Here is a 136,307-nt window from a genome sequence, read left to right as displayed (position 1 = left end):
GTGCTTTGGGCGTGGCCAAAATATGGATTTTTTTTTTTCTGTTTTAGAACATTCACTTTTTTGGGGTCTTTTTTAGGGTCTTACCACCTATGGAGGTTCCCAGGCTAAGGGTTGACTCAGAGCAGTCGCTGCCGGCCTACACCACAACCACAGCAACACCAGTTCCGAGCTGTGTCTGCCACCTGCACCACAGCTCAGGGCAACACCAGCTCCTTAAGCCACTGAGCGAGGCCAGGGATCAAACCCGAGTCCTCGTGGATACTAGTCGGGTTTGTTACCTCTGAGCCATGGCAGGAACTCCCTCACTTAAAAAAAAAAACTAGTTTCTACTTATCTGCTGAGATTCTTCAAAGTTTCAAAGATGGTAGAGATCATCCTTTATACCCTTCATCCCATTCCTCCTAATGTCAACATCTTCAATAATTATAGTACATTTGTCAAAGCCAAGGAATAAACTTTCTACATTATTATTAACTAACTCCAAGTTTTCTTTGAACTTCACCTGTTTTCCATTATTATTATTATTATTTTTGCCTGTTCTAGGATCTAACACGGGGGTCTAAACACTTTGCATTTAGTTTTCATATTTTCTTAATCTTCTCTGGTCTGTGTATCTCAGTATTTTCTTACTTTCTGTGACCTTGGTGAATTTGGAGAGTACTGGTCAGATATTTAGCATAATACCTCTCAATGCGAAGTTTTCTTTTTTTTTTTTTTTTTGTCTTTTCAGGGTTGCGCCGTGGCATATGGAAGTTCCCAGGGTAGGGGTCCAATTGGAGCTGTAGCTGCTGGCCTACACCAGAGCCACAGCAACGCGGGATCTGAGCTGTGTCTGTGACCTACACCACAGCTCACGGCCACCCTGGATCCTCGACCAGGATCAAGGCCAGGGGTTGATCCCAAAACCTCATGGTTCCTAGTCAGATTCGTTTCTGCTGTGCCACAACGGGAACTCCCTCAATTTGAAGTTTTCTTATTATTTTTCATGTTAAACTGAGGTTATGGGTCTTGTGAAATATACCATAGTGATTAGTGATTAGGTGCTTTTCCCACTGACTATGGTGGGGGTGCATGATGGTTTCATGGTTCACATGGCTAACACTATTCATGGGTTGGGTTGTGTTTGCCAGGTTTCTCTGGTGTACAATGACTGTTTCCCCCTGTGCATACATTAGTCTTTGGAAGTGGGTCGCTAAGTTTGCCAGCACTCAAGGGGACGAAGATTAAAAAGCACATCATGAGGTAGGAGTATCTCCATATATTATTTGGAATCTCTGTACGGAAAATTTTTAACTTTCCCACATTTATTTATTTATTCAGTCACTTATTTAACAGTACGGATTCAGAGGAGTGATATCAGCATGATGGCAGAGTGGGAGACTACAGCCTCTGCCCTCCGCACAAAGAACCACAATTAGACAGCTAATGAAATAGCTCTGGGAGACCTCAGGAGGTCACTTAAGAAGCATCAGAAACACACTGGAGCCCAAAACTTGAGAATAAACACGGAGAAAGGGTAGGAAGAACAATTTCATATTACCTGCATCATTTCATCCCCCATGTATGTACAATCAACTAATTTCTGACAAAGGAATTGAGAATATACAATGGGGAAAGGATAGTCTCTTAGATAAATGATGTTGGGAAAAACTGGATGTCCATATGCCAAAGGATGAAGTTATACCAGATACAAAAACAACTTAAAATGGATTGAAGACTGAATCCATAAAACTCCTAGTAGAAAACATAGGGAAAAACCTCCATGACATTGGTCTTGACAATGCTTTTTTTGGAATGTATACCAAAAGCACAGGCAACTATGCAAAAATAAACAAGTGGGACTACATCAAATTAGTTTTTGCAGAGCATCGTACACACCGAAATTAATAGAAATGTAAATTGGTACAGTCACTATGGAAAACAGTATGGAGGACGCCCAAAAAATTTAAGACAGAGTCACCATATGATTCAGCAAGCCCACTTCTGGGTGTGTGTGTGTGTGTGTGTATATATATATGAAATAAAATAATTATTTCAAATAGATATCTGGGCTTCCATGTTTGTGGCAGCATTTTTCATAATGACCATGATATGGAAACTTTAGTGCCTGTTGATGGATGGGTAAAGAAAATGTGGGAATACATATATATATATATGAAATGGAAAATTACTCCACCTTACAGAAGGGAATCCTGCCATTTGCAACAACATAGATGAACCCAGAGGTCATTATCTCAGTGAAGCCACCCACGGAAAGACAAATTTCGCATGATCTCACTATTTGGAATCTAAAGAGAAAGTTGAACTCGTAGTAACAAAGAGTAGAAAGGTTACCAGGAACTGGTGGGTGGAAGAGAATGGGAGATAATAATCAAAGAGTATAAATTTTCAGTTATACTATGAATAAATTCTGGAGACATAATGTACAGCGTGATGACTATAGTTAATGTATGTGTACTCGACATTTTCTAAGAGTAGGTTTCAAGTGTTAGCACCACACACACACACACACACACATACACACAAATGGTAACTATTGGAGGAAATAAATGTGTTAATAAGTTTGATTGTGGTAATCATTTCATAATGTATGCTTATATCAAAACTTCCACATTGTATATTTTAAATATATACATTTTTTATTTATCAAGAATATCAATGTGGTTCATAGATTCTTTTTTTTTTCCCTGGGTCGTAATGCAATACATCCAATACTTACAATAGAATCCAATTTTTGTGTTTCTTTTTTTGGGGGGGGGGTCTTTTTACGGCCACACCTGTGGTATATGGAAGTTCCCTGGCTAGGGGTTAAATCAGAGCTATAGGTGCTGGCCTACACCACAGTCACAGCAATAGGAGATCACAACCCTCTCTGTGACCTAAACCACAGCTCATGGCAATACCAGATCCTTAACCCACTGAGTGAGGCCAAGGATTGAACCCGAGTCCTCATGGATAACAGTCAGGTTCATTACCACTGAGCCACAGTGGGAACTCCTAGAATCCAATGTATTTATTGCTGTAATTGTTTCATTTTAGCCATTGGGAGCTTTTCCAGGTTGATTCCTGAGTCTTTCTGGACATGCCCTCATCTTTTGCTTTTGAGTACTTCCTTATTTTCTAGCACTAAAAGACTAACGATGCTCTAGGCTCACCTTGTATGTTTCTTGTCCTGGCCCTTGAATTAGTTATTTTCTTAAGGAGCCCTGGTTCCTATTTTTTTTTTAAATCATCTTAGGAGTTCCTGTCATGGCTCAGTGGCGAGTGGACCGGACTAGTATCCATGGGGACACGGGTTCGATCCCTGGCCTCACTTGGTGGGTTAAGGATCCAGCATTGTGGTGAGTTGTGTGGGTCGCAGAAGTGGCTCGGATCCAGTGTTGGTGTGGCTGTGGCATAGGCCGGCAGCTACAGCTCTGATTAGACCCCTAGCCTGGGAACCTCCACATGCCGCAGCTGTGGCCCTAAAAGACAAAAGACCAAAAAAAAAAAAAAAAATCTTAAACCATTTTATTTTATTTTGTCTTTTTAGGGGTGCACCCGCAGCATATGGAGGTTCCCAGGCTAGGCATCAAATCAGAGCTGTAGCCGCCTGCCTATATCACAGTCACAGCGATGGCAGATCTGAGCCACATCTTCCATATATACCACAGCTTGCAGCAACACTATAACCTTAACCCACTGAGTGAGGCCAGGGATCGAACCTGTGTCTTCATGGATGCTAGTCAGGTTCTTTTCCGCTGAACCACGATGGGAACTCCTTAAACCATTTTAAAGTGTGTAGTTCAGTAGTTTTAAGTATTGTTATGGGCTGAATATTTATGCCCTCTCCCACCCCTAAATTCATATGTTGAAGGCCTAACCTCCAGTGTGGCTGTATTTGAGAAGGGCCTCTGAGGAAGTAATTAAAGTTAAGTGAGATCAAAATGGTGGGGAGTTCCCATCGTGGCGCAGCGGAAACGAATCCGACTAGGAACCTCGAGGTTTCGGGTTCAATCCCTGGCCTCACTCAGTGGGTTAAGGATCTGGTGTTGCCGTGAGCTGTGGTGTAGGTCACAGATAGTGGCTTGGATCCAGCATTGCTGTGTCTGTGGCGTAGGCCGGTGGCTACAGCTCCGATTGGACCCCTAGCCTGGGAACCTCCGTATGTCGCAGGTGTGGTCCTGAAAAGACAAAAGACAAAAAAAAAAAAAAAAAAAAAAAAATGGTGGGGCAGTGATCTGATCATATTCAAATTCAAAATGTGTCCTTTCCCAGAAGAGACAGCAGAGAGGTCGCCAGCACTTTCTCTTTTGAACACATGCCCTGAGGAAGGGCCATGTGAGACTATCGGGAGAAGCTGAATACTGCAACCCGAGGGGTGTTCTCACCAGACACCAAACCTATAGACCTATAGACACTTTAATCTTGGACTTCCAGTGTTCAGAACTGTGAGAGAATAAATTTCTGTTTCTACGAATTTGACTACTTTATTTCATTCATTTCTTTTTTTGGCTACACCCGTGGCATGAAGAAGTTCCCTGAACTAGGCATCGAACCTGTACCACAGCTGTAACCAGACCCACAGCAGTGACAACACTGGGTCATTAATCCACTGAATCACCAGGGAACTCTCTAAATTTGACTGTTTTATTTATTTTTTATTTTATTTTATTTTATTTTTATAGGCTGCAACCAGGATATATGGAAGTTCCCAGGCTAGGGGTCGAATTGGAGCTGTAGCTGCCAGCCTATGCCACAGCCACAGCAACTCGGGATCAGAGCCACGTCTGCCACCCACACCCCAGCTCACAGCAATGCTGCATCTTTAACCCACTGAGTGAGGTCAGGGATCAAATCCACATCCTCATGGATACTAGTCAGATTTGTTACCACTGAGTCACAAAGGGAACCTCCTGAATTAGACTACCTTAGATACTTCATATAATAGTGGAGTAAGAGCATTTGTCTTTTTGTGAGCAGTTTATTTCATTTAGCTTAATGTCTTCAAGGTTGTAGGCTAGGACAGAATTTCTTTTTAAGGCTGCATAATATTCCATTGTATGTGTTGGGGCCCAGAATAGGCCACCCCTACATGTGCCTCAGTGGCACATTGATTATTCTGAATTAAAATTTCTTAAGAAATGGCCAATGTAAGAGGGATATTGTGACGTTCCCTTCTGTCCCTTAGAAAGCAAGAGCTGTCTGCCATGTAAAAGGTACTCTTCCTGCATCTGGAGGTAGAAGTCTACCCTTATCACCAAAGAGAGGAAGTTTGGGGCCAAAAAACCTGAATTAAATTAAAGCCCGGAGTTCCCGTCGTGGGGCAGTGGTTAACGAATCCGACTAGGAACCACGAGGTTGTGGGTTTGACCCCTGGCCTCGCTCAGTGGGTTAAGGATCCGGCATTGCCATGAGCTGTGGTGTAGGTCACAGATGCGGCTCAGATCCCGCGTTGCTGTGGCTGTGGTGTAGGCCCATGGATACAGCTCCGATTTGACCCCTAGCCTGGGAACCTCCATATGCCACGGGAGCGGCCCTAGAAAAGGCAAAAAAGACCAAAAAAAAAAAAAAAAAATTAAAGCCTGTTACTTTTTTAATTTACGACCCCAACCCCAAACTCTGTCTAGACTCATCATGGGACACCCAAAACCTGAGTTTCTTTGTCCTGTCATTTCCTTACAAATTTATTGTTTCTTTGCCCGTAAAGTCTAAAAGCTGCCTGCTTTGGCCACTTCTTAGGTCCTATTTCTATGAGACTTCCATGTGCGTGACATGAAATTCGTTTCTTTTTTTCCGGTTAATCTATCTTGGGTCAATTTTATTATTAGTCCAGCCACAAGAACTCTAGAGGGGTAATGGGGGAAATTTCCCCTTCCCTGACATATCATGGTATAGACCACATTTTGTTTATGTTGTCTTCCTTTTAAGGGCATCAGCATTTTTTTCTCACAGGCAGCTAAATTATTGGAGGATCTATTTGGTTCTCTCAGACTGTTTTTCTTTATTTGTTCACACTGGTTAGCACTGAACCACCGCTGGTTGCAGTGTTCAGCTGTCAGCCATGCAGGAGGCCATCTCAGCAGGGACTGCAGAGTCGCATCCTCTGTGCACCTGCTCTTGGTTAGGGGCCTAGGATGAGCATCTGTGATGTCTTCTGGACACCCCTCTCTGTGCAGTTTTCTCTTAGCAGTCACCCTGATCTGTAAATTCTAGGCCCGCAAGCAACTCAGAACTTGGGTCTCTGCCTCCTCAGCTTCATGAGACTCCTGGGCTGTTTAGGATTCATTTTCCTGCATTGGGCTGTTAAGTGGCCCCAGGCAGAATAACAGTGATCACAGAACTCATCTTTGTGCGTTATGTTCTCTCACAGTGCTGCCTGTTTCTTGCTAAAAACCATTACCTAATGTATGTGACCTGACTTCGTCACATATGGTGTTTTGGCCAGAGGTCAAGTCCAGTATCACCCTGTCATGACCTGGAATAGAACTATACAGTTTTAGGGAGTTCCTGTCATGGTGCGGAGGAAACAAATCCGACTAGGAACCATGAGGTTGAGGGTTCGATCCCTGGACTCACTCAGTGGGTTAAGGATCCAGTGTTGCCATGAGCTGTGGTATAGGTCACAGACGCGGCTCATATCTGGCATTGCTGTGGCTCTGGCGTAGGCTGGCAGCAATAGCTCTGATTCGACCCCTAGCCTGGGAACCACCACATTCCCTGGGCGCGGCCCTAAAAAGGACAAAAATACAAAAAAAAAAAGAACTATATAGTTTTAAAAGAATTTTTTTGGCCACACCCATGGCATACCGAAGTTCCCTGGCCAGGGATTGAACCTGAGGCACAGCAGTGACAACACCAGATCCTTAACCTGCTGAGCCAGTGGGGAACTCCCAGAACTATTCAGTTTTTTAAAATTACTCAGTGAATTTTATTACATTTATAGTTGTACAATGATCATCATGATCGGATTTTACAGCATTTCCATCCCCAAACCCCAGCCCATTTCCCCCCCCACCCCCCGCCCCCGACCTGTCTCCTTTGGAAACCATAAGTTTTTCAAAGTCTGTGAGTCAGCATCTGTAATGCAAAGAAGTTCATTGTGTCCTTTTTTTAGATTCCACATGTCAGTGGTAGCATATGATGTTGGTGTCTTACTGTCTGACTAACTTCACTTAGCATAATAATTTCTAGGTCCATCCATGTTGCTGCAAATGCTGCTATTCCTTTCCCGTTAATAGCTGAGTAATATTCCATTGTGTATATGTACCACATCTTTATCCACTCCTCTGCTGATGGACATTTAGGTTGTTTCCATGTCTTTGTTATTGTATATAGTGTTGCAATGAACATTGCAGTACAAGTATCTTTCTTTTCATTTCTTTTTTTTTGCTTTTTAGAGTCATACTTGCGGCATGTGGCGGTTCCCAGGCTAGGGGTCGAATCAGAGCTACAGCTGCCAGCCTATGCCAGAGCCACAGCAACCCCAGATCCGAGCCGTGTCTGCAACCTACACCACCTCTCACCGCAACGCTGGAGCCTTAACCCACTGAGTGAGGACAGGGATCTAACCCGCAACCTTATGGTTCCCAGTCAGATTCGTTTCCAGTGTGCTGTGACAGGAACTCTGGAGTGCAGGTATCTTTTTGAGTCACGGTTTTCTCTGGATAGATGCCCAGGAGTGGGATTGCTGGATCAAATGGTATTTCTATTTTTAGTTTTCTGAGGAATCTCCATACTGTTTTCCACAGCGGTTGCACCAATTTACATTCCTACCAACAGTGTAATAGGGTTTCCTTTTATCAACACCCTCTCCAGCATTTATTGTTTGTAGACTTTTTGATGATGGCCATTCTGGCTGGTGTAAGGTGATACCTCGTAGTGGTTTTGATTTGCATTTCTCTAAAAATGAGTGATGTTATCTTTTCATGTGTTTTTTGGCTATCCATACGTCTTCTTTGGAGAATTGTCTCTGTAGATCTTCTGCCCATTTTTTGATGGGGTTGTTTGTTTTTTTGGTATTGAGCTGCAGAAGGTGTTTATAAATTTTGGAGATTAATCCGATTCACTTGCAAAGATTTTCTCCCATTCTGTGGGTTGTCTTTTCATTTTGTTTAGGGTTTCCTTTGCTGTGCAGAAACTTTTATGTTTAATCAAGTTCCATTTGTTTATTTTTGTTTTTATTGTCATTACTCTGGGAGGTGGATCTGAGAAGATGTTGCTGTGGTTTATGTCAGATATTTAGTTTTTGATTAATATCCTTTTTTTGGTTGTTGCTCTTTTTCTTTTTTGGTGCACCTGAGGCATGTGGAAGTTTTCGGGCCAGGGATTGAACCCATGCCAAAGTGTTGACCTGCATGATGGCTGTGGCAATACCAGATCCTTAACCTGCTACACCACAAGGGAACTTCCTAGCTTTTAATTAATATACTCTCCTGGTGTCTCTTCTCTTCCCTCTCATATCTTTATGCATTCTATTTTGGTTACCTTATCTAGTCTTGGAATTTCAATTCCCTTTCTATTTTCTTTCTTTCTTTCTTTTTTAAAGCCACACCTGTGGCATGTGGAAGTTCCTGGGCCAGGGGTCAAAACTATGTCACAGCTGTAACCAGAGCCACGGCAGTGATACCACCAGATCCTTAAGCTGTTAGGCCACAGAGGAACTCCCCCTTTTCTATTTTCTTTACTTTATCTTTTTTTATTAACATTTCACCTATTAGAAATAGCTTACTAACACCTTAGTATGTATGTATTTATTTAATTTGTTCCTCTTTATCATTGTCTTTGCATATAAAAATAGGAGAACAAGGAGAGAAAATTGAATGGAATTTCCTACTCTGTGTAGGGTAAAGAGCAGAGCACAGTTGGGAGAATGTTTTGGGGAAACATGGGCAAAATATTCACAAAACATATATCTAGGCAATAGCCCATTTCTCTCTCTCATGATTCCAGGCAGGTGCCACCCACAGTCCATTTCTCTGTCACATAGCACTAGCCAAGAGCTCCAAGAGACAGTAAAATCTCTTCCATTTGACATGTATCTATTTTCTCAAAAGGAAACAAAGTGAATACAAAATCTGAGATCAATTCATCGCTGGGAATTACTCTCATTTTTATTCCAGTTTCCATATTTGAAATTGCTGAATTTAAGTGCAACTTCTCCTTGTCCAGTAGAATTAGGTGAGGTGGGGAATTGATTTAATATGTACTTAATGAGGGAGTTACCGTCATAGCGCAGCAGAAACAAATCTGACTAAGAACCATGAGGTTGTGGGTTTGATCCCTGGCCTTGCTCAGTGGGTTAAGGATCTGGCATTGCTGTGAGCTGTGGTGTTGGTTGCAGATGTGGCTTGGATCTGGCATTTGCTGTGGCTGTGGCGTGGGCCAGCAGCTACAGCTCTGATTCAACCCCTAGCCTGGGAACCTCCATATGCCGAGGGTGTGGCCCTAAAAAGACAAAAGAAAAAAAAAAAGTATTTAATGAGTATGAGCATCTAGAGAGAATGGTGAGACTAAATAAATACATTTAAAAAAATCACCGTTTAAAATATCAATTTCTGTAGGCAACCCCAGAATTTGAATCATTTCCTGAAAAATTACTTCTGTTTTTGTCATGCTGGACCATTTTTTTTTTTTTTTTTAAACAAGACTTCAAGTTTCCTGCTAGCAGTTTAGAGATTGGGCTGTTTCCTCACTGACGCCTGTCTCCTCACGCCTCTGTAATTTTACTCTTTCAACTGAATCTCACTCTTTCAACTGCATGTGAAAGATATTCGATGAAGATGACTGACAATGTCGTTTATTCTGTATTAGAGTTTTCTACGGCACCTCAAGCCCAAAATGACCACAGGCTGCAGTCGAAAGGTAAGTTCATCCAGTTAGTATGGACACCTGTCCATAGGGACCACCGGCTAAAGGATGAATGGGATGGAAAATACATCTGGAGTAGAGAATGCAGAAAAATACAGGGTAATTTGAGGACATGCTCTTGGTTGAGTTTGAAGTCCAGAGTTGGAATATGCAGACATGGTATATGGCTGAAGAGCTGATGTTAGATTGCAGATAAATTCACTTTTAACCACTCACTTCTATTATTGCATCTATGAAACACAAGCTGGGGCAATTCTTTTACTCCTTCCTGCTCCTGAATAAAAGCAAGAATGTTGTTCGGAGACCTTCATCTCCTCAGTGGCGTTTAGAGCAACTTGGAACCAGTTGTTTAAGTTTTAGGTATCTCTGTTGTTCTGACTATGAAATGAGGAGGAGGAGGACATCAGTAATTTTGGGACTAGGTAACAGTAAAGATTTTGTCAGAAAAGAAACGAATGCATAGACCTAGGTTTTTTTTCCCCCACAGTGTGGCACCAGAATGGTGACAGGGTAGGAAGAAGGTATTGAGAACGCTGCAGCTTAGTAAATCCTGTGACTCTTTGCACATTTGAAAATGAAACATTTTTACATAAAGCCTTGAGAAAATACTTTCTGAGACAGGCAGATAACAGATAAGCACCAAAATTAATATTTGATTTTACATCTTAGGCAGTAAACTTCCATAGGCTATGTTCTTTAGAGTAATTCCATAAACTTTCTTTTTGCTACAGTCTTTTTATTACAAATTTTAGTATTGTCCTCTGAAAGCATTGCTGTCATTTACTAAATCATTTCTGTATACTTAGATCTTTAGATTTATTGCTATCACTATAAATTATGCAGCATTTGACTTTTTAATCTGTATGTATTTTCCTTCTTTGGGGTCATATCTGTGCTAATTTCTAAGGAATAGAAAAGTTAAGCTGAAAAGAATGTACCTTTAAAAGTATCAGTGGAGGAGTTCCCATCGTGGCTCAGTGGTTGATAAACCCAAATGGTATCCATGAGGACTCGGGTTCGATCCCTGGCCCTGCTCCGTGGGTTAAGGATGTGGCATTGCTGTGAGCTATGGTGTAGGTCACAGATGCGGTTTGGTCCCACATTGCTGTGGCTGTGGTGTAGGCTGGCAGCTATGGCTCTAATTCAACCCCTAGCCTGGGAACCTCCATATGCCACTGGTGCAGCCCCCAAAACACAAAAGACAAAATAAATAAATAAATAAAAGTGCAAGTGTAACCAACTATAATGGAAAAATAAAAATCATTTTAAAAAAAGGTAAAAGTGCAAACTGACAATCGGTGATAAGTTGGAACTTGAGTATAATTATTTTGATTTCTAGGCAAGTGGTTCTTTATATATAGTGCACATTGCATGTTCTTATTTTTTGCCAGTATGGTCCATCCTACACCAGCTTTCTGGGGTGTTCTACTTGGGAATGGGAAATAGTTTAGGAGCATTAAAACAGTATTAAAAGGTCTTTTTAAAAAAGTGTTAGAGAAACTATGAGGGCACATATACGCTGAAAATAAAAATCACTAATAATTTTACAGTGTGGCGATCGCTATTACCGTTTTTTTTTTAATTTATTTTTTAAATTTTTTATTTTTATTTTTGTCTTTTCTAGGGCCACACGTGCGGCATATGGAAGTTCCCAGGCTAGGGGTCTAATTGGAGCTGTAGCCGCCTGCCTATGCCAGAGCCATAGCAACACAGGATCCAAACCTTGTCTGCAACCTACAGCACAGCTCACGGCAACACCAGTTCCTTAACCCACTGAATGAGGCCAGGGATTGAACCTGCAACCTCATGGTTCCTACTCAGATTCATTAACCACTGAGCCACAATGGGAACTCCTATTACCGTTTTGACATGTTTTTGCTTTTCTGTGCTGGGTCTACTCTATGTTCTCCACTAGGAAGCTTTAATATGCATATTTTTAAAGTATGTTAGAAAGAGATTAAATTTCACTTGGATTGTGCAATTGGATTGTGGTTACACATATACAATTATGTGTTAATACCTTTTTACATTTCATACAGTATCTAAAATCAACACTCATTTCATTAAATATTATTCTATAGTGCAGCTATACTTTTTTATGTCACTAGAAATGAAGCGTTTTGGATTTGTCAGTCCAAATATTTATCATGCACAACTCTCTCATTTTAAAGTATCTCCCCCCATGCATTTCTTTCTTCTAAGATGTTCAAAATGCGTCATAGATATATACACAGGTCTACTATAATTTACTTAAAATTTAAACATGAAAGTACATATTTAAATATCCAAAATTATTTTCCCGATTTCCAAGTTAAAAGTTACCGAATAAAGGCGTTAAAACTAGAACTTAAATATCTTACTTAGTAGATGTTTGCTCTTTGCACCGAAGTCCAACACATTAGACTATGGGACCAATACAATTTTAAAATAAAAATTTAGGCAAAAAATATTTCTATTTTTCAAATAAAAAAATAACATTCTCAGATATAGGTTGTATGCAACGTAGTTAAGATGAAGTACTGTCCGGGAGTTCCCATCGTGGTGCAGTGGTTAACAAATCCAACCAGGAACCATGAGGTTGTAGGTTCGGTCCCTGCCCTTGCTCAGTGGGTTAAGGATCTGGCGTTGCCGTGAGCTGTGGTGTAGGTTGCAGATGTGGCTCGGATCCCGAGTTGCTGTGGCTCTGGCGCAGGCCGGAGGCCACAGCTCGGATGAGACCCCTACTGGGAACATCCATATGCCTCGGGAGCGGCCCTAGAAAAAGGCAAAAAGACAAAAAAAAAGACAAAAAAAAAAAAAAAAATGAAGTACTGTCCCATCCTGAAACTGTTATCAACCTAAACTTATTCCTCTTCCAGTAATGACAGTTTCCAAAGCACTTCTGAGATGTCAGTTATTTTCCTTTTATTTTAAACTGTATTTGTTTCAATTGTGGAAAGGTCATACATCATACGGTTCAAAATTCAACAAGTATGGGAAAAAATAAAGTAAAAAGTCTTTCTCCTTTCTCTGTCCCCATTTGACCTCTTTCTCCTCCCCAGAGGCAAAAAGTGTTATCAGATGCACGTGTCTATTTTCAGAGACGTGTATTGGCATAACTGTGAACAGAAAACTGTTTTCTTAACTCTTTCCCTTAACTGTATACCTTAAAAATCACTCCACATCTGAGGGAAAAAAAGGTCTTTATTCTTTTGTTAAAAGCTGCATGTTCATTTTATGGCTGTATCAGAATGTATTTGACCAGCCTTTTATTGATAGACAGTTAGGTTGAATTCAGTCATTTCCTCCCACAAATATTGTTGCCACGAATAGCCTTAAAAATAAGATGTTTTGCACATGTGCGAATAGCTGCAAGAAAAATTTCTCAAAGAGAAATTGTTGAGTCAAAGGGTACATGCCTTTGCAATTTTGGGAAATTGCCAAACTGCCCTGCTAAGAGATTGTACCAATTTATGTTTTTACCACTAAAGTGTGAGACTGTACAAGCCTCAATTTCAAAGGAAGAATATCTTTCATTTGATAAGTAAGGTATGTTCTCTGATAAAGATGACAGCAGACTTCAGAGCATGTCCCTGACAGATCCAGGAAAGGAATTTTTAAGGCCTGGATCTCAGTTCCAATCAGATATTTCTTTGACCCTTTCTCCTTAAACTTTTATTCCGACTCAGAATTTTTTTTTTTTTTTTTTTTTTTGATTTTATCCTTGCAGCTTCTTCAAGATCCTCTCTCTCTTGCTATGTGGCAGTAGCTTTGGGGCTTCTGGGTGTCATTCTAGCAAGTTTGCTGCTCTTCCAGTGGATTCTGTGCCAGGGTAAGTGCTAACTTAAAACAGAAATTGTGTCGTGAAAGCAACATAATGTAGCAGAGAATTTGAACAATGAAAAATAGTCCCAACAAAATAAGTCACCAGTGCACACAACAGCATCTCCTGGGTATAGTCTCCTAGTCTTTGAGTACATGCATTTGTGTAAGCATTTGTTTTCTTTAACTGAATTTCAGACAAGTCCTCTAAGATCTCCCTTACCTCCACCAGCTCCATTTTTTTTCCCAGGAAAGCTGGTTAGAGTTCTGATCGTAGTATGTTTTAAATTTTATATATTGCTTTTTTCTTTTTTTCTTTTTACAGCTGTACTTGCGGCATATGGAAGGTCCCAAGCTGGGGGTCAAATCAGAGCTGCAGCCACCAGCCTATGCCACAGCTATAGCAACGCTGGATCCTTAACACACTGAGTGAGGCCAGGGATGGAACCTCCATTCTCATAGATACTAGTCTGGGTTTGTAACCTGCTGAACCATAATGGGAATTCCCTGTATATTGCTTTTTAATTGGATATTGTGTTATAAACATTTTCCTACATAAGTACCATGTTTAGAATGAAAATCAAATTATAATAATGTGTTAACTTTTTACATAACAGATATGTTATAATGTAATTAAACATATTCTAATTTTTTTTTTTTTCCATTTAGAGAGTGTTCACATTTTCTAAAATAAACTTTTTTAGGAGTTCCCATGTGGTTCGGCAAGATCTGGTGTTGTCACTGCTTCGGTTCAGGTTGCTGCTGTGGCACGGGTTTAATCCCTGGTCCAGCAATTTCTGCATGCCTCAGGCATGGCCAAAAATAAATAAATAAATAAATAAATAAATAAATAAATAAAAAAAATAAAACACAGTGAACTTTTTAAGATTTATTTCTTCTAGGTCCTTAAATATGATGATCCAGAGGGCCCTCTGTTTTTGTTCCCCAATCCAGAGTCCTAACTCAGGTTTTATTATCTGGGGATGGTTGTTAGTGATAGGTTAGATAGACTTTACTCATTAAGATTCTAAGGGAAGGAGTTTCCACTGTGCCTCCGTGGTTAAAGAACCCAACTAGTATCCATAAGGACGTGGGTTCGGTCTCTGGCCTTGTTCAGTGGGTTAAGGATCCTGCGTTGCCATGAGCTGTGGTGTAGGTCACAGATGCGGCTCAGATCTGGCGTTGTTGTGTCTGTGGTGTAGGCTGACAGCAATAGCTCTGATTCGACCCCTAGCCTGGGAACCTCCATAAGCCTCAGGTGCAGCCCTAAAAAGACAAAAGACAAAAGACAAAAAAAAAAAAAAAAAAAGATTCTAAGGGAACTCCTACCTTTGACAGAAAGAGACTGCTAGGGAAGTTGGGAATTTCTCCTTCATGCTGGGTGATGTCACAGTCGTATGGAAAAAGCACAAATCTATAAGGTGTCAAGTTTATTGCTTGATCTCTAGAACCCTATAGTGCCCTCATGCCAGGCCTTCCTACAGAAAAGCTGTCTAATACTTACATTAAAAGGACTACTTTCCCCACTTTCAAACTCCCAAATCTAGACTAGATAAACCATCTACTCTGAGGTTACCTTCTACACTGGCTCACTAGATATAATGGCTCATACTTGCCATTTGTGGAATTGTGCTTATGGTGAGTTTATACAAATATGTTTCATGGAGGTAGAAAACAATAGAATTATGGAATCTTGGTTGAAATTACCTTGGAAGCTTATTCAATTCCCTTTCATTTTCACTGAACTATAATCCTACCACTTTAAAGGAATGAGAGTGTTTTGTATTTAAAGAGCTCAGTGAGAAGAACTGTATCACTTTTTGCTTTAGCATCTTCTCTGTCAGGAAATCTTTTTTTTTTTTTTTTAAACATCTAAAATAAATTCTTTTGGAGTTCCCACCATGGCTCAGCAGTTAACGAATCTGACTAGTATCCATGAGGACGCAGGTTTGATCCCTGGCCTTGCACAGTGGGTTAAGGATATGGCATTGCCATGAGCTGTGGCATAGGTCGCAGATGTGGCTTGGATCTGGCATTGCTGTGGCTGTGGTGTAGGCCAGCAGCTACAGCTCTGATTTGACCCCAAGCTTGGGAACTTCCATATGACACAGGTGCGGCCCTAAAGACAAAAAACAAACAAACAAAAAAAGACCCCCCCAAAACCCCAACAACCTTTTACTGCAGTATGTCTTGTATCCAATTTCCAGTGATTTTTTTTTTTTTTTTTTTACCTTTTTGCCTTTTTGCATTTTCTAGGGCTGTTCCCCCAGCATATGGAGGTTCCCAGGCTAGAGGTCTAATGGGAGCTGTAGCTGCCGGCCTACACCAGAGCCACAGCAAATGTGGGATTGGAGCCGAGTCTGCCACCTATACCACAGCTCATGGCAACGCCGGATCCTTAACCCCTGAGCAAGGCCAGGGATTGAACCTGTAACCTCATGGTTTCTAGTCAGATTCGTTAACCACTGAGCCACGACGAGAACTCCTCCAGTGAATTTTTATCACATCTGTGATTAAAAACCCCAACCTTTCGTTCTAGATAAGTTTGCATGCATGTGGGGTATCACATTGAGGCTGGACATTCTGAGACTCCACGTGATTTAAGCAATGTGCATTATACAGTTATGCAGTGTATGCACTGAGCTTGTATAAAGAGCACACTGATACATTCATGAGGTTATTTAACCTGTCGTGTACCTATTGCATGTGCATAACGATTTCTAGCACAGCTCAATGACTCTCCTCACGGTTCTCAGCCAGACCGCGCTCGTTTCCTTCCCTGTTCCTTCACACCCTTGCTTAGTGGAATGGACAGTAGTAGGGACGGAGTTGGACATTGGGAGGTATTTAATTTGAGGCCATACATTGATGTGTATTTCTTTCTCCAAACCTTACTTAGAAAGGTGATGGGGCAGGGAACACATTTTGTCTTCCATTTCATTTCAAGGCTGAGTGGTCCACAAAGATGTGACCCGGGTCCTCTTCCTTTCTAGGTTCCACGGTCTCCACGTGTGCCAGCTGTCCTAGCTGCCCCGACCTCTGGATGGGGCACGGTGACTACTGTTACTACTTCTCAGTGGAGAAAAAGGACTGGAATTCTAGCTGGGAATTCTGCTTGGCCAAAGATGCACATCTCTTTATGTTTAGAGACAATCAGGAAATGGTAAATGCAAACGTTTAGCAAGTGGAGGCTGCTTTGTGGGTGAACCCGCTTCAGATGTATCATGTATCCTCTTTTGAGAAACTGAATACTCTTTCCTTTCTCTCCTCTTTTCTCTTCTCTGTCCCTTCTTTCTTCCTCCTCCGCCCCTGCCTTCTTCCCTCTCCTTCCTTGTTGCCTACCTCACCAAACAACCCTCAGGTATAGCAACCTAGATGTTTGCATAGGCCTGTATGTGTGTCTGTGTTGGAGGTGGAAGGATGGTGAGGATGATGGAGAGGAATTAGAGATCTAATTAAAAGAAAGCATGAGATGCAGAAACGTGTGGGTCTCACAATAAAGAGGCAGCAGGTTCCTACGAGAGAGGTGGAGGGACTTTGGAGGCTGGGGAAGCGAGATAGCTTGGGGACAAGAGGCGTGGCAAAGACTTGAATGCCTTCTGTATAATGTTTTTCCTTCTTTCATTGGAATCCGTTAAGTCCTAGGCTAGAAACAATTGGGGCTGTGAAGAGACAGTTTCAGAAAGAAGGAAGGAAACTCGTGTGTGTGTGTGTGTGTGTGTGTGTGTGTGTGTGTGTGTGTGCGCGCGCGCGCGCGCGCGCGGAGAGACAGAGACAGAGACAGGGACAGAGAGACAGAGAGAGACAGAGACAGAGAGAGAGAGAGTGCGCGAGAGAGAATGAGGTATTTTAAACTCCTTGCAGACTCCACTTCTTCAGGCTCCTTAGATGCTTCCTGTCTGCCCAGTGGTCTCCTGGAGGAAAGTTCTTTATTTTATTTATTTATTTATTTATTTTTTAACACTTTATAATGATTTTTATTTTTTCCATCATAGCTGGTTTACAGTATTCTGTCAATTTTCTACTGTACAGCAAGGTGACCCAGTCACACATACATGCATGCATTCTTTCTTCTCCCAGTATCATGTTCCATTATAAGTGACTAGACAGAGTTCCCAGTGCTCCCCAGCAGCTCTTTATTAATCCTAGAGCCTCTCCAAGTAACATCAGAGTGGACTATTCCTGAGGTAACCCGGTACAAAAATCAATCAGATTCTAACTTGTCAAGGTAAATAAAGTATACAAAGAACATAAGAAATCCTCGTTAAGTTTTTCATGCTCATTTCATGTGGAAATTTTTTTTTTCTTTTTAGGGCCACACCTGTGGCATATGGAAGTCTCTGGATGAGGGGTTGACTCGAAGCTGCAGCTGCCAGCCTATGGCACAGCCACAGCCATGCTAGATCGGAGCCTAGTCTGTGACATACACCTCAGCTCACAGCAGTGCCAGATCCTTAACCCAAGGAGTGAGACCAGGGATTGAACCAGCATCCCCATGTATACTAGTCAGGTTTGTCACCTGCTGAGCCACATGGGAACTTCCATTTCATGCTGATACAGCAATGCCGGATCCTTAACCCACTCAGCGAGGCCAGGGATCGAACCCTAGTCCTCATGGATACTAGTTGGGTTTGTTACTGCTGAGCCACAATAGGACCTCATTGATATTGTTTTATAGCCTCTTTTTGGTGTAGAATCATAGAACAATTAATTCAGAATTCAACTGAATTAACATCCCTTAGGGAAATTCTGAGAGGTAAGCAGTTACTCTAAAGCAGTTGGAGAAAACTGTCACTTCTGCAGCTTCCTATTTTAAGAGAGGATGAAAACTTCTAGATTCTTGTTTTTCGTCAAAAGAATCCTCATTCCTTTGAAATTCTGCAAAGATTCTAACTTCAAATCAGTCCACCTCTGTGACGTACTTTTCCCTCGGGCCTTCCCTAAAGCAGGTGACAGAATGCATCAGGGTATATTCATTAGCATATGAAATCTTGGTTTTATGGCATCTGGTAATGATGACCTTGCTTTCCAGATCTTTTGGTGGCATCTCCTATTCTCATTCTGATATAGCTGCCTCTGAGCTCTTGGGTTGACTGAAATCAATAGCAGAAGTGAGCAAAGAGCTTGAAAGTGTGTTGAGCACATACCAGTAAATAGAGTAGTGAGTCATAATGCAAGACACTGCCTCAGAGAATTGTGGTGTAGCAGCCCCTGTAAATTACACAGGGTGATAATGAGAGATGAAGCACAGGATATCTGGGAGTTGAGGGTATTTCTGTGTCTCTGAGGTTCCCCAGAGGAATGGAGGAGTATTCAAGGATTTTTTTCTTTCCTTTCTTTCTTTATGTACTCTAAATCCTGCCTCTACTGTTGAGTAGGCTGAACAGAGTTAGACTGGCTGCATTTCCAAAACGAATTTGTTTTTTTCTTGAGGCTTCATGGTTCAAGTCAATCCTGGAGAGGATAGAACATCCATGAGATATTTAATAGAAACCACATATAAGTCTTGCTTCTGACGTTCCTGTGGAATTTTGCTTAGTTCTCTGGCCTAATTCTTTTTCTGGCCCTCAGCTTTTGGCAAGTTCTAGAGAACCAACTTGACACATCTGATTTTCTGAGTCTCTTGTACTAGGATTGTTATTCTTTTATTCTCTTGGAAAGATTTACATGCTATTTTAAGATATGCTTACTATTCCTAGTATTGTGCTTAGGTCTAAACAGCTATCAAAAGAGGATGTGGGTCTATTAAAACAATTTTTCTGACATTCCACTGCGGGGGAATATTGCTAGGGAATTAAGATGCTATTATGTTAGAGGCTACAAGGCTATTAGAAATGTCACTGTTAAATACTTATCGTTCAGGAAGATGCATAAATACAGTCCACCTCTATCTCAGATCAGTTATAGCAAAGTTTATAATAAAAATAGGAACGACCGTGTATTGAGCACCTGCTATGTGACCGGTATTCTATTCTATTATTCTTACTTTTCATAGCGTATCCTACAAAGTAGAATTCAGCATCTCTATTTCATTGATGAATGAATTCAGAAGAGTTAAGAAACAAGTCTAAAGCTGCAAATCTGGGAGAGCCAGGCTTTTTTTCAGAGCCAGATTTTATTTTATTTTATTTTAATTTTTTACGTTTTTAGGGCTGCACCTGCAGCATATGGATGTTCCCAGGCTAGGGGTTGAATTGGAGCTGCAGGTGCTGGCCTACACCACAGCCACCACAACGCCAGATCCGAGCCTCGTCTTCAACCTACACCATAGCTCACGGCAATGTTGGATTCTTAACCCACTGAGCAAGACCAGGGATCAAACCTGCATCTTCGTGGATACTGGTCTGATTCATTTCCCCTGTACCACAATGGGAGCTCCCAAAGCCAGAGTTTAAACTCCACATCAACCCACCTTTTAAAGTCTTACAGAGATACTATATTTGTCACCTTCCAGAATTGATCCTGTGCCTGTTGAAAAATGAGATAACTTTTCCAATTATTTGCCCTCTGGTGCCCTTTCTTTTCTGTACATGTTTAGAAAGTCATTTGAATTTGAAATCTGGAATGTACATTATATAATATGGCTCTCGGGATTTAAATGTTTTAAAATCGTGAGATGCTCACTAATTATCTCCAAAAGAGACAAAATCTCTCTTGGACTTCAAGCTCTATTTTATTTTTGAGAAAATAAAAGCAAAATTTATGTTGATTTGCTCTGTTATTTCCTCAGTGTTCTGTTGCACATAATGGCATCTGTTCTTTGTTGCTCTCCTTGTTCTTTGAATTTATCTTTAGATTCTTAGATATGTTCAAATTCTTAATTTTTGTTGTCATTCCCCCCTCCCCACATAGTCCCATTTATTTTGGATGTTAGTGTTTGTTTCCTATGTTGGTTGATGTGTTATTAAAATATATGTTGGAGTTCCCGTCGTGGCGCAGTGGTTAACGAATCCGACTAGGAACCATGAGGTTTCAGGTTCGATTCCGGCCTTGCTCAGTGGGTTAAGGATCCGGCGTTGCTGTGAGCTGTGGTGTAGGTCACAGACAGGGCTCGGATCCCGCGTTGCTGGGGCTGTGGCTGTGGTGTAGGCTGGCGGCTACAACTCCGATTGGACCACTAGCCTGGGAACCTCCATATGCTGCGGGAACGGCCCAAGAAATGGCAAAAAGACAAAAACAAAAACAAAAAACCCAAAAACAAAAAAAAAATGCCTTACTATTTTAACCATTTTCAAGTATACCACTAAGTGGTATTAAGTGTATTCACATTTTTGTACAACCGGGACTGCTATTCATCTCCAGAACTTTTTCGTCATTCCAGACAGAAACTCTGTACCCACTAAACAGTAACGCCCCATTCCCTGCTCCCAACCCCAGCCCTTGGTGACCACTGTTCTTTTCATCTCTCCGAATTTGCCTATTATGTCCTTCTCCATCTGGCTTATTTCACTTAGCATGTTTTCAAGGCTCATCTGTGCTGTAGCAGGTATCAGAATTTCATTCCTTTTATGGCTGAATAATATTCCATTATATGGATAGACCAATTTTGGTTTATCCATTCAACTGTTGATGGATAGTGTTTCACTATCTTTTTTCTTTCATAATTGAGATTTTATTGGTTGTCTTGAGGATCAGTACACATTTAAATTTGTACACAATTCTTGACATGTATACCAAAAATCTAAAAAAAATCGTGTAGTTATGATTCTTTTCTGAACAGTTATCACAATGACTTTCCAGCTGAAAATATGGAGGCACACTTTTGTTTTCTTTCTTTCTTTCTTTCTTTTTTTTTTTTTTTTTTTTTGGTCTTTTTAGGGTCTCACCTGTGGCATATGGAAGTTCCCAGGGTAGGGGTCAAATCGGAGCTGTAGCCACTGGCCTACACCACAGTCATAGCAATGCCAGATCTGAGCTGATGCTCAAAACTTATTTTATAAGCCTCTTTGGGAGTTCCTGTCGTGGCTCAGAGGAAACAAATCTGACTAGTATCCATGAGGACGCGGGTTTGATCCCTGATCTTGCTCAGTGGGTTAAGGATCTGCTGTTGCCAGGAGCTGTGGTATAGGTTCACAGATGTGGCTTGGATCTGGCGTTGCTGTGGCTGTGGCACAGGCTGGCAGCTGCAGCTCTGATTTGACTCCTAGTCTGGGAACCTTCATATGCCACAGGTGCTGCCCTATAAAGACACCTCCCTCCCCCAAACCAATATTTTCTTCTGAAAGCATGCAACTAATTAAGCTGTTAACTTTGGAGCAAATTAGGAAGTTAAAAAATTTTCCCCCTGAAACATGAACAAGAAAGTAATTTCCTTTGATATTTCAAAAATCTCCAGAGGAGATTTTTCAGATTGCCTGTAGTAAATTCAGGAATATTCTGCCATTTTGAGTCTCCCTCTTTTAGCCCAGGATATAGGATACCTTACCTTGGGTATAATGAGAAACGAGATGCATTAGCTTTAATAAACATCCTTGTTTATACATCAACCTGTTCTGTGGCAATATCAGGACTCCCCCTGCCCCCCTGGAAGTAACTAACACTGAAATCCAAAGTTATAATATGTGCTTATACTGTCATTTTGGCCTGATGTAACAAAGAGAAGTACAGTCTCTTAGCCTACTGAATACGCATGTTTCTTGGCACTTCCTAGGAAGCTCATGGTTTTTTCAGGGTTAGAGGCAGTACAGTTTAAAGGGAGAGATGAGTTATAGACAGACGGACTATCTCAGTAGAGGATATGATGAGGCCTTGGATTTTACACCAAATCCAACCATTAAATTACTGTGAAATAACATGTCAGGGCCCTTTTTTGAGCTTCTATTCTTCTGAAGGAGAGAAGTTAACAGAGGGAGGAGAGGGATCAAAGCAAATTCATTGAGGAGTTCCCTCTGTGGTGCAGGGGGGTAAGAATCCCACTGCAGCTGCTTGGGTCACTGCAGAAGTGAGGGTTCCATCCCTGGCCCCGTGCAGTGGGCTAAGGATCTGGCACTGCCACAGCTGTGGTGTAGGTTGCAACTGCAACTTGGATTTGGTTCATGGCCGGGGGTGGTGTTGCTAATTTAAAAAAAGGTCAAGTTCATTGAATTTGAGAGTAGGAAGCTCTGTGCGATGGCTACTGCCAAAGGAAATGGCAGATTCTTTCAAAGCACTAATGCAGGAAGGAGGCTTGAGACAAAAGAACCGTCTGGAAATATATGAGACAGGGAACAAGTTAACTTCTTTTTGTTTAACATCTATCAGATCACACTCTTACCTCAGGGAAAACTAAACCAACCCAGCAACCTAACAAACACACTGAAAAACAAGATTCCTGGGAACAAAGTAGAAGGAACAGAAAAACAAATTAATGGTTCCTTTCTTTGTTTTCCATTTTCTTTCACAAGGGATTTGCATCGACTTCAGGGAATTAGAGTAAGCAGTAAAGAGAAGAGGCTAGGCAATTATCTTATTAATTATATATACAGTATTTTTAGGACACAGAGAAACATCAGTTATTGATTCCATGTGTGCTACTTGGCACCTTTATACTTACCAACAGTGTGTCACTCAGAAGCTTTTGTATCTGTTAGGCCGTGTATAAGTCCCTTTGAAGAGTCACTCATACTCTAAAACATATACAAACACCCAGTTTTTTTTTATCTTATATGCAACTGTTTTTCATCAATTTTTTGTTTTCAGGCTTATAATTTTTTTTTTGTCTTTTTGCCATTTTTTGGGCCGCTCCCGCAGCATATGGAGGTACCCAGGCTAGGGGTCGAATTGGAGCTGTAGCCACCAGCCTACACCACAGCCACAGCAATGCGGGATCCGAGCCGAGTCTGCCACCTACACCACAGCTCACGGCAACACCGGATCCTTAACCCACTGAGCAAGGCCAGGGATCGAACATGCAACCTCATGGTTCCTAGTCGGATTCGTTAACCACTTAGGAACTCCCCCTAATTTTATTTTTTAATTTTAATTTTTTTTTCCCGCTTTTTAGGGCCACCAACGGCATATGGAAATTCCTAGGCTAGGGGTTGAATCAGAGATTCAGCTGCCAGCCTACACCACAGCCACAGCAACACCAGATCCGAGTCTCATCTGTGACCTCTACCACAGCTTGCAGCAATGCCACGTCCTTAGCCCACTGAGTGGGGGCCAGGGATCAAAACCCAAATCCTCATGGATAATAGTCTGGTTCATTTCTGCTGAGCCACACTGGGGACACCCAACCTAACTTTACCTTAAGTTTTTCTTTAAGAACTTTTTTTTTTTTTTTTTTAAATCATATGCAAGATTGATGAGGGCTTGGAAAATGGGAGTTCAGTGGGAAAAAAAACCAAGTATATCACTACAAGTTTAATAATTGATAAATTAAATGGTGATGAGAAAGATGACTGCTTCCACAGCAGTATTTAGCTTTTTTTTTCTTTCAAAGTTACCTGAATACCCATTTGGTGCTCCACCAAGGAAGAAGTTGCCGTGGAAGATAGAGATGTAATATTTTATCTTAACTGTCATGTCGTAAGAATGCAATTATAGACAAGAAGTTCAATTCTAGGAAGTGTTCTACTCGGTAACCAACGCATCTCTAGAATGACAGTTTAAAGGAGAGTATAATTATTTGGAGTATGTGGTTGTTATAGTCAGCTTGGCCTGCCATAAACTATAGACTAAGGGTGCTTCAGTGACAGACATTTATGACTCAGAGTTCCAAAGGCCGAGAAGTCCAAGATCAAGATGCTGGTAGGTTTGGTTTCTGGTGAGAAACTTCTTCCTGACTTGCAGACAGCTGCTCTCTCATTGTGTTCCTACCAGGTGGGGAGAGAGTGAGCTCTGGTCTCCTCCTCTTCTCCTCCCTCTTCTTCTTCTTCCCCTTCTCCTCCTCTTCCTTCTCCTCCTTCTCCTCCTGCTCTTCCTCCTCTTCCTTCTTCTTCCTCTTCCTTCTTCTTCTTTCTTCTTTCTCCTTCTCTTCCTCCTCCTTCTTCTTCCTTCTTCTTTCTCCTTCTCCTCTTTCTCCTTCTTCTTCTACTTCTTTTTTTGCTTTTTAGGGCCTCATCCAAGGCATATGGAAAGTCTCAGGCTTGGGGTCTAATTGGAGCTGCAGCTGCTGGCCTACACCACAGCCATAGCAATGCCAGATCCTTAACCCACTGAGCAAGGCTAGGGATCCAACCCACATCCTCATGGATACTAGTTGGGTTCATTACTACTGAGCAACAAAGGGAACTCCCTGGTTCCTTCTCCTCAGGATACTAATCCCATCATCAGTGATGGCTTTGCCCTCATGACTTATTTTTTTGGGAACCTAATTACTTCCCAAAGGCTCAACCTCCAAATAACATCATGTTGTGGTGTCACCTTCAACATATGAATTTTGGGGGGACACAAACATTCAGTCCATAATAATGGTGATGAGAGAGGCTGTAAAGAATGGTAGCTTCACCATGACACTGAATCTCTTCTTTGTTTGCATTTTTCTTACCTTTTTTCATCTCTTTCAACTTCTCCCTTAGGTACTGATCCAAAATTTCCTCCAAAATGACTTTTACTGGATTGGTCTGAGAAACACTTCTGACTGGAGGTGGGAAGATGGATCAGCCCTAAATACCTCAAAGTAAGGGGCTTCAAAAGTTCAAAAAAGAAAAAAGTGAGAATGAGGGAGAAGAAAAAAAAAGGGGGAAGAGAAATTATCTGGCAGGGGAAATGGATCAAGGATAGCAAGTGGAGAGAGAGGAAAGGGTGAGGAAAGGAAATAGAGAACAAGGAAGGAAATGAACAGTGGATAATGGCAAAAAAAGATGACATTTTATTTTTTAATTTTTCCTAGGGCTGCACCTGCTGCATACGGATGCTCCCAGGCTAGTGGTCAAATTGGAGCAGAAGCTGCCTCAGTCTATGCCACAGCCATGGCAATGAAGGATCGAGCCACATCTGTGACTTGTGTTGCAGCTTATGGTAACTCTGGATTCTTAACCCCTTGATTGGGGCCAGGGATCAAACCCACATTCTCATGGACACTAGTCAGGTTCTTAACATGCTGAGCCACAACAGGAGCCCCAGGATGAGATTTTAAAGAGAGGATAATGAGTAATGTTTAATCACTGTTTTTGGGGTTGAGAGAAGTGGGGACTGAATAGGAGAAAGAATTTGCTCATTTTTTATCCCTTCATGCCTTACCTTTACCCTGCATGTTACCTTAAGTGATTGATTTTTTTTTTTTATGGTTTCTTAACAGAATTTCTTCAAACAGCTATGTACAGAAGTGTGGTACCATCAGCAAAGATGGTCTCCTAGCCTCTAGCTGTGAAGTCCCTTTGCCATGGGTGTGTAAGAAGGTCAGACTTTGATAAGTGGTCAGTCTGTCGAGTAGCTCCCTAAAAAGAGGGAGTTGGCCTCTGGGCATCAGGTTAGTCATGAGCACATGTTGGGTGAGTGCTGCCCTTCTAGGATATGCAGGAGATGTGAGCTTCATGCAGCCTCCCTGGGACCAATGGTTTCTTTCTTCCCTTCTTTTTCTTTCTTTTTGGCTGCACCCACAGCATTTGGAAGTACTTGGGCCAGGGATTGAATCTTCGCTGAAGCTGCATCTTACACCACAGCTGTACGCCAGATCCTTGACTCACTGCGCCAGGCTGGGGGTTGAACCCCTGCTTCAGCAGCAACTGGAGCTGCTGCAGAGGCTACAGCTGGATCCTTAACCCTCAGCGATCCCAGTGGGAACGCCTGGGATTGATGGTTTCTCACCAGACTCTCTTTGAGAATATTTAGATATTATCTGAACAATTTAAGACCGAATGTAGGCAAGTTTGTGAAATAGATAAGGTTTGTTTTTCCTATTTCTCATTGTAGGATCTAAGGCTGCCTCTTCCACCTCCATCATCTCTGTTATATTCTTTTTTTTTTTTTTTTTTTTTGTCTTTTTGCTATTTCTTTGGGCTGCTCCCGCGGCATAAGGAGGTTCCCAGGCTAGGGGTCGAATCGGAGCTGTAGACACCGGCTTACGCCACAGCCACAGCAACGTGGGATCCGAGCCGTGTCTGCAACCTACACACAGCTCACGGCAACGTCGGATCGTTAACCCACTGAGCAAGGGCAGGGACCGAACCCGCAACCCCATGGTTCCTAGTCGGATTCGTTAACCACTGCGCCATGATGGGAACTCCTGTATGTTATATTCTGAGCTGAACTGATGACATCTATGCAAATATGAGCTGCTGCCAGTATGCTACCCCTCCCTGATCATATATTTTCATTCTCACAATGGTCCTTTGCATAGAGAGCTTTAAAGAATAATGCTAATGATGAGAAAATGAGGTGTGGAAGGTGGATGAGAGCAGGGTGTTGCTTTGATTCTCAGCTCTTCACGCTTACTTAAAATGCTGGCCTTAACTGAATGTAGCCTTTCTGAGAATGCACAAGCGTGGTTGAATAAACCAGTGTGTGACTAATCATGTCATGAATATGATTTGCACGTTTATTTCACCTGGTAAGGTATTTTCGTAGAGGAGAATTTACAGAAGCAGTTTGTGTGGTTGCTCCCCAAACAATTTTTGGCACACATGCCTCAAAAGTGAGAAGAATTTTCTTATTTCTCCTTAGAACAGTTGGGCATAGATAAGGAGAGCAGATGTCATTTGAAGACAAAGGAAGGAGTGATGAAGGAGACCATAATTCTGTACTATTGATGCCACTGGATTGTGACATTCACTTGTCTTTCTCTTTTGTCGTGTTTTTAGGACACGGACTGAAGCTTTTCCACCCTTGTTTTCCAAACACCTAAAGTAGCGCTTGCTTGTATCAGTGAATGTGACATACATGAATGGATAAATAAAAAAATAAGAGTTTTAAAATTCTTATTCTCGTTGTTTCTTTTAGCCCACGCGTTGATAAGAGGAAGACCCACCGCATGTCCTAATCCTCCCTTAACCCTACCCATATGAGCCTTCAAGAGCTGGCTCTAAAAAGGCAGAGAGCTGGTGTCACCTAGGTCTAGTTCACACCATATACATACATGCTTGGGAAACCAGCCTGTATTCGGCACTAGAGACACACTGTGTACAGCTCTGGGCCTGGAACTGATGCCCTGAGGATGCTGAGGGATGACTGTATAATATTTGCAGAGGCAAGTGTCTCTTTATAATCTCTTACCTTTGCTTCTGAGGGCTCCGGATACCTCTTGGTTAAGCACGTGATGGTAGCGGCTCCCACTTGGTTAAGGATGCTATGATTGCAATCCAACCTGGGCCTCAGCCTGGCAACACCCGGGTACACAGGCCATGTACTTACTCAAAGAGGAACCAAAGCAGACACTTCAATTCTCCCCTGGACAGATGGGCTCTGCGCAGCTCCCCTCTGTGATGAGGGTTCAACCTCTTGTCAGGATTTTCACCACCTGTCTCTAGCGCTGGGGCTAGTGCCTCACTGTGGTCTCCCTTAAGGATGTTACATTAGAGGTAGCTTGTTTCCTAGTCATTTATTTCTTCCTAAGGCTAATTTATGGGGGCTAGGGTCGTTTGCTGACTCAATTCTTTTACCCTGTCGAGCGAAAAAAAAGTTTGGTAGAAATAGAAACTAAAAATTTTGTCAGCCCTTGCCCTTGACAGCTGACTCTTTGATGAACAGTATACACGAAGCTTATCTAGGACATGCAGTGTTTAGAATGAGATGTTTAAAGATAATAAAAGATGGGGGGTTCCCATTGTGGCACATCGGAAATGAATCTGACTAGGAACCGTGAGGTTGTGGGTTCGATCCAGGGCCTCACTTAGTGGGTTCAGGATCCGGCGTTGCCATGAGCTGTGGTGTAGGTTGCAGACATGGCTTGGTTCCCTATGCTGGCATCTGTAGCTGCAATTCGACCCCTAGTCTGGGAACCTCCATATGCCATGGGTGTGGCCCTAGAAAGCAAAACAAACAAACAAACAAAAAACAACAACAGCAACAACAAAAACATAATAAAAGATGAGTAACCCAATGAATGAGAATGAAGAAAATCCAGAGAGGGAAAAACCTCTCAGGAGGTCACAAAAGGAAAAAGTGAAAATCATAAGATTGTATAATTCCTGCCATGTATGAAAAGCCTGGGCTCTTGTCCATTTTAATTTTTTGTTTTTGCTATGTTGCTATACTTTCATAAATAACTTTAGGACTCAGGTACAAGGCTTAGAGTTCATCAAATCATCCCTAGCAGTCTGTATACACCCCTCAAGTTCTTGTTCACCTTCCCCTTCCTCCTGTACCCCCACTTCCATTCCTCTCTCGGCCACAGGAATGTACTTTGATGTTTGATACATTTCTTGAACTTATTTGTATCCTTAAAAAAATGTAATTGTTTTTTCTTTTTTTGGCTTTTTAGAGCTGCACACGTGGCATATGGATGTTCCTGGGCTAGGGGTCCAATGGGAGCTAAAACTGCCAGCCTCACCACAGCCATTGCAATGCCTGATCCTTAACCGACTGAGCGAGGGCAGGGATCAACCCTGCGTCCTCATGGATACTAGTCTGGTTCGTTAACTGCTGAGCCATGAAACTCCTAGGTTTCTTCTTTATTTCTTTCATATTTAAATAACTCTTTTTTTTCCCCTAGTATAGCTCACTGCTTCACTATTCCCACCAGCATTGTTTCTGAGATCTACCTGCATTGCACTATGTCCATGATTCATCCCTTTAACTGCTGTGCAGACTCCATGCTATGTACCCATTCTCTTAACGTGAACACCTGGTTCGCCTTTGTTCCCCACTGTCACGATGATGGGATGAATATTTTCTTACCTACTCCCAAGTCTTTCCCATCTCAGGAAATGGCCCTACCAACCCTTCAGTTGTTCAGATTCCACACTGAAGAGCTTTCTGCTATCTTATTTATTCACTCACTAGTGCATCAACATATTTTCTCACCTCTACCACCAAGGTGTATTCTAAATTGCATCAGTTCTCTCCATCTCCACTTTTAACACTAGTCTAAGCCACAGTGGTTGTTAACTAGTTTACGAGACAACTTCTTTTGTTGCGCCTCCCTCAAAACAGTTTTATTGAGAAACAACTGACACACAATAAACTTAATATATATATATATATATATATATTTTTTTTTTTTTTGTCTTTTTAGGGCTGCACCCTCGGCACATGGAGGTTCACAAGCTAGGGGTCTAATCGGAGCTGTAGCCACTGGCCTACGCCGCAGCCACAGCAATGCAGGATCCAAGCCATGTCTGCAACCTACTCCACAGCTCATGGCAACGCCAGATCCTTAACCTGCTGAGCAAGGCCAGGGATCGAACCCGAAACCTCATGGTTCCTAGTCAGATTTGTTAACCACTGAGCCACGACGGGAACTCCCTCTGATGTATTTTGATCTCACTTTTTTATATGTGGTTTGGGTTGAAGTCTTTTTTTTTTTTTTTTTTTTAATGTTTATGGCCATACTTGTGGCATATGGAGGTTCCCAGGCCAGGGACTGAATCCAAGCCACAGCTTGGATCCTTTAACCCACTGCACTGGGCTGGGAGCTGAACCTGTGTCAGGGACCCAAGCTGTTGCCGTCAGATTCTTAACACACTATGCTGCAATGGGAACTCCCTTGAGGTCATTTTTTAAAAACTCTCGCAGATGTCTAATTGTCCTAGCACCATTTATTGAAATAACTATGCTTTTTTGTCATTGAATTCCCTGGATACCTTTACTGAAAATCAAATCAATGATCATATACATGTAGGTCTATTTCTGCATTTTCTCTTCTGTTCCATTTATTTATATGTCTCATCCTTTTACTTCTACTCCAATGTAATTTTATAGTAAGTCTTGAAGTCAGGTCTTATGTCCTCTGATTTTTTTTTTTTTTTTTTTTTTTGGTCTTTTTAGGGTCTTACCCATCGCATATGGAGGTTCCCAGGCTAGGGATGAAATCAGAGCTGTAGCTGCTGGCCTACACTACAGCTACAGCAACGTAGGATCTGAGTCATGTCTGCAACCTATACCACAGCTCATGGCAGTGCTGGATGCTTAACCCACTGAGCAAGGCCAGGGATTGAATCCATGTCCTCATGAATATTAGTTGGGTTCGTTAACCACTGAGCCATGATGGGAACTTCTAATTTTGTTTTTCTTTTGCAAAATTATTTTAGTTATTTTAGGTCCTATGGTTTTTCCTGTAGGTTTTAGATAAAGGTCCTATTCATATATGATTTTGTACATGTATGAACATATCACAGGGAACTGCTGAACCTTTGGGTACTTTCAAATGGCCTCACCAGTTTAAACTCTCCAGCAGTGTGTAAGAAGTTACAGGACCTATTTCTCTATACCTTCATCAAGCAAAGGTGAAGTGAACCACAGGCTCCTCAACCTCATGATAACTTTTCACTCCTGACTTTATTCTGGAAGGGTAATGAGATTTTGCTTGGGAGAAGGTCTTTCCGTTTCTTCACAGTGGGGCATTTATAAGACAAATCTTACCATTGCTAATAACGATCTTCTCTCTTAGCTAAAGTTTGATGATAATAAAGTCTTTATTTCCATATGAGCACTGTGATGGGGAAGGAAATGAAGGGGAGGGGAGAGCCCCCCCCCCCCCCCCCCCGTGCTGACATACAGGAAAGAGAGTGAAGGAGATATGATAGAAGCTGAGGAAGGCGTGACTTTCAGGGTGGAGGGAACATTCACAATATAAGATGCTAAAGAGATGTAAGGTAATATCATGAGGGAACAGTAGTCATGAATTCGAGTCTGAAAGTCAATGTTCATGATCCGTCATCAGTTTGCTGGTGAAAGATGTGAGCCTTCAGTGAGCCAACTAATAAATAGCAGGGAAGGAAGTGGAAACAGTGAGTTTAGAAGTCGCTCATAAGTTCGGTGATGGCAGGAAGGAAGGTGATATTATCTTACCTGAATAAAGGGCTATGTATAGGGCCGGTATATTTTTACCTATAGTTAGGAGAGAGTAGCTCATGTTTCCAACTTGAGGCGAAAACTTCAGCTGAATGGGAGAGGTTAAAACTGCATACAAGACAAGATCCTTGAGGAGTTCTGGTTGTGGTACAGCGGAAACGAATCTGATTAGGAACCATGAGGTTGAGGGTTTGATCCCTGGCCTTGCTCAGTGGGTTAGGGATCTGGTGTTGCCATGAGCTGGGGTGTAGGCTGGAAGCTACAGCTCCGATTAGACCCCTAGCCTGGGAACCTCCATATGCTGCGGGTGCAGCCCTAAAAATACAAAAAGACACAGACACACAAAAAGACAAGATCCTTGAGAGAGTAGATGAATGTGAGAACTGATGCACAACTGGAAGAGAGAACCTTGGGTGGAAAGAGTGCCCCTTGTCTCATGGAAGGGACGGATGGCGAGGCTCCTGAGACCTTTGTGTAAGGGACAGGGAAGAGAAAGTAGATCATTTGTATGAGGGACAGGGAAGAGAAAATAGACTGCTCTTGCCTGGTACGTTTCATTATCTCCGAGATAAAAGACAAGGTTGTAAAACTAAGAATGAGGGAGGTGGTAAGAGGTTTGGGATCCATGGCAGGCAGAAGTTTGGAATAATCACCAAGGGAAAAGAGAGACATCTGCCTAGAGACACAGCATTGCTGGTCTGCCCTGAGCACTCGGGTGAAGCAGGAGCCTGCAACTTTTCAGCGGTTCCAGTCTGCACGATTGCGTGACTACCCACAGCAGCCCATGTCAGACTAGTTGTAATAACAGAGGAGTCAAATGGTAGGAATGATGAAGGGTGCCGGCTCTACAGGGTGGCTTTGGAGGACAAAAAAAAAAAAAAAAAAAAAAAAGGGCCAGAAAATAGAAGTAGCCAGAAGTAGACAAGAAACTGAAAGAAGGGTAGGGACCCCAAAGTGAGGAACATACTGGACAGGAAAATATTTGGGAGACATAGTATAGAAGATGAAATAAATACTATCGTGAATAGTTTTGTACATATGTCCTAGTTCTCTATAATAAATTCATAAAAGTGAGAGTCATGGGCCAAAATGTTTAGCAGATTTAATTTTTTATAGATATTACCAGGTTACAAAAAGACTGAAGCACTTTTGCTCTCACTAGTGATGGATGAGAATGATGGAAATGCTGGTGGGTTCTCTTCTCAGTTCCTCGTGTTCTCAAGGTTTTACATTTCGGCTCATTATTATCCTTATCGTGTACGTGTGTGGGGGTGGGTAGGATTGGTATATTCCTGTTTTAGTTTGTGTTTTCCCAACTGCTAGTGTCTTTGAGCATCTTCTTAGATTAATCTTTATTTATATTTCCTCTTTATTACCTGTTTGTATCCCTTGGCCCTTTATGCCATCTTTTTTTTGGTCTATTTCTGATCAATCTATAGGCACTCTTTGTGTATTGGGGATAACCTTTCGTCAGTCATATGTGTTGCGATTATTTTTCTTCTCTCTGCTATTTTTTTAAAACATTATGGAGATTTTTTTTTTCTTTCTCTTGGTACATTTTAAGTTTTAATCAATCAAGTCAAGCCTCTCATTTTCCCCCCATTGTAGATTCTGGTTTTCCATCAAGAATCCCCTACCTGGAATTATACATATATTTTTTCCAAATTTTCTTCTGAGACATCATCATCATCATTATTTTGTTTTACATTTTAACCATGAATTCACTTTTGCTGTTTTGAGTATAGGTCTGGTTTGAAATTGAGAGGGTGGGTGACTGCGTTCTGGGCGGAAGTCCTGGATCATTGAGGGAGGGAACAGGTTTGAGAAGGATAATGACAAGAAGGATTAGAGTATGAGGCAGGTAGATGGCATGTGCCTTGAAGGAGCCATTTTTAAAACTGCAGTAAACATTATGAAACGTTAAATTTACCATTTTAGCTATTTTTAGGTGTACAATTCAGTGGCATTAATTACTTTCACAATATTATGCAACCATCTCCCCCCCCATTTATTCAAGGAGCCATTTTATTTATTTATTTTTGCCTTTTTACCATTTCTAGGGCTGCTCCCTTGGCATATGGAGGTTCCCAGGCTAGGGGGTCTAATCAGAGCTGCAGCCACCAGCCTACGGCGAAGCCACAGCAATGTGGGATCTGAGCTGTGTCTGTGACCTACACCACAGCTCACGGCAACGCCGGATCCTGAACCCACTGAGCAAGGCCAGGGATCGAACCCACAACCTCATGGTTCCTAGTTGGATTCGTTAACCACTGCACCACGACGGGAACTCCTCAAGGACCCGTTTTTACGTGATAAAAAAATAATAGTCTACAGTTAGCAAAGGGAACAACCACACAACAACAGCACTTCCACTCCCCTTCCAGTTCTGGGAAATTTGGCAGCCTCATCATGAAAGCATATGATTATTTAAAATACAGTTGAGTTGTAGTTAAGCTGAAGAATTATGGGAATATTCTGCATAAAGGGCTGTTGTATAGGGTGATCTGTTTTCGGTGTATGAGGATTACAGCGAGCACACGAGTTAGGGTTTACTGGAGGGGGCAGATTGTGGGGGCCCAGGTCAGGATGGGGACAAGCCCATCGGAAGGTACCAAGGACAGGCATGAATCTTTCCTACAGACTCAGGCTAGACACTGATGGTGTCTCATATCAGGTAACTCTCTGCTTTTAGCCTGGTCAATATGTAGACTTGCCACAGTGCTGGAAATAGATTCTACAGGATTGTTTGTACAAGTTCACAAAGATTAATATAGAGAGAACTTTATTACACTTCTATAAGAGGAAAAATTGGAAGCAATTCAAATATCTACCAATATCAATATGATTAAGTAACCGCCTCTTTTCCTTTCTTTTTTTTTTGTTTATGTAGAAAAAGCTTCTAAAGTGAGAATATTTTTATCTTTTACCTGTACAACTTGAAAACAAAAGTAATCAAGACAGAAAGAAACCAGTCTGTACCCTCCAACCCCATGTTAAGCTCTAATGTCGTCGAGTGTTTGCTGGGGCTTCTCTGAGCTCATCCCAAGCCAAGGATTCGTTTGGTTCCATTGCTCTGCGAGTGGAAGCTTAAACTGTAGCTGTGCTGCTCCATCTGGACTTTGCATTGCCTGCCTTTGTTTTTTTTTTTTTGTTTTGTTTTTTTTTTTTTTTTTGGTCTTTCTACAGCCCCCCACCTCAAGGCATACGGAGGTTCCCAGGCTAGGGGTCGAATCGCAGCTGTAGCCGCCAGCTTACAACACAACCACAGCAATGCAGGATCCAAGCCATGACTTCGACCTACACCACAGCTCACGGCAATGCTGGATCCTTAACCCACTGAGCAAGGCCAGGGATCGAACCCATGTCCTCATGGATGCTAGTTGGGTTCGTTAACCTGCTGAGCCATGATGGAAATTCCATTATACATTACCTGCTTAAAGCACCTTCCTCTTTCTCCCCCCATTTAAATCTACTCTCAAAAGTTGCATTTTCTTTCTTTGCCCCCTCAGGATAGGTCCTGCCTGTTTTCAAAAGGGCCATGTCTTTGGTCACATGGTCATAAGATCACTGACCTCATTGCACACATTCCAAATTTTGTCAGGGACGCTGAGACTGCTCTAAGGTTTTGGCTTGTCCTAGCTACGGTGGCGTCCTGAACTGTTGCATACCTGATGTCTCTGCACGGGTTGGCTAGAATGTGCTCTGTGGATCCCTAGTAAAGAGCTGGCCATTTTTTTCCCCCTTAGTTCTTCCTATTCTTTGCAGAAGTGATTTTTCCTGAATTTCCAGGACTTGTATGACTTGTAACCAACTCTTTGCATCTAAATGCTGTTGGCTGTGACAGGTATAGAATGCTCAAATGCTTTTCTGAAAACTGTTAGTTACACCGATTCTTTGGCCATAGATTATATATTTTTCTTAGGAAATGCTTTGTCTCCTCTTGAAAGCGAGCAATGAGAACACTGTGGAAAGAGCACTGATCCTGGAGTCAGTAAGACGAACGTTTACTCAAATTCTTTTTTTTAACACTTGCTGTATGACTTTAGGAAAAATGCCTAACTTCTCTGCACCCACATGGAGCCATACTGTATGATTATTCTATCCAAAATAGCCGATCTCCTGAATCTTGGTGAGAGTCACTTTAGTTTCTTCAAAGCTCTTGTCACATTTTGTGATTCTCTTATTTGTTACCTCTTTCAAACTATTATTTACCATATTTTGAAGATATACCTGCTCAAAGTATAAAATTCAAAAGTTACGAGGGATATAGGCATGAAAAAGAATTCTCTGCTCCTACCGCAGGTTGCCAGCTCACCAGTTCCTTTCTCTGGAGAGGAAAGAAGTTGACTTTTATGTCCTTTCCCAGGTCTAACATACTCATAGACAAGCATTTATGTACATAGTGCACACAAGTACACACACACATACATACTGTTCTGAATTTAACCGCCCCCCCACCTTAACAATATATCTTGAATCTTTCTATGTTTACACTCATTAGAACTGCCTCATTCTTTTTAATGACTTGATAGAAGTCTACTTTATGGATTTAACAATTTATTTAGCTATCTTTTTCTTTTTTTTTTTAAGGGCTGCACCTGTGGCTTATGGAAGTTCCCAGGCTAGGGGTTGAATGGGAGCTGCAGCCACCAGCCTACACCAGAGCCACAGCAACACGAGATCCGAGCCACGCCTGCAACCTACACCCCAGCTCATGGCAACATGGTATCCCTGACCCACTGAGCAAGGCCAGAGATTGAACCCACATCCTTATGGATACTGGTTGGGCTTGGTAGCACTGAGCCACAACGGGAACTTCCAGCTAGTCTCCTATTAATGGAAGTTTAGGTCACTTCCTCGCTTTGCCTTTACAAACAGGGCTACAAGGACTGTATTTCTACAGATGTAATTTTGTGCTTTTTGAGTGTTTGTACACATGCCAAGTTGCTCTAAATGAATCTGCAGGTTTACACTCCCATCAGCAATGTATGACAGTTTCATTTTCTCTATATCTTCACCAATGCAGTTTTTCATGAAATGTTTTGATCTTTGCTAATCAGAAAGAGGAAAAATGGTTTTTCATTGTGGTTTTAATTTGTATTTCTCTTATCAGGAATTATAACGAGCATCTTTTCACACTCTCACCGGCCATTTGTAGTTCCTTTTCTGTGAGCTGACAGTTCTTAGCCTTTATCCTTTTAAAAAAAGAAATTGGATGGTTGATCTTTTCCTAAATAATTTGCAAGAAAAACATTCTTTTTTTTTGGTCTTTTTGCCATTTCTAGGGCCGCTCCCGCGGCACATGGAGATTCCCAGGCTAGGGGTCTAATTGGAGCTGTAGCTGCCAGCCTATGCCAGAGCCACAGCAACGTGGGATCTGAGCCGCGTCTGCAACCTACACCACAGCTCACAGCAATGCCAGATCCTTAACCCACTGAGCAAGGCCAGGGATCAAACCCGAAACCTCATGGTTCCTAGTCAGATTCATTAACCACTGTGCCACAACGGGAACTCCGAAAAACATTCTTTATATACTAAATAAAGGAGCCATTTGTGTGTGATACAGGCAGAAAATCTTTTGTCTTTGTCATTTTTCTCTTTATGTCATTCGAAATCCTTCACTCTCTGTTTGAAGATTAAATTGGTTAAGGGAAAGTATAAGACAACTGACCCCTAGTGAAAGGCATAATTAGGAACTAGCCGGATTTGGTGTTGTTTGGTGGTGTTGTGTCAAGAAGGATGGAAAATTGATGTGTTTGCTAGTGAAACACTGAATGAGTGTGGTGATTACGTTTATTTTGAAGGCTTATCCAGGAAGCTTTAAAAATCTGTAGTGTACAGCACTAGAGATAGTCACTGATAGACTCAGGCACTCATCAAATATCCCTATGCTCAGAAACAGAGCCACTAGTGGAAAACATTGCTGAGAGACTGAAGCAGCCTGGGAATGAGTTTTAAAGATACAGAACTCTGGGTAGGAGTTCACTTACGAATAACAGATTTTTGTGAGTGTGCAAAAACTTCCCCAAGTGATGAGAGTAATAGAATATTAGGAACAACGTAAATGTCCACGATAGATGAATGGGTTAAGAAGATGTGGTATATATACACAATGGAATACTACTCAGCCATAAAAAAGAACAAAATAATACCATTTGCAGCTATGCGGGTGGAACTAGAGACTCTCATACTAAGTGAAGTAAGTCAGAAAGAGAAAGACAAATACCATATGATCTCACTTATATCTGGAATCTAACATATGGCACAAATGAATCTTCGCACAGGAAAGAAACTCATGGACTTGGAGAACAGACTTGTGGTTGCTGAGGGGGAGGGGGAAGAGGAGGGAGTGGGATGGACTGGGAATCTGGGGTTAATAGATGTAAACTATTGCCTTTGGAATGGATAAGCTGTATAGCACTGGGAACAGTATCTAGTCACGTATGATGGAGCATGATGGAGGATGATGTGACAAAAAGAATGTATATATGTGTGTGTGTGTGACTGGGTCATTTTACTGTGTGGAAGAAAATTGACAGAACACTGTAAACCAGCTATAATGGAAAAAGTAAAAATCATTAAAAAAAGAATATTAGAGAGAGTTTTTTTTTTTTTTTTTTTCCCCCCTGTGATCTCAAAACTTTGGCTGAAATCTAAAGCTGAGTATAGTAGGTGACAAGAGGTCCTATATTCCAGAGTCTTTAGATACACCCTATTGACTTTCCAAAGTGATCTGGGGACAGTTTTCCCCATGGGGAAAAGTTCAAGACCAACAACAGTGGCAGGTTCTTTGAAGGAATTTGTGCATGAAGAGATGGCTGGCCTGGTGTGTTTCCCCTCCTTCTGCCTGGGCCAGGTCAGGGAGGAAACTAAAGGCATCTGCTTGCTGGAGGTGGACACAGAGTCTCACTCCCTAGCTCTATGTTGCTCCACCATGGAAACTTATAGATGTGGGGCTGATTGGAGAACAAGAGAGTGCTTGGAAGAACTTGACCTAAGTGCCCTGTTGTGAACGGCATAGAAACTTTTCTCTGAATGTTGCTTAGTGATGTCTGATGGTGGGAGGCTAGCAGAAATTGCCCCTAATGACAGGGTAAGGAGGGATAGATGCTGAGGGTGCAAGCTGCGATCTCCCTATTGGTTGAGTAGGTATAGGAGCTGCCCTGTGCCCAGTGGAAGCAGAAGAAGATAACGGGGTGTGAATTGTTTACAAAGGGCTTTATTCAAGAGGACTTCCTGCCAGGCAAGGGGACCCTAGAAGAAAGAGGTCATGTGGAATGCTTCGCTGAAAGTTGAGTGGTAAGGTAAAGTTGAGAGAGCTTTCCTGAGAGCGTATCACCCTTATTAGGAAATGGTGCAGAGCAGAAGTTCCTTGGGGGTATATTTATCTGGGTGTGGAATCTCCTAAAACCCACAGAAGTGCCCCACAAGAGAGAACTAGTATCTGGGGATCATGTCAGTCAGGGTTCAACAAGAGAAGCAGAACCAATAAAAATATGTTGCAAGGAACTGGTTTATGCAGTTGTGGAGCCGACTGGGCAAGTCCAGACTCAAAGGGCAGCTGTTGGCAAGGGCAGACTAGCGCTCTCCAGCAGAGTGGACCCTGCAGTCCACAGGTGGAATTTCTTCTTCAGCAGAGACGCTTCAACTCGGCTCTTAAGGCCTTTCAACTGATTGAATCCATCCCACCCAAATTATGATAATCTCCTTTGCTTGAAGTTAACTAGTTATAGACGTTAATCACGTCTACAAAATACCTTCACGGCAACATCTAGACTAGTGTTTGATTGAATAACTGGGGACTGTTGCCTAGGTGAGATGACACAAAGTGATGGCCAGATAAAACAGGAGTACCAGTAGAAAGACTTTGCCCCTTTCTTCTGATTCCCTGCTCTTGAGGCTGGGGGTGGCGATGGGAGCTGCCTCACCTCCCCTCTGCTAGTCTGTGGAAACAAGAATCAGAACTGAGGGGAAGGTTAAAAAAAAAAAAAAAAAAAAGAAAGAAAGGAGTTCCTGTGGCTCAGTGGTTAATGAACCCGACTAAAATCCATGAGGATTCGGGTTGGATCCCTGGCCTGGGTCAGTGCATTAAGAATCCGGTGTTGAGCTAGGCTGGCAGCTGTAGCTCTGATTCAACTCCTAGCCTGGGAACTTCTGTATGCCATGGGTGAGGCCCTCAAAAGACAGGACGAAAAAAAAAAAAAAAAAAAGAACTGAGGGAAAGGTTAGCAGAAATTTTGAACTAATCATAACATTAACATTCAGTCTCAGATTGGATTAAACTTTCCTATCACAGTACCTTTTCCTCTGTTCCTTCTCTTTCCTCACATTATACACTTTCAAAACAGGTCTCTTGTGGAGTTCCCTTGTAGCTCAGTGGTTAACGAACCCAACTAGGAACCATGAGGATGCAGGTTCGATCCCTGACCTTGCTCAGTGGGTTAAGGATTTGGCAACGCCGTGACCTGTGGTGTAGGTTGTAGACATGACTGTGAGCTGTGGTGTAGGCTGGCAACTGTAGCTCTGATTTGACCCCTAGCCTGGGAACTTCCATGTGCCATGGGTGTGGCCCTAAAAAGCAAACCAAACAAACAAAAAACTTGTCTATTGTGATTTTATTTGCCCTCTTGTGGTCAAAGTCAATGATTGCAGTGACATAACAGTTACTAAAGCACTCAGTCCAAGGCTGATTCAGAGGGTACTGAGATACGGACACTCTTTAAGGTTTTTGTTTGATTTGTTTTTCAATGGCCAATTGTGGTTAGAATCTGCTATATCCAAACACTAGAGGAAAGAACATTTTCTTATTAAGCCGACTCTAGAAAAATTCTTGCATTGCAGGTACGGATAGTTCATTTGTGGCAAATCATTGCCTTTGTCACTGTATGTTTTCAAGACAGAAACATAGGATCATTTGATTAGCAAGATTGCCTGGACACCGTATTCAGGTCACTGCCCATTATGGACACTAGTCCTAGAATGATAGGAAGAACAAAAAATCATGATAACATTAAATAGCAAGGAAAAAGGAAGCATATCAGTAGTAGGAGGCTCATTAGTGAAGAAAAGAACAAAAGAGGATAAAACATATGGTGACATTTGGCTATAGAAAATTAAATGCTCCGAGATACCTTAGAAATCTATACATAGAACTTCCATATGACCCTGCAATCCCACTCTTGGGCATCTATCCGGACAAAGCTCTACTTAAAAGAGACACATGCACCCGCATGTTCATTGCAGCACTATTCACAATAGCCAGGACATGGAAACAATCCAAATGTCCATCGACAGAGGATTGGATTCAGAAGATGTGGTATATATACACAATGGAATACTACTCAGCCATAAAAAAGGATGACATCATGCCATTTGCAGCAACATGGATGGAACTAGAGAATCTCATCCTGAGTGAAATGAGCCAGAAAGACAAAGAAAAATACCATATGATATCACTTATAACTGGAATCTAATATCCAGCACAAATGAACATCTCCTCAGAAGAGAAAATCATGGACTTGGAGAAGAGACTTGTGGTTGCCTGATGGGAGGGGGAGGGAGTGGGAGGGATCGGGAGCTTGGGCTTATCAGACACAACCTAGAATAGATTTACAAGGAGATCCCGCTGAATAGCATTGAGAACTATGTCTAGATACTCATGTTGCAACAGAACAAAGGGTGGGGGAAAAACTGTAATTGTAATGTATACATGTAACCCTTAACCCCCTTGCTGTACAGTGGGAAAATAAAATAAAAAAAAAAAAAAGAAAATTAAACGCTCCGAAAAATAGGAGGGAAAAGAGAAGAGGGAGGTTGAATCAAGTGCTAATCTTTTCCTTTCAGAGTGGCTCATAGTCACATGTACATAATTCAGTACATGGCTCAGAAACATCGCAGAGGGATCTAACAGACACAGTGCCAGCTCCCCAAGCCTTTTCTGTCCTTAAAGAATGACACGTAATTTAGTCCTCTACACTATTTTGTCTTTTTTTTTTTGCGATTTCTAGGGCTGCTTCCCGTGGCATATGGAGGTTCCCAGGCTAGGGGTTGAATCGGAGCTGTAGCCACTGGCCTACGCCAGAGCCACAGCAACATAAAGATCCGAGCCTCGTCTGCAACCTACACCACAGCTCTGGATCCTTAACCCACTGCACAAGGCCAGGGATCGAACCCCCAACCTCATGGTTCCTAGTAGGATTCGTTAACCACTGCGCCACGACGGGAACTCCCCTCTCCACTATTTTGAAAGACAAAACCCATGCTATCCATTTTTCTATTTGTTTAAGTCCCTTCTGTGTTGGGTTATCCAAGTCTGGAAATCTTTCCTTACTGTTCTGTAGACAACACCAGAATGCAAATGAGATTTTTCACTAATTGATCCATAGCAATGATTTATTTAGAACATCAGCTTTTCTCCTCTGTGCTTCCCTCCCATGGCTACATGTGGCACTCAGTATTCCTAGAACATTTTCACTTAGAGTGCATTTCTTCCGAATTGCTTTCATACTCCGTGTTATTATATACACCATTGTGTTCTGTGTCATCCTGTGGCTGCTGGTAATGCAGCATTTCCCAAAAGGGTGATGTAGTGTCTCACTCCTGTCTCGGAGATTGTTCACCAACCTGACAACCATTCGGTAGGTCTTCATGCAAACACTTTTTGGACGCTACTAGAGGTTGTCAAGGGAAGATGTCAAAACCCATCCCAATTCTAGGTCTTTTTTCAAACAACTCATTGACTGAAGCTTTGGGAGGTTACAGTTGTTCAATGGGAAGGCCCATGGGCAAAAAAACAACCAGGTTCATGCATGAAGGAGGAATGATGACTACGTTGTGGCATTGCCCACCTGACAGCATCTGCGTAAGACACTCTGGCAGACTGTGTTTCCAAAGATGCCTCCCATCAAGCATGCTCTTTAAAAACACACCAATGCCTTTATTGCGTATAATTGATGTAGTGTACAGAATGATGAGCCCCATTTTACCCTGTGTCCTTGCCACTTCCCCATCAAGAAGTGGAGTCTATTTTCTCTACTTTCGATTCTCGGCTGAGTATATAAATTTCGATGATTTTTATTTTTTTCCATTATAGTTGGTTTACAGTGTTCTGTCAGTTTTCTTCTATACAGCAAAGTGACCCAGTCTCTCTCTCTCTCTCACGTACACACACACACACACATGATTTTTCTCACATTATCCTCCATCATGTTCCATCACAAGTGACTGGACATAGTTCCCTGTGCTATACAGCAGGATCTCATTGCTTATCCATTTCAAAGGCAATAGTCTGCATCTATTAACCCCAGATTCCCTCCCCCTCCCTCTCGGCAATCATGAGTCTGTTCTCCAAGTCCGTGGGTTTCTTTTCTGTGGAAAGCTTCATTTGTGCCATATATTAGATTGCAGATATAAGTGAGATCATATGGTATTTGTCTTTCTCTTTCTGACCTACTTCACTTAGTATGAGAGTCTCTAGTTCCACCTATGTTGCTGCAAATGGCATTATTTTGTTCTTTTTTTTTTTTTTTTTTTTGTCTTTTTGCCATTCCTTGGGCTGCTCCCGCAGCATATGAGGTTCCCAGGCTAGGGGTCAAATCGGAGCTGTAGCCATCGGCCTACGCCAGAGCCACAACAACTCGGGGTCCGAGCTGTGTCTGCGACCTACACCACAGCTCCTTGACCCACTGAGCAAGGCCAGGGATTGAATCCACAACCTCATGGTTCCTAGTCAGATTTGTTAACCACTGAGTCATGATGAGAACTCCCTATTTTGTTCTTTTTTAATAGCTGAGTGGTACTCCATTCTGTATATGTACCAAATCTTTTTTTTTTTTTCTTCTTAGGGCTGCCCCTGTGGCATATGGAAGTTCCCAGGCTAGGAGTCAAATTGGAGCCACAGCCAATGGCCTATGCCACAGCCACAGCAACATGAGATCTGAGCCCCATCTGTGAGCTACACCACAGCTCACGGCAACACCAGATCCCCAACCACTGAACGAGGCCAGGGATCGAACCCGCGTCTTCATGGATCCTAGTCAGGTTCGTTAACCCCTGAGCCAGGAAGAGAACTCCTACCACATCTTCTTAATCCATTCATCTGTCAATAGACATTTAGGTTGTTTCCATGTCTTGGCTATTGTGAATAGTGCTGCAATGAACATACAGGTGCATGTATCTTTTTCAAGGAAAGTTTTGTCCGGATACATGCCCAAGAGTAGGATTGCTGGGTCATATGGTAGATCTATATTTAGTTTTCTGAGGTACTTCCACACCATTTTCCATAGTGGTTGTACCAATTTACACTCCCACCAATGAAATTGAAGGCTGATCATGAAATTGCAGGCTGATCATGAAATTGCAGGCTGATCACAGCTGGGATTAGAACGATCTGAAATCTCCACATCCTCTCCAGTATTTGTTATTTGTGAATATTTGCTACACTTATCCTTTCTTTCTTTGTCATTTATTGAGTTTGTGTGTAGGACAGCTATCTTGTCTTGTAAATTCAGACTTCTTCAGGTACTATACTTAAGGAGGATATCTCAGGAACTTTATCCCAAAACCTGATTCACACCTGATTTAGATGGTGAGATCCTAGACCATCCATAATAAGATGAGACTTTCTGGGGAGAGGCTAAGTTTATTTTGTATGTGGGAGAGATGTGATTTTGTAGTCAAATGGCAGATTTAATAAATTGTGTTTCCAAAGGTGGCTGCAACATATCTCTAACTACATGCTCTTTTGTAATGTGACTTTGCTTCTCCTGCCTCAAGATGTGGAGTCTTTTTCACTTTCTCTTGAAGATGTGGAGTCTTTTTCACTTTCTCCTGACGATAAGCGGACCCTGGGATGTGAAGTTCCAAATGCGATAAAAGTGATTCTACATGACTTCCGGGGCTGGGGCTAGTTCATAAATAAGATTTCAGCTTCTGCCTTTATTTCTTGAAACCCTTACTCTTGGGAGCTCTGAAATGCCATGTAACAAGTCCAGGTACCCTATTGGAGAAGTGGTAAGGATAAACCCTGAGGCTACATGGAGAGGGAGAGAGGCCAAGCTATCCAAGAATCCTAGTGGAGACTTCGGATAATTCCAATCCCAGCCGTGATCAGCCTGCAATTTCATGAGAGGCCCTTGTCCAGACCTTCAGAAGAATCACCCAGATAAGCCCAGGCAATCCATAAAACTGTGAAATATAAAAGAGCTATTGTTGTTTTAACTTATTGGATTGCAGAGTTATTTTTTATGCAGCTATAAATTAAGGAAGTAGATATAATCCATTGTAAAATGTGTTCCATATTCAGGGATTTTAAAGTGTGAAAATCCATACTCAGGGATGTTAAAGTGTGAAAATCCTACAATTTAGAATTGGTGAAATACCAATTTCCTTTGTTGTTGATTTTCCTATTAGTGTTCAGAGTTTTTAGTCTACAAAGTACATTACATGAATAAGTACATGCACATTACATGAATAAGTACTTTGTAGAAGAAAAACTCTGAACGCTAATAGGAAGAGATGATCCATCTCTCTAGTAATCAGAGAACTAAAAATTAAAACAATCAAAACAAGACTTTTTATTTTAAAAAGTGCATATATTAGAAAGTTAGATAAATATTGACAAGAATATAGTGGAAGTGGGAATCCTATATGTACTAGCGGAGGGAGTATGGATGGGTGCAGACATTCTAGAACACATTCTGGCTGAAATTAAGTTTGTATGTATCATTTCACCCGACAATTTCAATCCTAGCTCCACAGTCCCAGAAAATGATCACACAGGTCAATAAACTGGCATGCATCAGGATATTCAGAGCGTTTGTCAACGGAATTAAAAATTTCCCAATCTGAAAATCAAAGAAATAAAGACTAAAAAAAAAAAAATCCCAGAAAATTCAAGAACCGTGGAACAGTTACAAACACTATAACATACATGTAATGGAGATACCAGAAGGGGAAGAAAGAGAGAAAGGAATACAAGAAGTATTTGAAGTAATAAGGACTACGAATTTTCCAGTTATTTACAGACACCAAACCACAGATTCAGAAAGTTCAGAGAGCACCCAGCAGGATAAATACCAAAAAATATACACTGAGGCATGTCATATTCAAACCACAGAAAATCAACAGCAGAGGAAATCTTAAAAGAAGCTGAGATAAAGTGAAAAACTTTGCCTATGGAGGATGAAGAATAGAATTACATTGGACTCCTCTTCAGAAACCATGCAAGGAAGAAGAGAGTGGAGTGAAATATTTAAAGTATTGACAGAAGAAAATCCACCAACTTAGAAATCTATATCCAGATAGAAGATCCCTCAAAAGAGAAGAAAAGAGGCATTCCCGTTGTGGCTCAGGGGTAATGAACCTGAGGGGTAACCATGAGGATGGAGGTTCGATCCCTGGCCGTGCTCAGTGGGTTAAGGATCTGGTGCTGCCGTGAGCTGTGTTGTTGGTTTGGATCTGGCATTGCTGTGGCCAGTGGTATAGGTGGGCAGCTTCAGCTCTGATTTGACCCCTAGCCTGGGAACTTCCATATGCTGTGGGATTGGCCCTACACACACACACACACACACACACAAGGGGAGAAAAGAAAAACCTCCCAGAAAAAGAAAAGTTGAAGCGTCCTATCCTAATAAATCTATTTCTTGACTATCAAAAAGAAAAAAAAAAAAGGAAAAGGAAAAAGAAAAGTTGAGATAAATTGTTGGCTAGCAGACTTGCCTTGTCTGTGTAAAAAATATGAAAGAATTGAACTTCAAGGGAAGTTTGGGGCAGGGTTTCCTGCCTTTTGGTGTTAAAAGAATAAACATTTAGGAGAATAACAGAATTTGAGAAGGAAGAAAGCCAACTAAGAGACTAAAGTTTCTAATAAAATGATTCAATTATTAAAACATTTCCCTAGAGGAAAACAATTCTTTCAGGCTGGGCTGAGAGGTCAGTGGATTCCTCAGGGAAATTAAGGGAAGGTCTGTATGGAGCATGGGGAAGGCTGGGTGGATCCCAGGTCCGGCTGCTTTTTCTATCCCCGTGAATGACAAGGAGGCCACAGAGCGGTGGATCTGAAACAGTCATGTGGACCACAGACAGTTGACTGCTATGGGTGGGATGCAGTACCTTGACCCTGTATTACATCACCAGATGGGAAGAACCCCCGAATATCTAAGATAAATTTCCTAGAGTCCAGTGGGGCTGGGCCTTAGAGTCCCATTTCATTTATAGAAAATAAAGAACTGGAGTTCTGTTGTGGCTCAGCGGTAACGAACCTGACTAGTACCCATGAGGATTCGGCTTTGATCCCCAGCCCTGCTCAGTGGGTTAAGGATCTGGTATTGCCAGGAGTGTAGGTTGCAGGCATGGCTCAGATCTGGTGTTGCTGTGGCTGTGGCATAGGCGGGCAGCTGCAGCTTTGATTCGACCCCTAGCCTAGGAACTTCCATATGCTGCAGGCGCGGCTCTAAAAAGAAGAAGAAAAGAAAACAAAGAAATGTTGTACTTCACGTAGAATATACTGGTTCTAAGAAAACCAACCAGGAGTTCCCGTTATGGCGCAGTGGTTAACGAATCCGACTAGGAACCATGAGGTTGCTGGTTCGGTCCCTGCCCTTGCCCAGTGGGTTAACGATCTGGCGTTGCCGTGAGCTGTGGTGTAGGTTGCAGACGCGGCTCGGATCCTGCATTGCGTAGGCTGGCGGCTACAGCTCCGATTCGACCCCTAGCCTGGGAACCTCCATATGCCGCAGGTGTGGCCCAAGAAATGGCAAAAAAAAGACAAAAAAAAAAAAAAAAAAAGAAAACCAACCAATTCCCTCCTCTCTTCCGCCCCCCCCTCCCACCACGCCCCAACACAATCACTATTCTTTGAATGCAATTCTGTGGACCAGTAAGGACTACATCTGCCAAGTACCTTATTTTGTTATCTTCTTCTTATAAGTTTCCATCATTATTTTTTTCCTCTTGTCTCTTCCCTTTGCCTAATTTTTTAACTTTTTACAAGGTTTTTTTTTTTTTTTTAAATTTTTAAATTTTTTTACAATGAATAAAGTGGCAACATTTTAAAACTCTGCTGCCACCCTGTGGCTATCTTTCATTACTGTACATGAAAGTATCCCATCAGGGACCAGTATAGGGGAAGTAGATTAGGAAAAAAAAAAAATTGTCAGACCATCCCAGAGGGTCTTTCACCACGGTGTTTGGTATCTGAGGTATGAATCTAGTATATGCTGTACTTGTTTCTTATGTGTCAGTATTTGTCCTTTAGAACCCTTTATGTCAAACCTTGTTTCAGTGGTCCTCCATTCTTCATCTTAGTTCAAACTAAGATGCATAATTATTCACATTGATTTTTTTTTCATTTTTGGTCTTTTTAGGGCTGCACCCATGGCATATGGAAGTTCCCAGTCTAGGGGTCTAATGCGAGCTGCAGCTACTGGCCTACACCACAGCCAGAGCAACACAGGGTCCAAGACACATCTGCGGCTATGCCACAACTCACGGCAATGCCGGATTCTTCAGCCACTGAATGGGGCCAGGGATTGAACCTGCATCGTCATGGATACTAGTTGGATTCGTTACAGCTGAGCCACCATGGGAACTCCCCTAATTTCTTTTGTATTTCATGTCCTATATGGATGTTTGATACTAATTGATACTAATTAAAACATTTATTTGGCTCTGAAATATGATTTTTCCTTGATCTTCTTTTCTGAAGTGGGTTGGAGGGGCAGCATGGTTTGAGGTTTGAGTATGGATTTAGAAAACAGACTTCTTGGCATTGAAATCTGATTCAGCCCTTGCCTAGCTGAATAACTTTGGGCAAGTTTTGCCACTCTGTGCCTCAGTCTCCTCATTTGCTATAATAATACCTATTTTATAGGGTTGGTATATTAATACCAGTGAGGTCTTTAGAGTAGAATCTAGTACAAAGATAGTAACTTTTTAATTTTTGCCTACCTTGGAGACAGAGCTAAGGATGCTTGATTTTCAAAGTCCTTTGTATTAATTAGTTTATATCATCCAGGCTTCTGTCAGACTAAACTGAATGAACACTAGGACACCTAGGATTTTCCAAGGATCTTCTCTTTGAACTTCAGAAGCTTCTGCCCTTCCATCCATATAATGGACGATTTTATATATCCTTTTGTTCTGGCTCAAAATCCCAGAAAACAAGATGCTTCAATGTAACAGTTGTATTTGGGCTTTGAGTCCTGTATTTTCTTTCTTTTAGGAAAACTCACTTCTGCTTGAATCACCTCTTCAGTATTTTTCATCTGTCATCCTTTATTGAATCTAAAGCCCAAGGCTAATAGACTGATCACTTGTTTTGGTCAATGCAGATTTGGTTCTGAAGACACATAACTCCCAATTCAAATCAAATCCCAATTAGTTATGCTGCCTCCCAATGTGACATTACTATTTCATTTCTTCCCTTTAATGTGGAAAGTCTTTCCTCGTCAAATCAGCCTTTTATTCACTCATAAATCCACTCTCTGGCTTTTTCTTGGGGTATTCCCATAATCAAACAGACTTTATAGGCTCCTAGTACATAATCGAATACCTTCTTTTTTCCCTGCAACCCCTAAATGAAGCCTACTCTGACCGCTGTCTCTGTAATGTATTTTACTTTTTGAAATCCCTTAGACCTTGACTGATATGAATTTTAACTCAGGATTCTATTGGAAATCATATGGAAGTATAATAAATGTTTATTGAATAACTGAAGGTACTGATAGACTCTGATCAGAAAAAAAAAAGGTTTATTTATTAAGCTTTCAGAGATACACTCTTTTCTAATATGGAGAACTGAAGCTGTGGAACAGGGACTCCAGCAAAGCAGTTTTTATGGATGTGGCCTTTAAACATTTCCGGGATCTGTGATAGTGGAAAGAATACAAAATTAAGATGTATTTGGGTTTCCTGAGCAGTGAATATTCCTCCCCTTAGATCTGGGTAGCATAGTGCCTGAGGAAATGCAGTTAGTCTAGTGGGAAATGAAATCCATTACTTAAAAATTATTCGATATGCAATTCTATGAACTGTCTGAGTTTTGACTTTCAGGGGCCCTTTCCCAATAAATTTACTTTTCTAGGATAAGTTGCACAGTGAGCAGCACATGCAATCTATGCAAAATATTTAGCCAGACTTTTATGGAGGAGATGCGAAGGACAAACCAAAAGGGTTGTGACTCCATCGGGAAAGAATGTGAATTGCTTACCTTTGCTGCAAGGAGCGTTGTACTCAGCGATGGCAAACTCAGCTGAATAAAAACAAAAATGGCCAGATGAAGTGAGAGGGAAACAAATATCTATGGGGCACAAGTCAACGCAAGACTCTTTATTGTGGGAAGAACTGTATAGTATCAGAAACATCAGCAGCATTCATTGGTTGTGTTGCTTTCTCTCTTACATTGTTGTCAAATAATGTGTGTGATGCTTCTCTTTATTCTAAACCACTGAAGGGTAACTGTTCAGATGTTCTGCTTATTTAAATTTCATACTGTCCTACAGTTGATTTTATCAAAGGAAATGGAACTCAATATCCTACAGGTGCTTTGTAGTAGCAATTAATATATTTATACTATAGGTAGTTTCCACAATGTATGTAGAGAAGACGAAGATGGGAGAATCCGTCTTGATGGAGACAAAATGAAGTGATGAGAACAAGTGGTGTCATGAATTGCCCCAATATATTGCTCAAATCTAAATTACTGTGACCAGAACTATATCTAGTCCCTTATGATGGAGCATGACAATGGGAGAAAAAAGAATGTATACATGCATAACTGGGTCACCTTGCTGTACAGCAGAAAATTAACAGAACACAGTAAATCAGCTATAATGGAAAAATAAAAAATCATTATAAAATTAAAAAAAAAGAAACAAAAATACATTTCTGTGACTGGGAATTTAATTTCCGTGGGAAGGTTGGTCTCACTCACCTGTCTCATAATAGTCATAGACTTTCACTATGGCTGGTTTCAGATCTCTTACTGGGATGTCCTGTGTAACCGTGAAGGACATGCTCAGGGACCGATCTGTCACCTATAAAGCGAAAGGGAATCAAGTGAGGAGCTTTCTTCTTTATTTGAATACGTTTAAGAATGAACTATTTTGGGGAAAAAGTTTTTGTCAACTAACAGGGTTCTTAAATTGGACCGAAAGCTCTCAGGGGAGATGAAAACACCCCCAATTGTTTCTTAAATAACCAAAACTATTTGTATGTTCCCATCAGTGTGAGTACATGGCTCTGTTTGAATGATGGATGCTTCTTATGGTTTGAATAGCTATGTTCATTTTTAAGTATCAGGGATTCAGTACAGTTTCACTTTTCTCTCTCTCTCTCTCTCTTTTTTTTTTCCTTTTTAGGGCCGTACCCGAGACATATGGAGGTTCTCAGGCTAGGGGTCACATTGGAGCTACCACCACTGACCTATGCCACAGACACAGCAACACGGGATCTGAGCCACGTCTGTGACCTACACTACAGGTCATGGCAACGCTGGATCCTTAACCCACTGAGCGAGGCCAGGGATCAAACCCAAAACCTCATGGTTCCTAGTCGGATTTGTTTCCACTGTGCCACGACGGGAACTCCTCACTTCTCTAACTTGTGGAAGTACTTGTGTTGACTCAAACAGGAATATAAAAGGCTGATCACTGCAGCCTTCAGTTTCATAAAATTTGTAAACTAAAATATCCATCAATATAGGAATGAAAAAACTGCAACAACACACAACTATAAAACCAGGTTGGTTTGTTGGTGGACTTAATCTTGTTATTTTATGCCAAGTCCTTGCTGAGATGGACAGTATATTCCCCTTTTGTCTTGTCGATGTGATGCTGATATAATAATTGACTAATCCCAGTGGCTACTTCCCTATATTACTCCATATCTTCAAATTAACTTGTGCACATAAGAAGCATATTTTGCGGAGAATTTACTTATGGGGTCCTCGAAATATTCATATCCCAAGGTTATAATCAGCCATTCCTTCTCATAGTCCCAGATGAATATCAGTACAGAAGTACAGGAGCATATTCACTGAAACTCAGAATTCTCAAATTTTTAGCATGGAGGTGATGTCTCCAAAATGTCTTTGTTCACTTCCCAGGGAGCTCCCAGAGACGGATCATTATCTATAATTTTTGCAGCTGAAACGGCTGGGCGCTCACCTTATCCAGGTAAATCAAAACATGGTTGCTGCTGACCTCTGTTCGGCTCACGTTGTCAGATCTTTCAAGCTGAAGAAAATCAAGACATCACAAGTGTTAAGAAACAGATGAAAACCCCGAGGAACCAGAGAAAAGAAGAATGTTTATTATTACCAGATTAAGCCTGAGGGTAAAACGTCTTCAAATTTTTTTTATAAGCAAAGACAATAATGTGGAGAGATTAAAAATGAAAGGCAACTGGAATGCAGGATTTAATATAAGTATGACACAGGACTATTGTGTAAAGTTGATTTATTTGAAGACAAGGCAACTAAATATCCTAAACTTGCGAATTACCCATATTTAGGGTTCAATTTACATTGTGTTCCTTCATGAAGGAGTTTTTTTTTTTTTTTACATTTTTTGGTGTTTTTTCTAACTTGTAGCAATCTCTGTTTCCCCCCGCACTTCTATACTAGTTTTAGTTTATGTCTATCAATCTTTTTCATATTTTTTCAGTAGTTCATGTGCATATGCTTTATCTTCTGAAGAGTCTAAGCTCCAATATAGCAGGAGCCTGCTGACATTTTCTTCTAGTAGATGTGCCACCTGGCAGAGTGCTGTTCATGACAACAGACAAGAGGTCACTGTGGGTCTCACCAAAGCAGTAGACGGGAAGGCTGCTGGAGGTGGCAAGGTCACCAAGTCTGCCCAGAAAGCTTAGAAGGTTAAATGCACACCTGCCACCTCAGCTTGAAGGACAGTCTCAAAACTGTCTAAAGTTAGTTGTGAAAGACTGGTTAATGATAACAGCACATCATAAAACCAGAAGGAGAGGAAAATGTTTTATGGCTCGTTTGTTTTTCTGTGTGTGGCAGTTTTGAGTTATCAGTTTTTAAAATGGGCATTTTTAATTCATATTTTAATGGCAATTTGACCAAAAATCGTCACAGAATTTTGAGGTCCATTAAAACAAAGTTAAATAAGAAAAACAACAACCCCCCACGCAAACATGCTAAATTATATTTCTTTTTTTTTTTCTTCTTCTTCTTTTTTTTGCTTTTTAGGGCTGCACTCAAGCAGCATATGGAGGTTCCCAGGCTAGGGGTCGAATCTGAGCTGCAGTTGCTGGCCTACACCACAGCCACACAGGATCCAAGCCGCATCTGTGACCTACACCACAGCTCATGGCAACCCCAAATCCTTCACCCACTGAGCAAGGCCAGGTATCGAACTGCACGTCCTCATGAATGCTAGTCAGGTTTGCTAACTGCTGAGCCTTGACGGGAACTCCCTAAATTATATTTCTGAGCTTGAAGAAAGTAAAATGTCTCTGGTAGAAGTTGATTTAACAGTATTTTCATATTAATATTGTATTCTTTACACAAAACATTCAATAAAACAGGGTCTCCTGGGCTTATAATAAACCTACCATTTTCACTGTTGGTTTCAAAGGAATGAAGCCAGATACCATCTTTACATCAACAATCGCCATGTTGGAGGCTGGACGGCTGCCGGTGTAACTGAAGACCCAGGGAAGAAAGGAATTAGGCTTTTCTGTGTTATTAAATATTCTCTTTTTTCTATGTCCATAGTAAGCACTCAACAGCCCTAAAAGGTACACGGAAGTCTTCCTAAATCTCCCACCCAAGTAGCTCAGAAACCTTGCTGTGCCTGAGAATCTGTAGGGGGAGGCCGTTAAAGCCACAGAGACCAGGCCCTACTCTAGACCAGATGAGTCAGAGCTTCATGTGTGTGAGCTCTGATGGTCTGCATTTTAAGAAAGTTCTCTAAGTGAGGCATACATAGCTGGGCTTGAGACGGCAAATCTATCTCAGCTGTTTTGTAGACTCTCTCTTTTTTTCCTGAATAATATCCCCAACCAGGTTATAATATTCTTGTGGACAGATTTTGAATATGATTGCATAGGAATGTATTTCCCTCTAAATGGATTATTTTATATACAATCTGAGATTTAATTTTTGCCCGTAGGAATTCTAACTAGAGAGTCATACGTCCTTCTAGTCACACGTTTTCAAGAAGTCTTTACCTCTGTCCTGGATCGAGCAAGAATAATATAGGATTTCATTATAATAGAATGAAATTAGCATGCATCATTACATTAGAAAAAAGCCAGGGATTCAGGTTAGAGCCAAGGGGCAATATTCTTTATTTAATTATGATTGAAAGGAATTAAATAATGAGATTTGACACTAATAGATTTTGGAGTCCAGAGACGTACCATGTAAGCCCCTTCCTTCACTGAGAAGTTCTGTGTCAAGTGAGGACACGTTGCTTTTTCCTTTTTTTTTTTCTGTCCTTTTAGGACACCCGTGGCATGTGGATGTTCCCAGGCTAGGGGTCTAATTGGAACTACAGCTGCCAGCCTATGCCATAGCCACAGCAATGCCAGATCCGAGCCACATCTGCCACCTACACCACAGCCCACGGCAATGCCAGACAGTTTAGCCACTGAGCGAGGCCAGGGATTGAACCCGCATCCTCATGGATACTAGCTGGATTTTTTTCCACTGGGCCACAACAGGAAATCCATGTTGCATTTTCAGTAAATGTAGCACAAACATCCACTTTTCCGCTGCTTTGCTTTGGTAGAGTTTTGGTAGGAAGCTTGGCTGTAGGAATCAGATTGGCTGATTCCAGTAGGAAGATCACCCAGAATCCAGTGATTCAGTGGGAGGTCTTACCTGACGTTCACTGAGATCTGGAAGCTGGTGTGGGCTTTGGGTTCACATGTTGGCGGCAGAGTCTGCACCTCCAAAGCAAATGGGAAGTCTTCCTTTTTCGGGAGAATATTGTACTTCAGAGATGTCTGTGGAACATCAGAGACAAAAATTTGGTGCTTTTGTCCTTCCCCAGGATTCCTCCCAGCTTCTTCAACTCTTTCTCTGACTTGCCCCATCATCTGCTGAGTTAGGACTGTTCAGCGAGAAGGGGTCCTCTGAACCGTCTGCCCCAACTTGCCGCCACCTGCCCCCACCTGTCCCCAAAAATCTCACCTGGAGGTAAACACATCCTTTTCCTGTTGCTGTTATGCTGTATTCTCCAGGCACTGCTGGCAATGATATCTGCTGTAGTAACAGGAGGTTGTCGTTGTTCACTTGGAATTTTTTGGAGAATGTCCCTGTGGATTGGATGGTCACCTCTGCAGCCTTCCCGGTCCTGGTGAAAGTGGCTGCTCCGTATTTGGACAAAGCATGGAGAGCCACCACTGTGTCCTGGAAGAGACAGTTGAGGGAACCCGCTGAAGCATGAAAACCCTTTGAACACCCAATGGCCCATGCAGGCTGCCCCCAAAGGGGCTTTGATTTCCTGTTTCCCTCACTATTTAAATATGGCATCCTAATTTCAGGATTGACTTTAGTCCTTTGATAGATGACAGAAACATAAACTTTCACATATCTGCCTTGGACTACATGCCTTAGACATTTATTATATTTCTCAGAAAATCGATCCTTTCTCTTACATCTGGAATATGCACTGTGGAGGACATATCTGAATGGGAATCATTTATGAGCATTAGCTATTTGCCTACGATGTCTTTCTAGACACCTGCGGTCATATCTGTCACCTCCCAACTAGGTCTGGACTGGACTGGCTCTCACCCTGAACTAAACTCTTCACTGCTGCTGAGATCAGTGCCTGAGAAAATCCAGGGTCTTTTGCAGTCATGATCAGAGTCATGCTACTCTTTCTCCAGAGGAAATACGAGATGAATAATTACAATTATATTTTGATTTATTGACATTTTTACTTGGCACTCTCTCTTTTATCAGAAGTTTGGCTCCCCACTGGCATGCCACAGTCTCAACTGAACCGTCTTCTAAATAATAGATTTCTAAGAAACGAATGGTCGCTGTTCTCACAAAACTGTTTTCTCCATTCTTATTGAAAAATAAGAGATTAAATACAATGAAAAAGGATGGGATGTCATTTTGTCATATTCTCCTTCTCTTTTAGGGTGTATCTAGCCTAATCTCTGAATTCTCTGGAGCGGAAACTCCTTGCTCTGTCTAGATTGGTGAAACTTTTAGATTTAAGATTATACAGTTAGTCTCAGGAGGTTGGATGAATAAAGATAGTTCTTTATGCTCCTGATGAACAAATGCCTGCATATTAACAGGTGGGAAGAATAGGCATGAAATGATTTGATCTTTAAAAGAAGCCAGTAAAGGTGGACCTAGAAAAGGAGGGATTTGCAAAAAGAGATTGTTGCGTTCTGAGTCATGTTTCTGGGGCCAATTTGAAAGGAACTCAGAACTTCCAGAAGAATGGTAGATTTTAAAATTCATTCTGCCGTGGCCCTTGTGTACAGGGTCCTGGTCCCCCGTTGTTGCTTTAGGGATGTAGGGTTGTTATTGGGAATAGGAGCCTGTGATAATAATATGGGGTGGGGGGGGGACCAGAATTATAGGCTTTTTTTTTTTTTTTGGTCTTTTGTCTTTTTAGGGCCACACCCTCGGCATGTAGAGGTTCCCAGGCTAGAGGTCTAATTGGAGCTATTGCTGCTAGCCTACGCCACAGCCACAGCCACAGCCAGGTCTGCAACCTACACCACAGCTCATGGGAACACCAGATCCTTAACCCATGAGCAAGGCCAGGGATTGAACCCGCAACCTCATGGTTCCTAGTCGGTTTCGTTTCCACTGCACCATGACGGGAACTCCAATTCTAGACATTGTCTTTTCAGCCCTCTTTGACTCTCCTTTCTCCTTATGTCTCACCATCCTCGAATACGAATAACACTTTCCTCGTTTCAAGTTATTCTCCTCTTCATTTTTTCCTTCCTGTCTCTTGTTCAAACCTTTTGCCACCCGAAGGGGAAGTAAAAGGCTCTGGTCAGCCACAGACCTGCGTGGAGGAGAAGCCCCCTTGGGAATTCTGCTGCTTTGTGATCCACTTCATGATGAGCGTAGCGAGGTTCAGGTCCTCCGAGCTCAGGGCGGACTGGGCTGTGAGGCAGGTGAGGAGCACGTAGGCCGTCATCTCCACCTCAGCTGAGGGCGCCCGGGGTTTGTAAAAATGCTGCACTGGTGCCTCGGGTTTCTGAGGTCGTGTCCAGTGGATGGAATCACCTGGAGGTGAGAAAAAGATTTGTAAATGATGACATAGTCATATTTAATTTCAGGTGAACGTACACAAGCCTGGAGTTCCCATCGTGGCAGAGCGGAAATGAATCTGACTAGGAACCAGGAGGTTGCGGGTTCGATCCCTGGCCTTGCTCAGTGGGTTAAAGATCCAGTGTGGCTGTGAGCGGTGGTGTAGGTTGCAGACACAGCTCAGATCCCGAGTTGCTGTGGCTGTGATGTAGGCTGGCAGCTACAGCTCTGATTCGACCCCTAGCCTGGGAACCTCCATATGCCATGGGTGTGGCCCTAAAAGGCAAAACAAACAAAAAAACACACAAGCTGGAGCTGAAGTGAGGGTTGGGTTTCAGTGATGATCTCTTAAGCCTTACCTAGGTGTTTTTCCTTCTAGGTAAAGCTGAACTTGGTTTGTTTCAGCTGGGCTAAGGCGGTCGTGTTGCTGGAGTCTGAAGCCTACAGGCATCTAAGTTTTCCAAAGGTGGCTATAGTTGTATTGGTGGCAGAGACAAATAACAGAGCCCGTTCTCTGACTGGCTGTGATGATTTCTATTTCTGATGTTATCCAGGTTTAGTTAAATTTTCTATAAAGACTATCCTTAGAGATTTCTTATGAAGATCCCATCCAATGAGATAATGGAGTTTACACTCAGTAGATCAGGAAAAAAGAGTAATCCTCAAAATACCAAAGGCTGACAGGAGGTGAAATAATGGGAAGCGATTTATACTGTTGTGGGAAGTAAAGTACTTTTTTTGGTATGTGTACCACACCTGTGGCATATGGAAGATCCCAGGCTAGGGGTCAAAATGGACCTGCTGCTCCTGGCCTATGCCACAGCCATAGCCACAGCCATGCTGGATCCAAACTGCATTTGCCACTGATTGAGGCCAGGGATTAAACCTGCATCCTCACGGACATGATGTCAGGTTCTTAACCTGCTGAGCCACAACAGGAACTCCAGAAGTATAGCCCTCTTTTTTTTTTTTTTTCTTTTGTCTTTTTAGGGCTGTACCCGCGGCATATGGAGGTTCCCAGGCTAGGGGTCTCATTGGAGCTGTTGCTGCTGGCCTACACCAGAACCACAGCAATGCCAGATCCGAGCTGCGTCTGCAACCTCCACCACAGCTCACAGAATGCCAGATCCTTAACTCACTGAACGAGGCCAGGGATTGAATCCACAACCTCATGGTTCCTAGTCGGATTTGTTTTTGCTGCATCATGATGGGAACTCCTGGAAGTATAACACTTTTGATGAGTGATTTGGTGATACCCAGCAAAGTGGGGGATGTGCTTAGTCCACTAACCAGCAGTCATGCTTTCTAAGTGCAAGTTAGAGAAATTCAACTAAACCCTCAAGGAGACACATATATGAGGAGTATTCCTTGGAGCACAGTTTGCAACGGCAACAAATAAGAAACAAGAAAAGATCCATGAGGGGAGAGACTCTTTATAAATTATAACCTTTTTATATGTTGTAATGTATTATGCAGCAGAAAAAAATTAATGAGCAAGGAGTACAGGGGACTCCCATCTTCATCATGCTGAACTTAAAAAAATGAAAGGCAAACAAACTGACAAGCAAACAGGCAGAAATACTCAGATGTGCGATACTTCTTATCTGAAGATGAAAAATGTAAATATTCTGAATATTGTTTAGGGATATGTATGCAGTAAAAAGGAAAAGAAATTCATGGACATTGTAATGACAAATTCAGGATGATAGCTTTTGTGGGTGGGAGTGGTACACAGGGATTTTTCCAGCATTAGTAATATTTTGTTTCTTAAACTGGAAGGGAGGTATTAAAGGTATTTGCTAATTATTCTGTATGCTTTCTTGTATATCTGAAATATTTACCAATACTCTTTAAGGATAAACAATTACTGATACTGTCAAGGGAGAAAGGTAGAATACCTTTTTTTTTTTTTTTAAGGTAGACTATGTTTTATTGGATGCCTTATTATTGCTTCTTTTTTTTTTTTTTTTTAGTGCCGTACCTGCAGCATATGGAGGTTCCCAGGCTAGGGGTCCAATTGGAGCTACAGCTACTGGCCTACGCCACAGCTACAGCAATGTGGGATCTGAGATGCGTCTGTGACCTACACCACAGCTCACGGCAATGCTGGATCCTTAACCCACTGAGAGAGGCCAGGGATCGAACCCTCAACTCCATGGTTCCTAGTTGGATTCATTTCTGCTGCACAGTGGGAACTCCCTGGATACCTTATTATTATTTGCATTTTATTTTCTATTTTTAGACCCCTTACACAGGCCACAGTACACACAGAAGTGTTGTATGAATAAAGAATAGATTCATCAACATCATCAGTCTTGTGAAATGAGCCTAAAATATAAGAACCTGTTCATCAGATCATCCCTTCAGTTTTGTCTTATGTTTAAGATGATACGATGCCCTAGGTAAGGGCTGGGTAAATATTAATAACTGATATCTTAATCATAGTAACTAATACTTTATAGCATCTGCTCTGTGCCATATATTCCATTTAATGCTTTACATGCATTAACTCATTTAATTCTGGGAGTTAAATACTATTAACTCTGCAATAAATACTATTATCAGTCTCATTTTACTAATGAAGTCACTGAAACAGACAAGTTAAGTGACTTGTCCAAGCCCACATAGGCAATACGTTTTGGAGCTGGTCTTCAGAGGCTGAGCTTCTCACTATTACAGTCTATTGCCTTTTATCTGTGGATGTGTGACAGGAGTGAGAAATCCTAGAATCTGGAAAGATGTAAACACAAGAATGGAGGGGAAAGGGATCCCTAGGGGTTGTCATGGGGGCTTTCTGCCGTGGAGTGGTTGGTCCAGTGACTGTGAGATGGGAAGGAGACCTAGGGTGCTCTCACCTTCCTTCACGGCTTCCGCATCTAGTGACTGGAGCACTTCTTTCTTCTTTTCCTGGTTACCCGCCAGGGCAAAGGCGTAGGCCAGCAGTGCCTTGGTGTAGACATGGCTACCTTGGGATCCCTCCTGGGCTGACTTCCAGGCTGTCTCCAGGCAGAACAGGGCACTGCGGACGACAGGGTGCTGCGAAAGGAGAACGGGAAGTGGATGAGTTGCGTCACAGGGGGGCTGGCGCTCCCAGGTCAGGGCACAGACCGCAGCGCATAGGTAAAGAAGTTTACCAAAGGCATTGGTCCCTCTAGTCTCATTCTTATGGATAGAAAGAATAATATAGATTTTTTTTGGGGGGCTGCACCTGTGGCATATGGAAGTTCCCAGGTTAGGGGTCAAATGGGAGCTGCAGCTGCTGCCCTACCCCACAGCCACAGCAACACATCTGGGCTCATCTGCGACCTGCACCACAGCTCACCGCAACGCTGGATCCTTAACCCACTGAGGAAGGCCAGGCGTCGAACCCTCATCCTCATGGATACTAGTCGGGTTCATTATCCACTAAACCACAGCAGGAACTCCTAGGACTTTCTTTTCTTTTCTTTTTTTTTTCAGAGTGTAGTTGATTTACAGGGCTGTGTCAATTTCTGCTGTACAGCACAGTGTATATATATATATATATATATATATACACACACACATTCTTTTTCTTGTACTATCTTCCATCCTGTTCTGTCCTGAAAGACTGGATATAGTTCCCTGTGCTGTACAGAAGGACCTCATTGCTTATCCATTCTAAATATAAAAATGCGCAGCAGCCCCCATAGCCTGATGGATAAGGCATTGGCCTCCTAAATATAAAAACTTGCATTGACCAACCCCAAACTCCCTGTCCATCCCACTTCCTCCCTCCCCCGCTTCTATAACCATCTGTCATTCTCACATTCCTAAGGCAGAAATACAGGCCATATCTTTAGAATTCATTTCATATGTGTGTGATGGTGGTGGTGAGGTTGCCGGGGGAGAAAGAGCCTCGGGGCCTCAGTGGGAAAGTGTACATCTTCCGTAATGGATTGACCAAAGTCCCTCTTGAGGTGGGAAGCATTGGCAGGGCACAGAAGGAAAGCTGACAAGTGGCTTTAGTGGGGTGATGTTTCAGACAGCAGGTCCGCAGTTTCACTGCATCTAGAACTAGGCTTCAGCAAGGGTACCTACAGTGACAGCGAGAGGAATCTCCAAAAGTGCAATGGTGACATAGGCAGAGAGGGTTACTTCATCGTCCACTCCACCCTGTAAATATGAGAGAGAGAGAGAGAGAGAGAGAGAGAGAGAGAGATGTGAGTAATTTAACTTCTGAGAACACTTTTATCATCTCCTGGTGTTCTGCTGTCATGGAATTTCTCATTATGCATATTCATCCCCATGGGAAAAACAGTACCATCACCCTACATTCCATCCACTCTTTCTTGGTACTACTCAGGTTTTATTTTCTTCCAATAACCTTCCTGAAGGAATTCTTTTCTGGGGGGGATTAGGAGGGGGCAGTCACACTTAAGGCATCTGGAAGTTTCCAGGCCAGGGACTGAATTCGAGCTACAGCTTCCACCTGCCACACCTGTGGCAACACCAGATCCTTAACTCACTGCGCTGGACCAGGGATCAAACCTGGGCCTCCACAGTGACTGGAGCTGCTGCAGGTGGATCCTTAACCTGCTGCACCACGGTGGGGAACTCCCCTGAAGGAATTCGTATGGTATCACTACCTCTCCTCACCCTTGTAGATATCATAATGGACAAACCAAAACTAGCTCCGAGAACACTTCACCTTAATGGCATTGTTGAGCAGTGACCCAGAACTCCTGAAACAGCCATTGTCCTTCTGCTTTTGGGAGAGCCAGGTGAGGGCTTCGGTAATATGCGTTTCATCAATGAAGATGTAGGTTCGAGCCTGGGCAAAAGTCTTCATTACAAAGGCTGTGAGCCTGAGAGGAGAGGAAGACATGATGATACTTATGTTGCTATAATGGTTTTATAACCACCTCACAGCAACAGGCTTCCTAGGACATGTATTTTGGTGTGCATCATCTGACAGGAATTCTTGGGTACTTAGAGCTCCTACCCCCTTAATTTGATGAATCTGCTAGATCTAGTGCAGGTGACCCTTGATCAACATGGTTTGAACTGTGCGGATCCACTTATACGTGGCTTTCTGTTTCGTTTTTCTTTTCTTTTTTCTTTTTTGGCTGTACCCATAGCATGTGGAATTTCGTGGGGCCAGGGATCTGGAACCCACAGCACAGCAGTGATCTGAGCCACAGCAGGGACAACACCGGATCCTTAACCCCCTGAGCCACCAGAGAACTCCTCGACATGGCTTTTTTCACTAGATATGTACTACACGAGTACATGATCCCCACTTGGTTGAGTCTGTGGATGCACAACTGGGGATTCAGAGGGGTGAATGTGGATTGTGTTATGTGGATTTTCATCTCCTGGAGGTCAGCACCCTAACCTGCATGTTTTTCAAGGCACAACTGTACTTCTGATGTTACTTATTTTTTCCTATTTATTTCAGTAAGTCTTTAAATCTTTCTTTTCTTCAGTGATTTTCTTCTGTAGATGGCAGAATCTTCACACAGGCAGCCCTTACATGCAGTAACTTCTAACACTGTCTCATCTTCGGGATTTTTTTTTTTCTTTTTTATCTTTTTAGGGCTGCACCTGAGGCATATGGAGGTACCCAGGCTAAGGGTTGAATCAGAGCTGCAGCTGCCTATGCCACAGCCACAGCAACATGGGAACAGAGCCACATCTTCGACCTACACCACAGCTCGTGGCAACGCTGGATCCTTAGCTCACTGAGCGAGGCCAGGGATCGAACCTCCATCCTCATGGATGCTAGTCGGGTTCGTTAACCACTGAGCCATGAAGGGAACTCCATTAGGGATTTTAAAACAAGGTTTCATATCACTGAGTCCATCTCCTTTCTTCCCTCCTATTAGTGAATATGTTCTCAGTCAAGATGAATATAAGTTAAAAAAACAATACACGCTGAAGTTAACATGGTTTATCTGGAAGTTATATGATGTTCACTGGCTGTCTATGAAAAAACTCATGGTTATGGGAGCTATTTTAGAAAAAAGAGCTATTTCAGGAAAAATAACTTGGTGCGTTATTAACAGGATGAATATTGGGGACACATTTTTCTTTTTTTGTAGGGCCATACCCATGGCATAAGGAAGTTGCCAGGATAGGGGACGAACTGGAGCTGCAGCTCCTGGCCTGTGCCACAGCCATAGCAATGCCAGATCTGAGCTGCATCTGCAATCCATACTTGTGGATTGCAGCTTGTGGTAACACCAGATCCTTAACCCATTAAATGAGGCCAGGGATCGAACCTGCAGTCTTATGAACCTAGTCAGGTTCTTAACCCACTGAGGCACAATGGGAACTCCTGGGGACATGTTTAACACATGTGTGCTTGAATCTCAGCCTTTCTGCTTGCTACCTTGCTAGTCTTGTATAATCAACTATAGGCTTAATAATATGTATTTGGGTTATTGGGAATATCATTTTGATAATACACATAAAAGAGTTGACACAAAAATAGGAGCTCAAAGAATCTATCTTGTCCTTACCAGGTATTGCCCTCACTTCTGCCATAGTGCTCCCCAAAGGTGCTATAGGAGCCATCGTAGTGCTTGTAGAGAAGCTGTCTCTGGTAACCTGGAATGGAAGGTTCGAGAAGCAACATGACAGACTGCACATTCTGTGGCTAGAGACATTACTAAAATGCCTGGCATCTTGTGATATTTCCTACAGATTTCTGTCATACGTAAGAAGGTTGAGTCTTACACATTTTGTTGGAGGTTGGACACTGGATAGGTCACATGAAATTAACGGTCATAGTATCCTCATTCTTGTGACCATCATAGAATGAGACATTTACATATCATGGAATCGACAAGTAACTCAAGCCTATGGGGAAATCCCTTCTATGGTGAAAACAGCACTGTGAAGTTTTCACTCACTTATTCAATACTCACCGGTGTTGAGGTAGCGAATGGCCTTGGACTTGATCTCTGCAGTCAGCTGCTGTGTTTCATTCAGGTAATCCAGAACATAGATGTTAGGAGCAAAGAGGACCATATTCTGTTCTCCACAGCCGTAGGGCATTTGGAGGAGGTTTTGTGTGTTTCTCATGGCAGAGCCTAATAAGTCTCCTAGGAAATGAGAAAGATGGGAAGTCATAAAAGCTTACAGATTGTAACCCACCAGGATCATTAAGAAGTGAATAATTAACCTAGGTAAGGACATGAATATTTTTAAGAAGGGTGAGTCTTCTAGAGACAGAAGTATGATGGGAAGCACTAAACCAGTCCAAAAAAGAAGAGAAGAAAGAAGCTAAAATTATAGTTGTTATTTTGAGAAAGTATATATGGAAAAAAATGTAGTAGACCTGGTCAACATAGTGTGATAGTCCATGAGGGCTGCAGACTCACCCAAAACTGAGAAGAAGGCACGAGCAGAGTCTTCTACCACATTTGGGGGTAGCTTCAGAGATAATTGTTCAGACGCCCCAGCATCTAGAGAAAGAAACAGATCAGCCATAATGAAAATGATTTCTGCTGTGAATCTTCCCGAAGAACTCCAAGACCTAGAGGCCAGAGCTATGCCCTGCAACCTGAACTCTTTTGGAAAAGTTGTCCCTCTTTTAGTATTCCAGCTTTTTAAAATATCCTCAACATATATGAATGGGATTCTGAGATTTCCACAACTTTTCCTTCCCCAACCATCTTTTCTCCTTGTACATAGAGTTGCACTCCAAAAGAAGGCTACATACTGACAGGTGCCTGTGATGCTGTGATTCTGTTGTAGTCATCCTATGGCTAACACAAGATGGTTATCACAAGATCATATATTTAGTGTCCATTCCCAATCGCCTTACTAAACAGTTGTATGAAAAAAAACCCCTATGTGTATATAAGCAAAGGAAAAATCTTCAAAAAGTTCCAGAATTCTATAATAATGCTCTGTCTTTACTTCCATCAAATTTTATCAGATATAAAATAATATTTTTTTGGCCATGCGCATGGCATGTGAAGGTTCCCAGCCAGGGATTAAACCTGTATCACAGCAGTGATCTGAGTCACAGCGGTGACAATGCTGGATCCTTAACCTGCTGCACCACAAGGAAACTCCCTGAAGACAGTATTTTTATGGAAGCTCTAGACATGGGGCTAGTGATGATGATGAACAGTGTTTGACTCATTGAAAAGAAATGGATTGCTTTTGATAAGCATACATTTTCTGGCTTTTTTTTTTTTTTTTTTGTCTTTTGTCTTTTGTTGTTGTTGTTGTTGTTGCTATTTCTTGGGCCGCTCCCGCGGCATATGGAGGTTCCCAGGCTAGGGGTTGAATCAGAGCTGTAGCCACCGGCCTACGCCAGAGCCACAGCAACGCGGGATCCGAGCCGCGTCTGCAACCTATACCACAGCTCACGGCAACGCCGGATCGTTAACCCACTGAGCAAGGGCAGGGACTGAACCCGCAACCTCATGGTTCCTAGTCGGATTCGTTAACCACTGCACCACGACGGGAACTCCTTTTCTAGCATTTTAATATTAGTGAATTACATGAAGATGAAAAAGAGAAATGTAATATTTATTTTCCAATTGCATCCCATCCTCATAAGATTAATAATACAACAGTTGTCAAAGGGAATGAAGTTTCAGTTATGCAAGATGAGTAAATTCAAGAGGTCTACTGTGCAGCACAGTGCTTACAGTTAACCACACCGTATTGTATACTGAAATATTTGCTAATAGGATTGATCTTCTCTTATAAAAATATAATAATAATAGAGTGGGAGGAAACTTTGGAAGTGATCTATAGGTTTATGGTATAGATCGTGGGGATGGTTTCATAGGTGTATACTTATCTCCAAACTCATTAAGTCATATATATTAATTATGTATGCATTATTAATTATATTGACTACATAAGTCATGTAATTACCTTTTATCATGTAGTATAATACATAATTATGTAAAATACATACATAGTTATATGAATTATGTACACATTATTTGTATGTTAAAAAACTCTCTTACCTTAAAAAAACTTTGTAAGAAAACACATGACATAAGCAAAGCAAAAGGACAAGTTACCAAATGGAAGAAAAATATTTACAATATTAAATATTTAGACTAGACAACTCTCCACAAAGATAAAGTTATACCTTTTACTGTAAGCTTCTTTAGCCCCTTCTAGACTGCCCAATCGGGTTTTAGGTACAGGATTGGCACCAAATGAATATTGCTATGACAATGTTGCAGCTATGGCAACTTTTTCTTAGGGAAATCACACAGTCCTGTCATCAAATACGGTTAGCTATGCAAAACTCAGTGCTGGGATGGCCTGAATCCAGCTACCCATGTGTTGTTTTAAATATCCAAGAAAGGCGCTTCTCTGGCAATATTCATTTTGATTCTACCCACTTTCTACCTATAACCACATCATACACTGGTCAGAAAGACATTTTGATGTTTGCACCGACCCCGAAGAAATAAAGATCTAGGGATGGTCTCTTAATCAAATTACTTGCCTTCTCTAAGAACCAGTTTCCTCACTTACCAAGTGGGTTGATGATTCTCCGGGTCCTAACTTACCTTATAGGCAAAGTATACATAAAATTCTTTGAACTTCAAATATTATACCAACTTTGGTTAATGTTATTTTAATTACTAATTATGAGAGGTGAGTCTTACCTGATGGACAAAGCAGGGAGTTGAATGTTACTTCCTTCTCTAGTCCTTCAGGCTTTAGGTGGGAAAAACAGAAAAGTTAACAGAGGGAAAGGACTGACTTTCAAGACATGTGTGTTGATAGGGGAACTATAGGATTCTTGACAGTGAAGACAAGAATTGGAACTGATTTTCAAATGTGTTATATAAAAAAATTCTCGAAGTGTAGGCAATAGGAAGGAGAGAGGTTCATGAATGAGAAAGGGAGGGGAAAATTAGGAAGTTAAGTGGGGGTGGAGAGAATCATATTGTGAAATATACCATGACCATATGTTATTTAGCCATTTTTACCTAAAAGTTGGAGCCCCGATTAGATTCACTACTGTTTTCTTGACTCATTGTGACCCATCAAATGGGAAGGCTTACTTACTTCAACCAACAGGGACTTGATGATTGTGTCCTTCCTTCCATATTCGGGGACCATAGCCGCCTCAGTCCCACACAGCTCTTGAGACGACAGTGCCTCTGCAGTCACTGTGAAATTCACCTTCTCTGAAAAAAGGGGCCAACAGGGATGAGCATCATCTCCCGCTTTCTCAATGCCGCCAAACCCGACAATTTATAAATATGTAAATCTTTGTGACCTGTTTTTTTTTTTTTTTTTGGTGGTTGTTCTATAAAAACATAGGAGCATGAATGAAAGCAACGTAATCTAGAGGCTAATGATTCTGAGAATCCAAGATCCTAGAATGAAAGACAAAGGAAAACAATTCTACCCTCTGATGGGGAGAATCTTTGCCTGGATAAGGATTCAATAGATAGATACAATCTTTTTTTTTTAAATAATTTGAGGTTTTTTAATAATAACATAGAGGCTTTCATTATTATTATCTCTATATTTTTTTTAGTGCCAACAAAAGCCAACCTTAGATTTGTAATTAATATAGTTAGGAAACCCACAAGAAATGGATGCACTGAGCTATAGGGGACTCCCTTTTATGTTTATGATTATTATCTCATATAGAATAATTCTTGGGAATTTCATGACATTGTTTTTTTTCATTTAGAATGATTTTTATTTTTTCCATTATAGCTAGTTTACAGTGTTCTGTCAGTTTTCTACTGTACAGCGACAGATGATTGAATTAAGAAGATGTATATATACACAATGGAATACTATTCAGCCATAAAAAAGAACAAAATAATGCCATTTCCAGCAACATGGATGGAACTAGACACTCTTCTACTAAGTGAAGTAAGTTAGAAAGAGATACAATCTTTGAATAGAGAATTGCTTCTAAGAGACTCTCTCTCACCTAATGATTTTGGGGTTACTGCCCAGGACACAGTTTGCCGGCCATTCCCACAGATGCAGTGGGCCTTTTCTTCCTTCTCTTCTGGGACAGCTAGGAATGCAGGAGAGTCCATCAGGTGCACACTGACCTGAAAACACAGGCGATACAAAGAGACAAATAGACCAGAGGGAGAGGGGACCAATGGGAGAATGGCTTGAAATAAAGCACGTTGGGGGATTGGTTAGATTTCAGGTTGCCTCATATAGAAGGTGATGTAAACAAAGACCTCATCTTATATCACCTTACGTGGATCTGGCATCTGAATATTAGTGTTTTGGGATAATTTGCTTTTTGTGTGTGGCAGGAACAGAGGTAAGGAGATGTCATGATGATATCTTTGTTGCCTGTGGGAGCTCTGCTCCTTGGCCTAGGGTCTTGACTCCCAGCAGAGTCTACAAGACTTATAACCAGTTATGTTTCAGCAGAAGTAAGATGTACCTAAATAACTTTAAAAATAAAGTTTAATATAATTAATCATATATGAAAAGTTAAATGTATGGGAATGTAGAGGTTGAAACCTTAGGAGAAGACATGAGCATCAGCATATTGGTTTTTGCTGTTCCTGTCAGAAATCTTCCTACTACACAAACTTCCTAACTTTAAAGGCTTATGATAAGGGTCAGAAACTTGTGTTAAGTTACAATACAGTATTTGGAGATATCAGCAACCATAATCATACAACATATGAATATCTCTGATGCTGCTATCCCCTGGTGAGCCCGTTTTATACATAGGAGTTGGTCAGTATCCCCAGGAATGCAACATTTAATTTCCTTGACTATTACGGTGTGCTCAGTTTAGTAAAGAGAGGTCCTTACCCGGATGCATTTGGGAAGGTAGTTGAACACAGTGGCCTTGAGCGTGAAGCCCTCTCCACGGATCACTGAGTAGGGCATTGTGAGCTCCACAAAGAATGGCTGGAAGGCTTGGAGAGAGGCAGTCGGAGAGAGACCAAGTCCAATGTCACTGGCCAGGCAGAGGGCCCCTGCTTTCCACTCAGTGATGGTATCGGGGATGGTCACTTCTATTTCAGCCACACCCGAGTCGCTGCGGAGGATGGCAGTGTGATGAACAAAGAGTAAGCAGTTAAAGACAGGCATACCCATTTCATGGCACTTGGGTTTATTGTGCTTTAATGGTACTGCATATTTTACAGATTGAAGGTTTGTGGCACCCTTGCATCAAACAGGTCTTTTGGTGCCATTTTTTCCCCTTTCTCTTCTTTTCTTTCCCTTTCTTTATGGTCACACCCACGGCATATGGAAATTCTCTGGGCCAGGGATCAAACCCATGCCACAGCTGTGACCTACCACAGTGGCAACTGTGGCAGCTCTGTCAACAAGAGATCCTTTAATCCACTGCACTGGCCTGGGGATTGAACTCACACCTTTGCAGCGACTCCACCCGCTGCTGATGGATTCTTAACCCACTGCACCATGGTGGGCACTCCAGTGACATTTTTCCAAATCCATTTTCCAAGACATGCTTACTTCATGTCTTGATGTTGCATTTTGGAATTCCCCAATATCAAACTTTTAAATTATTATTCTATTTGTTATGGTGATCTGTGATCAGTAATATTTGGTGTTATTACTCTAATTGTTTTGGGGTGCCATGAACTGTGCATGTATAAGACGGCAAATTTCACAGATAAATGTTGTGTGTGTTCTGACTGCCCTACTTCAGAGCTGTGCCTGTGCATAATCTACTCTGCCTGGGCTCTATAAATGGAACAGAGCTTAGATGACTGCACATCTGTTTACAGCATGGTTTACTGAATATTTTAAGTCCACTGCTGAGACCTACTACTCAGAAAGAAAAGATTCCTTTCCAAATATTGCTGCTCATTGACAATGCACCTGGTTACCTGAGAGCTCTGATGGAGGCATACGATGAGATTAATATTGTTTTCATGCCTGCCAACACAGAGCCATTCTGCAGCCCACAGAACAAGGAGTAATTTTGACTTTCAAGTCTTATTATTTGAGAAATACATTTTGTAAGGTTATAGCTTACCTTTTGTAAGGTTATACATTTTGTAAGGTCATACATTTTGTAAGGTTATACATTTTGTAAGGTTACAGCAATTCTTCTGATAGATCTGGGCACATAAATTGTAAACCTTCTGGAAAGGATTTACCATTCTAGATGTCATTAAGAACATTCATGATTCATGGGAAGAGGTCAAAACATCAAGATTAATAGAAGTTTGGAAGAAGCTGATCTCATCCCTCACAGATGACTTTGAGGGGTTCAAGACTTTAGTAGAGGAAGTAACAACATACGGTGGAAATAGCAAGAAAACTAGAATTAGAAGCGAAGCCTGAAGATATGACTGAATTGCTGCAATCTCATGATAAAACTTTCATGGATGAGAGTTGTTTCTTATGGTTGAGCAAACTAAGTGGTTTCCTGAGATGGAATCTATTCCTGGTGAAGATGCTCTGAAGATTATTGGAAAGACAACAAAGGATTTAGAACATTACATAAACTTAGTTGACAAAGTAGTAGCAAAGTTTAAGAGGATTAAATCCAATTTTGAAAGAAGTTCTACTGGGTAAAATGCTATCAAAACCCACTGACTGCTATGGATAATTGTTCGTGAAAGGAAAAGTTAAACCAATGTGGCAAACTTCATTGCTATCTTGTTTTAAGAAATTACCACTGCCACCCCAACTTTCAGCAACCACCACCCCGGTCTGTCAGCAGCCATCAACGTGGAAGAAGATCCTCTACTAGCAAAAAGATTATGACTTGCTGAAGGCTCAGATGATGGTTAGCATTTTATAGCAATAAAGTATTTTTTGGATTAAGGTATGTATGTTTTGGAAAAACCTAATGCTGCTGCACACTTAATAGACTACAGTGTAAATGTAACTTTTCTACGTACTGGGTCGTAAAAAAATTCGTATGGCTTGTTTTATTGTGATACTCCTTTTATTAGGATGGTCTGCAACAAAATCTGCAACATCTTTGAGGTGTGTCTGTAAATTTTTTCTAGGAAGAGAACTCCTATAAATTCTATTGTCACGACTTGAATGTACTCAGTAGAAATCCCAATAATGGAGAGTATAATCAAGGTTTGAAATGCGAATGTGCAAGTCCTTTTTTTCCAACTCTGTTTTCAATTCTAGTCTGTATCAGAATCTCCTATACATATATGGTTGTAGTAAAATCTGTTATAGACAATGTAATTATAAACGAAATATGTAATTTTAGATTGTTCTTACATTTTTCTCTCTAAAATACTGTTCCAGAGGGAAGGTTTATCATTTTTTTTTTTTTTACTTTTTAGGGCCACACCCATGGCATAGGGAGGTTCCTAGGATAGGGGTACAATCAGAGCTGTGTGTAGCTGCCCGCCTGCGACACAGCCACAGCCAATGCTAGATCGGAGCCTCATCTGTGATCTACATCACAGCTCATGGCAGCACTGGATCCTTAACCCACTGAGAAAGGCCAGGGATCGAACTCACAACCTCATGGTTCCTAGTAGGATTCCTTTCTGCTGCACCATGACGGGAACTCCAGGTTTATCCTTTTTAATTCTACTGTTATTGTATATAGGTGGCTTGACTGATTCTGTGCTTAATTCAGGACTGCTGATCAAGGAAGGATCTCCTATAGCTGTTACTCTGCAGTGCTTGGTTATATTTAGTCCTTACGAGCATCTTCTGGAAATCTCAGAATTAAATTTGTGCCAAATTTCTGCTACAATTACATTAGTGAGATGTCATTATAGGGGTATGATGTTCAACCACTTCCGAATACAGCAACGTGCCTAACAGGCATATTTGTGTATTGAAAAATTAGCTAAGAATTGAAAATTGTGAGGAATCTATATTGTTGCCCCTTATATGAAAGAGAAGTTACTCACTTTACGGGCACCAACTCCCAGATCCACGTCTCAGGGAAGTACTTGCGCACAGTCTCCGTGGCGAGAGGCTCTGATATGCGTACCATGTTCATGAGGGCATGGCCTCCTCTATCCATTTCCGCTAAGGCTATGGAGGAGACAGAAACGATAAAGATTAAGCTTATGAGAGATTGTATAAGAAGTGCTACAAAAGAAATAGGGTGATGGAATAGATGGGAACCAGGAGAGGACACTGTGGTAGGAAGCTTTCCAGGGAAAGCGTCTTTGAGGAGGTGATATTTTAGGTAAATTCTGAAGTATTAGAATAATAGTTAGAATAGAATAATAATAACAATTAGAATAATGAAGTATTAGAATAACAATTAGGAGTGAGCTGGGGGAGGAGAAGCCCCAGCCGAGACATGGAGACCTAGAGACAGAAAGGGTCTTGAGTTGACAGTGGAGCAGAAAGGAGGCTCGAGTCCACCGCACAGAATACAGAGCGGTGCGTGTTATGAGGTGGGGTCGGGATGTGGTCCTTTCCCCTGTGGGGGCAAAGAAAAACTGTACCCAGACATTATGACAGTGCCTTTGAGAAACAATCTATAGGTGTGAAAGGACCAAGAAGTAAAAAAACGTCTTTATTCCCAAAGGTGTCAGAAGATCAGTTAGGATCTCTCACCCTCTTTACCTTCTGTTAATGGTGTGCTGGTAAATATTTAACAACCAGCATCTTGGGAAAAATCTGGGGCATCTCAACACTTGCACATACATAAATTCACTACAAATCTTACTGATAGAGGATTAAAGAATGTAATTTATAAATAATCATAAAAATACGCATGTTCTTTATTTGAGTTATGGAACAGTCAACTGATTCTCACTGAATATTTTCCGTGCTTTTTGATTAATTGTTTTTTGTTTATGCAACACTTATTCATCCATGTTTTGGCAATATCAGACTATAAATACATAAATGCTTGATTGTTATGTGATTTATCAAAGAAGCAACCCATATCATTGACAAATGAGTGTGATTTCTTTTTATTTTTCTCTTGTTGGGGCCACAGGCGCAGCATAGGGAAGTTCCCAGGCTGGGGGTTGAATCAGAGCTACAGCTGCCCACCACAGCCACTGCAACGCCAGATCTGAGCTTCATCCGTGACCTACACCACAGCTCACGGCTACGCTGGATCCTTAACCCACTGAGTGAAGCCAGGGATGGAACCCACGTCCCCACGGACACTATTTGGGGCCATTACTGCTGAGGTACGACAGGAACTCTCGAAATGAGTGTGATTTCAATACGAATATTGGCTGATGTGTTGGGGAAGTTAAAGAGCTTCTGTACTTGACTGTAGAGAAGAGAGTCCCAATTTGTGAACATTTCTATTTCTGTTTGCACTGATCCTATGCCTGGAAACTTTCTCTTCCCTTTTAAACTCCACACATCTCCATTTACTGGAAGCAGATTCTTTATGAATGACTTTCTTGATTCCTCAATCAGAATCAGTCCTTTCTTTTATTCTTCAGATCTGCACTGTCTCATAGCACTTTTTACAATCTGCCCCGTGTTCTTTCCAGCTTTGCAGATGTGGGAACTGGACACGATCAGAATTTTTTGGTTTGTCTCGCTATGTGTCCTTGAGCAAGAACCTTAATATATCTGAATCATAAGTTGTTTTTGGTTAATTTTAATCATATTTTAAAAAAGAATTATTTTATTTGGTTCAAGATATTAGACAACTAGTTTTTACTATTATTATTATTTTATTTTTACCTGGAGAAGCTAGTAGCCTTCGAGATGTCTGCATTTCATATAATGGAAGTGGTGAACATATTTTGGGTTTATGAATCTTGGTGTTGGTAAATACCCTTAAGCCCATATCCTGTAAAGAAATTGTCATTGAATCAGTGCATAAGTATTATAAAATCTGTCTAGACACATACTTTTCATTGAGTCTAACAAATAATCCCATCAGGTTAATATAAAACTTTTAATGTTCACATGACTAGAAAGGAAATTGATAGAGGGGTAATTTCATTCTGTTTTAAGGAATCTTTCAGCAGTGATTATTTTATGTATGTGATATTTATAAATATCACAAGGCAATGAATTTTGGTAAAAAAGAAAGAAAAAAAACTTTCCTACTTGTCCCTAAAGTTCTGGTCTTAGCTCTGTTGCTATTAGCAGATCTGCTACTGTTGGTGACCTTGGAGATGTCACTTGCCCTCTCTATGTCCCATTATCCTCATCTATGATATAGAAGTATTTTTTTCATATATAATACTTTGTGAACCTTAAGAACTGACCATCAACAGCATAAAGGACTTACCTGTAGGAAGCTATAGACATCTTTTTCATTCGTATTTGATACTGGGGAATACATGATCCCATTGATATAGACATTATGTTGACTGATGCAATCTTCATTATCTTCCTCCTGTTGATTTAAACTCTCAGGGAAACTGTTGAGGTCCTTTACTGGTAGCAGGTTATAAACCTGTGCAAATGCAAAGGATGAAAGGATACACTTATTTGTGGCTTATTTTTCTTAAGTGCAAAGAGAAATGAAAAGAATAATCACTACCAGTCTTTCTTTGAGTGGCTCCATTGGATAATTTATAGAGAAGATGATTTTGAAGAAGTTTAATAACTTTAGGAAAGAAATAAATAAAATGTTCCAATCTAAGTACTCGAGGATCATAATACTTTGTTATACAGTTCAGAGGCAAACCCCTGACTCTGAAATGAAAAAACAAAAACCTTAATTAAGAGTAATTGAGCTCTGCTATATTGGAGACATTGTGTAATGCTTTCGGATGATAAAACGAATAGTTTCATCTCTGCATTGTGGTTAGCAACTGACTTAGCATCTAACAAAGTAAATGGACGCATGTTCAAAACAGGCACGTGATATGCGCACTGTGGTATATGGAATGACTGGCCAACAGGGACCTGCTGTATAGCGCAGGGAAATCTTCCCAATATTCTGTGATCATCTATAGGGGAAAAGAATCTGAAAAGAATGGATGTGTATTTATGTATAGCTGAATCACTTTGTTATACAGCAGAAACTGTCACAACATTGTAAATTAACTGTACTTCAATAAACCTTAAAAAAAAAGCAGGCACAGGGAGAAGTATGCATCCTCTATCAAGGTCAGTATACTATTTTCTTAGGTATTATTCATAGGAACAAAATGCTCCAAATCTTTGTAAAATAAGTAAAACTTTAACTGTAGTATACTTAAAATAAGACTTTCAAAGTCACTTACACAGGAAGAATAAGATGAACAAAAAAATCCCATAGGTGCACTGTATTTTATAGGGGTTCAAAATTTGGCAAGAATAGATCAGAAAAACGAGTAGCACGATGAAATCACTTTCTCAAAGACAGCTTCCTCTTGCCATTTTCCATCTCCTCAGCTTCATTTTTGTCCAAAGCAAATAATTATTCTGTGTTTTACCCACTCATGGAAAATGCATGGATTTTTGTCTTTCTAGTAGTTCACTACAAGATTCCCCAGAACACAGCAAGCACTAAATAAGCATGCACTGAATGACTGACACACTACTAGATGCAAAGCATTTCATTAGTGAAATATTATCAAGGGTAATACCTGAGAGCGTCTCCTTTATTATTAATAAATTGATAAAATTCTCTGCCTTATTCATCCATCAAGGTTGTTATAATTAAACAAATTTGAGAACTATACAATTATATTATACAAACATAAAACATTAATGTTAGTTTCCCACATATGCCCTTCCTTCCTCTATGTACTTAATATTTCCTTTAAAAGTGTTTGAATATTGCTAATTAAAAAACCATTGGAGGAGTTCCCGTCGTGGCGCAGTAGTTAACGAATCCAACTAGGAACCATGAGGTTGCGGGTTCGGTCCCTGCCCTTGCTCAGTGGGTTAACGATCCGGCGTTGCCGTGAGCTGTGGTGTAGGTTGCACACGCAGCTCGGATCCCGCGTTGCTGTGGCTCTGGCGTAGGCCGGTGGCTACAGCTCCGATTCAACCCCTAGCCTGGGAACCTCCATATGCCGCGGGAGCGGCCCAAGAAATAGCAACAACAACAACAAAAAGACAAAAGACAAAAAAAAAAAAAAAAAAAAAAAAACCATTGGAAGGACAAAAAGTAAGAGATATTTTCTTATAAATGTCTCTTTTAGGGAAGTAAAAACATACCTTTCCCTTCATAAAATTTTGATAGTCAAAAATAACCTCAGTAAGAGATTATTCCAATTGGCCTCATTAAAAATTTGAAGAAATGAGCAAACTAATATTAGTACAATTTAAGAAGTTTCTCGTTGTTACACTCAGCATACTCTTCTGCTATTTTCCCTATTAACCCGGCATTTTTTTTTTTTTTTTTTTTGTCTAGGGCCGCTTCCCACGGCATGTGGAGATTCCCAGGCTAGGGGTCTAATCAGAGCTGTAGCCACCAGCCTACACCAGAGCCACAGCAACGTGGGATCCGAGCCGCGTCTGCGACCTATACCACAGCTCACGGCAACACCGGATCCTTAACCCACTGAGCAAGGCCAGGGATCAAACCTGCAACCTCATGGTTCCCAGTCAGATTCGTAACCACTGTGCCACAATGGGAACTCCCAACCCGGTATTTTTAAAAGTTTTCATTTATCATCTAGTAATTAAATTTTCCTAATTTTTATTCATCAGAGACAATACAGCTCTACCTTCAGAAACTGTGTTTATCTTGGGACTGCAGTGTTTCAACTGGTATAGTTCCTATAAAAATAAAAATTTGATATTTTGCCTGGCTTGTGCAGTCTTAGTGCAGGTGTATGTACCACTTTTGTTAAACTTTTTGAAATACTGAGCTAGTTGGAAAATGCCTATTACTGGAGTCCCCATCGTGGCTCAGCAGAAATGAATCTGACTAGCATCCATGAGGACATAGGTTCAATCCCTGGCCTTGGGTTAAGGATCTGGCATTCCTGTGAGCTGTGGTGTGTCACAGATGTGCTCAGATCCCACTTTGCTGTGGCTGTGGTGTAGGCCAGCAGCTACAGCTGCAATTCCGCCCCTAGTCTGGGAACCTCCATATGCCCCGGGTACAGCCCTAAAAAGACCCCCCAAAAAAGCCCCTTATTGGTTTCATGAAGCTCTAAGATTTCAGGGATTTTGGATGGTGCATGATTTATACATATGTATGCGTATGTAACATCTTCCTCACCAAACAAAAGTGCACATGAAAGAGCTCATTACTACTAACTCCTAGATAAATATAATTTTAACAAGTCCTATTCCACTCAGGTTTATCCTTGCTCTGAGTCCCCTGCGTGGCCCTTCCTGATGCCTGGGGCTGACAGAACTCACCGTGGTGGGGGAAAGCTCGGCCTCGGGTTTCAGGAGCAGCACACTCTGGTCCACAGCGCGGAGGCCGCAGAGGGACTTAGGGGAAGCGGTGACTTGCAGGTGGGCGTGGGACCCCGGGAGACCTTGTGCTGGGTTGAAGTGCAAACCCACCTGTGGAATTGGGGACCAAGTCAGAGAAACAAATTTCCTGATTTACCCGTGCATTCACCAGTATCTCCTGAGTGTTCCTCACGTTCAACGTATAATCACTTTTCTGACTTCGTGATAGTTGGCACCAGATGAGTCTTGAGACTTTTTGTCCCCTCCGCACCCCTCCGATTCGGAGGAATCAGTCGAGCCAGGAGAACGATATCTATTTTTATAAATTATTAAATTTAAGACACCGTCTTTTACCTTGGCTACTTGATGAGGTGTTCATTAACTGGGTGGAATGCAAATGACTCTAGAGGCTCTTGTATTTTTCTTTTGGCTCTTCTACAGTCTTACGAACTTGGTTACATATTTCCCAACATATCATCATAGAAGAAGGTGCTCTGAACCGTACCATGTGGTAAGAGACAACTCATGAGAATTTTGCCCTAGGAGTCAAGTGACATGGCCTCTTAGGGTGACTCTGCCATCACTTTGCTGAAAAATCTCCGGGGAATTTACGTCTTTGGGCCTCAATGCTCTCAAGTAGAAAATAATTGATAGGAAGAGTAACTTCTCATTTGAAATGTTGAAAATCGTATGAGATAAAACACCCACCTTGTTGGGCAGACAGTTTTCAACCTCATATTTTGCAGAATCCCCAACCACTTCCCCGTCGGGTAAAATGGCATAGATGAGCAGCCGAGCGATGGGAGCGAGGTCTGCCTCCACGGGGAATGACAAGGAAAAAGAGCCTTTCACTGGAGAGAGATTGAGGAAGTGGTCGTGAGTTAGACTGTTCAGGGTTGAAATGATGTTTTTGTGTTGTACAAAGCCATGTGGGGAGCCTGGTGTCGTTAATGCTCGTTTCTATTGGTAGGTATAACAGATATAAGAAAAAGTAGCTGCCGGAGTTCCCATTGTGGCTTAGCGGTTAACGAACCCGACTAGCAACCATGAGGACTCGGGTTCGATCCCTGGCCTTGCTCAGTGGGTTAAGGATCTGGCATTGCTGTGAGCTGTGGTGTAGGTCGCAGACGCGGCTCAGATCCAGAGTTGCTCTGGCTGTGGTGCAGGCTGGCGGCTGCAGCTCTGAATGGAGCCCTAGCCTGGGAAGCTCCATATGCCACAGGTGTGGCCCTAAAAGACCAAAAAAAAGAAAGAAAAAAGAAAAAGAAAAAGCTGTAGTAAATGTTCTATCTCTAAGAACCCTGGCTTAAAAAAAAACAACTTGGATTTCCCATCGTGGCACAGTGGAAACAAATCCTACTAGGAACCATGAGGTTGTGGGTTTGATCCTTGGCCTCGCCCAGTGGGTTAAGGATCTGGTGTTGCTGTGGCTGTGATGTAGGTCAGCAGCTACAGCTTTGATTCAACTCCTAGCCTGGGAACCTCCATATGCCGAGGGCGCGGCCCTAAAAAGACAAAAGGCAAAAAATAAAAAAACCAAAAAAGCAAAACACCAACCTTATCACTATCCTCTCTTCTCTCAAAATCACATAATGATAACTCCCCAATTTTCATTTCTTTTTTTTTTGTCTTTTTGCCATTTCTAGGGCCACTTCTGGCGGCATATGGAGGTTCCCAGGCTAGGGGTCCAATCGGAGCAGTAGCCACCGGCCTATGCCAGAGCCACAGCAACGTGGGATCCGAGCAGCATCTGCAACCTACACCACAGCTCATGGCAATGCTGGAGCCTTAACCCACTGAGCAAGGGCAGGGATCGAACCCGCAACCTCATGGTTCCTAGTCGGATTTGTTAACCACTGCACCACAAAGGGAACTCCTACTCCCCAATTTTCAGTTTGAGTTCATCTATACAGTACTGATGTTATCTAAGGATGTGGAGATACCCACGTGGCTACCATTTGATCTAGACTTCACACTGGAGGGAAGGAGAACTTGAAGTTTTGAAATATGATAGTAAGAGTTTAACCTTCATGTCCCCTTTAACTGTCTATGAACCAAATATCTTAGTCTTTCTTCCTAAGAGGAGTTCTGTGCTCCTTTGAAAGTTCTTTTTTGATGTCTGTGTAGATTCTTTGGAAGTTGCCTGAAATGTCTCTGAGTCTACCACCGTGCTTTTCTGTTGCTACAAAGAAGGAACCAAAGAGAAGTTCACCGATAGTTTTCTTATAAGGGGTCTTTTAGACTCCCTTAGGATAGGAGAAATCTTCAGAGGTTTATACTGTTCCACATTTGTTCCTGGGGAGAGTCCAGTTCAATGGTGGGAGTATCTAGTTTACCACTTCATAAATCATAACTATCTTCAAAGGGGAAATATGATATAAAAATATAAACGACTCAGCCCAAGACAATATATAGAAGACACTCCTAAGTTTTACCTTCTCTCCAGTGTCTAAAACAGTTTTGAAATGGCATTTTGAGAAGAAGGTCCATGACTATCTATGGTCTGAAAATGTGGAATAAGCATAGATTATGAAACAACTCAACATTTTAAATAAATAATCAGAACAGGATAACCTGAAGGCAAAGAAAACTGTTGAAAACTGTTCCTGATATGTCTGCAGTGTAAGGCCTTGCATGATGGTGGAGTAGGGCAGAAATGGGGAATAATGGAAATACTCACTGTCTCCCTGCTCCACGGGCAGTGTATGAGTCCCAGCTCGGACAATGCCTCCCTTTGACATTATCTGCCAAAAAGGAAGTGAAAAGGGATTTAATTTGCCTGATGAAGATCTTATACCCCAAGTCTGGTCCTCCACATGATATGCTTGTTTTATTGAGCCCCTGCTGGCAATAATTAGCCCTGAGAGAAGTCGAACCTTCAAAAGGAGCATGGATAGGAGGTCAAAGGAGGGATATCTAAAGAGCTTCCTAAATCTTTGCCCACCCAGTGCTTTTATCTACAGAGGAGTCAAAGCAGGGGTCTTCCTTCTCACCAGGTAATAGAACACGAGCTCCTTCAGCTCCCGCAGGATCTGGCCATTCAGTACATAATGTGCTTGGACTGTCTGAGTTTGGCCACAGGGCAATTCTTGAGGCACCGGCTCTAAGTGGACAAAGCTCTTGCTTTGGGAGAATACGAGATTCGCAGTGTGATACGCTTCTTCATGTTCTTCTGAGACCCACTGGTAGCCGTAACAGGGACTGTGATCTTTGTGTTTGACCTAATGAAATAGAAAGACAATACGATCTTATTAATCGTACTGTAATCTATACAGCATAGGGAATCACTGTCCTCACAGAACTGCATTAGTTCACTATGCTACTTTAACTCGTACCTAGAAATCTGCTCCACACTAAAAAGTGAGAGAGAGGGTCCTTTATTTTGTTTGTCTGTATTGCAGGCCTTTGCAAGTCAAAGGCTCCTTGGGTTGATATTTACATTTCTGAAGAACATAAAAGGAGGTCTCCTTGGCTCTGATCAGCTTGCTCTACATTTCTTTGGCTGCTTTACCTATTCTTACCGAGACACTGGAGCTAGGAAACCTCTTTGAGGAGACCAACTAATCTTCAGAGACTGAAGACTTACATTTCAGAGAGTAGATGCTCATTTGTGATGGGTTTCAAGTGGGTATTATGAATAAATGCCATATTGCAAACGAGGTCTGAGAACACTTTCTGTAAACAGTATTGGTTCATGAATTGAGTTAGTGAAACAGTTGAAGTCTACCTTTCCTAGGCTGTCAAGGTGATTATTATTATTATTTTTTTGTATTTTTGTCATTTTAGGGCCGCACCCACGGCATATGGAGGTACCCAGGCTAGGGGTCTAATCGGAGCTGTAGCCACCAGTCTACGCCAGAGCCACAGCAACACCAGATCCGAATTGCGCCTGCAACCTACACCACAGCTCACGGCAATGCCAGATCCTTAACCCCCCACTGAGCGAGGCCAGGGATCAAACCCACATCCTCATGGATCCTAGTCGGGTTTATTACCCACTGAGCCATGAGAGGACCTCCTTAGTTCTTTTGAACATGTACTCAGAGGTGAGACTGCTGGATCATATGGGAGCTCTATTTTTAAGTTTTGGGGGACTGCCAGACTGGTTTCCATAGCAGTCACACCATTTTATATTCCCGGCAAGAGCTCACAAGTAGAACCCTCCCTTTTTACCACAACACTGCCTCCTTTTTAATCCTTTTCCCAAATTGACCTTACATGGCGTTCTAGTTTCTCATTTTTTTTCCCCTCTCCATAGGACAAAATACAAGTTGGAAATGTCATCAGTTGTAGGTTGCAACTTACAACCTCGTTGTTTGTTCCGAGGCTACTTCACGTGGTTGGTAATTTCCTTCCAAACGTACCCTGATAGTGAGCGAGGTGCCCATGATCTCGGTGGTGTTGATGGAGAATTGCACCAGGCCGTGCTCATCAGTCGTGGCATTAGACTCATATTTGGCTTCGTTTGCGGTGATGAAGATGACTTTCTTTGGCACAGGGACACCTTTCCCATCCACCAGGCGTACCTGAAGAGTAAAAGCGGCAGGTCAGTTACATGGCTAAATAGCCAATGAACAGCAAACATTCCTTTTGTCACAAATATTTACGGAATGTGTATACTCTGTCGGACATGGTTCCAGGCATTGAGGCCACAGCAGTGAACCAAAAATTTCCTTGCCGCACAGAGTGTATAGTCCAGTAAAAGGGAGAGATGCTGGGGAAATGCATCAGTACCATACACTTATTTAGTGGTAATCAGTCCTAAAATGAAAACTAGTGTAAAGGGATAGAGAATGTTGGAGATGACAATAGAAGCGACCTAAAATGCCACCTATTACGTGTAACTTTTGGAGAGTCACAGACCACAAGAGTCCTATAGTAATGAAAATTTTTAACCCATTAGCCAAATTTCATTGCATCTCAAACATTGTTTTTTGGCAGACCATCCACTTTCTATGGATTTGTGTTCTGAGGTTTCATACGTGCATATGTAAGCAATTGCTGATAGATTGTCCTGTGTGTTTCTGTAGTAGTTTTATAGGTGATATCTGCTTCTCAACCCAGACTGATGGAATTTTGCAAGGTAGGCAGATTTTATGAGACACTTCACATTTGAAAAATGCAACATTGAGAAGAATCACAAAAAAATTAAATGAGGGCCTAAAGTCAAATTACTGCTACTATCCAACTCAGAAGATGAGTAGTTCAGTTTAGATTGCAAAGATGGTAATTTTTTTTCCCCTAGTATAAGCTACTTTGGGTAGAAGGAAGCACAGCCAGCAGACTTGGATTAGTGTTTGTCATTGATTAACGAAAAACTAAGTTTGCCAATGAAATGTCAGCTGCATGTGACGATCAGAATAGGCACAATATTCTGATTTTTTTCTCATTTGATGAGAGTCTTATGACAAATAGGACAAGATGCAGGAATAAAATCTCAAAAAAAGTGCAGTATACCTCTGAGAAATTTAAAAAAGTGAACTATATACTTTCATTTTAGAAAGTGACCAAAGTTTCTGAATATGTTTGCTGTCATAACATAATCAAAACATTTTAAAATTTATCCCACCACTCTTTTGTGGGGTCTAATTTCTCTGTCTTTCACACGCTTCACAGCTGACATCTTATGATGTTCCATTAAAAACAGGATGCAGAAGAGTTCCCATTGTGGCTCAGCAGGTTAAGAACCCAGCGTTGTCTCTGGAAGGATGCAGGTTTGATCCCTGGCCTTGCTTAGTGGGATAAGGATCTGGCATTGCTGCAAGCTGTGATGTAGGTTGCAGAGGTGGCTCAGATCCCAGTGTGGCCATGGCTGTGACACAGGCCTCAGCTGTAGCTCCAGTTTGGCTCCCTCGCCCGAGAACTTCTGTATGCCACAGGTGCAGCCCTAAAACGGGATCGGGGGCAGGGAACAAACAAACCAGGACGCACAGCAATTACATCTGGAGGTGCATACAACTGTTATCTTAGACTTCTGGAGTCCGAAAGATCCTTTTGCACATCTGCTTATAAATAATAGAAGCAGAACAAAGAAGAATTTTTTTGTAGCTCTGTGAGAAAATTTCTATCTTTAAAATCTGGGAACCTTAAATAGCAGTATTTTACCCTTATGGTATTGTTTTTAAAATATACTTTTTGTTAAAGAAAAAGCAACGTAAATATATATCCGTGAAAGAAACTCAGGAGAATCATTTATATTTTCAAATAAAAATTAAGGCCACCTACTTACTCCTTTCCAGACAAAGTTAATATTGGAAGGATAATGCAATTGGACCCCATGAATTTTGAGATTCTTGTGAGAACATGGTACGGGAATCTGAGACTGCCTGGTAAACCTTAGGAAAAAGATCGAGTGCCTTCTGCAGTGCTGTTCCAAAACCCCTCTGATTTTGATAGTGCTTTAAGATGATTTTATGGATTTGATATATAAATTTGCAGAGGAACAAATCAATTTTTTTCGGTTTTATACCTTTGATTTTTTGATCATCAGATAAGATTAACCAGGTATAGTTTTCGCAGAATATGCTGTGCATCTCAGCTGAGAGTACAGTTTGATTTGTGAATTGAAAAATGCTTCACCTGCCCAAAGAAGGGAATTCCTCGTCTAACATATGAGTCCACTTTCACAAACGAGAGTTTGGTTATGGTTCTTGTTATTTCAGTGGACCCCTTGCCGGTTAATTCCACCTCTGAAAAAGAAGGAAAAAATACAAATCTTTTTGGAAGGATGCTCTCTCTGCACTTTTACTACTTTTTTCTTTCCATTCCGAAGTTGCTAAAGGAAATAAATCAGTGTCCACTGCTCTTTCTTCCTTGCCCGTGAGGTACACAACCTGTTCCTTCCTCTTTGATCTTCGCCTCCACTTCAAGTTTCATTTCAAACTCTTGTCTCTTCATCTGGAAGACCTTGGTTTCCACACTCTGAGAGAAGCATCCCTGGCTGTTTAGCTAGGAAGGGAGGAAATAAAATACAAAAACATAACAATCGACAAATCAGTGGTCGGCTAATCTGGTGGGATTTTTTTTTTTTTTTGAGGCAACATAACCTAGGCATTTTCTATGATAAGAACACAATAAATATTCTCTAGGGAGTGATTGTTATGACATCTCATAACAGTATCTGGTTTATAAGTCACAGGTGCATTCCTTAGTGTCTGGTGTGCCCTATCTCTCTCTCTCTCTTTTTTTTTTTTTCTGAGATAGAAATGCCTTAAAAATTGGGGGTAGTCTTGGTATAGCAGGCAGCCAACTCTTCACTGAAGTCTGGCTTCCCTGCCAGAGTTCACAGCTGTAGCTGGGAAGCAGCTTGCCCATCTGGGAACTGTGTTTCCTACCACCCTGGCATCTAGGCAGGACCACGTGACAAGCTCTTGTTTGTAGAAGCGACAAGCCCTTTTTCATAAAAAGAAAAACTGATACCCTTCCCAGCCAAAACTGATACCCTTCCTTTATGCCATTGGATACCCAAGGCAGCTTTGGATATGAGGTTCTAGAGATGGTTTAACGTCCACCATTATGGGTGCTTGGTGCATCAAGAACACCCACAATGGGCAATGACAAGAAATAATTCCTATTGTGCTAAGTAACTGATTTTAAAACAAACAAACAAACAAACAAACAAACAAACCTACTATAGCTAGCATAGAATTCTCTTATGGATTGGTCTCTTTCTGAGTTAGTTCTCTGTTGCATGTAACTTGCTGGTCATCAAAAGTGTCTTGGTGGTTAGTCCCTGGAAGGAAGAGTTTCTCACATACCTCCCCACTGAACTTCTCGCAGATAGCTTGAGACTCTCCACCAAAGCAGGTAGAAGGGTTGCTGTACTTTCTGCAGATGCTTATGGTCACATGTCCTGGGACAGGCTTCCCATAAGTGTATCTGTCAAAGAACGTTGCCAAATGAATCAAATCAGACCCTGGACATACTCATTTTCTACTGGTCTACAGCCCCCCTTTAGCCATAATAGAGTTCTACGCTCTGTACTTTTCTCTAATTTCTGCAGGGCTCATGCCATGTTGAGGGCAGGTAAATTAAGTAATGACACTTCTCTTTTAGAAATTTCCAAAGTTACCTGCTGAAATTTACTATAGTCTTCTTTTACTGCATCTTTTTTCTTAATCTTTCAGTGTCAGTGTGATTATTTAAGTAATTTATTTATTTTTACAGCCGCATGGGCGGCATATGGAAATTCCCGGACTAGAGGTTGAATTGGAGCTCATGCTGCAGGCCTATGCCACAGCCACAGCAACGCCAGATCCCCAGATCCGAGCCACATCTGCTGTGCCACAGCTCGTGGCAACTCTGGATCCTTAATCCACTCAGCAAGGCCAGAGCTTGAACCTGCATTCTCATGGGGACTATGTCAGGTTCTTAACCTGCTGAGCCACAATGGGAACTCCCAGTTTCATCTTTTAAAGAATATTTTGCTTACTGACAAAGCTACCCCAGCTCTTAAAGAGAGGAAAAACAATACCAACAAAACAAAACAAAGAGAAGAAACAAGTGCTCTCAATTCTACCTTGGAGTATAAACTACTGATGTGATGGCGTCTCTCCTTCCATCTTCCTCTCCCTATGTGTAGCTGTGTGTGTAGAATTTTGTTTACTTTTTACAAAACTGGGATTGTGCCATAAATATGTCATTGATCATTCCTGTGTTTTTAAGAATATCACTGTCTTTCCCTATTAAAATATCCTCTATATCTCTATTTTCAAGAGTATTGGTTTACTAGCTACTTGGGATCAAGAGCTTGGTGGCCTTACTCTGAGACAGTGCTCGGGTCACGACCAGCAGAACAGTTGGTGCGTGACACATGTGGTCTTTAGGCAGAACTAGTTTCTTCACTCTGCCTGTTCTTTCTGTTACTGCTACTGCTGGGCCACTGGAGATGGGAGCATAAAATCCTAGAACCATGAATTGTCAAGGTTGGAAAGGACCAATCTGAGAGACCATGCCCACTTTCCTCCATGAAATGGCAGGGCAGAGAACTACGTGCCATGCCTTAGGAAGATGGATGAGTTAGAGAAGATTTCTGTAATATGCCTATCTCTACAAATTCTGAATCTCAGCTACTTTTCCACTGTCTGCAAGGTTGGATAAATGATCTGTTGATGACTGGATTTTCTCTATAACCCGGTGAAGGAAAGTCACTGCCCTCCAACACTATCTCATTTGTGTGTGTATGTGTGTGTGCACACGTGTCCACACGTGCAGTTTTATTGCTTTCAAAATCAATCCGAGTAACATAGCCTCTCTAGGAAGAATTGCCTGCTCCATAATCATTATGTTGGTCAGGACATGAAAGAAAATAAGAAGGAAAACAGAAAAGCAACAGGAGAGGAAAGTTCTAGAGATGGGGATGTTCCCAGGTATGTGAGGTATTTGGGCTGCACTGCTCTTAACCAAGGCAAAATATCCTAAGTGGTGAGGCTCCTTCAAATAATCCCCTCCCCACTAAAGATTTTTTTAAAAGTATGAACTCACAGGCCACACACCGACACATTCACTGCTTTTTCCAAGATGGTGATTATCTGTGGTGTCCTCACTTGTACTTCAAACTTAGGAAGCACTGTTGATTGGAGATAAAGAAAGCTGGTGATAGGGTTCCAACTTTGGGGGAACTGGTATTTCCAGGTTCTCAGTAACAACTCCCTATTAATATTTTAGGGCTCTGAAACAGTAGCCCTCCTTTCCAATATATCCACTTTTGCTCAAAAGGAGATCCTGCTTGAAAGATGGATCAGTGTAACCTTAATGAATGATGAAAGACGCCATTAGAATACGAATGTCTTGCATTTTTTTTTTTTGGAGATTAATAATTGCTACAAAAAAAGCTATGTGAAGTCCTTTTCACAAATCACTGATGGTCTGCATGAATTTAGATATAATTGGTTCCACTCCAAGCCCAGTTTTACCCATAGGAAACAGAAAGGTTCCAAATACCCTCAAATTCTAGGCCCTGGAAGTTTAAATAGGAAAAACATTCTATGATTTTTCATAATCCATACCGAATTCCTCCACGGTGAAGGGATGCTCTGCCGTTTCACCTGATTCCTGCTGTACCACCACCTTGTAGGAGCCCTGAAAGGGCTCTGAGGAGAGGGGGAAGCTCAGTTGCTTGAGGCCATTCTCTACTTGGAGGTGCTGCCATTGCATGATGCGATTTCCTTTGGGGTCCTAGAGACAGAGTAATTGTAATTTACAAAATACCCTTGAATATTAGAGACAATAAAGGGAATGGATGGGGACTCCTGTGTTATCTGCGAAGATGAGGTGAGGGGTGGGGAAGGGAGAGGATTTAGAACCATCTCGTGTTATATGAATTTGAAGGCTTCTCCCTTAATAATGAATTTTTGAAATAGTGTGAGAGTGACTCACATAAGAACACTTCCCCTAAGTGTATTACTTTATGTCTGATGATTCAATGGTTCATGTTGCTTACCTCCACATACACTAGCGGAATCTGAAAGACAAAAGAGAAAGGAGTTTTGTTTTCTGATTGAGAAGCAAGCCAGCTTTATGAAGAATAACTTTATCTCTAGTAAGACACAGATGGATTCCTGATAAAGTTTGGCAGAACTTTTAATTAATCTATTACAAGCAATTGATAAATAATGTTAAGTATTTACTGCATTGTCAGCTGCAAATGCATACGTGCCATTCTTTAGGAATGGGATTTATTAATATGATATGCTTACAGCATCCCAGTGAAGAACATTCCTGTGGCCATGCTATTTCACAGATTGAGAAATAAACACTTAAGGAACTATTTAACCAGGTTCACTTCCAAATATTAAGGTGGGTCACAGAAGTCTTAGGTAGTTCTAAGAATAGGGAGGAATGGGAATGGCTCTTCTACTATCAACACTTATTCATTTTTATAACTAATATTTATTAAGTGCTTGCCATGTGCTATGTATCATTGTAGGTGCTATGAATACAGCAAAGCACAGAAGAACAATATATCTGTTGTCATGGAGCTTACATCCTAATAGGGATGGATACATGAGATACATACACATATGAGATACATGTTTTTGATATATATCAATATGTATTTGAGATATGTTTGACATATATTTTTGAGACACATGTATTTATATATTTGATATATATATATTTGAGATGTATATTAGGTAGTGGTAAATGTTAAGAAATGAAAATTAAGCAGAGTTGGAGTTCCCTTGTGGTACAGTGGGTTAAAGATCCGGTGTCATCCCTGAAGGGGCTCAGTTCCCTGTGGTGGCACAGGTTTGATACCTGGACGAGGAACTTCCACATACTGCAGGTGCAGCCAAAAAAAAAAAAAAAAAAAAAAAAAAAAAAGAAGTAGAGTTAAGGTGGTGGAGTAATGGATGGGGTATTTGATTTTAGGTAGAAGAGTGTAAGTAGGAACCAGGAGACCAATTTCAAGGCTATTGCAGCAGTTTTGTTTAGAGGTGATATTGGGCAGGGCAAGATTGTAGTAATTGAGGTAGTAAAACATAATCTGGATATATTTTAAGCTAACATGATTTTCTGATGAAAGGGTATGTATGTGAGAGAAAGAGACAAAACAAGGATTATGCCTTAATCTTCTGCTTTAGGAGCTGCAGGAAAAAATGTCCTCTTTCCCTCCCCCACCTAGCAAAGATGGGTTTAATCAGGATCAGGCCAGAATTGCAACTCGGTGTCTGCAGTCTTGATGCAAGCCCCACCCTGCTGCCCCCAGGGCATGGGAAGCAGACCACTTTTAAGAGGGGGGAAAAGGAAGATGGGAGGGCTATAGTAAACAGAGGCCCTGGCTTTTCATTGAAATTTTCCTCTTTTTAAGATAAGAAAATGTGGAGGAGGAATAGAATTTGGGGAGCAAAATTAGGACTTTGGTTTCATTAGTCCTGCATTAATCTTGAAAGGTGTTAATCAGGTGTCAGTCTTGAAGAACAAACACTGATTACACTCTTCTCTTATAGGAGAGGTGCTGGTAGTATGTTTACAAAACTGTTAAATCTTTGAGAAGTTATTTGAACAGTGTGTGTGTGTGTGCGTGCTTTTTAGGGCTACACCTGTGGCATACGGAGGTTCCCAGGCTAGGGGTGAATCAGAGCTACAGCTGCCAGCCTATGCCACAGCCACAGGAACGCGGGATTTGAGCCACCTCTGTAACCTACAGCACAGCTCATGGCTATGCCAGATCCTTAACCCACTGAGCAAGGCCAGGGATCAAATCTGCATCCTCATGGATCCTAGTTGGATTCGTTTCCGCTGAGCCACAACAGGAACTCCCTGAACAGGTTTTTTTTTTTTTTTTTTTGATAGTTTATTTATTTTTTAGTATATCTTTCTAATTTGCCCAATTAAGAATTTTCGGAAGAGGAAGTTTAATTGTGTGACAGCCGATTGAGTACCAGTACCAAGAAAGAATGAACTACTCTCTTGTTCCAGGATACTGTTTTAAAGGAGGGTCTTGCACTTTGGTGATGGCTGAAAATACTGTTATCAGTATCAGATTCTTCCTCTCCCTGGTCCTCCTCCAACAGCAAAAACCTGCTCCCAGCCTGTTTATATAGATAAATAATAATTCAAAATAGATATTAAGAGACTTACTGAAGTTCCTGTGGTGGCGCAGTGGTTAACGAATCCGACTAGGAACCATGAGGTTGTGGGTTCGATCCCTGGCCTTGCTCAGTGGGTTAAGGATCCGGCGTTGCTGTGGCTCTGGTGTAGGCTGGCGGCTATAGCTCCGATTAGACCCCTAGCCTGGGACTCTCCACATGCCGCGAGTGTGGCTTTAGAAAAGGTACCCCCCTCCCCCCCCCCAAAAAAAAAAAAAATATATATATATATATATATACTTACCAATTTATTCAGGGGGTGAAAGTTTTCATCCAACAAGACAACACGAAACATCACTGAAACAGAAATGTTTTCTATGAGTCTCAGAAACCTTAAGCCAGGCCTACAAGCTATTAAGGAACCAGCAATCCTTTGGGGGCTATGAGGGGGAGGAAAATCTTTCTTTCTTTCTTTTTTTTTTTTTTTTTTCGTCTTTTTGCCATTTCTTGGGCCGCTCCTGAAGCATATGGAGGTTCCCAGGCTAGGGGTGGAATCAGAGCTACAGCTGCTGGCCTACGACACAGCCACAGCAATGCCACATCCGAGCCACGTCTGTGACCTACACCACAGCTCACGGCAACACGGATTCTTAACCCACTGAGCAAGGCCAGGGGTCCAAACCAAAACCTCATGATTCCTAATCGGATTCGTTTCCCCTGCGCCATGATGGGAACTCCCAAGATTTTTCTTTTTTGATGCTGTCGGGATTATAGGCCTCTTGGTACCTGTCTGCTCCGGTTTGTAGATGGGTTTGTCTGTCTGGACAAAGGCCAGACTCTCTTCATTTTTCACCAACACTGTGGTCCGCTTCTTGAATTCTTGGGTTGCTCCTTTCACCTGGACAGTGAGGAACATGACTTCCTCATGGGATGAAGATCTTGGGACCTGAAACGTAGGAGAGATCCTGAGAACCCCGTTTCCGAAGTTTCCTCTCCATCCCCTGTCCTGCTTCTCTCTGGGGGTCTTGTCCTTTTTCCTTAATTTCACTCTCTCTTTCTCACCAGCGAAAGTTGGCAGGGACAGGAATTTATGGACAGAAGGACTTCTATTATTTATGATATTAAGATGGAACACATGATGAAGGAAAATGCATCAGAAAGAGAGATCACAGGAGTTCCTGTCGTGGCGCAGTGGAAACGAATTGGACTAGGAACCATGAGATTGCGGGTTCGTCCCCTGGCCTTGCTCCGTGGGTTAAGGATCTGGCATTGACATGAGCTGTGGTGTAGGTCACAGACGCGGCTTGAATCTGGCGTTGCTGTGGCTGTGGTGTAGGTCGGCAGCTGTAGTTCTGATTGGACTCCTAGCCTGTGAACCTCCATATGCCGTGGGTGTGGCCCTGAAAAAAAGCCCCCTCCCCCCAAAAAAGAGAAGTCATAAGTGACACCTCCTTACAGATTAGCCAGTGCAGCTTTTTTTTTTTTTTTTTTTTTTTTTTAATTTTTTTCTTTCTAGGGCCACACCCACGGCATATGAAAGTTTCCAGGCTAGGGGTCGAATCCAAGCTGTAGATGTTGGCCTACACCACAGCTGTGGCAAGAACGGATCCAAGCCACATCTGTGACCTACGCACAGCTTATGGCAGCACCAGATCCTTAACCCACTGAGCAAGACCAGAGATCAAACCTGCATCCTCATGGATACGAGTTGGGTTCTTAATCCGCTGAGCCACAATAGGAACTCCGCCAATGTAATTTTGATTCAGTTATACACTGAACTTTACCAAACTGACGGTATGTGCTGAAATAACACAGCAGACACATCTTTCAAGGCTATGGGAAAGAAAATTGCCCTGTTTTGCTGGCTGCAGACTGTAAGCAATTTACGTATGGGCAACTCTGAAAAGATACTGGATAGTCACTCCTGGGGATTTCTACAGTTTCATTCTTAGAAAGAGAATGGGATAATGTGTTCCCATCAGTCTATCACTGGGGCTTATGTTGAATATCGGCCTAGTTTGCTTTATTAGTATTTCTTTCATTTTAATTTGGAGAAGTCATGCTTTCCCTTTGTCTAGTGCATACTGATTTCTTTTTTTTTCTTCTGGCTAATAGGAATTTTTTCTGATAATTAAGTTGATTTTTAATATCTCTATAAATATTTGTCTACCATGGTTGGAAATTCATGAATGGCTTTTTTTTTAAATTTATTTTTGCTTTTTTTTGGTTTGTTTTTTAGGGCTGCATCCACGGCATATGGAGGTTCCCAGACTAGGGTCTAAGGGGAGCTACAGCTGCCAGCCTACACCACAGTCACAGCAACGTGGGATCCGAGCTGCGTCTGCAACCTACACAACAACTCATGGCCAGATCCTTAACCCAGTGATCAAGGCCAGGGACTGAACCTGAAATTTCATGGTTCATAGTCGGATGTGTTTCTGCTGTGCCATGATGGGAACTCCAGGAATGGCTTCTTAATTCCTACACTGTGTCACTCCATTTAGATTCCCTCCTGAAGTCCTTGCCAGCCTCTCAAAGCCTTGGCTGAATCCTAGATCCCTATATTCCTAACCGGTAAGACCTAGTATGTTAGATCAAACATCCATACTTACTGTGAAGGAGACACAGTTGAATAAGTCCTTCTCCGCCAGTATGTTGGTGAAGAGGCTCCTGTTCTCTCTGAGGGACTCCAAGGAGGCGCTTACAGTGACTGTCTCATTCAGATGGCTCAGAAGGAGGCAGCCCTTCTCCGGGGTCCCAGTGTGGAGCAGGGAGGGGACCAGCACCAGGTATTGCCTGGGAATGGGCGAGCCCAGTTAGAGAAGAGTAGAGGAGGCAAGGCACTCTTTTTTTTTTTTTTTTTTTTCTGGTCTTTTTGCCATTTCTTGGGCCGCTTCTGCGGCACATGGAGGTTCCCAGGCTAGGGGTCGAATCGGAGCTGTAGCCGCTGGCCTACACCACAGCCACAGCAACACAGGATCCAAGCCACATATGCAAACTATACCACAGCTCACAGCAACACCGGATCCTTTAACCCACTGAGCAAGGGCAGGGATCGAACCCACAACCTCATGATTCCTAGTCGGATTTGTTAACCACTGAGCCACCACAGGAACTCTGGCAAGTCACTCTTAATAGCTGCACTATTTCCCACCGAAGCTCTTGTTACTATCCTTAGTTCTATGCCAAGAGAAGACATATTGATTAGCATGAAATTGATCTCTGCCGTTGAATGGCAGGCCTGAGAATTAGCCTCTTTTCTATTGTCAGTGCCATGGCAGTGAACATTTAATTGAAGTGAGCCTCGGAGAGACTAACATTTGCAAGTATTCCCCCCCAACCCCCCCGAAGGAACCCAGATAAGTGAGCATCTGAATTCAAATAAAAATATGCTAATTATATTTATTCATGCCATACATCAGTTTCCCATTAGGGCAGCTGGAAAAAACAAATGAGTTCTCCTGTGGGACACTACAAAAGCCAATTACTTTACAGAACTTTTCACTCAACAAGCCTGTGAAAAGGGTGTGGCAAATATTTGCTTTCCACTTTAAAGATATGGAATCTGCAGCTTTAAGGGAATCCTTGGTTTAAAGTCTCAGTGGGTTGAGCAACTCATGAAATCCTAGTGTGTTGCCTAACCCTGGATATTTGCATATTAAATATTTGCCTTTCAACACATGCTTTAGACAAAAAATGGTGGGCTCAAGAATGGTCTTCTGGAGATTGAATCTGGGGTCCTGGTAACTCATGAGCAGAAGAGAAACTTTCCCAATATCCTCATACATATTTATGGACCCTGCAGTTTCAAAACATTTTTGCTCACAGAATTCCTAAAATAATTTTTAGACTCTATCCACTCCTTACATATTTTCAAGTAAACATCTCCTTTTTTAAATACGAATTTAAACAAAAACAAAATGTATTCTTTTTGATGATATTTTAAGTTAAAACTTACATTACTCTTTTATAAATCTGTGAATCTTAAATGTCATAGTGATAAGATACACAGCATGGTTTATGTAAAAAATACTCCAAAATGTTCTTTTTTGTAATGATTCGAAATTTAGCCTCTTTTCCCCCTTTTCCTCCTTGGATTTGAATTTTCATGCCTCTTGCTACACACATTTATACCAAGATTTTTATGTTTCAAAATATTTTATGGATCACTCTTCTTTATTTACATATATATGTATATATGCACCCACACCTACACACAAATATGTACTATCGTATATGAGTAGATAAATTTAGTTTTGACTCTATTTTTAAATTTAATGTAAAGTTGTAAATGTTAAACATTTTCTTCTGGATTGAATTATTTTCAAAAGTCTTACTAGTGAACAGCTGAGCAAAACCAAATAAATATATTACAAATTATGATGCAGATATATAAAATCAAAATACTTTTGAAGCACATAATATTAATGAAAATGATGAGCTGTTTCTATGTATCCATGGATGGTTAGGTTATTCTTATTGCAAGAATTAAACAAGGTCTAACATGAACTCTGTTGCTATTTTTGGTTTGTGTAGCTATATGTGCCATGAAAAACTGTTCACATAAAAGTAAATCAGTGACAGATGAAACAATTATATCATTTTTACCAGTCCTTGTAACTCCTTCTGAAAAAATCACCCAGTGTTTTATGATCAAAAATTGCTTCTAATCATCTATTGGCTGGTGTTCCCCTTAGATTCTCCTTCAATTTTGTTGAAGCAAAGAATCATTACCACATTTTCTGCAAAAAGATCTTCTCCCCTGTCATAAGAGGCCTTTGCTTTCTCCACACCAACATCAATATTTCAAATTGCTCCTTTCTTTGGTGCCCTAGAGATTTTTATCCTCCAGGACAATGCTCTATGATAACGTCTGACTGGGGGAGAGGTCTGTCTTTCTCTTTCAAAGTGGAAGATGGGCAGTTAGAAAGAGGGCATAAGAAAGAGTAAATAGCATGATCTCGAGCAGATCAGGATGGATATGAGGCTCTGAAAAGGGATTCCTTTACAAGAGACAATTTCCAATGCCCTTTCGAATGTCTTCATACATTCCCAGAAAATTCGGAGATCCAGAGATTCGGAGATCCAGAGAGTTGGAGAAAAATGGTTACAAATAAGAGAAGATTGAATAAACTAGATTTATAAAATCTCACTGTGGGAAGAGACCTTAGAAATGAGAAGGTCACAGTTTCATAGGAAAGACAAATGAATAATTTAAAGAGACTCTGAAATAAAGGAAAGGAACTTTATGTGACACTCACGGTTTTCCAGAGACCGAGGCATCTGTAGGCAGGAAGAGCAGAAGAAGGAGAGTAAGACTTGGATGGAGGAGTTTGTTCCTCTCCATGCTGCAGGGAGAAGGCAACCGGAGGAGACCAGACTGTATTGTACCTTATTCCCTGCAATTGATCTGGTCCCAAACATTCCTCAGAGCAACTAGGCTTTATGCTGCCCTCTGTGTAAACAGGAAGTTCCACCCACACAAGGTGTCTAAACAAAATAGAGGTCTCTGAACATTCTCTGGAAGGGTCACTGCTCTCAGGGACCTAATTACAGTCAAGGTTAATTCCTAGCGGGCTAAATAGGATTCCTGGAGGGATAAAATCCACATTCCCATTAGTGCTCACTTTCTCTGGATTTTACCGTAAAGCAGCTAATCGGCTTGTCAACCCCTTCTCTCTCTTACTCCCTCCTTCTACTTCCCCATCATGCCTTTTATGGCTTCCCTCACATCTCTTGCATGAATCGTTTGTGGGGAAGGCTATAATTTAAGCAACACTGGACAGGCTCAAAATAGATGGCAAGTCTGTCATGGCAAGTCTGTCTGCCTGCAAGTCCTCCATCAGATACGTCTACCTCAAATGTTGAACTGATTTCAGAATTTCGTAGCCCTCTACGGAAATGATATTGGATTAAAAGAAAAGCTTTTTGACCTTGGGGGTATTACTGGATTGCAGATGAAGAGCCCGGCTCTGGAAGAATGATAACAGAAATATTTTCCTGTATTAAGAAAATGAAAAGATGAAAGGAGAACTAGCAGGACCTTAAAAAACAAGCTTTGACATACTTGCATAACGAAGATCTCAGTTGCCTTTGCCGTCTACTCCATAACTGGATTTTGTTACTGCCTTGTAAATATGCAACTCCCTTCCAATCTTTAATCATACTAACAATTTTATCCATGCATCCATCCATACATATATTCATCCATTCATCTATTCATTCATCATGCAACTATATGATTGTTTTATAAGTACTTATTGAGCCTAGTTACTCTAGATACCATGCAAAATCATGGAGATGGGATGATGAAATATGTAGAAACAGATTGCACATTTTTCTGGGTGTGAAAGCAGACAAATAAGCAATACAAATACAGTAGCCAAACGTTATTGTTGGAAAAGTTCAGGATGCTCCAGGAGCACATGAGAGGGGCACGCAATTAAAACTTGGGCCTTGGAAAGAAAATCTAAGGAAAGGTAATATATAAATTAAGTTCTAGAGTGTGAGTAGTGGTTAGCCAGAGGAAAAAAGGAGATGCGAAGTACATTCTAAACACATAAGGAATGACATAATCAAAGGCACAGGTAGCAAAAAACAATCATGACACATGCAGTAAAATGAAATGTTTGGTATGGCAAAAAATACCTGTACACTTAAAAAGTGGTGAGGCAAGCTTACTTCAAATAAAAAAGAACTTGTTGGCCTCACTATAGGGTATTTTGGGAGTAATCAATGAAGTGAATTCCCCAGATTTGTTTCTTGGAAAGGTCACTCTTACTGAAATTTGGAAGACTGATTAGAAGGAGGTGTGCAGCAGGCACAATTAAAATGGTGAGAAATGATGGTATTTTGAGATAGGGTGTTCTTAGTGAGATTAAAAAAATGTTGACAGATTTTTTAAATTAATTAATTAATTAATTTATTTTTTTTTGTCTTTTGTCTTTTTAGGGCCACACCCGAGGCACATGGAGGTTCCCAGGCTAGGGGTTGAATCAGAGCTGTAGCTGCCGGCCTATGCCGCAGCCACAGCAACTTGGGATCTGAGCTGCATCTGTGACCTACACCACAGCTCAGAGCAACGCCGGATACTTAACCCACTGAGCAAGGCCAAGGATTGAACCCATGTCCTTGTGGATACTAGTCGGATTCACTAACCACTGAGCCACAATGGGAACTCCAAGGAGAATGTGCTTTTTAATTTTCATGGCTGGTTACTGAGTGACTTGTGTTGCCTTTATCTGATTAGGTAAAACAGAGGAAACAGGGTGAAACAGAAGGAGGACAGAGGGCTGAGGATTGGGAAGATAAAGAGTCTAGTTTTATTTTATTTTATTTTTTTGTCTTTTGTCTTTTTAGGGCCACATCTGAGGCATATGGAAGTTCCCAGGCTAGGGGTCTAATCAGAGGAGCTACAGCTGCTGGTCTACACCAGAGCCACAGCAATGCCAGATCCAAGCCGCATCTGCCAATCCAAGCTCATGGCAATGCTGGATCCTTAACCCACTGAGCAAGGCCAGGGATCAAACCTGCAACCTCATGGTTCCTAGTCGGATTCATTTCCGCTGCACCATGACGGGAACTCCAAAAACTCTAGTTTTAGAAAGTGTTTGTGGGATATTCAAGTAGTAGTATTCATACAGAGTTTAATATTTACATGTAGAGCTTAGAGCAGTGTGGTCTAAGGGAAATATGAGGTGAGCCTCCTATGTAACTTTACATTTTCCATTAGCTATATTAAAAAACAAAAAGAAAAAGAGTAAATTATTTTAATAATATAATTTTCTTACTTCAGTATTGCCAACATATTATCATTCAACATTTAATAACTATAAAAATTGTTAATGAGATACTTTACTTTTTTTATTACTAAGTTTTCGAAATACGGTGTGGATTTTATACTTAACAACAAATGTAAATTTAGATCAGCCACCTTTCAAAGGCTCAGTAGCCTATATGGTGGCTGGTTACCATATTAGACATATCAGTCTTAAAGTAATGTTTTTCTTTTCTCCTCCCTCCCTCCTTTCCTTCTTTCCTTCCTCCCTTCCTTTCTCTCTTTCTCTCTCTCTCTCTCTTTCTTTTTTTTTGGGGGGGGATCTTTCTAGGGCTGCGCATGCAGCATACAGAGGTTCCCAGGCTAGGGGCTGAATCAGCTGTATTCTCCAGCCTACACCACAGCCACAGCAATGCCAGATCCGAGCCACATCTGTGACCTACACTACAGCTCAGGGCAACACCAGATCCTTAACCCACTGAGTGAGGCCAAGGATTGAACCCGAATCCTCATGGATACTAGTCAGATTTCTTAACGCTGAGCCATGAAGGGAGTGCCAAAGCAATGTTTTTCAAATGGGGGGTCACCATCTATGGTGAGTAACAATATCATGATCTGTGAGCCATGATCAAGATTGAAAAAAATGTAATAGGTTATAATAAAACAGAAAATAGTATAGCAAACAGAATAAGTGAAATTATTGATCTTGGAAACATCTGTTTCACATACACGCAGCAGAAACTTTTGGTTGTGACCTATTACCCCCTTCTCCAACTCTGTCTTTAATAAAAGAGCACCAAAGTGTTCACTGGGCACACACTGCTTCCCTGAATACTTTTACTTTCTTCTCCTTTGAGGAATGGTACATGGCTAAGTTCTGGCAGTTGGAGTGCGGGTGGAAGTGATGTATGCAACTCTCAGTTCATGACTTAAAAAGGAAGGGTTAGGTTCAGGGCCTCCCTTTTCTTCCTTACCACTGGCTGGAATGTGGACCTGATGACTGTGGTCACAGTGTCAGTTGTAGGTAGATGAAAGCCATGTGAAAAGGGAGGAAGAATGACAAGCAAGGCACAGACCGGGTCCCTGAATTATCCAAAAGACATTTTGGCTTGGACTTTCATGTAAGAAAAAAAAAACTTTCTCCTATTTGAAAGCCTTCCCATTGTGAGATATCCTTGTTTGAGCAGTAAAACTTGTATCCTAATATAATTTCTTTCCTTACTACTATCAGTGGTCAGGACCCCTGAGTCTTAGTTCTGACTCATTACATGGTCCTGGATGACTCATTTATCTGCTCTGAGCCTCAGAGCCTCCTCACCAGTAAATATGGGATTAGTAATATCTGTGCCATAAGTTCCAAGGGGGTATTTTTACACAAGATGCTCTACGCCAGGGTTTTAAAAACTATAAAACTTACCATACCGGTCAAAATTAATATGTGGATTTTGAATCTTAATGACTGAGGAAGAGGTCTGGGTTCATCTCTCTGCCCTGGGTTTTGATATAGGACAGCATCCATCAAAAGGAAGTTAGGTTACCTGCATAACAAGCTCTTGATGGAAATGATTGCACACACCTTTGACAAGCTGTATACAATTTTGATATTTTTAGTAAATAATTACTGCTAGAAAGCAGAGGTAAGGGGGTAAGAGAAAAGAAGAAGTTAAGGGAAGGAAAGAAGGCTGTTTATGAAAAAGAAAGTAAGGGAGCAAAATGCAGGAAAAAGCCATTTAGAACAAAAGAATATCATTTGGGAGTTGAGAAAATAAATAAGATTAGGAAGTATATGCTTTGGATTTTTTTTTCTTTTGTCTTTTTTAAGGGTCACACCCTCAGCATACGGAAGTTCCCAGGCTAAGGGTTGAATCGAGACTATAGCTGCCAGCCTACACCACAGCCCAGCAACCGTGGGATCCGTTGCTGCAGTTCACAGCAACGCCAGATCCTTAACCCACTGTGACATGCCAGGGATCGAACCCTCGTCCTATGAATACTAGTCGGGTTCGTTAACCACTGAGCCATGACGGGAACTCTATGATTAGGAAGTATATGGGTCTTAATAAAAATGAATAGAAAAAAATTTCCCCTATGTTGCTGTAGTGTTTATCAGGGATTGAATGTAGCTTCTCTAATGGCACCACTTGTTGCACAGAGGATACCGATAGTTCCTAATAAATGATAATGAAGGACATTTTTAGCTGGTTACATATTAACCACTTTCAGAAGCAGGAAACTCAGTTACTGGCATGCCACATTCCCTCTATCAGACAGCATACTTGCTTTACCTGTGCAGAAATATCTTGGGCAAACTTGGAGTTGAGGCAACATGACGCTACTGAGATGTTCTCAAAGATCAGAGTGTTTCTCATTTGTGCTATTTCATTAATGCCTCTTCTAATTTTTAACGAGGGAAATATTTGAAAGTATAGAGATAAAAGCATTGCATATCTTCAGGTTGTTTCTAAACAATGTGCTTGCCATAGTTTCTCAAAATTATCAAAATTTTAGTGTTTTAATTTTTTTACTTATAATTTTTTAATTTTTATTTTTTTTGCTTTTTAGGGCCACACCTGTGGCATATGGGGCTTCCCAGGCTAGGGGTGGAATCAGAGCTACAGCTGCCAGCCTACATCACAGCCACAGCAATGCCAGATCCAAGCCGCGTCTGCCGCCTACACCACGGCTCACGGCAACACTGGATCCTTAACCCACTGAGCGAGGCCAGGGATTGAACCCGAAGCCTCATGGCTCCTAGTTGGATTCATTTCCACTGCGCCATGATGGGAACTCCTAGTGTTTTATTTTTTAAATTAAAATCCACTAGTTCTTCTAGGTTTCTATATTCACAATCTATTTTACTATGTTGTGATGCAGAGAAATTAGTTCCTGACTTAAGCAATTTACTGCAGACAGTAGAATTCAATGTTGCTTTATGTATTTAGGTGCTCTGATGTTGCATGCACATATATTTATAATTGTCTCCTTGCACTGTGAGTTGACACATCATTTTATAATGACCTTCTTTGTCTCTTGAGATGGTTTTTAACTTAAAATCCATTTTGTCTGACATACAGCCAACTCTGCTGTGTTTTGATTCCTATTTGCATGCAACTTTCTCCACCCCTTAACTTTAGCCTTTGTATCACCTTAAATCTCAAGTGAGTCTTTTGTAGACACTATACAGAATGGTCTTCCCCATTCAACCACTCTATGGCTTTTGATTGAAGAACTTAGTTCATTTACATTTAAAGTAATCACTGATAGGTAAGGACATACTCTGGCCATTTTGTTTATTATATTATGTAGGTTTCTTGTTCCTCTCTTGTTGTCTTTGTGGTTTGATGATTTATTTGTGGTGGGATATTTGGATTCATTTATCTTTCTCTCTTTATACCCACTATATATATTTTTGTTGTTGTGGTTACCATGGGGCTTGCATTAAACGTTTTAGAGTTAGAGCAGTCTGTTTTACCCTAATAACAACTTAACTGCAATCACAGGCTCTATACTTGAATCCCATCCACACATTATGCAGTTGATAGGTTTTACTTCTTTCTTATTGTGTTTCTATTAAGAAATCTCTGGTTATAGTTACTCTATTACTTCTTCTTTTAGTATATATATATATACTAGCATTAAAAGTGATTTAGGTGCCCCTCTTACAGCATTGCAGTACTCTCTGACTTCATATTTACCTTTAGTGATGACATTTATATTTTCATAACTTGTATGTTGCTGCTGAGCATCTTTTTATTTGAACTTGAACTCTCTATCGTACTTCTTATAAGGCAGGTCTAATGATGATGAACTCCCTCAGATTATTTATTTATTTTTTTGTCTGGGAAAGTTTTTATTTATCCTTTATTCTTAGTTTTAGACAGTTTTTCTGGGTAAAGTCTTCTTTGCAGGCATTTTTTCTTTTCCCCAGTACTTTGAATATGTCACCCTTCTCCCTCCTGGTCACCAAAGTTTCTGTTGAGAAATTGATGACAGTCCTCCTTGTATGCGACAAGTCACTTTTTTCTTACTGTTTTCAAGATCTTTGTCTTTGACTTTTGACAGTGTAATTATAATATATTTCTGTGTACATCTCTTTGGAGTCAACCTATGAGGGGTTTGGGGGGCTCCATAAATCTGGATATACTTTTCCTTCCCTAGATTAGGAAAAATTTCTGTCGTTCTTTCTTTTTCTTTTTTTCTTTCAGTTAGGGCCGCATCTGTGCTATATGGAAGTTCCCAGGCTAGGGGTTGAATTGGAGCTGCAGCTGCTGGTCTACACCACAGTCACAGCAACGTGGGATCTGAGCTGTGTCTGGGACCTACACCACAGCTCACGGCATCCAGGTCCCTGACCCACTGAGTGAGGCCAGGGATCAAACCCAAGTCCTCGTGGATACTAGTTGGGTTCGTTATTGCTGAGCCATGATGGGAACTCCTGTCATTATTTCTTTAAAGCCCCTTTCTCTTTCTCTTCTCCTGGGATTCTCATCATGTGTATATTGTTTTGCTTTATAAGCTTCCATAAGTCACATAGCCTTTCTTCACTCTTTTCTACTCTTTTTCTCTTCTTGTTCCCCTTCCTGGGTAATTTCTTTCTTTCTTTTTCTTTTTCTTTGCTTTTTAGGGTCACATCTGCGGCATATGGAAGTTCCCAGGCTAGGGGTTGAATTGAATTGGAGCTGTAGCGGCCGGCCTACACCACAGCCACAGCAGCATAGGATCCTTAACCCACTGAGTGAGGCTAGGGATCAAACCTGCAGCCTCACAGTTCCAAGTCAGGTTTGTTTCTGCTGCACCACGACGGGAACTCCACTTACTGGGTAATTTCAAATGATGTGTTTTTGAATTTGCTGATTCGGTCTTTTGCTTGATTGATTTTTACCTTTGAAGTTATCTCGAACTTTCAGTTTGGTTATTATACTCTTTGTATTCATTAGATTCCAAGATTTTTGTTTGGTTCTTTTAAAAATAGTTCCTGTTTCTTTATTGAACATCTTATTTTGTTCATGTTTTATTTTTGGAATTTCACTTAGTTGCCTATCTAGATCTATAGCCAGGTCCACAGTCAGTGGGTCTGCTGCCCAGGTATGGGCCTGCCTTCTCTAAGGAGCTTTTCCCTTGGACGCCACTGCTGTGTGTTAGAGCTTTCCACCTGGATCCTGGAGCTCTCCCCTGCAAAGACATTTTTATTTGTGCATGGTTATTTCTGTGAGACTAGGGGCTTCCTATCCTGCCATCTTGTGATGTCACTCACACATTTTATTTTTTATTAGAAAGTAAAAAAATGTTCATTTTTATTAGATGAAATAAATTGATTGTTTCTTGGTTTTGGTATAAATGTTTTGTGACTTAATTTTACAAATGGAGCTTAAACGACCTGATTACATCTTGAGTGTATCTGTCTTGCATAAATCACATGTCTATACATCATGTTTCTTGTTTCAGTCTCTCTCTTTTTGTGAAGCAACTGGATTTATGAATCTTCTTAAATTCTTCACCTTTTTCTTTAAAATGTATAGTTAATTTCTCTCGGTCTAATCAATGGCATTTTAAAATATTAACTTCATTTGAGTCTTTCTAAAGACTTCAACCTAATTTTTAGATTAAAAACCAAGATTTTTCATATTTATATTTTATTAGATTATGTAGTGTGTGTGTGTGTGTGTGTGTGTGTGTGTGTGTGTGTGTTTGTGTTGGGCTGCAGTCATGGCATATGGAGGTCCCCAAGCTAGGGGTCGAATCAGAGATGTAGCTGCCAGCCTATATCACAGCCACAGTGATGCAGGATCCAAGCCATGTCTGTGACTTACGCCGCAGCTCACGGCAACGCTTGATCCTTAACCTACTGAGCAAAGCCAGGGATCGAACCAGAAACCTCATGGTTACTAGGCCGATTTGTTTCCACTGTGCCACAACGTGAACTCCATTTTTTTTTCTTGTAATTTTTTTTTTTTTTTTTAAGAGCCACACCTGAGGCATATGCAAGTTCTCAGGCTAGGGGTCAAATGGGAGTTGCAGCTGCTTGTCTATACCATAGCCACAGCAACACGGGATCCGAGACACATCCACGGCCTACACCACAGCTCACAGCAATGCCAGATCCTTAACCCACTGAGTGAGGCCAGGGATTAAACCTGCATCCTCACGTGTACTATTTGGGTTCTTAACACACTGAGCCGCAAGGGGGACTCCAGATTATAAAGTTTCTTACTAGAACTCCAGATTATGCAATTTCTTACTATTTAATTTGTAATTGTAGTAATGCAACTGAAAAACAGATTTGGCAGTATACCACAATGATTCTGAGTAAGCATGTAAGCCTGACTGTTAGGAGCAAATACGTGTGAGGATTTTAGAGATTATTATTAGCCACAGGCATTTAATATTTCAATGATTTCGTTTTCCAAAATAAGAATGTTATTTCATCTGGTGAGTCTCTTAAGTGAAAACTAGTTTTCCACAGCAGCTGCACTGTTTTACATTCCCACCAATCGTGCATGCATAGTGATTTTTCCATATCTTGTTTTTTTTTTTTGGTAGTAGCTAGCCTATTGAGTGTGACATAATATCTCACTGTGGTTTTTTTTTTTTTTTAAACTTTTTAAATTTTTTTTTGTCTTTTTGCCATTTCTTGGGCCGCTCCTGTGGCATGTGGAGGTTCCCAGGCTAGGGGTCGAATCGGAGCTGTAGCCACCGGCCTATGCCAGAGCTACAGCAGCGCAGGATCCAAGCTGCGTCTGCGACCTACACCATAGCTCACGGCAACACCGGATTGTTAACCCACTGAGCAAGGGCAGGGATCGAACCCGCAACCTCATGGTTCCTAGTCAGATTCGTTAACCACTGCGCCACGACGGGAACTCCTCACTGTGGTTTTAATTTGCATTTATCTGATGATTAGTGATGCTGAACATCCTTTCATATGCTTATTGGCTATTCGTATATCATCTTTGGGAAAGATGCCTATTCAAGTCCTTTGCTCATTAAAAAAAATCCGGTTATTTGATTATTTGCTGATGAGTTGTAGGAGTTCTTTATATATTATGGATATTACCTCACATTCCATAGGTTGTATTTTCACTCTGTTAATTGTATTCTTTGATATACAATAGTTTTTAAGTTTGATGTCGTCCCAATCATGTATTTTTGCTTTTGTTGCCTGTGCTTATGGTAGCATAGAAATCTTTGGTGCATCCAATCAGCCAATGCCATAAAGCTTACGTCCTCTGTTTTCTTCTGGGAGGTTGCTTTTTTTTTTTTTTTTTTTTTTGGCTGTGTCCATAGTGTGTGCAAGTTTCCCAGGCCAGGGAGCAAACCCTGGCCACAATAGTGATCTGGGCCATTGACAATGTCACATCCTTAACCCACAACACTATAGGGAACTCCTTCTTCTGGGAATTTTATACTTTTAGGTCATACATGTGTTTTTTAAAATCCATTTTGAGTTAATTTTTGCTCATGGTGTAAGATAAAGGTCCAGAATAACTCTTTTGAATGTGGCTATCCAATTTTCCCAGCACCGTTGGTTGATGAGACTATGTTTTCACCATTGAATGGTCTTGCCACTGCTGTTGAAGATATATGATCATATATGTAAGGATTGTTTCTGGGCTCTCTTATTCTCTCGCACTGATCTATTTTTCTGTTTTTATACAAGTACCACACGATTTTGGTAACTGTAGCTTTGGAATGTCCTGAAAACAAGAAGTGTGAATCCTCCAACTTCATTTTTTTTCTCAAAATTGTTTGATTATTCAGAGTCCCTCAAGATTCCAAATGAATTTTAGGATGGATTTTATTTAAAAATTGTGATTTTACTATACTATGAATTTTGGTGTGCAGTTTTTTTCTATTACTATATATATTGGAGATAACCTCCCACTTCAGCATAAATATCTATGTTGAGATATATTTTTTGAAATCACTACTTTATATATACATATTATAATTAATCAATACCATATCAATAATCAACTTTTGTTTTCTATTGATTGCTTCAATGGGCAAGTCTGTCTTTGCAGAGTAGTTTTTAAGATAAATTACTGGAAATAAAAATATTGGTTCAGAGTCTCAAGGCTGGGATAGAAGTTTCACAAGGAAAAGGATTTTGCTCATTGTTGAATCCCTGGTGCCCACAGCCATACCTGGTATGTACTAGGTGCTAAATAAATGATAAACATATAATGAACTCAACAAAAGTAAATAGATAAGATGTAACTTTTTTTTTTTTTTTGTCTTTTTGGGGCTGCACCTGTGGCATAGAGAAGTTCCCAGGCTTGGAGTTGAATTGGAGCTATAGTTGCCAGCCTACGCCACAGCCACAGCAATGTGGGATCCAAGCTGCCTCTGCAACCCACCACAGCTCATGGCAATGCTGGACTGTTAACCCACTGAACAAGTCCAGGGATTGAACCTGTGTCCTCATGGATGCTAGTCAGATTCATTATCACTGAGCCACAACAGGAACTCTCAAGATGTACCTCTTGAACTAAGTCTCAAAAATTGAGAGGATATTTGCCAAACTATGGCAGATGATTCTCTGTGGCTTAACTACTCACACAGCATCCTCCTCCTTCGCCACCCTCAAACTGTGGGTAACTATTTGATCTAGTCTAGCGAGTGACATATAAAGGGAAAACTTCTGGGTAAGGTTTATGGATAACTTTTGCTTTCTTAATAAAAAGAGAAAGTTAAATTGGCACATCACCGAATGTTCTTATTTATTCTTCCTGCATGGAAAATGGACGTAATGCCGGAGGTTTCAATGGCTTCTTGAGTTGACAAAGCAACGAGCAGTAGGATCAAGGTCTGCATGCTAAGCAAGTCCAAAAGATAGAAAGGGCCTTGGTCTCTGCCAGTATTATTGCATAATTGTGTCAACCTTGGAATGTCAACCTATGGCCTTCTTCCCTGTTTATTTAGCAATTGCTAGTTGTTTTTCTGTTATTTATTGCCAGAGGGATTCCTAGATTATACACAGACAAACGCACAATGCATTCTCAATAGACAGAGAAAACGAAGACCTAAAGTAATGTTGCAACAATGTGAAGAGGGAGATAAATTTGGATTTGAAGCCTACTGGACATGACTTGATTATTAGCTTAATATTTGATGAGCATATTGGAGAGAAGGATTATATTACTGCATTTTATCTTGACTGATACACTATTGATAAAAGACACCATTATCTAATACATTTATCTTTTTTTCTTAAAGGATAAAAACTCATCTAATTAAATTATGATACACTATAGATTGTAAGAGATGTGAAAAGATGTGTATCTTAGAATCATTGAAATCTGATAATAGCTAATATTTATAGGCACTATATTCTAGGCATTGTGCTAAGCACATTACTTTGATTTACTTGTTTTTACTCAAATATTTATGAAATAGTTATGGATTTTTCCATTTTAGAGGTGATAAATAGAGGATGACTACAGGTTTCTCACTAGGGCAAATGTATGGATGGTCTTGCAGTAAGAGATGTTGGGGAACTATGAGGTAGAGTCTTAGATATGTTGAGTTTGAGGCTCTCTTGAGATATTCAGTGAAGCTTTTCAGTAGGGAGTTGGGTATAAATTTCACAAGTTAAGGAAAAATAGAGATTGATTAATTGAGTCTTTCATCCATTTCAGTCAATATTTAAGCCTACTATGAACCAGGCTTTGCATTGAATAGTGAGCGTATTTCGGCAAGCAAAGCAGTCAAGTGGAGAGGATGGATACTATTTAGTCAGCCCACATATATTTTAATGCATACTTTGTACCAGACACTGTTCTGTGGCTAACAAAAACCATATGTGTCTGCCATTAGGGCGTTTACCTTCACTGGCATCAAAATTAAAAATGTGGCTGGTGAAAAACATGTGAGCACACTGACAGATCTCACTTTGAATTCCTGAGGACTGTCTGGTACAAACACAGCCTCCATGCAGGGCTGCCATATCCTTCTCTCCCAGGTCATTGTTTTTGTAATCAATGCTCTTTTCCTTTTCTTTAAACTGATGATATTGCTTCTTATTTCACCGAGAAAGAATGGAAGTGATCAAAAGTGAAATTTCTCATCATCTTCCCTCAATACTGAAGCTACCAGCTCCTCAGCATCTGTACCTGTGTACTCTGTCTTCTCCTGTGTTGCACTGGATGAACGTGTGTGCATCTAAATCCAAGCCATCATTTAATTTTTTCATTTTTATCTTTGCTTTTTAGGTCAACACCCTTTGCATATAGAAGTTCTCAGGCTAGTGGTTGAATTGGAGCGACAGCTGCCAGCCTACACCACAGACACAGCAACGTGGGATCCAAGCCACGTCTATGACCTACACCACAGCTCATGGCAATACCGGATCCCTGACCCACTGAGTGAGGGCAAGGATTGAACCCACATCCTCATGGATACTAGTCGGATTCATTTCCACTGCACCACAAAGGGAACTCTTTTATTTTTTTTAATTGAAAAAAATTAAAAAAACTTGAACTTATTCTTTTTGGCACACTTAAAAACTTCATTACTAAATTTATTTTCTTCTCTCTACTACACCATAAAACTTCTCCTTTCAATTTCATTTTTCTCACCAGCATATAAATATATATTTCTTCTGCCAAAAAAACAAAAATCTTGACTATGCATAGCGGTCTATCTACCACCCCATTTTTGGGTTCCCCTTTCCACAAATCTCTCACTATTTGTCCAAACTTATGACTTCCATTTCTTCTTTTCCTCATATTTCATAAAACCCACTCCCAACAGGTTTTATCTCCACTTGTCAGTTATCCGTGATCTCCACGTTGCCGACCTCAGTGGCCAATTCTCCGTTCTCATTTTATTCTGTCTTTCAGAAGCAGCTGACATAGTTGCCCACTCTGTTCTTGAACTCCTTCCTGAAGCAATTTTGTCACTTGGATTTCAATACCCCACACGTCTTTGATTCTGGCAATCATTTTCAGAATCCTTTACTATTTGTTTTCCTGACACTTAAACCTCCCTGTGTCTCAAAGTTGGGTCCTCTGACTTCCTCTCTTCTCAAGTCACATTCTCTCCAAAGGGATCTCGCCTTGCCTTAGGGATCTAAATACGCTATTTAGACAATATTTAAAATCTCCCTGTCAAACAATTTCTCATTGCAAACGATCCTTAACTGCTCTCTTCTGATTCAGAATCGTATTTATAATGGCTTACTCTGATTCTCTACCGAAGTCACCCAGGCACCTCAGATTCAACATGTTCAAAAGTAAACATCTGATTCCTCTTCTCTTTCCAGTACCTTTCCTCTCAGTAACTGGTGCCTCCATTAAACCCGTTGCTGAGGCCAAAACATGTGGATTCATCTTTGGTTTCTCCCTTTCTGCGACTTCCAGCCTAAAGTTTAGCAGCAAGTCAAAATATATCTTCAATAGACTCACTTTCCTCTGTTTTATCTACCAAAATTCTAGTCTAAAACACGTTTGCCTCTACTAGTGCAAGTCTCCTAACTTGCTCCACATTTTACCACTGATCTCTTTTTTTTGTCTTTTTGCCATTTCTTGGGCCACTCCTGCGGCATATGGAGGTTCCCAGGCTAGGGGTCTCATCGGAGCTGTAGCTGCCAGCCTACACCAGAGCCATAGCAACGCGGGATCCGAGCCGCGTCTGCGACCTACACCACAGCTCATGGCAATGCCGGATCGTTAACCCACTGAGCAAGGCCAGGAATCGAACCCGCAACCTCATGGTTCCTAGTCAGATTCGTTAACCGCTGCGCCACGACGGGAACTCCACTGATCTCTTTTAATACATTCTCTCACAAAAGCCAAAATAAATCCTCCAAAATAAAAATCTAATTATGCCATCCCCTGGGAAACTTTTCTAACAGTGCTCCATGATCCTGAAAATAATTCCAAAATGTTTACCAAAGCCTACAAGACCCTACAGGACTTTGCTATTCCCTCCCATGGTCTGATTTCATCCTTTTTTTTTTTTTTTTTTTTTTTTAAATGCCATCATCTGCAGCATATGGAAGTTCCCAGGCCAGGGACTGAATCTGAGCCGCAGCTGCTACCTACGCCACAACTGCAGCAACACCAGATTCTTTAACCCACTGAGATGGGTCATGGATCGAACCCGTGCCACCACAGAGACACCAGATCCTTAACCCATTGTTCCACAGTGGGAACTCCTGATCTCGTCTTTCATGGCTTGGCTCTGCCCTAATCAGTCTGCTGTGGTCACACTGGTCTCTTTCCTATTCCTAGAATACACAAGTCCCGTTTTTGCCTCAGGACTTTGCACTCCCTGTTTTCTCTTCCTGGGCACTTGGGATGTGCATATGGCTTTCTCTTCCACTTCATTCATTTCTCTGTTCCACGGCCTTCTCACAAAGGCCCTTCTTGACCACTCTGCCAGAATAGTAGTCCCCTACATAGTGTCCTCTGTTTCCTTACCCTGCTTTTTATCTTCATAGCACATTTCTTTTTTTTTTAAGAGTTTTATTGAAGTAGAGCTGATTTACAACATTGCAATAATTTCTGCTGCACCGCAAAGTGATTCAGTTATACATATACATGCATCCATTCTCTTTCAGATTCTTTTCTCATGTAGATTATCACAGAACATTGGGCAGAGTTCTCTGTGCAGTACAGCAAGTCCCCACTGGCCAATCATTCCCTCTACCACAGTGTGCACTGTGCGTATGCCAATCCCAAACTCCCAGTCCATCCCTGCCCCTGCCCCCCACCTCTCCGCTTTGGTAACCATACATTTGTTTTCAAAGTCTGTGAGTCTGTTTCTGTTTTTCTTATTTGCAAAACAGTGATATCATATGATGTTTGTCTTTCACTGTCTGACTAACTTCACTTAGTAGGATAATTTCTAGGTCCATCCGTGTTGCTGCAAAGGGCGTTATTTCATTCTTTGTTATGGCCGAGTAATATTCCATTCTATATATGTACCACATTTTCTTTATCCATTCCTCTATCCATGGGCATTTAGGTTGTTTCCATGTCTCGGCTATTGTAAATAGTGCTTCAGTGAACATTGGGGTGCATGTATCTTCTCAAGTAATGTTTTTTTCTAGATAGATGCCCATAGCATTTTCTGTTACACATATTCTGTTACATATATATATATATATGTGACCATATAACATTATATATAAATATAAATGATTGTATGACATAAGATATATTGCAGGTACCTATGTGATATTACACATACACACACAATTTATATCGTATATATACATATCGATGCCCAGATCTTCATATTAGGTGCTCAATAAATAACTGCTGAAAGAATAAATGACTAAAATTTATGTATAAAAGAATACTCTGTTGGCAAATGTTGGTCTTTATTTTCAGTTTTTCAAGTGTGATTCCAGTGTCCACAGAGTTGTCTTTCCCAGCACTGTCATTTGCAAAACTGATAAGCACTTCCTTTTGTGTGTTTAGTCACTGACAGAACACATAGAGCTGAAAAAACTAAGTAGTAAGAACTTGAAGTGTTTTATTAGAGAACATTTTCCAAGTTAAGATGTATTTATCACCATCCTAGGCGTAGTAATTTGATTGTAAACTAAGCTATGAATTTACTGACAACTACATGACTCACATTTCCCTATATTTTTAAAAATAAAGATGTGATTTCTTTAGATTCTTTACCAATATTACATTAGACAATGGCCACCTCATCCTCCCATGCTATCAGTAATTTATTCCTTTCCTTTATTTCCATCTCTCCATCCATAATATTTATTGCACACACACTGAATTCACAGTGAATAACTCTTCCCAGAAATGCAATGGATTCTTTCTTTGTGAACTCGAGTGGGTGTAAAATGTTGACTAAACAAAACACTGACCATTGGAGCCTGAACACTACTTCAACAAACATGACAGTCGGCACTGCTGGAGCAATTTTTTATGGCAAATTACCAGTGACAATTCCAATAAAATCAAAATTGTTTCTGAGTACCAGGAAAACAAGGAACTCAAAGTTCTTTTCATGAACTGAGTATAGCATTGGTATCTAGACCTTGCAAAGGTAACACAAAGAGACTAATGTCACTTATGAATACTGATAAAATGTCTTAAATGAAAAGTTAGTAAATGTAATCCAGCAGCACACCCAAGAATTACTCATATTATGCCATGATCAAATGCATTTTATTCCCATAAACGTAGGAAGGGCATTTGACAATCCCCAGAGAGGTGTGCCATGCTTAATAAGAAAACATTAAAGTACTTACAGTGAGTCAGAAATAAGACAAAAAGGCGATCTCTACTACTCAAGTTTTTTCTATAGATTTCAGCCAATACAAATAAAATAAAATACGTATTGATTATGAGGAAAAAGTAAAATCAGTATTTGAACAGGAGATAATTTCATACTTGGAAAATATAAGAGAACTAGAGTTGGGTAATTCTCATAAAATTTCTTTATTTTTTTATTATTATTATTTTTTGCCTTTTGCCATTTTTTGGGCCGCTCCCGCAGCATATGGAGGTTCCCAGGCTAGGGGTCCAATCGGAGCTGTAGCCGCCAGCCTATGCCAGAGCCACAGCAACGTGGGATCCGAGCCGCGTCTGCAACCTACACCACAGCTCAGGGCAACGCCGGATCGTTAACCCACTGAGCAAGGGCAGGGTCCGAACCCGCAACCTCATGGTTCCTAGTCGGATTCGTTAACCACTGCGCCATGACGGGAACTCTTTGTTTTTTTTTTTAAAGATCTTACTTCTCTCTTCTCTTCCCCTTGTACCATATCTAGATTTCTATCTTCTAACTTACTGATTCTCTCTTGCATATGGTCTGCTCTATTTTCAATGCTTTCTAATGCATTCGTCATCTTATTTATTGAGTTGTCTCTAGTTTCTCTTTGCCTATAGTTATAGAATTTCAATCTGTTTGGTAAAGTGTTTCCCCTGTTCATTAATGTTATTCCTGGGCTCATGGAACTGCCTTTCTGAATTTCTTTGTAGCTCCTTGAGCTTCTTCATAACAGCTATTTTGAATTCTGTCAGTTAGATTTTCATTTTGTGATATGTTACCGTGGTTATTCATGGTTCTGGATGAGCTGTTCCTCTGCCAGCATATTTGAAGTAGCAAACGCCTTTCTTCTCTAGATAAAACTTTTTATTTTTAACTTGATTAGAAACATTCAACAGATTGAATGGGTGCACGATAGCACAAGTGTTTGGGTCTTCTTGCCGGAACTACTTCCATTTATATTTGAGAATCGTCACTTTCCACCCCCATTGCCTTTGTCAGAGGTGCTGCCCTGGGTCCCAGTTGCCATCGATTGTGCCTCCAGGATCATTGTGCCTTGCTGCTGGTGGTGTCACTAGTATCACCACCTGGAGCACCAGGACGGCAGGTGCCTCTGCCATATCCAGAGCCTCCTGGGTTGTAGGCTCTGGTGCTGTAAGGGGAGGAGGAGGGGGAGGATCCAGGGTCATATGTATCTCTGCCATGAATGAGTTTGTTGGGTTCATGCACACTGAAACTGTGGTGGGGGAGGGCTAGAGTTTCAGGAATGTCTGTGGCTGGAGGGACAGGGTGACAGGCCCTGCTGCCCTTGCTGTCCAATTCCTGTGGCTGTGGCCACCCCTGCAGCATGAAGGCCAGTGTCCTGTGCACTTCCTCCCCTGATGTTACCAGGTTGTCTGGGGCTTTGGGCTCAGCCACTCAGGTTGTTGGTCCAAGATAGCAGGCACTGCCTCCAGGCTTCTCCTGGCTCTCCCTCCTCTACCTGTCCCAGTCCACTCACCTTTAGGTGTTCAGATGTTTGGAATTCTCTGAAGTCCTGGTATGTTGGGCAGAGGTATCTTTGTTGAGTTGTGTATGTTTTCCTGGTTGTAGAGTGAAGGAGAGAGACAAAGAGAGCATCTCACACCACCGTGATGCTGCTGTCACACAGAAAGATTGTTCTTGCCGTGGTGGGAGATCATGGTGCTTCAGATTAGGGTTTAGAATGAAGGGAGAGGAGACTTAGCTGATTGTTGATAATCCCATTGCCAAGATAGTTCATATTTCTATGAACTATGAGGCAAAGTGAGGAGGAGGGCACAGAGTTTCGTGTGTTTATAAGATATGCAGGTAGAGATGTCCAGAAGGCATCTACATCTTCAGGAGGAATACCCCAGGGTGATGCTGTGTTCTTATTGTAACCTATCAGTTGGCATATATTTCATTTTCTTCCATTTTTGGTGATGTTAAATCCGATCACTTGATTAAGGTGATATGTGCCAGACTTCTGATCTATAAGTTTATTATTTTCCTTTGTAATTAATAAATATTTTATGGAGAGGTGCTCGGACCATTTAAATGTCCTACTTCTCATCAAAATTTCAATGTGATTATTTGTTTGTCAGTATAGAGTCATGTTTTCCTATTTTATTGAATGGATTATCATCTGTATTCCATTCTTTATTTTGAGGCTCAAATTATCCCAGCTTTGGCCAATAAAATTCCGTTTAAATTGGCTTCTGAGTCCTTTTGACATATCCTGATCATTCTTGAGCAATTATTTATCTTCTGGTCCAAAATATTTCAGGCTCATCTAATAATTTTCCTTCTCTAGACCTGAAATCAATATTTCTCTAAGGATTTATTTTTATTTTTTTTAGCAACTGACCTTAGAAATCAAGAACTGAGCTGTGGACATGCCCATTATTTTGGGGGTGTCACTACTCCTATGTGCAAATAGAGCTAGAGAGTTATGTTTAAACATATATATATATGTATACATATGTATATACATATATAAACTCGTACATATTCCATTTGGCTCCTGATGTCCCACACATAAACTGCCCCTCTATAAGAACCCCCTCCTCGTTTTGCTCTGGCTGACAGAGCAAAGGCTACCTTCTGAGTAGGCTACCCTCCTTTGTCAGAGTGGTACACCCCACTGTCTCCTATCTTAATGGTCTTCAACTCAATGTGACATACATCTGATCTAGCCCCATCTAGTGGTGTTGGACTGAATTACTCAGAAAATGAAGGAAAGGAGTAGAGAGCTGATTTTTACTTATGTGGTTGTGACATTTCCCAAATTTACTTTAGCACACATGTACTGTTTATAAAATAAGCAAAATTAAGGAATTAAGTAAAAATAAACTGACAAGCCTAGAGAGATAAGATTATCTTGGTAAAATGCTATTCATTCTGTGAGGGAATTAAGTTCAATTCCTTCAGAGGTTGCTTAATTAGTATCTAGTTAAAATAAATAGAACAGCCAGTCTGTGGCTTGTCGTCTCATTTTCTTGATAAAGTCGTTCACAAGGCAGGTTTTTAATGGTATCGGAGTTCAGCTTATCAATTATTTCTTTCATAGATAGTGCCTTTGGTGTTGTGTCTAAAAAAGTCATTACCAGCTCTGTTGAAGGGATGCTTTATTTTTATATTTTTCACTTGATTTACTGTTAGTTAAATAACATACAATTATAACACTAAAAATAAAATTAAAAAGTCATCACCATGACTAACATCATCTAGATTTTCTCTTATGTTGTCTTTTAGGTTTTTATAGGTTTGTACTTTACATTTAAGTCTATGCTACATTTCAAGTTAATTTTTATGAAGCATGTAAGGTCTGTGTCTAGATCCCTTACTTTTTTTTTTTTTGTCTTTTTGCCATTTCTTGGGCCGCTCCAGCAGCATATGGAGGTTCCCAGGCTAGGGGTCCAATCGGAGCTGTAGCCACCGGCCTACACAGCTCACAGCAACGCCAGATCCTTAACCCACTGAGCAAGGCCAGGGATCCAACCCACAACCTCATGGTTCCTAGTCAGATTTGCTAACCACTGAGCCATGATGGGAACTTTCTTTCTTTCTTTCTTTCTTTCTTTCTTTCTTTCTTTCTTTCTTTCTTTCTTTCTTTCTTTCTTTCTTTCTTTCCTTCTTTCTTTCTTTCCTTCCTTCCTTCCTTCCTTCCTTTTCTTTCTTTCTTTCTTTCTTTCTTTCTTTCTTTCTTTCTTTCTTTCTTTCTTTCTTTCTTTCTTTCTTTCTTTCTTTCTTTCTCTTTCTTTTGTATGTGGATGTTCAATTGCTCTAGCGTCACTTGTCGAAAAGATTATCTTTGCTCCATTGTATTGCCTTTATTACTTTGTCAAACATCAGTTGACGATACTTATGTGGCTCAATTTCTGGGCTCTCTATTTTGTTCCAGTGATCATTTGTTTCTTTTTTATACCAAAACCCCTCTGATTACTGTAGCGTTATAAGTCTCAAAGTTGGGGAGCATTTACCCTTCAACTTTGTTCTGTTCTTTAAATGTTGTGTTGGGTCTTTTGCCTTTCCATATTAAATTTTAGGATAGGTTTGTTGATAACCACAAAGTAACTTGCTGCGATTTTGACTGGGGTTGCATTGAGTGTATAGATCACACTGGAGAGAACTATCAACTTGACAATATTGAGTCTTCCTATTCACGAACGTGGAAAATCTATTAATTTAATTCTTCTCTGATTTCTTTCATCAGAGTTCTATAAATTTTCCTCTTACAGGTTTTGTATGTATTTTGTCAGGCTTATAGCTAAGTTTTTCATTTGGGGGGATGTTAATGTAAATGATATTGTGTTTTTAATTTCAAATTTTCTTGCTCACTGCTAGTATATAGGAGAGCAGTTGACTTTTTATCTTAACCTTGCATCCTGCAGCCTTATTCTTACCACTTATTAGTCACAGGAATCTTTTTTTTTTTTTTGGTCAATTCTTTCAGATATCTTCATAGGCAATCATATTGTCTTTGAACGAAGCAAATTTTATTTATTTTTTTCCAATTGGTATGATTTTATCTTCTTTTATTGTCTTATTGCATTAGTTAGGACTTCTAGTGTGATGTTGGAAATGGATGATGAATAGGGATATTCTTCCCTTGTTCCTGTTCTTAGTGGGATAGTTCTAGTTTCTCACCATTAAGTGTGATGTTAGTTGCAGATTTTTAGTAAGCTTTTTTAAATATCATGTTGGGGAAGTTCTTCTCTATGCATAGTTTGCTGAGAGTTTTTTTTTTTTTTTCTTATGAGTAGATATTGGATTTTGTCAAATGTTTTTTCTGCATCTATCGATATAATCATATAATATCAATTTATTCTTTAGCCTGTTGATATGATGGATTACATTAATTGGGTTTCAAATATTGAAACAGACTTGCATAACTGGGATAAATCCCACATGGTCATAGTGTACCATTCTTTTATACATTGTTGGATCTGCTTCACTCCTTTTTTTTTTTTTTCTTCAAGATTTTTATGCTCATGGAGATATTGGTTTGTAGTTTTCTTTTCCCATGTTGTCTTGGTACAGTTTTAGTATTTGGTTAATGCTGGTTTCATAAAATGAGTTAGAAAGTATTTTCTCTTCTATCTTTTGGAAGAGATTGTAGAAAATTCCATATACTGTGGCATATGGAAGTTCCCAGCCTAGGGGTTGAATTGGAACTGTAGCCACTGACCTATGCCACAGCCACAGCAACATGCCACATCCCTACTGCATCTGCAACCTACACCACAGCTCATGGCAACGCTGGATCCTTAACCCACTGAGTGAGGCCAGGAATTGAAACTGCGTCCTCATGGATACGAGTCAGGCTCCTTAACATTGAGTCATGATGGGAACTCCAGATTTCTTTTAAATTAAAGTATAGTTGCTATACAATGTTGTATAAATCACAGGTCTACATTATAGTGATTCAAAAATTTTAAAGGTTATACTTCATTTATAGTTATTATAAAATAAGCCATGATGGGAACTCCTTCTCTTTTCAATTTCATAGATTTCTGCCCTAATTTAAAAAATATTTTTCTTATGCTTGCTTTGGATTTAATCCATTCTTCTTTTTCTAGTTCCCTAGTATAAAAGCTTAGATTATTGATTTTAGACGTTTATTCCTTTTTAATGTATGCACTCAAGGCTATGATTTTCCCTCTAAACACTGTCTTTGCTGTGTCCTACAAACCTTGTTATTTTTATCTTGTATTATATATATATATATATTTTGTATTTTGTGTACTTTATTTTGTATTTTTATTTTCAATTAGTTCAAGATATTTTAAAATTTTCTTGATACTTCTTCGACTCATATGTCAGTTAGAAATATGTTCTTAAGGAGTTCCCATCATGGCTCAGTGGTTAACAAACTTGACTAGTATTCATGAGGACATGGGTTCAATCCCTGGCCTTGCTCAGTGGGTTAAGGATCCAGCATTGCCATGAGCTGTAGTGTAGGTTGCAGACATGGCTCGGATCCTGTGTTACTGTGGCTGTAATGTAGGCCGGCAGCTACAGCTCTGATTCGACTCCTAGCCTGTGAACCTCCATGTGCCTTGGGTGTGGCCCTAAAAAAAGGCAAAAAAGAGAAATATGTTCTTAAGTCTCCAAGTTTTTGGGGCGATGTTCAAGCTCTTTTTCAGTTATTAACTTCTAGTTTAATTCCATTTTGTTATAAGAACAGATATTGTGCTGTTTTTATTGTTTTAAATTGTTAAGATGTATTTTATGGACGAGAATATGATCTCTTTTAATAAATGTTCCATGTGACCTGAGAAAAATGTGTATTCTGCTGATTTTGGACTAAGTAGTCTGTGCATGTCAATTATATGCAGTTGATTGATGGTGCGACATCTTTACTGATTTTCTGTCTGCTGTCACTGTTCATTTCTAACAGAGGGTTGTTAAAAATCTCCGACTGTTTTAGTAGATTCATCTATTTCTTTTTGAAGATCTATCTGTTTTCCCCTCATCTATTTTGATGCTCTGTTGTTAAGCATGTGTACACTAAGAATTCTTATGTTTTATTGGAGAATTGATTCTTTTATTATACTGTAATGCCCCTCTTTATCCCTGATAATTTTCCTGGATCTGATGTCTGTTTTGTCTGGAATTAATATAATATAAATACCCTTGCTTTTTTTTTTTTTTTGATTAGTGTTAGCTTGGTATTTTTTTTTTCCTCCTTTTGGCTTGAATTAATATATGTCTTTGTGTTTGAAGTGGGTTCCTTGAAGGCAACGTAGAGTTGATAGTGTTTTTGGATCCACTCTGACAATCCTGTCCTTTAATTGGATACTTAGACTATTGACTTTTAATGTAATTATTGATATAATTGATTTAATATCTGTCACAATTTTTACAGTCTTATATTTGTGCCCATTTCTTTTTCCTTATTTTGTTTTCCACATATTTTTCTGCTATTTGTAATTTTAATTGGGCATTTCACGAGGCCATGTATATTTGGTGGTGGCAGTCTTCATTGTGTTATTTGTTCTAACAGGTAGAAATCAGATAGTCAATCTATTTTCGGGATTTTACAGAATCCAGCCTTTTCCACCTAAATGCCTAAGGCATACCCTATGTTTCTTAGTGGGGCATAGATACTGCCCCTGCCAGGGGGCATGAGTATAATGATAAATGGGTTTGTGTGTGTGTGCATTTTCTTTTAATTAATTTTAGCTAAATTTACTGAGGCTTCCTGTGCTAAATTCCTTATGTGAATTATGTAATTTTTTTAAAACAGCACCACAAAGTTCCTACCATTACTACCTCTACTTTTTAGATGAGAAAATTGAACTATCTGAGTTGACAATTACGCGGGTTATACGTATTAAAGTCAGCATTCGAACTCAAGCAGTATTAACATCAGCATGTATTTATTGGGTGCCTACTATGTCCCAGGGGTTGTTCTGAGTCTGAAGATATATCAGTAAGTAAAACAAAATCCCTATTCTTATGGCACTTTATTCTTGTGGAGAGAGAAAAATTGTAAACTGGATATGTGTGTGTGTGTGTGTGTGTGTGTGTGTGTGTATGGTGATTAATGCAGTAGAGAAAAATAAAACAGGATAAAGTGGATAAGGAGTGAGTGTGCCTGTGTGTGCACATGCGTGCATGCAAACGTGTGTGTGTGTGTATATATACATACATATATACACACACACATACATATATATAATGTATGTGGTGTGGTTAGAGCGTCCTCCTTAAAGATGACACTTAAACAAAGACTTCAAGGAAGTGAAGGTGTGAAACATGCAAATTGCATAAATGGAAGTGTGTCCAGGTGTGTTTGAGAAAGAGTAAGGAGGCTAGTAAGGCTGGAATGGAATGACTGAGGGGAAGAGAGCAGGATATAAGTCAGAGGGTAGGAGGAGGAGGATGGGACACAGATCAGGTAGGGCCCCTAGGCTATTGCAAAGTTTTGTCTCTTGTTATGACTGAGATGAGTACTATTTTAAATATTTAGAGGATCACTTTAAAGATGGTTACTTTAGAGAATACATGGCGGGGATGGAGGCGCTCACAGTGAGCTATCATCTTCCACCTGTCAAAATGGCAATTATCAAAAGGAAAATTACAAGTCTTGGTGAGGATGTGGAGAAGAGGGAATCTTCTGGGACTGACAGGAATGTAAACTGGTACAGCCACTATGGAAGATAGTGTGGTGATTCTTCAAAAAATTAAAAATAGAATTACCATAAGATCCAGCAATTCCATTCCTGGGTATTTAACTGAAGAAAACAAGAATACTAATTTGAAAAGATATATGCACCCCTCTGTTTATTGTAGCACTATTTACAGTAGCCAAGATATGGAAGCGACCTAGGTGTCCACTGACAAATGGATGGATAAAGAGGATGTGGTATACATGTACAATAGAATATTACTCAGCCATACAAAAGAATGAAATCTTGCCATTTGTCACAGCATGCATGGACCTAGAGGATATTACGCTAAGTGAAATAAGGTAGACAGAGAAAAGCAAATACCATGTGATTTCACTTTCATGTGGAATCTGAAAAACAAGGAACAAATATAACAAATTGGAAACAGATTCATAGATATAGAGAACAGATGATTGCCATGGGGGAAGGGTGTGGGGAATTAGTGAAATAGGTGTGGGAGATTAGGAAGTACAATCTTCTACTTAGAAAATGAAATGGGTCATGAAGGTTAAATGTAAAACATAGGGAATATCATCAATAATATGGTAATAACTTTTTGTGGTGGCAGATGGTAAGTGGACTTATCATGGTGATCATTTTGTGATACATAGAAATATCAAGTCACTAGGTTGTGCATCTGGAACCAACATAGTATTATAGGTCATTTATACTTCAATTCAATATAACATTGCTTCATTTTCTTTAGTTTGACTTAAATCTGACTCTGTTCCCATTCTTCTAAGATTCCTAGTGAGAATTAATCTTAGTTTTTGTTAGAGCTTTCCCCATGTGAGGGTCTGTGGAGCAAAATATTTGGGAAGTTGCTTTAGTCTTTGCTTGAAACTGATCACTCCTGATATGGCCATGCCATTGTCCAACCTCTCAGCCACTTGGAGGTCTGGCTGCTTGGCTGCCTCTATGCTGTATTTGGACAAAAGACTATTTCCTGAGACTGGGAGCTCTGTGACCTAGAGTCTACCTCACACAGTCATTTAGAGATACTGCCTTTTACCCTGGATACAATAATGCAGGGGACCCCAGGTACCCACTGTCCTGGGTCCCATAAACCTCCACCCACCTCCTGGTTTTGAATATTTCCTTCCAGTGGGGCTTCTCCTCTAACCTCCCTGCAAAAGGCTTCTTTTTCCTTTTCCTCAGGAGCATGTAATTTGCCCAAGTAACCAGGGCTTTCACAAAGTTATCGTTAAGCACCCTCTGTTTCTAACCTTGAAAATTCTTAAGGCAAAAAGGACACAAGAACTTGGCTCCACTTTTGAAAAAGGGAAGAGAAAATACCAGAGGATAAGAATCAGCACAGATCACATTCCTTCTAAATCCTTTGCAGCAGTGAAACCAAAACACTTGTTAATATTTTAGTAAATTATTCTTCCATATTAGGAAAGGGAAAGTGCTGGGAAAACAGAGGTATCTTGTTTTTGGGGGAAAAGAAAAGTGAGCATGTGTAGGTTCAGTTAAGGTTTGTTTGTGTGAACTTTTTTGGGGAATAAAGAAAAAAGATAAAGGGAGGGGGAAGAGCAGGCTGGTCTTGATATTATTTGGGAAATTTCCATTTTCACATGGGAATCTCCATATCTCCATAACCTCACATAATTGAATAAAAACATGTAGAGATTTCTGTTGCTAGGCACCTAGGTTAGGATTTTCTTATACAACAGTGAATAAAATTACTCATCTCCCAATTTCTTCTTTGGTCCTTATTCAATAATGCCATTACTACCCACACATATAAATATTCTGTTTTTACAAGCAAAAGTATAGTTCTGGAAATCTGGAAATTATTTTTAATTTAAAAAAATTTTTATTGGAGTATAGTTGACTTACACTGTTGCCTTAGTTTCAGGTGCACAACAAACTGAATCAGTTATACACATACATATGTCCATTCTTTTTTTCCTATATAGGTTATTACAAACTATTGAGTAGGTTTCCCTCAAATTACCATAGGTTCTTATTAATCATCAATTTTATACAGTAGTGTGTATGTATTATTCCCATTCTCCTAATTCCTCTCTCTCTCCCATGGTTTCCTCTATGGTAACCATAAGATTGGTTTTGAAATCTGTGAGTTTATTTTATAAGTAAGTTCCTTCGTATCTTTTTTATTAGATCCCACAATAAGTGATGCCATATGATGTTTGTCTTCTTCTGTTTGATGTACTTCACTCAGTATGACAATCTCTAGTTCCATCCACGTTGCTGCAAATGACTTTATTTCATTCTTTTTTATGGCTGAGTTGTAATCCATAGTGTGTATATATATGTATGTATATGTGTGTGTATGTACACACACACACGCAACACCTTCTATATCTATTCCTCTGTCAGACATTTAGGTTGTTTCCATGTCTTGGCTATTGTGAATAGTCCTTCAATGAACATTGGGGTACATATATCTTTTGGAATTATGGCTTTCTCAGGAGTGGGATTGCTGGATCACACGTAGTTGTATATTTAGTTTTTTAAGTAAAGGAAATCTGGAATTTTAATCTGAGGATTCAATAAAGAGTACCAGCATTGAAACTAAACTTGCTTTCTTGGAGCAGTGAGATGTTAGGAAAATGTGCTGATCTCTGTTTTCTCTTTCCACCATCCCTTATGAAAAAAAATGAGTCAGCAGTACTTGATATCATGAGAAAGGGATCAAAATGCATAGTAATAAGTAGTACTATATGCATCATTTGAGGGAAGTGATTAGTACGCAGTTTCTTCTCTCTAGAAAACATGAAGATGGAATCGAAAAGTGGTCTGGATTAGGAAGAGAATTCTTAGACTTCTGGCTGACCTGACCTCCTGCCTTCCATCCTGTTGGCCTGTGTAATTCCTGTGATTGAGAAATCTCTTGTTTTGTACAAAATTCTTTCTCACATTCTAATTCAGATCTGTTGGATCATCTTCAAAGATTTTTTCCAAGTTTCCCATTGTGAAATACTGTGCCTTGTGATAGTGGGCTACAGTAAGGCCATAGAGAATGGTTTCTCACATGGCTTCTGGCTTTTTTTCTGGAACATTTTAGATAAAGTGAGATGTATGGAAAAATCTCTGAGGTGTTTAAAATGCCATGCAAATATAAAATCACATCAGTATTTGATTTTCCTACTAAAAAAAAGAGAGAAGAAAAGAAAACTCATGTAAAATTAAAAAATGAATGGACAAAATTCCTTCACAAGTATGTTGAGAAGTCTGTGACCAAAAGTACAGACTTGAAACAAAAGTGGGCTTCTGAATCAAGCGAATGTCAATTTCGCTCCTTTCCTTTTCCTAATGGCCCATTTACAGGATGCTGAAAACAGAGACGGAGATCCACAGTAAGACTGTAAATGAGAGATGACACCATCAGGTTGATGGAGATGGTTTTTGTAAATCAACCCAACTGAATGAAGAATTATACAGACATGAAGTTGAAACAGCAGAGGGCACAGCAGCCCAGAACATTGAGGTGTAGAGTTTGAAGCCATTGTTTTGGGCAGAATAGATTCTACTCATGGCTTGCTCTTTCTGGTGACCAGCCTGCACCCTGAAGCTATCCAGGAGCCCACCCAAAGTTGCCTCATTAGAAGAAAAGACCTCCTATCACCTAAAAGATTGCAATGGATTTAGGAACTTTGTATCAGGAACTAGGGTCAAAGACCAAATATTTGAACAAAAGATAACTCCTAGTACTCTTATCACTTAGGATATTACAAGGGTTGGGACCTCTGTGACAGGAACCAGGGGCAGTGATCTATATACAGGTCTTCAGATGGGTATAAACTATGCTTGAGGAACTGCAGTTAAGGTAGATGACCCCAGTGAGTCTCATCTGTACTTGGACCTAATTTACATGACAAGATCCTGGATTTTAAGCCTGAGGCTATTGTCATTATATGCCAAGCATCAAATATTGGAAGGCAGCATGGCTAGAGGTGATTCCTCAATAAACCATGCCTTCCTTCATGGCCTTATATAATTCCCTCCCCTTGAATTCGACCTTGCCCTACCTATTACTTGCTTTTGGAAACAGGTCAACAATGGAAGTGATACTAAGTGACTTCCAAGGCTAGGTCCTAGGAGACTTTTCAGTTTCTGCCTTAGTTCCCTGGAATGCTTGTACTTGGGACCCTCTGTTTCGGAATCCTGCTGCCATGCTGTGAGACTCCTGAACTATCTGGAAAGGATGTGTGTTGACACTCTGGTCAACATTTCTAGATAAGCCACCAGGGGATGGCCAGCATGAACTATGTGCTCCATGGGGAGCTATTTTGGACACCTAGTCCAGCTGAATCTTCAGAGGACCATAGCGCTAGTCAACATCTAACATCAACTGCAAGGGAGAACCAAAGCGAATACTGCCCTGTAGAGTGAACCCAGCCAAACCATAGAACCACAAGAGAAAAACAATAAATTGTTGTTTTAATTCATTGCACTCTAGATTTATAACTGGAACACATAGCTACTTGACTTGTAGTAGAGGCTGGCTAGTTCTACACCAAATTTCTTTCCCTTTCCTCCTGAATACACTGATAGACTGACTGTCTCATCATGTGACTGAATTCTGGCTAATGGAGTATAAGTAAATGTGATGTACATCATATCCAGGTTTGGCACATTTAAACTTCCTATGGGCACCTTCACTTTCTTTTATTCTTTGCTTGCTGGATGAGTATGCTTTAGAAGTGACACACTGAAAATGACAAAGCCTCCATCTGCTTGGGTTACTGTGCTTTTTCACTGAGTTTTAGAGTTTCACTGAGTTTAGAGCTGTTATAGCAGCTCATGTAAAATCAACTAAATACACAACTGGAAAAAATTGGCAATATTTTCTTTTGCATTTTACTTTTATGTTCATAAGTGAGATTGATATTTAATTTTCTTCTCTTTATTATAATCCTTATGATATTAAACTCTTTTTTTTTGGAAAAAGGAAGGATTTATTATTATTTGCAGCAAGTAAGGAGAATGCTAAGGATCTTTCCCAAACAGCATCTCTGATATTAAACTCTAAAGTGATTGTATGGGTATTCTTCTTCTGCTTTCTCAATAGCCTTTTTAGGATAGGGATTATCATTTCCTTGAAAGCTTGGTAAAGCTTTTCGGTAAAATACAAAATTATTTTTACAAGTCTTTTGTAAGTGAAGGAATACTCTTTACTCCTAATTCACTTTCTTTTAAGGTCACTGGTTTATTCAATTTTTCAAAATAATCTAATGTTAGTTTTGATAATTTGTACAATTTTCATTCTTCTAGGGTACTGTCTTTTTTTCGGCTAGGCTTTCAATTTACTACGTTATTAATGTTTAGAATACTGACTTTTTGTTTTTGTAATTATATCATTTTGTTGGCTTCTGTTTTATTAATTTCTGTTTTTCACAACTTCTCTGTCAATGTTTTCTTTTTTTTTTCCATTTTTCTAGGTTTTTTTCTCATGCATTCCAACCATTTAACAATCTTGATTTTTCAATTCATATAGTTAGTTAAGGTTTGTAAAATACTTCTATGTGTATCAGGTATTTAAACAAATGAACTAGGTATTTTGATATATTATGTTTCAATTTTTATTCAATAGTAAATTATTGGTAACTTTCATTGTTTTTTTTTAAGTTTTTATGATGGAGAATTTCAAACGTACATAAAATTAGACAAAGTAATGTAATGAATCCAAATATATCCACAGTGTTATATGAACATAATAAACTACTAGAGTCACAATACCCAGTTCTAATGGCCAACAATCTGTGTCCACTCTTGCCTTACCTACATCCCATCCACATTCCCATCTACTTTCTTCACCAATTCACCTTTCCTACTATCATTGTGAAGCAAATAAATATTTCAGTATGTATTTCCAAAAGAAAAGAAAACACACACATTATTTTATTATACATAAACATTTAGCAAAAGTATTTTAATATCATGAATATTCAAATATCCAGCCAGTGCACATTTATAACTTTTTTGTGAAAATGTCATGATGTTTTTCAAAAAACTGTCTTTGGAATCAAGATCAAAATTAGGTTTATACATTATGATTGATTGATATACTTTTTCAATCTCTTTAATTCCGTAGGCTTGCTCTCCTCTCTTTCTGAGACAGTTATTTGTTAGAGAAATTGAATTGCTTGTCAGTTTTCCACAGTAGGAATTTTGTAAATTATATGCTCATGATATAACTTAACACTTTTATTACTTTCTGTACACATAGAATCTACAATATGAGTTCAAATGACTCCAAACTGTACATCTTAAATATTTTTATAGTCAGCACCTTCCATCTGAAAGAACAATTCTGTGAAAGTGAGGTCTGTGGTTTCAGTGTCTAATCAAATCATGCTTTTTAGTGACTACTTATTGTATTTATGACTGTTATTGACTCAATGAAAAACACTATTTCAAGAATGTAGGGTACATGAATGAAAAAATATATTAATCTATTATAACTGTAAGTTACCTTAAGGAATGGAAGGGTAGCATTTAATAGGAAGGGCAAGGCAAAGATATCAGGGAGAGACTGAAATAAAAAACAGATTCTTGAGCAAGGGACTTGGAGGGAGACTTACGGTTTTGCAGAATCTGAGACATTGGCAGAAAATAGGGAGAGGAGAAACAGCATGAGACGCGAATGAAGAAATCTGTCTCTCTCCATAGCGAGGAGTAAATCGCAGGTATCGTTTCTCCCTGCCTGCTGCCTGCTCTCTGAGACATTTCAGATTTACCAGGTGTTATATGTGGCTGCTATTTGCAAACAAGCTCCACCCAAAATAGAGTTCACAGCTGGGCACAGATTCTCCTGAAAGGGTTGATGCTCTCAGTGATTGCCTCATTACCCTCAAGGCTAAACTCTGACAGGCTCTGAAGAATTTCCAGAGGATAACATTTACATTCTAGTAAGAATGACCTTTCTTTGACTTTGATAGCAGAGCTCCTGATGAGGGACTTTTAACTCACCTTTCTTTAACTCCTTCAAAATTCTTATCAGCAGGTTTCAAAGAAAGTTGCCTTTAAAGGTCACAAAACATGTCACTATGCGGTAACTTCCTGAAGGCAGATTCATTTCTGGGACCGAGTGAGGTATAACTTTAGGGGGACTTCTTGACAGTGGATTGAGTAAGAGGCCCTGAGAGAAGATAATTCAAAAAAAGTGCCTATGCTTCGCTAAAATTGCAGGTGTGCCTTACCTCCAGCACTCTCTCCTGGCCTTGCTCAAGCTGCAGGCAAGCCCTACTCGCAGCACTTTCCCTCTGTGTCATTAAAGCTGCAGATGCTCCCCATCCCCCATGTTCTCCTGCAGCCTTGCTAAGGTTGGGAGGTAAGCACAGTCTGCACTTACCATGCACCTAGTTTGGTGGCCAGAGGGACTAACATTCCCAGTCCCCTCCTCCCCCCAGGTCTCTAACAATTGGAAAGACAGTTCTAGGCAGGCTACCACATCTAGATGGTGCACAGAAAGCAGAATGAAACATAATTCCAGTCTGCCTGTGAAAAAGAGATTCTCTTGTCCAGGAGCTTCAACCTGAGAGACAGGCTTCAGCCCTTCATCTAGGACTACAGATATACTCGTAGGGAACTTGGGTGGGAAGACACCATCTTTGCACTCTCCCCTGGCCTTGCCTCAGCTTGCTTATACGGATATATATAAGTCCATTTTTTGCAACTGTTACCCAGGGGATTACTGTCCCCCACCCCGACCCAGATCTCCTGGCCTGGAAGTCGGCAGGGTCTACCACTGCAGACCACAAGATTATATGTATTTACATATTTTAAAAGCTGCTGCGTGAAGACCTGGCTTTCAGTGAGCCTGAAACTAGGTCACTCTTTTGGAACACTGACAAGCCTTGAAATACTCTCAACACTGAGATCTATTAAGAATAAAGCCAGCTACTTAGGCGATCACAAAGGTTTGAGAGACACCAAGAGCTAGGGCAAGGATCAATGATAAGTTTCATCTCCTACACAACAAGGTCACTCCTTTAAGACTGGGAGAGTTAATAGTTTCATTTACTACATAGAGACCCAGGAGAGTTAATAGTTTCATTTACTACATAGAGACTCAAACAGAGTCAAGCAAAATGAAACAGAGGAAGATATTTCAAAGGAAAGAAGACAACAAAACTTTAGAGAAATACCCTAATAAAATGGAGATAAGTAATCTATCTAACAAAGAGTTCAAAGTCATAGTCAGAATATGGTCCCTGAACGTGGGAAAGAATGGATAAACACAGTGAGAACTTCAGCAAAGAGATGGATAATATGAGAAAGTACCAAGCAGAAATCACAGAGCTGAAGAATAAAGTAACTGAACTGAAAATATGCTCGAGGGGATCAAGGAAAGACTAGGTGAAACAGAAGATCAGAGCAGTGGCCCAAAAGGCAGTAGAATGCACCCAAATAGAGCAGCAAAGAGAAAAAAAAATTAAAAAGATAGTTTAAGGAACCTATGGAACAACATCAAGTAGAATAACATTCACATGATAGGAGTCCCAGAAGGAGAAGAGAGAGAGAAAGAGGCAGAAAATTTATCTGAGAAATAATGGCTAAAAACATACCTAACCTGGAGGAGGAAACAGATATCCAGGTACAGGAAGCACAGAAAGTTTTGTATAAGATGAACTCAAAGACATCTATACCGTGACACATTATAATTAAAGTATCAAAAGTTAAAGAGAGAATCTTAAAACAGCAAGAGAAAAGCAACTTGTTATATCCAAAGGAACCCTCATAAAACTATCACCAGAGTTTTTAGCAGAAAACTGCAGGCCAGAAGTGAGTGGCATGATATATTCAAAATTGTGAAGGAAAAAACCTTCGACCAAGAAACTATCCAGCAAGGTCAGCATTTAGAATTGAAGGAGAGAAATAAAGCACTCCACTTTCCACTGAAGCAAAAGCCACTAAACCAGTTTTATAAGAAATGTTAAAGGGACTTCTTTAAGCTGAAAAAAAAAAAAAAACGGTATTTACTAATAACTGGAAAACATGTAAGTAAAAATCTCACTGGTAGAGGCAAGTGTATAGTAAAGTTTGTAGGTTCACCACTTATAAAGCTAGTATGAAAATTCCTACAAGGGAAAAGAGCAAGAGAAGAAGCAAGAAAAAAGAAGAACTATAAAAGCAGCAAGCAAAAAGCAAAATTTTTAAAACTTCATGAAACGTAATATAAAATATACTAATGCAAAGCTAAATTTTGTGTTTCTCTTTGTTAAATGGCATTTTGGTTTTAGAAATAAAATGGTGGCCATCTATTTGGAATATAATTGTTACTATTTTCAGTGAAGCTGAGAGAAGTCCTTTTTATTTCTCTATGCTATATCTAACCCTCAACTTTGTAGATTTTGCTCTTGACAAAGGTTCAGATTATTAGTTATTTTCCATTGCAGTATTCATAGTGGTTTTTCAATGTTGCACCAGAATATTTTTCTCTGCTTTGTTATAGCTTTATCATGATGTTATAATTTTTTTTTGACTGCACCTGTAGCACGTGGAGGTTCCTGGTCCAGGGGTTGAAAACGCACCACACTGGTGACCTGAGACGCTGCAGTGATGATGCCAGATCCTTAACCCACTACGTCACAAGAGAACACCCACAACCATGTTATCTTCTTTTATGTTACTTTTAAAATATTTTATCACTTTATTAAACAACAGGTAACAAAGGATTGTTTCACCTATTTAATATGGATACCAGTTGCAACTTGGTGAGTCTCCTTTTCCTTCCAAGATTGAATCCTACATTAAAAAAATTTGAATTCAGGGTATTTTTTACTGTATTTATTAACTAGCTCATTAGTGGTGTAAGAGCTGCACGGGGAGAATGATCAAATTGGAAGATACACTTAGCCTTCCCTATGTTAATTTTGTGTAGGTAGAATGTTATTGATATAAGTATTTCAGAAATTGTACCATTTATGTGAGGGCTCTGGAAATTTGTCAATGTCTTCCTTGTTTGTACTCTTTCTCTTAAGAAAACATTGACCACAACAATGAAATAGCTGTGCATTGTACGCCTGCAGAAAACTTTACCCTCCTTTATTGTGATGTTGTTCCTGTAAAAAGTTAATTAATTTTACTATCAAGCAGATGTCTGCTTCTTGATGCTTGCTGAAGACTTCTGGAAACTAGTCCACTAGATACTGTGAACTTTGTTACTGCAAAGAACAGACTCTTGGATTCAGTTTTCTGAGCTGTCACTCCTGAGACAATTTTCAGACTGTGAAAGTGTATCAAGACAGTATTTCCATGACTCTTTTTACTTTAGAAGTAAATATACCTCATGAAAGAAGAATGTTTACCTAAAATCAAGCAGAACAAGAATTACTAGGATTGAATGGAATAGAGCACCCAAAAATAAACCCACACACCTACTGTCAATTAATCTTCGACAAAGAAGGCAAGAATACACAATGGAGAAGAGACAGTGTCCTCAGCAAGTGGTGGTGGGAAAGCTGGACAACCACATGTAAATCAATGAAGTTAGAACAATGCTTCACACTATACACAAAAGTAAACTCAAAGTGGCTTAAAGACTTAAATACGGCTACAAACTCATGGAGGCCTACATGGCTGATGAATCCTTCTGCATAACCTATAAAAAAATTGCTACAACTACCACTCCCTTTTTTAAAATTCAAGAAGAACCTTTGAAGAGGGGAGAAAAATGATCAGAAACTCACATAAGGTAAAAATGAGGAGTAGCCCATTCTTTCAACACAACCTGGGAGCAAGGACCACCTGAGTAATGTCTAGCAGAATAGACATAGTTCATCTCATAATTTAATACAGATTTAAGGCTCCAGACTTAGTGAAGTTTCTTGTTAATTTTTGCAGGCACACATGCAAATTATTTCTGTCCAGTGGAACAGATAACCCCAAAGATTTTACATCATGTTCTACATTACTCAGTTTTATATCTAACCCAGCTTCTTTTCCCTTTTCTTTTTCTTTTTTTCTTTTTCAGCTGCACTCGCAGCATGCTGAAATTTCCCGGCCAGCGATCAAACCTGGGGCATATCAGTGACCTGAGCTGCTGAAGTGACCATGCCAGATCCTTAACCCTTTGAGCCACATGGAAACTCCTTTTTTTTGTTGTTGTTTTTTTGCAACCCATCATTCTTATCCTACCAGTTTTTTGCTCAGTTGTCTGTTAAGTATCCTAGCCTTTCGAATACTCTGTGAACTAATTATAACATCTTACTGGTTACTTTATTAATTAATAGCTTAAATAAAATGTTTGACTACTGTTCATTTTGTATTTGTCTGAGAATATAAGTTTTCCTTATAAGGAAAAAAATATATTTTCCTTTTGAAAATTATACCTTGACAATAATTTATCAAAATAAGAAGCCATATTTAATAATATCTATCTTTGAATCCCAGTTTTAATGATAAAATATTACATAGAAAAATTGCTCCTGGAGTTCCTGTCCTGGCTCAGTGGTTAACGAATCCAACTAGGAACCATGAGGTTGTGGGTTCGATCCCTGGCCTCGGTCAGTGGGTTAAGGATACGATGTTGTCGTGAGTGTGGTGTAGGTCGCAGACGCGGCTTGGATCCCGCGTTGCTGTGGTTCTGGCATAGACTGGCGGCCACAGCTCCGATTCGACTCCTAGCCTGGGAACCTCCATATGCCACAGGTGTGGCCCTAAAAAAGGCAAAAAGACAAAAAAAAGAAAAAAAAAAAGAAAGAAAGAAAGAAAAAGTGCTCTTTTACTTTACACAATTTGACAAAAGGCATTCTCTTTTATTTCAGTCTTTTCTTTTTTTATGTCTGATAACAAGAAGCAATCTAATTTTATACTCAGCTACTCAGTGCCTGTTAAGAGGGAATTCTTAAGAGGGGGTCAAGTGCTATCCAAATGTGCTGATGATGAATGTCTTTTGTATGGTTTATATATTAACAGACTTTGAGTAATCAAAGGCCACTTATTGGACATGACAAGTTTTGTTTTGTCAGACTAAGTAAACATTACATCTTGGAAGAGATTTTTCTCAAGCACCACTTTGTTTAACAATAACTTGAATTCTTGCAGAACTTTGCCTTGACTATTCTTTATTTTAATATGATCTCATTAATTCTGATTCCTAAGTTGTATAACAAAGGTGGTCTGAGAATATTAAGTGAAAAACATGAAGATATTTCGCACACTATTGCTTTTTAAATAACCGTGACTTCTTTATACTTTATACAACTCAATATCAAAAAACAAACAATCTGATTTTTTAAAAAAGGCAGAAGACCTGAATAAACATTTCTCCAAAGGAGACATATAAATGGACAGGAGACACCATGAAAAGATGCTCAACCTCATTTTTATCAGAGAAAAGCAAATCAAAACCACAAAGAGATGTCATCTCACACCTGTCAGAATGACTATCCTCAAAAACACAACAAATGTTGGCAAGGATGTGAAGAAAGTGCCACCATAGTACACTATTGCTGGGTGCTGGTCTAACTACTATGGAGAATAGGATGGAGGTTCCTCAAAAAAATTAAAAAAAGAATGATCTTATGATCAAGCAGTTCCACCTCTGGGTATTGATCCAAAGTAAACAAAAACACTAATTTGAAAAGGTATATTTATTTAAATGTTCATTGCAGCATCAACAATTGACCAATTATGGAAACAATTTAAATGTCCATTGATACAAGAATGATAAATAAGATGTGGTATATATACACAAAGGACTATTACTCAGACATAAAAAAGAATAAAATCTTGTCATTTTGATAACATGGGTGGACTTTGATGGTAGTATGCTAAGCAAAATAAATCAGACAGAGAAAGACAAGAGCTGTATGATCTCATGTGCAGAATCTACAACCAAAGGAAATGGACAAACAAAATAGAAGAGATTCAGAGATATGAAGAGCAAACTGGTGGTTTCCAGGGGGAGAATGGGTTAAGGGGTTGGTGAAACAGGTGTAAGGGATTCATTGGTACAAAATTCACTACAAAATTAATAAATCATTGGGATATAATACACAGCATAAGGAGCATAACATAATACTGTAATCATATTGTATGGTAACAGATATTACTAGAATTATGGTGGTGATCAGTTTGTAATATATTTAAATGTCAAATCATTATGTTGTACACCTGAAACTAACACGTACATCAATTATACTTCAATTAAGAAAAGAAGGATCTTCAATAATACTTCTACTTGGTATCAAATACTAATCAAACATTCTTTGAAAGGATATACCAGAACAGATTAAAATCTATAAATCAGCCTTTTTGCCTACATGTGTATTGAAATCTAGCAACATTCATGACTCATAGATTTATTTGTATTATGAATCATTTTATTTTTCTTATGACCACAGGAAAAATAAACCTAAATTCTTCCTGGAGAACTTTAACACCAAGAAGGAATTCATCTTTTTTGAGATAAGCTACAAGAATGGCAGAGGGCCAGAGGTGAAAAATTGGATCTGTATGTCAGATTTTGCTTGTTTGTTTTAAATTATGGAAAAAGACATTTTTCATTGTTAAATTAAATGGTGTTGAAATATGTATGCATTCTTCTTGCTCCACCTGATTATTGGGGATCTGCTCAATTATTTGTCTGATTTAAAAGAATGAACTAAGTAAACTGGACTAGTGAATGAAAATGTGTCACTTTAATTGGACTTTAAGGTCGTCTCCTAGAATTGCCATAACAAAGTACTACAGGCTTGGTGGCTTAAAATAGCAGAAATTTATTCTCTCACAGTTCTGTTGGCTAGAAGTCCAAAATCAAGATATTGTCAGGCTGTCCTGCTTTCAAATGTTCTAAGGGAGAATCTGTTTGATGCCTTTCTCTTAGCTTCTTTGCCAGCAATGCATGGTGTTTCTTCCTCTGCCTGCATCACCACATGTATGACAGTGTCTTCCTGCTGTGTGTGTCTGTCTCCATGTGTGGTCTCTTCTTGTAGGACAATAGTCATATTGGGTTAAGGGCCTATCCCACTCCAGTATGACCTCATTTAAAAAAAATTTTTTTTTTGGTCTTTTTTGTCTTTTTAGGGCTGCACCCATGGCATATGGAGGTTCCCAGGCTAGGGGGCTAATCGGAGCGGTAGCTGCTGGCCTATGCCACAGCCACAGCAATGCCAGATCTGAGCTGAGTCTGTGATCTACACCACAGCTCACGGCAACACCGGATCCTTAACCCACTGAGCAAGGGAACACACAACCTCATGGTTCCTAGTTGGATTCGTTTCCACTGTGCCATGATGGGAACTCCAAGGATGACCTCATTTTAACTTACATTTTAATTACATCTGCAAAGACGTCTACTATATTTCCAAATTAGGTCATATTCACTGGAACTAGGGATTAAGATGTCACTATATTTTTTGAGGGGACACAATTCAACCTAGAAAGGAGATAATTTGTACTTATCCTTTAGATGATTGCTCACAGCTAGTTTTGAAAACCAGAGACAGTCATTTCCCTTTTAGATCTCAGTAAACGTATACAATTACAAGTTTTGCTTAAAGTTATAATAAATAACCAACATTCCTTCTTCTCATATAAAAAAGTATGAAAATCTTGAATTCCTGTGTGGCTCAGTGGGTTAAACACCTGACTAATATCCATGAGGATGCAGGTTGATCCCTGGCCTCACTCAGTGGGTTAAAGATCCAGCATTGCTGTGAGCTGTGGTGTAGGATGTAGATGCAACTTAGATCCTGCGTTGCTGTGGCTGTGGACTGTGGCATAGGCCTGCAGCTGTAGCTCTGATTTGATCTCTAGCCTGAGAACTTTCATATGCCACAGATGTAGCCCTAAAAAAAAAAAAACATTAAAAAAAGCATGACAATCTTTTTAATAAATTATTTGTGAAATGTTAAGCAATTCAAGACAGGTTTGAGTGCAAATGATCTTTCTAGCTCATTTCCTCTACCGGTCTATACTAAAACCCCTGTGTGATTCCATTTCTCTTTCTACTTAACTGTGGGCAGATGCCCACTCAGCACTGACCCATTCAGTTGCTCCATTATTTTACTGAGTGTCTACTACATTCCCAGCACTGTGCTGGATAAACAAACTGCAAACATGATTAAGATAACAGGTTTGGTTTTCAAAGATGTCTGCCTCTATTGATGAGGGGAAAATAAATAATTTTTTTAAAGTGTGAAATTATTTAAGTGTGGAAGAGGGATATGTGTGCTAAATTATCAGAAGCATGAAGAAAGCCCAGCTCTGCACATACCAACTGTATCAGAAATCAGAAAGATCAGGAAAAACTTGCTTTCTTTTTCCACCATTGTTAGAAAATGGATTTTCTCTACTGCAACTCTGAAAATAACTCTTTCTCTTAAAATCTTTGAATGGTTTCTATCAACAAATGAGAAATATTGTTCGAGTCTTTCCTTATCTTGTAATTTTATTTTTGCCCATATCTTTTAATTTTTCTCCATGAATACACTGCATTATTCTTTCACCTTATCTTACCACACATGTCCATGAAATTAATCTTAAATTTGTATTTTGTCATTCAGCCCAAATTCAGAAATTAATTTGGAATTAGAATTCACTTTGTGTGAGCTGAATAAATGATGATAAAATGTGTCTGAATAGAGAAAGCCAAATATTATAGGAAGTTGACATTTATAATCATTATAAATTCATTCATATTCAGTGAAATTCCAGATAGTACCCAATATAACTATGGGGATTATTCATTCCATAAAAGAATTTCAAAGTTTTACCTGGAATAAGTAATAAGCTTAGTATTGCAAAAAGAAAAAAAAAAAAAAAGTGGAAACACAGAAATGAGGATGAACTGGCCAGAGTAGTTATTAGAACATTTTATTTAGCCACAATAGATCAAATATTTTAGTACATGTGAAAGAATAGACTAGCTAATCAATAAAACAGAATAATCACTCTCAAGCCTTAGAATGTGTGATAATTTAATTTGTGATAAAGGAGGCAATTTTAGTTATCAGGGAAATATAGATTTAATCAATAAAAGGTAATAAGACAGTTAGAAAGTTACCTGAGAAGTCAATTTAGATACTCAGCACACAGTAGGAAACAAAATCATCTGAAGTGGAATTGAATGAAAAATTTCAGCCAGGACTTTTGCTTCCACATGTACAGGATTTCATCACTGCAAAGGTCTCTCCAATGCTATTCCTTTATAAGTCACAGTCCTCTGTCCTTGTCCTAGCATCCATAAGTCCTGGAAACTGCTAATTTATTTTCTATTTCTATGATGTTATCATTTTGAGAATTTTATATAAAAGGAATCCTACAGTATGACTTTTTTTTGTTTGTTTGTTTGCCTTTTTCTAGAGCCGTACCTGCGGCATATGGAGGTTCCCAGGCTAGGGGTCTAATCGGAGCTGTAGCTGCTGACCTATGCCACAGCCACATCAACGCGGGATCCGAGCCATGTCTGTGACCTACACCACAGCTCATGGCAACGCTGGGTCCCTAACCCACTGAGCAAGGGCAGGGATCAAATCCTCAACCTCATGGTTCCAGTCGGATTCGTTAACCACTGAGCCACGACGGAAACTCCAGTACGACCTTTTAAAATCATCTTCCTTTTCACTAAATGTAATGTTTCTAAGATCCATCCAAGTTGCTGCCTGAGTCAGTCATTT

General features: G+C 40.5%; 2 protein-coding genes across 6 annotated transcripts; one reads left to right on the top strand and one right to left on the bottom strand.

Annotated features, from left to right (window-relative positions):
• Positions 1-9,641: 9,641 nt before the first annotated feature.
• On the top strand, positions 9,642-27,489 carry KLRG1 (killer cell lectin like receptor G1). 3 transcript variants are annotated; one of them, XR_014803875.1, is made up of 6 exons: positions 9,642-9,843; positions 13,559-13,660; positions 16,644-16,813; positions 25,149-25,249; positions 25,871-26,041; positions 27,372-27,489. XR_014803875.1 is itself a non-coding variant. In XM_084956832.1 (5 exons), the coding sequence occupies exons 1-5, from the start codon at positions 9,756-9,758 to the stop codon at positions 25,980-25,982; spliced, it is 573 nt and encodes a 190-aa protein (XP_084812958.1). In that variant the 5' UTR covers positions 9,642-9,755; the 3' UTR covers positions 25,983-27,489. The 3 variants fall into 3 exon arrangements, 1 of the variants encoding a protein (XP_084812958.1); XR_014803874.1 differs by having other exon boundaries at positions 26,175-27,489; XM_084956832.1 differs by having other exon boundaries at positions 25,871-27,489.
• A 21,762-nt stretch (positions 27,490-49,251) lies between these two features.
• Positions 49,252-126,401, bottom strand: A2M (alpha-2-macroglobulin). Of its 3 annotated transcripts, none has more exons than XR_014803864.1 (36): positions 94,773-94,929; positions 92,124-92,307; positions 90,298-90,457; positions 89,816-89,868; positions 87,420-87,440; positions 86,986-87,154; positions 86,462-86,546; positions 84,736-84,856; positions 83,812-83,926; positions 83,558-83,667; positions 81,343-81,504; positions 79,972-80,199; positions 79,659-79,722; positions 77,687-77,829; positions 76,940-77,089; positions 73,920-74,087; positions 73,364-73,472; positions 71,605-71,731; positions 68,546-68,774; positions 67,612-67,815; positions 66,803-67,007; positions 66,397-66,448; positions 64,129-64,212; positions 63,673-63,849; positions 63,265-63,352; positions 61,452-61,608; positions 60,842-60,916; positions 59,638-59,818; positions 56,535-56,758; positions 54,683-54,901; positions 54,371-54,495; positions 53,098-53,188; positions 51,687-51,755; positions 50,453-50,555; positions 49,730-49,771; positions 49,252-49,386 (listed from the first exon to the last, which is right to left on the bottom strand). XR_014803864.1 is itself a non-coding variant. In XM_021092376.2 (36 exons), exons 1-36 carry the CDS (start codon positions 126,347-126,349, stop codon positions 49,370-49,372), a joined length of 4,437 nt encoding a protein of 1,478 aa, XP_020948035.2. In that variant the 5' UTR covers positions 126,350-126,401; the 3' UTR covers positions 49,252-49,369. The 3 variants fall into 3 exon arrangements, 2 of the variants coding, with proteins under 2 accessions (XP_020948035.2, XP_013843850.3); XM_021092376.2 differs by lacking the exon at positions 94,773-94,929 and adding an exon at positions 126,264-126,401 and having other exon boundaries at positions 66,803-66,924; positions 67,689-67,815; XM_013988396.3 differs by having other exon boundaries at positions 66,803-66,924; positions 67,689-67,815.
• Between the last annotated feature and the right edge of the window lie 9,906 nt (positions 126,402-136,307).

The sequence above is a fragment of the Sus scrofa genome, chromosome 5 (assembly GCF_054392235.1).
Source record: "Sus scrofa isolate SSC_HxYL_T2T_F1_AM1 chromosome 5, Sscrofa_HxYL_maternal_Yorkshire_Landrace_v2.0, whole genome shotgun sequence".
Classification (NCBI taxonomy): Eukaryota; Metazoa; Chordata; class Mammalia; order Artiodactyla; family Suidae; genus Sus; species Sus scrofa.
Note: the sequence above shows the minus strand (reverse complement) of the source record. Positions and strands in the feature narration are given on the sequence as shown.

Excerpts from the sequence above, each read along its gene's own strand:
- KLRG1 (XM_084956832.1), top strand. The coding sequence starts at position 9,756 with ATGAAGATGACTGACAATGTCGTTTATTCTGTATTAGAGTTTTCTACG. Across the intron at positions 9,844-13,558 it reads CCACAGGCTGCAGTCGAAAG|CTTCTTCAAGATCCTCTCTC; the intron begins GTAAGTTCATCC and ends TTATCCTTGCAG. Across the intron at positions 13,661-16,643 it reads CCAGTGGATTCTGTGCCAGG|GTTCCACGGTCTCCACGTGT; the intron begins GTAAGTGCTAAC and ends CTTCCTTTCTAG.
- A2M (XM_021092376.2), bottom strand. The coding sequence starts at position 126,349 with ATGGAGAGAGACAGATTTCTTCATTCGCGTCTCATGCTGTTTCTCCTC. Across the intron at positions 87,441-89,815 it reads TTCACCCCCTGAATAAATTG|ATTCCGCTAGTGTATGTGGA; the intron begins GTAAGTATATAT and ends TTTGTCTTTCAG. Across the intron at positions 84,857-86,461 it reads AATGTGTCGGTGTGTGGCCT|ATACACTTATGGGAAGCCTG; the intron begins GTGAGTTCATAC and ends GTTCTTTGACAG.